The sequence below is a fragment of the Gobius niger genome (genome assembly GCF_951799975.1).
Source record: "Gobius niger genome assembly, chromosome: 13".
Taxonomy (NCBI): domain Eukaryota; kingdom Metazoa; phylum Chordata; class Actinopteri; order Gobiiformes; family Gobiidae; genus Gobius; species Gobius niger.
Genome location: NC_136864.1, coordinates 799 through 144,977, shown reverse-complemented (window position 1 = coordinate 144,977; position 144,179 = coordinate 799). Strand labels below are relative to the sequence as shown.

The window sequence follows — 144,179 nt, the reverse complement described above, 5'->3', positions numbered from 1 at the left end:
AGAACCATTACAGCGAGTTAGTGCTGAGGCGGAGGAACTGATCTGAATCACACTGAATCACAACAAGCTCTCGTGTTTTATCACCGGCAGGTTTAAGCCGTTTGTTTAGACCATGGAAGATATTTTAGTCCGTTTGAGTTTGAGTTTTACTTTAGACTTTGTGTTTACTGTAGTGTTACTCGTCCTCATGGCCTTGTTCTGTAGATGTAGATTAGTTCTGAAGCCCCTCCCCCAGGACACTGCACAAGTCTCACGCAGTCGTCTGGTCTGGTCTGATGAAGCTTTACCTCACACTGACCCTGAAGAGCTTTGGCCTCCGGAGTTTAAAGCCACTTCAGGGTTAGAGAGAGAGAGAGTTCTTATATTTGAAGAGTTTAATGATGCTAGGCTGGTGCTAGTGCATGTCTATGGTAACTAGTAGCCTGCGTTAAAAACAGTCTGACCCACAGTGTGTCTGAGGTAAATCACTGATAACACCAGACCACCCATAGAAAGGTTAGGTTAAGGTTAAGGTTAAGGTTAAGGTTAAGGTTAAGGTTAAGGTTAAGGTTAAGGTTAAGGTTAAGGTTAAGGTTTAGGTAGAAATGACTGAGTAATGTTTGAAATAGAACCATTGTGTGTTTAAAGAGCTTCCTGGCTGTATGAGCTCTGCAGCGGCGGAGGGATCTGCTGGAAAGTAGTCCCTCATGTGATGCAGGTGATGCAGACTAATGTGGAGAGTCTGGTGTCATCAGCCTCAGGTGCATTGTGGGTCAGAACGCAGGTCTAAAGGCCTCTGCATACTCCACAAGATGCGAGAACTTTGTTCTTGTTCTTGAGGCAAAAAGAACGAGAACAAAGTTCGTCTGGGCTCTGACATTTCATTCTCCACAAGACGTGTTTCTGCCGAACGGCCACGCCCCCTTTTCCGCAGCCAAAACAAACAAGGAATGACCGAAATAAAACAAGCCATTTGACTTCAAACTATTATAAAATGTATCAGTCACGATCATTGACAGTGGATTAACATTTTGAAGATTGACTTCATGTTTAGCCACATCTCACGCTGGTTTATTATGTTAGAAAACGTGTCACTCGGTAAAACCATGTTGTTTCATTTCATTTCATTTTATTTATTTCATTCAAAAGTAATGTTGTGCAATCACAATAAAACCGCCAAGCCAACACGGTATGAATGAAACGGAGAAGAGGAGAAGAACAAGTCTTATAATATCTAATAGTTTCACGTCTGTGTAGCTCAGTACAGGTTTTGTCCAAGAACCTTCACTGAACATGTTGGTCACGTTTCCCGGTGTTTGATGAAAGGGTCTCAGATGTACAAGCTTGGTATTCCTCCGTCCACAAGCCTGAACCACTTTTTTTTTTTCTTTATCACTCGCCTCTTTCACGCAGGTAGCGCCAGGCTCTTCTGTTTCCTCTTCGTCCTCGCCCAAAACGTCCGTGTGTTTCTCCCCAGGACTTCTTTACATGTGCGTGTCCTTGTAATCCTTCAACGAAGTATTTTACTGCTGCGAGCGGTGCCGCAAAACTATCCATGTCGTCCCCGTTTTCCGCACCGGTGTTAGGACGTAAACATTGGATTCTCGCTTCCCGCTTCCGCCAAAATAACTCCGCCCACTAAAAATCCAGCCAATCACAGCTAGAGTTCTCGCAGCCCTGCCGAACAAAGTTCTGCTGAGCTGATGCGTCAGCGAGAGCTGCCGAACAGGAGCTGCGAGAACAACATGACGTCATTTTGTTCTCGCAGCTCTGGGTGCGAGAACAAAGTTCTCGCATCTTGTGGAGTATGAATAGGCCTTTACTCTGGTCTATAGGCTGAGCGCTCCGGCCCAGAAGCTTTTAGATTTGGGTAAAGCTGATTCTGCACCTGTGAATATATTTCTGTCAAAGGTTTTATGACTGAGCCGGGACTGTGGAGTCTCTGTCTTTATTACAGGAGCCACAGACTAGGAAGGCTCCATGATTGAAACAATGATAATCATTATTATTTTGTCATCATTGAATCATGATTAATCAAACGATTGTTTGTTGCCTTTAAAAAAAAAGTATCTTTATTTTATTTATTTATGAATCAAACACTATGATGATGTTTTGGTTTTCTGGACAGTCAGAAAAGTACAAATGATTTCAAGTTTGCCTTGATTAAAGAGAGGTCCCTGTTTCACACCTGCCCCCTGCTGCCCTCACACCTGCCCCCTGCTGCCCTCACACCTGCCCCCTGCTGCCCTCACACCTGCCCCCTGCTGGCCTCACACCTGCCCCCTGCTGCCCTCACACCTGCCCCCTGCTGGCCTCACACCTGCCCCCTGCTGGCCTCACACCTGCCCCCTGCTGTCCTCACACCTGCCCCCTGCAGCCCTCACACCTGCCCCCTGCTGTCCTCACACCTGCCCCCTGCTGTCCTCACACCTGCCCCCTGCTGTCCTCACACCTGCCCCCTGCTGTCCTCACACCTGCCCCCTGCTGTCCTCACACCTGCCCCCTGCTGCCCTCACACCTGCTCCCTGCTGCCCTCACACCTGCCCCCTGCTGCCCTCACACCTGCCCCCTGCTGCCCTCACACCTGCCCCCTGCTGCCCTCACACCTGCCCCCTGCTGCCCTCACACCTGCCCCCTGCTGCCCTCACACCTGCCCTCTGCTGCCCTCACACCTGCCCCCTGCTGCCCTCACACCTGCCCCCTGCTGCCCTCACACCTGCCCCCTGCTGCCCTCACACCTGCCCCCTGCTGCCCTCACACCTGCTCCCTGCTGCCCTCACACCTGCCCCCTGCTGCCCTCACACCTGCCCCCTGCTGGCCTCACACCTGCCCCCTGCTGGCCTCACACCTGCCCCCTGCTGACCTCACACCTGCCCCCTGCTGTCCTCACACCTGCCCCCTGCTGCCCTCACACCTGCCCCCTGCTGACCAGCCCTCACACCTGCCCCCTGCAGCCCTCACACCTGCCCCCTGCAGCCCTCACACCTGCCCCCTGCTGCCCTCACACCTGCCCCCTGCTGTCCTCACACCTGCTCCCTGCTGCCCTCACACCTGCCCCCTGCTGCCCTCACACCTGCCCCCTGCAGCCCTCACACCTGCCCCCTGCTGGCCTCACACCTGCCCCCTGCTGGCCTCACACCTGCCCCCTGCAGCCCTCACACCTGCCCCCTGCTGCCCTCACACCTGCCCCCTGCTGGCCTCACACCTGCCCCCTGCTGGCCTCACACCTGCCCCCTGCTGCCCTCACACCTGCCCCCTGCTGCCCTCACACCTGCCCTCACACCTGCCCCCTGCTGCCCTCACACCTGCCCCCTGCTGCCCTCACACCTGCCCCCTGCTGCCCTCACACCTGCCCTCACACCTGCCCCCTGCTGCCCTCACACCTGCCCCCTGCTGGCCTCACACCTGCACAAGTAAACTGAGCAGCGCGGCCTGATGACATCATCACACAGCGCTGAGCCGTGACACGTGAAAAGCGAAGGATCTGCTTTACAAAAAAAAATTAGAATTGATTTGTATCGATTATGCTAATTTTGTAATCGTTTGCTGTTGTAATCGAATTTTGATTAATTGCACAGCCCACCATAGACCTGTGAACATGGTACCTTTCAAACCGTCAAAGGATTATTGCTTTACTGTTTTATAAACTGCTGATTCTTAAACGTAACGTCTCAGAGTTTTCCCTCATTTCTGAGAAAGTGACAAATACTTCTGTAAAGTCCACATTGTTTCAGAGGCTTCGTCTCCGGCGACTCGTGAATCAGACAAACCGTCCATCGTCTGACAGGAAATCAAACCAGCTCAGTTTAAGCTCTGGAGGAAACACGTCGTTTGCTCCAGTTTCAGTGACGACGCTCAGCCTCAGTCACACAGAAGATTCAGTTTGTCCTGAACCTCACGTCCATCAGCGAGACCGAGGGCTGTGACACAATCTGCATCCCCTCATACTGAGACCGAGAGGCCACCTCTGGGAGATTTTTACACCTCTGATTTATGAGCTGGAAACAAGAAACAAGAAATGTACATTTTTCAAGTTGAATCAATAACAGAGGCGTTATTTAGTTGTTGATCAGTGGAAGTGGAGCTGGTTCTAGGGCTGAAACAACTAATCGATTAATCAACAACTAATTGATTAATCAACAACTAATCGATTACTCAACAACTAATCGATTACTCAACAACTAATCGATTACTCAACAACTAATCGATTAATCAACAACTAATCGATTAATCAACAACTAATCGATTACTCAACAACTAATCGATTACTCAACAACTAATCGATTACTCAACAACTAATCGATTACTCAACAACTAATCGATTACTCAACAACTAATCGATTAATCAACAACTAATCGATTAATCAACAACTAATCGATTAATCAACAACTAATCGATTACTCAACAACTAATCGATTACTCAACAACTAATCGATTACTCAACAACTAATCGATTAATCAACAACTAATCGATTAATCAACAACTAATCGATTACTCAACAACTAATCGATTACTCAACAACTAATCGATTACTCAACAACTAATCGATTAATCAACAACTAATCGATTAATCAACAACTAATCGATTACTCAACAACTAATCGATTACTCAACAACTAATCGATTACTCAACAACTAATCGATTAATCAACAACTAATCGATTAATCAACAACTAATCGATTACTCAACAACTAATCGATTACTCAACAACTAATCGATTACTCAACAACTAATCGATTACTCAACAACTAATCGATTACTCAACAACTAATCGATTACTCAACAACTAATCGATTACTCAACAACTAGTCGATTACTCAACAACTAATAGATTAATCAACAATTAATCGATTACTAAAAAAGTTGTCGACTATTTCAGTAATCGATGAATCGTTTTCTAGCAAACACAGACTAAAATAGAGCAAAAAAGACATGACAATGATGTATTTTGGATGTTTTTAAAGTGAGGCTCTGCAGTGTTTTGTACATTATAAATTTCATTAATATCTGTGTTTGTCTCGTCCAATCAGAAGCAGAATTAGCACAAAGAGCCTCCTACAAACGTCTACTTTTAGTTTATTCCATCAACACGTCCTCAAGCGGCGACACTTTAGCTCATGTGATAAAAAAAAACATTAAGAAATACAATTTCCATCACCTTTCACAGCCACGCGATTAATCGATTAATCGTAAAAATAATGGTTAGTTGCAGCCGTACTTGGTTCTGAAGCTGAAGGTCTGGGGTGGAGGTGGTTCTGAAGCTGAAGGTCTGGTGTGGACGCAGTAAATGTGACTCTGTGGTGTTTCTGAAGTCTGTCAGTAAACTCTGGACTGTTGTAAACCTGCTCCAGGACCTGGCCTGGGTCCAGTGCGGACCTGGCCCTGGTCCAAGACTCATTTTGAGTCTGACTCTGAGGATCAGGTGGATTCTGGGAAGAGTTCAATGTTTGTTCAGAAGAAACAGGAGCGTCTCCTCCTCCCACTTTGCCCTGACAGTGAGACAGAGAGACTGAGAGACTGAGAGACGGAGAGACTGAGAGACTGAGAGACCTGCCTCCAGTCTGACAGGCCGGTCCCGGAGCAGGTCTGGGTTTAGTCTGGATTAGTCTGGGTCTAGTCCAGTCCTGGTTCTGACCTGGTTCTGACCTGGTTCTGACCTGGTTCTGACCTGGAGTCCGTCAGGATGGCCGGCAGCCTGAAGTCTGAGGTCAGTGAACGTCTGCTGTGGTTCAGGCTAGAGCTGCAACTAACCATTATTTTGTAATCGATTAATCTATCGACTGTTTACACGATTAATCGATTAATCTATCGACTGTTTACACGATTAATCGATTAGTCGCTTGGCTGTGAAAGGTGAAGGAAAACTTTATTCTATTTTTGTATCACATGAAGCTAAAGTGGATCCGCTTGAGGACGTGTTGATGAGGAAACGTAAAGTAAATGTTTGTCGGAGGCTCTCGGTGCTGATTCTGCTTCTGATCGGACGAGACACAAACAGATGTTCATGAAATTTACAAAGTGCAAAGTGAACTACACTTACTATAAAAACAAAGGAGGTTTTCATCAAGAATACTACGTCTTCATGTAATTGTTGAACCAGAAACGATTAATCGATCACTAAAATAGTTGTCGACTATTTCAATAATCGATTAGTCGTTTAGGAGTTTCAGCCCTAGTTCAGGTCTTTTCTTCTGGTCCAGTTTGGCCAGACTCCGGTCCAGACTCCGGTCCAGAGTCCGGTCCAGGTGTTTTGGAGCTGCACATGTAACATCTTCATATGGTGATTGAGTGTTTAGTGTAACTTGTCTCTGTCTGACTAAACCAGGCCTAAACCCACAGGAGGAGCTTTGGTTTTGCCTTTTATTTAAAGTCAAACACATGAATAGTGAGAAAATGTGCGTCATGTTTTAACCTCTTAACCTCCGCCTGAACTGAGCCTTTTCCCCAGCTCGCTTTCACCCAAAGACAAAAACCAGGATGAAAACATCGACAACGCGAGGAAACAGATCCTTATAGAAGAGTTCTGTAGGCCTTAGCTTTCAAATGAGGCGTTTTAGATTGAGGTAAAGCTGAGCTGGGGGTTCAGAGGTTAGAATGAAGCAGTTTGTGATTAGATTTCTGTCCCCGTCGTCCAGCCCTAATCGCTCCTGTGTCGTTTTACTTTGGTAAAACTGAAGTATCTGCTTCCTACTCGAGTAAAGAAGTATTTCCTGCTGTGAGTGAATATTTCAGCGGCAAAAGCTTCATGTGGTGGATGTTGGCGTCTCTGAATCAATACGATAACGATCTTCCAGTGACTCTGAACCAACACAAACTGAGTAACGTGACTCTGGACCCGCCTCCGCTCTCAAACACAACCATATGGAAACTGGAGCTGGTGGAACTCTGTCAATATTTGTGGAACTTTCTCCATTTCATACGAACATCTGGTTCCAGCTGCAGTTTACTGTGACGCTCAGGATGAAGGGTTCTGATCTGCTGGACTCGATTCACTTTGACCCGGGTTTAGGAGGTTTGAGTCTTGTTAGATTGACCTGTTATTAAAAAGCAGTGTATTTAAATAAGACGTAACAGAAGGAGTTGCTGAATAAAAACCTTTAAAGGGGGGTATTCTGCAAAATTGACTTTTTCAAGCTTTCCATCCTGTTATTCTGTCACTCCCTCATTAAAAACATGGCTGAAGTGTTGCCTTGGCACATTCACGTATTTCTGAGTAATCTGTACAAACTCTGATGGCGGCCATTTTAGGGATAGGTTTTTGTCACATTTTTGTTGAGTTTTTGTTAATTTTTTGTGATTTTTTGTTGAATTTTTGTCACATTTTTGTTGAATTTTAATTGATTTTTTGTCAATTTTTTGTCATTTTTTGTTGAATTTTTGTCACATTTTGGATTAATTTTTGTCACATTTTTGTTGAATTTTAGTTGAATTTTTGTCACATTTTTGTTGAATTTTTGTCACATTTTTGTTGAATTTCTGTCATTTTTTTGTTGATTTTTTTTCATTTTTGTTGAATTTTTGGCTGATGGCGGCCATTTTGAGTAATCTGTATAAACTCTGACGGCGGCCATTTTAGGGATAGGTTTGCCTGAGTCCTCCTAGGAACGCCCCCACCTCCTGGAGACGCCTCCGAGCTTTGGTCACCAGCCGAGTAACCAACCACTGCTCCTCAGCAGAACCCCCTCCCCACTGATGCCACAGACAGCGTGTGGAGGGGGCGTGTCTAAAGGCTCAGAGGTTCTTAAAGAGACAGAGGCCGATTTCAAGACATTCACTACAGCCATTTTGAGAGAGACATTTTATACAAGGCAGTTATTCTAATTTACTGCATTTACAGACCAGCAGAAGGTTTGTCATCATTGTAGTGAGATATAGACTGGTGCTATGGGACTGACAAAAGCAGAACACCCCCTCTTTAAAGCAGAACACCCCCTCTTTAAAGCAGAACACGCCCTCTTTAAAGCAGAACACCCCCTCTTTAAAGCAGAACACCCCCTCTTTAAAGCAGAACACCCCCTCTTTAAAGCAGAACACCCCCGCTTTAAAGCAGAACACCCCCTCTTTAAAGCAGAACACCCCCTCTTTAAGGCACAAAACCTGGGATTTGCTCTGCACCTCGGGTTCTTAAAGCAGCTGCAGACTTCAACTGTCCTGTCCTTTTATACTTTTCTAACTTTAATAGTGTAGCCGGTTCATGTTGGGTGAAGCTGCTTCTGTACGAGTCACAAAGGAACGATCTGACTCTGATCCGCTAATGTGGCGTCTCCACGTCTTAGCCCCGCCCTGTCCCACCACAGAACACGCCTTTTCTTATTTCCATTACAAATGCAGCTGTGGGCGGAGCTCCCTCGGACACTGGAACAAACACTGAAGCACAGGACGGACTCACACTTTGTGGAGCTCCTGGAATCACTCAGAGGCAAAAACCTGAGGACAGACTGAGGCTAAAGACGAGCTATGGCGGTGAGCTACGTGCTAACGCTGTGCTAGCACCAGCTACATTTGATTATTCATTTATTTGAAGTAGGACAGTGCACATGAAGCCACACGTCAGCAGAAAGCCTCCATGTAAAGTAGCATAACTGCTGTGCTAAGACAGGTAGAGAAGCATTAAAGAGCTACGTCACAGTCCCAGGTTTCAGTGATTCACCTGAGAGAGCACCATGGATCTGTTTCAGGATCTTTTTAAAGAGGGCGTGTTCTGCTTTAAAGAGGGGGTGTTCTGCTTTAAAGAGGGGGTGTTCTGCTTTTGTCAGTCCCATAGCACCAGTCTATATCACACTACAATGATGACAAACCTTCTGTTGGTCTGTAAATGCAGTAAATTAGAATAACTGCCTTGTATAAAATGTCTCTCTCAAAATGGCTGTAGTGAATGTCTTGAAATAGGCCTCTGTCTCTTTAAGAACCTCTGAGCCTTTAGACACGCCCCCTCCACACGCTGTCTGTGGCATCAGTGGGGAGGGGGTTCTGCTGAGGAGCAGTGGTTGGTTACTCGGCTGGTGACCAAAGCTCGGAGGCGTCTCCAGGAGGTGGGGGCGTTCCTAGGAGGACTCAGGCAAACCTATCCCTAAAATGGCCGCCGTCAGAGTTTTTACAGATTACTCAGAAATACGTGAATGTGCCAAGGCAACACTTCAGCCATGTTTTTAATGAGGGAGTGACAGAATAACAGGATGGAAAGCTGGAAAAGTCCATTTTGCAGAATACCCCCCTTTAAAGGTGTGAAGGTGAGTCTCAGGTCCTGATGTGAGCAGTGAGTTCATGAGTCTCTGAGTTTAGTCCTGTGTCGTTTCACATTAGTCTCCTCTGGTCCGAGCTCTGGTGTTTACTCCACTGTTGGAAAGACTGTTTAAAGTCTAAGAATGATGCAGGTAGGGCTGCTCCATTATTGAAAAAATAATAATCCCAATTATTTTTGTCATAATTGAAATCACGATTATTTGTTGCCTTTAAAAAAAAGTATCTTTATTTTATTTATTTATGAATCAAAACACTATGATGATATTTTATGTTTTCTGGACAGTCAGAAAAGTACAAATGATTTCAAGTACGCCTTGATTAAAGAGAGGTCCCTGTTTCACACCTGCCCCCTGCTGCCCTCACACCTGCCCCCTGCTGGTCAGCCCTCACACCTGATGACATCATCACACAGCGCCGTTTGTTTTTATGTCAGGCAAAAGCATGAGCCGTGACACGTGAAAAGCGAAGGGAAAATAATCCCAGCGCCGTGAAATAATGCAAGTCTGCTTTACAAAAAAAAAAAAATAATATTTGAAAAAAAAATAAGATAAATAAAAATAAAAAATGTAGAAAAGAAAATTACAATCGTCTGCTTTGCAAAAAAAATGGCCAAAGGGGAAAAATGAAAAAAAATAAAATTAGAATAGATTTTTTGCGATTATGCTAATGTTGTAATCAAAATCGTATTTGAATTTTGATTAATTGCACAGGCCTAGATTCAGGCATTATCCAGAAACTTCTGATCTACCAAAATATAAACAATGACACAATGTTACAGTGATGATGTAGTTCATGCTCAGCGACTGGTCTGATCCAGTCCAGTAACTGTCCTTCTTTAAACAGTTGTGAGTTTCCCGTCTGCTGAAGTTCCCTTTGCATAAATGGTGTGAGGTCTGAGGATAACGAGGCCGTGCCGTCCTGTGGGAGCGGCTGATCTGGAACCGCTGTCCCACATCTCAGTGTCACGTCAGTCTGAAGCAGGCCATAGAGGGGGGGAACTGTTTGTTCACGGGCCACGTTTCCCAGCATGCACCAGCGCTCTGTCCAACACACAGGCGAGAAATACCTGGTCCAGCATCTGCAGCGCTCACTCTTTACCAGCCCTGAGTCTCAGCTGTGTCTGCAGAGGCGGGGCTAACCATGTCCCCACGCCGCCGCTTCTGATCTCGGTTCCTTCTGAGGGTCTTCCTCTCTGACCGAACGGTTCTGATCTGTGTCCTCAGCTTTCCGACAGACGCTGCAGTGACGATGAGAACATGATCTCTGTGCTCAGCTCCAGGAAGGCCAGCGAGCTCCCGGTCAACGAGGTGGCCTGCCTCCTACAGGTGAGACGCGCTACTGCAGCTCCGCGTACATGAGCGTGTAGACCCATGTCGGGGGGGAACCAAACCATACATGACTGTTTAGACCCAAGGAACCAAACCATACATGACTGTTTAGACCCATATCAAGAAGGAACCAAACCATACATGAGTGTTTAGACCCATATCAGGAAGGAACCGAACCATACATGACGGTTTAGACCCATATCAGGAAGGAACCAAACCATACATGACTGTTTAGACCCATATCAGGAAGGAACCAAACCATACATGACTGTTTAGACCCATAACAGGAAGGAACCGAACCATACATGACTGTTTAGACCCATAACAAGAAGGAACCAAACCATACATGACTGTTTAGGCCCAAATCAAGAAGGAACCAAACCATACATGACTGTTTAGACCCATAACAAGAAGGAACCAAACCATACATGACTGTTTAGACCCAAATCAAGAAGGAACCAAACCATACATGACTGTTTAGACCCATATCAGGAAGGAACCAAACCATACATGACTGTTTAGACCCATATCAGGAAGGAACCAAACCATACATGACTGTTTAGACCCAAATCAAGAAGGAACCAAACCATACATGACTGTTTAGACCCATATCAAGAAGGAACCAAACCATACATGACTGTTTAGGCCCATAACAGGAAGGAACCAAACCATACATGACTGTTTAGGCCCATATCAGGAAGGAACCAAACCATACATGACTGTTTAGACCCATATCAAGAAGGAACCAAACCATACATGACTGTTTAGGCCCATAACAGGAAGGAACCAAACCATACATGACTGTTTAGGCCCATATCAGGAAGGAACCAAACCATACATGACTGTTTAGGCCCATATCAGGAAGGAACCAAACCATACATGACTGTTTAGGCCCATATCAAGAAGGAACCAAACCATACATGACTGTTTAGACCCATATCAAGAAGGAACCAAACCATACATGACTGTTTAGGCCCATAACAGGAAGGAACCAAACCATACATGACTGTTTAGGCCCATATCAGGAAGGAACCAAACCATACATGACTGTTTAGACCCATATCAAGAAGGAACCAAACCATACATGACTGTTTAGGCCCATAACAGGAAGGAACCAAACCATACATGACTGTTTAGGCCCATATCAGGAAGGAACCAAACCATACATGACTGTTTAGGCCCATATCAGGAAGGAACCAAACCATACATGACTGTTTAGGCCCATATCAAGAAGGAACCAAACCATACATGACTGTTTAGACCCATATCAGGAAGGAACCAAACCATACATGACTGTTTAGACCCATATCAAGAAGGAACCAAACCATACATGACTGTTTAGACCCATAACAGGAAGGAACCAAACCATACATGACTGTTTAGACCCATATCAAGAAGGAACCAAACCATACATGACTGTTTAGACCCTTATCAAGAAGGAACCAAACCATACATGACTGTTTAGACCCATATCAAGAAGGAACCAAACCATACATGACTGTTTAGACCCATATCAAGAAGGAACCAAACCATACATGACTGTTTAGACCCAAGGAACCAAACCATACATGACTGTTTAGGTCCATAACAGGAAGGAACCAAACCATACATGACTGTTTAGGCCCATAACAGGAAGGAACCAAACCATACATGACTGTTTAGGTCTATAACAGGAAGGAACCAAACCATACATGACTGTTTAGGTCCATAACAGGAAGGAACCAAACCATACATGACTGTTTAGGTCTATAACAGGAAGGAACCAAACCATACATGACTGTTTAGACCCATATCAGGAAGGAACCAAACCATACATGACTGTTTAGGTCTATAACAGGAAGGAACCAAACCATACATGACTGTTTAGGTCCATAACAGGAAGGAACCAAACCATACATGACTGTTTAGGTCCATATCAGGAAGGAACCAAACCATACATGACTGTTTAGGTCCATAACAGGAAGGAACCAAACCATACATGACTGTTTAGGCCCATATCAGGAAGGAACCAAACCATACATGACTGTTTAGACCCATATCAGGAAGGAACCAAACCATACATGACTGTTTAGGTCTATAACAGGAAGGAACCAAACCATACATGACTGTTTAGACCCATATCAAGAAGGAACCAAACCATACATGACTGTTTAGACCCATATCAAGAAGGAACCAAACCATACATGACTGTTTAGACCCATATCAGGAAGGAACCAAACCATACATGACTGTTTAGACCCATATCAGGAAGGAACCAAACCATACATGACTGTTTAGACCCATATCAGGAAGGAACCAAACCATACATGACTGTTTAGGTCCATATCAAGAAGGAACCAAACCATACATGACTGTTTAGACCCATATCAAGAAGGAACCAAACCATACATGACTGTTTAGACCCATAACAGGAGGGAACCAAACCATACATGACTGTTTAGGCCCATATCAGGAAGGAACCAAACCATACATGACTGTTTAGACCCATATCAAGAAGGAACCAAACCATACATGACTGTTTAGGCCCATATCAGGAAGGAACCAAACCATACATGACTGTTTAGGCCCATAACAGGAAGGAACCAAACCATACATGACTGTTTAGACCCAAATCAAGAAGGAACCAAACCATACATGACTGTTTAGACCCATATCAGGAAGGAACCAAACCAAACATATTATATCCAGTTTCATAAAGTAAAACACAAACCGCTCCAGCTGTGGATGTAGTCTTCATCGGTCTTCATCTGGTGATCCAGTCCGAGTCTTAACGCTCGTCCAGCTGCTCAGATGTTTGTTTTGTTCTCAGGCCGATCTGCAGCGTGGCTTGACTCAGGAGGAAGTGGCCCGTAGGAGGCGCTATCACGGCTGGAACGAGTTCGACATCAGTGAAGAAGAGCCGCTATGGAGGAAGTACATCTGTCAGGTAACCAATCCCTTCAGGGACGCTTTAAACATGACGCTAAGTCATTCCTCACGCTGAAAGGACTGAGGCTAAATATCAATACTTTAGCTCAGAGCAGCTCCTCCTTCAGCTCCGCCCCCTCAGGCCAAACCTTTCCTCCAAACGTCTGTTTCTAAGCCCTGCATAAAGTTCAGAGAGTCAAGTAGAGCCTTTTTTACCTTTTTCTGCAAGTGATCAAAATATACAAATAAGCTTCCTTTAACAAAAAGCTTTTCTAGATTTGCAACAGACTCTGTATCTTGTTGTAGATGCAAACAGAGCTGTCCCGTCTGTTTAAGGTGCAGAGTGTGTGGAAAGGGTAGAAAAGAGAGCTAAGACTGGACCTAAATGATATAAAAGTAATTCCTGTGGAGTAAGGCTGGTCTGACTGAGTGTAAATGTGTAAATGTGTGCAGTTCAAAGACCCTCTGATCCTGCTGCTCTTGGCCTCGGCCGTCATCAGCGTCCTCATGCACCAGTTCGACGACGCCATCAGCATCACCGTGGTAACCAAAGATACTCTCATTATGTTTACGCTGGAGTCCGGTCTGAACCTACAGTCACTCTGCTGTCTGTCCTCAGGCCATTATCATCGTGGTGACGGTGGCCTTCGTCCAGGTCAGTACCAGCTCGTGTGTGTGTGTGTGTGTGTGTGTGTGTGTGTGTGTGTGTGTGTGTGTGTGTGTGTGTGCGTGTGTACTCTGTAGCGTGTGTACTCTGTAGCGTGTGTACTCTGTAGCGTGTGTACTCTGTAGCGTGTGTGCTCTGTAGCGTGTGTGCTCTGTAGCGTGTGTGCTCTGTAGCGTGTGTGCTCTGTAGCGTGTGTGCTGTGTAGCGTGTGTGCTCTGTAGAGTGTGTGCTCTGTAGCGTGTGTGCTGTGTAGCGTGTGTGCTCTGTAGCGTGTGTGCTCTGTAGCGTGTGTGCTCTGTAGCGTGTGTGCTGTGTAGCGTGTGTGCTCTGTAGAGTGTGTGCTCTGTAGAGTGTGTACTGTGTAGAGTGTGTACTGTGTAGAATGTGTACTGTGTAGAATGTGTGCTCTGTAGAATGTGTGCTCTGTAGAATGTTCTCCTGTGTGTACTCTGTAGCGTGTACTCTGTAGCGTGTACTCTGTAGCGTGTACTCTGTAGCGTGTACTCCGTGTACTCTGTAGAGTGTACTCTGTTCTCCTGTGTAGTAAAAGTGGTTGTGTGCAGGAGTATCGCTCGGAGAAGTCTCTGGAGGAGTTGGGGAAGCTGGTGCCGCCCGAGTGTCACTGGTGAGGCTCGTTTCAGAATCAGAACTTTGAGCTGCAGATCAGGGATCGTTTGTCCACTGGGTTCTGCAGGTGTAATCAAGGCCTTAATCTCATTAAAAACCATTAAGTCTTTAAATGGATTCAAACTGACATTAGATCTAAATGTAATGGATCATTATGACATTTAAAGTTTTACTGTATAAGTCCATTATATAAGTATTTCTGTAAATACATGTCAGTTGTCATCGTACCATATTTGACCTTTTATTATTTATGTTATTTATTTAATATTCTCATGCATGCCCCCATAGCCTTATACTTTAAAGTTTTATAGCTTATTTTTATCTAGATTATACATTTGTTTTGTGTTGTACGTCAGCACAGAGAACGATCCGAGGTCATGAACCTGAGCTCAAATAAAAACTCTTCTGATCCGGATTCTAAAAACACCAAAATGAAACATGATCAGCTGCAGTTTTAGCAACGTTTCTTTTTCTCTCTCTTTACGATGTTTCTTTTCTGAGATTTATCCAGGAAGTGGCTCCAACATGGCTGAGTCGCTCCCGGTCTTGTTGGGTATCCAGGTGTAGCAGGAAAGGTCATTTCCTCTGTGTGTAATGTGTGTGCAGTGTCAGAGAGGGCGCTCTGGAGCAGCGTCTGGCTCGAGACCTTGTTCCTGGAGACACCGTGTACCTGTCCGTCGGAGAGAGAGTACCCGCCGACCTGCGGCTGTTCGAGGTGAGGTCATCAACCTCACATCTGTCACCGACCTCACATCTGTCACCGACCTCACATGACCTCACATCTGTCCTCATGTCTGACCTCACATCTGTCATGTCTCTAGGCCTCTGACCTCTCGGTGGATGAGTCCAGTCTGACCGGAGAGACCACGCCCTGTCCCAAAAGCACCGCCCCCGGCTCCTCCCCCACAGACATGGCGTCTCGACTGAACATCGCCTTCATGGGGACGTTAGTGCGCTGCGGGAAGGCCAAGGTACTGCACTGTCATACACGCAGTACTGCAGAGTACTGCAGAGTACTACAAGGTACTACAGAGTACTGCAGAGTACTCCCTGTACTTACACTCTGTGTGTCCAGGGCATCGTGATCGGCACCGGAGAGAACTCTGAGTTTGGAGAAGTTTTTAAGATGATGCAGGCGGAGGAGGTGAGACACATGGTCACTAACATTAAAGAAGCTGAGGCCTGAAGCTGAGGCCTGAAGCTGAGGCCTGAAGCTGAAGCTGAGGCCTGGAGCTCTGGTCTAACCCTCTGTGTTGTGTCTCAGGCTCCGAAGACGCCGCTGCAGAAGAGCATGGACCTCCTGGGGAAGCAGCTGTCCCTCTACTCCTTTGGCATCATCGGTCAGTGTCTGAGACCTTCTAACCCAGGGGTCTCCAAACGATGCTCTCTATAGTCCCTCTGTAGAAGAAGCTCAGTGATGGTCAGGAGGGGGTGTGTCTGATGATGATGATGATGTTGTTCTTCCAGGGGTCATCATGCTGGTGGGCTGGCTGCAGGGGAAGAGGATCATGGACATGTTCACCATCGGCGTCAGGTGAGCTTCCTCGTGTTCGCGATCGCTCGTCCGTATCTCGGATCGTAAAACCCGCTGTCGTTCTCCTACAGTCTGGCGGTGGCGGCGATCCCCGAGGGCCTCCCCATCGTGGTCACGGTGACGCTGGCCCTGGGCGTGATGCGGATGGTGAAGAAGAGGGCCATCGTGAAGAAGCTGCCCATCGTGGAGACGCTCAGTACGTTTACGCTCGCTCCCTTTTCCACACTGAGATATGTTCTTACCTGAGCTGAGATATGTTCTTACCTGAGCTGAGACATGTTCTTACCTGAGCTGAGATATGTTCTTACCTGAGCTGTGACGAGTTCTTTAGGACCTGTCTGATCTTCAGTCACGTAAACACAGCGCAGACGGCGTTAGCATTTAGCCTCTCCCTCTCTCCTCTATAGCTCCAAAACAGGTCAAGATAGAAGCTACCAAGCTCTTCCACGTTTCCCCTATTTAAATATGGTTACGTGAAGTGTTCCACTACAAAGTATAATTACACACAATTAAACAATGTGGATTTTCTAAGCGGATAAAAGGGGGAACTATATTGTAAGGCGTAATAATACCAGGAGTAGTTTGGCGTCCGCACAGTAATCTTCACTTTACTGTGCGGACGCCAAATTACAAAAAAACTGACAAAAAATGACAAAAAAATGAAAAAAACACAAAAAAATGACCAAAACAACCGACGAAAAAATGACAAAAAACCCCAAAAAACCCCAAAAAATTTACAAAAAAATGACAAAAAAATGACCAAAAAAATGACAAAAAAATGACAAAAAAATGACCAAAAAAATGACCAAAAAATGACCAAAAAATGACAAAAAAAAATGACAAAAAATGACAAAAAAAATGACAAAAAAATGACAAAAAAATGACAAAAAAAATGACAAAAAATGACAAAAAAATGACAAAAAATGACAAAAAATGACAAAAAATGACAAAAAAATGACAAAAAATTACAAAAAAAATGACAAAAAAATTACAAAAAATGACAAAAAAATGACAAAAAAATGACAAAAAATGACAAAAAAATGACAAAAAATGACAAAAAAATGACAAAAAATGACAAAAAATGACAAAAAATGACAAAAAAATGACAAAAAAATGACAAAAAATGACAAAAAAATGACAAAAAATGACAAAAAAATGACAAAAAAATGACAAAAAATGACAAAACAAATTACAAAACAAATTACAAAAAAATGACAAAAAAATGATAAAAAATGATAAACATAAGTTTGAAATCCGCGCAGTAATCTTCACTTTACTGCGCGGATGCCAAACTACTCCTGGTATTATTACGCCTTACAATATAGTCCCCCTTGGGAACTTGGTAGCTTCTGTCTTGACCTGTTTTGGAGCTATAGAGGAGAGAGGGAGAGGCTAAATGCTAACGCCGTCTGTGCTGTGTTTACGTGACTGAAGATCAGACAGGTCCTAAAGAACTCGTCACAGCTCAGGTAAGAACATATCTCAGTGTGGAAAAACACTGGCCTGTTCCTGTAACACAAACTCTCTGTCTGACTCCGCCTCTGCGTCCAGGCTGCTGTAACGTCATCTGCTCCGATAAAACCGGGACTTTGACTAAGAACGAGATGACGGTGACGCAGGTGTTCACGTCAGACGGGCTCCACGCGGAGGTAGGTCCCGGGTGCTCCGTGTTCCTCCGTGTTCAGGATGCTGGTGTGTGTTCAGGTGCTGATTCTGCGTGTGTTCAGGTGAGCGGCGTGGGATATAACGGCGCCGGAGAGGTGACGGTGGACGGAGAGGTCATCCACGGGTTCTCCTGTCCCTCCGTGAGCCGCATCGTGGAGGTGAGGGCTCTGAAACACGCGTGTAGTCCGCCTCCTGGTCACGTGTGATTAACCGTGTGTTTGTTCGGTGCAGGTGGGCTGTGTGTGCAACGACTCTGTGATCAGGAACCACACGCTGCTGGGACGACCTACAGAGGGCGCTCTCATCGCTCTGGCCATGAAGGTACGGACTGAGCTCTGGAGCTCCTGTAGTAACCCTGTGTGTCCTGCAGATGGGGCTGGAGCTCCTGTAGTAACCCTGTGCCTCCTGCAGATGGGGCTGGAGCTCCTGTAGTAACCCTGTGTGTCCTGCAGATGGGGCTGGAGCTCCTGTAGTAACCCTGTGCCTCCTGCAGATGGGGCTGGAGCTCCTGTAGTAACCCTGTGTGTCCTGCAGATGGGGCTGGAGCTCCTGTAGTAACCCTGTGCCTCCTGCAGATGGGGCTGGAGCTCCTGTAGTAACCCTGTGCCTCCTGCAGATGGGGCTGGAGCTCCTGTAGTAACCCTGTGTGTCCTGCAGATGGGGCTGGAGCTCCTGTAGTAACCCTGTGCCTCCTGCAGATGGGGCTGGAGCTCCTGTAGTAACCCTGTGCCTCCTGCAGATGGGGCTGGAGCTCCTGTAGTAACCCTGTGCCTCCTGCAGATGGGGCTGGAGCTCCTGTAGTAACTCTGTGTGTCCTGTAGATGGGGCTGGAGCTCCTGTAGTAACCCTGTGTGTCCTGCAGATGGGGCTGGAGCTCCTGTAGTAACCCTGTGCCTCCTGTAGATGGGGCTGGAGCTCCTGTAGTAACCCTGTGTGTCCTGCAGATGGGGCTGGAGCTCCTGTAGTAACCCTGTGTCTCCTGTAGATGGGGCTGGAGCTCCTGTAGTAACCCTGTGTCTCCTGTAGATGGGGCTGGAGCTCCTGTAGTAACTCTGTGTGTCCTGTAGATGGGGCTGGGGCTCCTGTAGTAACCCTGTGTGTCCTGCAGATGGGGCTGGAGCTCCTGTAGTAACCCTGTGCCTCCTGCAGATGGGGCTGGAGCTCCTGTAGTAACCCTGTGCCTCCTGTAGATGGGGCTGGAGCTCCTGTAGTAACCCTGTGTGTCCTGTAGATGGGGCTGGAGCTCCTGTAGTAACTCTGTGTGTCCTGTAGATGGGGCTGGGGCTCCTGTAGTAACCCTGTGTGTCCTGCAGATGGGGCTGGAGCTCCTGTAGTAACCCTGTGCCTCCTGTAGATGGGGCTGGAGCTCCTGTAGTAACCCTGTGCCTCCTGTAGATGGGGCTGGAGCTCCTGTAGTAACCCTGTGTGTCCTGTAGATGGGGCTGGAGCTCCTGTAGTAACCCTGTCTGTCCTGTAGATGGGGCTGGAGCTCCTGTAGTAACCCTGTGCCTCCTGCAGATGGGGCTGGAGCTCCTGTAGTAACCCTGTGTGTCCTGTAGATGGGGCTGGAGCTTCTGTAGTAACCCTGTGTGTCCTGCAGATGGGGCTGGAGCTCCTGTAGTAACCCTGTGTGTCCTGTAGATGGGGCTGGAGCTCCTGTAGTAACCCTGTGCCTCCTGCAGATGGGGCTGGAGCTCCTGTAGTAACCCTGTGCCTCCTGCAGATGGGGCTGGAGCTCCTGTAGTAACCCTGTGCCTCCTGCAGATGAGGCTGGAGCTCCTGTAGTAACCCTGTGTGTCCTGCAGATGGGGCTGGAGCTCCTGTAGTAACCCTGTGTGTCCTGCAGATGGGGCTGGAGTTCCTGTAGTAACCCTGTGTGTCCTGCAGATGGGGCTGGAGCTCCTGTAGTAACCCTGTGTGTCCTGTAGATGGGGCTGGAGCTCCTGTAGTAACCCTGTGTGTCCTGCAGATGGGGCTGGAGTTCCTGCAGGGGGAGTACGTGCGCGTGGAGGAGCAGCCGTTCTCGTCGGAGCAGAAGTTCATGGCCGTGCGTGGCGTTCACCGGACGCAGCAGGACAAGGCGGGGCAGTATTTCGTCAAAGGCGCCTTCGAGCAGGTCATTCGCTTCTGCAGCTCGTACCACAGCCGCGGCGCCACGCTGCCCCTCACCCACCAGCAGAGGGAGCTGTACCAGCAGCAGATCAGCTACATGGGCTCGGCCGGACTCCGAGGTCAGTTACAGACTCACACTTTACAGACTCTCCTGTCTCATGTCTCTTTAACCCTCTCTTGTCTCTTTAACCCTCTCCTGTCTCTTTAACCCTCTCCTGTCTCTTTAACCCTCTCCTGTCTCTTTAACCCTCTCTTGTCTCTTTAACCCTCTCTTGTCTCTTTAACCCTCTCCTGTCTCTTTAACCCTCTCCTGTCTCTTTAACCCTCTCCTGTCTCTTTAACCCTCCCCTGTCTCTTTAACCCTCTCCTGTCTCTTTAACCCTCTCCTGTCTCTTTAACCCTCTCTTGTCTCTTTAACCCTCTCCTGTCTCTTTAACCCTCTCCTGTCTCTTTAACCCTCTCCTGCCTCTTTAACCCTCTCCTGTCTCTTTAACCCTCCCCTGTCTCTTTAACCCTCTCCTGTCTCTTTAACCCTCTCCTGCCTCTTTAACCCTCCCCTGTCTCTTTAACCCTCCCCTGTCCCTTTAACCCTCTCCTGTCTCTTTAACCCTCTCCTGCCTCTTTAACCCTCTCCTGTCTCTTTAACCCTCCCCTGTCTCTTTAACCCTCCCCTGTCCCTTTAACCCTCTCCTGTCTCTTTAACCCTCTCCTGCCTCTTTAACCCTCCCCTGTCTCTTTAACCCTCCCCTGTCTCTTTAACCCTCCCCTGTCCCTTTAACCCTCTCCTGTCTCTTTAACCCTCTCCTGTCTCTTTAACCCTCTCCTGTCTCTTTAACCCTCTCCTGTCCCTTTAACCCTCTCTTGTCTCTTTAACCCTCTCCTGTCTCTTTAACCCTCTCCTGTCCCTTTAACCCTCTCTTGTCTCTTTAACCCTCTCCTGTCTCTTTAACCCTCTCTTGTCTCTTTAACCCTCTCCTGTCTCTTTAACCCTCTCCTGTCCCTTTAACCCTCTCTTGTCTCTTTAACCCTCTCCTGTCTCTTTAACCCTCTCCTGTCTCTTTAACCCTCTCCTGTCTCTTTAACCCTCTCCTGTCTCTTTAACCCTCTCCTGTCCCTTTAACCCTCTCTTGTCTCTTTAACCCTCTCCTGTCTCTTTAACCCTCTCTTGTCTCTTTAACCCTCTCCTGTCTCTTTAACCCTCTCCTGTCCCTTTAACCCTCTCTTGTCTCTTTAACCCTCTCCTGTCTCTTTAACCCTCTCCTGTCTCTTTAACCCTCTCCTGTCTCTTTAACCCTCTCCTGTCTCTTTAACCCTCTCCTGTCTCTTTAACCCTCTCCTGTCTCTTTAACCCTCTCCTGTCTCTTTAACCCTCTCCTGTCTCTTTAACCCTCTCCTGTCTCTTTAACCCTCTCCTGTCTCTTTAACCCTCTCCTGTCTCTTTAACCCTCTCCTGTCTCTTTAACCCTCTCCTGTCTCTTTAACCCTCTCCTGTCTCTTTAACCCTCTCCTGTCTCTTTAACCCTCTCCTGTCCCTTTAACCCTCTCCTGTCTCTTTAACCCTCTCCTGTCTCTCTAACCCTCTCCTGTCTCTTTAACCCTCTCCTGTCCCTTTAACCCTCTCCTGTCTCTTTAACCCTCTCCTGTCTCTTTAACCCTCTCCTGTCCCTTTAACCCTCTCCTGTCTCTTTAACCCTCTCCTGTCTCTTTAACCCTCTCCTGTCTCTTTAACCCTCTCCTGTCTCTTTAACCCTCTCCTGTCTCTTTAACCCTCTCCTGTCTCTTTAACCCTCTCCTGTCCCTTTAACCCTCTCCTGTCTCTTTAACCCTCTCCTGTCTCTCTAACCCTCTCCTGTCTCTTTAACCCTCTCCTGTCTCTTTAACCCTCTCCTGTCTCTTTAACCCTCTCCTGTCTCTCTAACCCTCTCCTGTCTCTTTAACCCTCTCTTGTCTCTTTAACCCTCTCCCGTCTCTTTAACCCTCTCCTGTCTCTTTAACCCTCTCCTGTCTCTTTAACCCTCTCCTGTCTCTTTAACCCTCTCCTGTCTCTTTAACCCTCTCCTGTCTCTTTAACCCTCTCCTGTCTCTTTAACCCTCTCCTGTCTCTTGTCTCTTTAACCCTCTCCTGTCTCTTTAACCCTCTCCTGTCTCTTTAACCCTCTCCTGTCTCTTGTCTCTTTAACCCTCTCCTGTCTCTTTAACCCTCTCCTGTCTCTTTAACCCTCTCCTGTCCCTCTAACCCTCCCCTGTCCCCCCCCCTCAGTGCTGGCCTTCGCCCTGGGCCCGGACCTGTCCTCCCTCTCCTTCGTGGGCCTGGTGGGGATGCTGGACCCCCCTCGCTCTGGGGTGAAGGAGGCCGTGTCCACGCTCATCGGCTCCGGAGTCGCCGTGAAGATGATCACCGGGGACTCGCAGGAGACGGCCGTGGCCATCGGTGAGTGGCGCGGGGGGGGGCGGGGACAGTGGGCGGGGCTTCTGACTGCTGAGTCCCGCGGGGGGGGGACAGTCTGACTCTCTGTGATGTCCGTGTTGCAGCCTCCAGGCTCGGGCTTCTCTCTAAAGGAGGCCAGTGTTTGTCTGGAGACGAGGTGGATCATCTGGACCTGCAGCAGCTCAGCCTGATGGTGTCCCGGGTCAGTGTGCTTTACATCCACATCAGCTTTACCTCAATCTACACCTCTACAGCCTGCATTTACACGTCTCATTTGAAAGCTAAGACCTGCTAAACTGAACAGATGTGTGTGTGTGCAGATCGCCGTGTTCTACAGAGCCAGCCCCCGACACAAGCTGAAGATCGTCAAGGTAACGCTCCAAACACTGCCCTCTGCTGGTCACACTGTGTTACTGCGCAGAAGAGGTAGAGAGAGAAAGATAAAGAAGATTTACTTTATGTGAGCTTTGTTTAACCAGGAGAGTCGCAGTAGGTGATGCTCATGTTCTTCATCGCCGCCTAAACTTTCCTCACAGATCGTCCTCTTTAAGGCGAGACACGGCAGGTGAACAGGGAAAACACATACATGTAGAGATGTCAATTTGAAACTTCTGCTGAACATCAGATATAAATATGAGAAAAAAATGTGTTGCATTTTTTCTGTCATTTTATGTCTTCACATAAAAATAAGGCATTTCGAGCATTAAAATGGCCGATATTTTGGGCAACGAAATCAAAATAATGAATTGATCCAGATTAAATGTTATGGTTTTATTTTATTGACATATTAGTAACTAAGATTTTTTCAGAGGGATTTTGGATATTTTGTTTAGTTTTTCAATAAACTAATCATCAGTGAAAAAATCTGTAAAAACTCAAATTTCGCCTGTTTTTTTGGTTTCAAAGCTGAATAAATCAGGCTAGGAATTAGATATTAAAAAATCCCTCTGAAAAAACCTTCAGAATCTTGTTAGGCCTCAGACTGTAAAAAATGACAAAAATTTGTCAAAAAAATGACAAAAAATGACTAAAAATTGACAAAAAATGACAAAAAATTGACAAAAAATTTGACCAAAAAATGACAAAAAATGACAAAAAATGACAAAAAAATGACAAAAATTCGACAAAAACATGACAAAAAAATGACAAAAAAATGACCAAAAAAATGACGAAAAAACGACGAAAAAATGACAAAAAATGACAAAAATTTGACAAAAAAATTGACCAAAAAATGACAAAAAATGACAAAAAAAAGACAAAAAACGACAAAAAAAAATGACGAAAAAATGACAAAAATGTGACAAAAATGTGACAAAAAAATGACAAAAAAATGACAAAAAAACGATAAAAAATGACGAAAAAATGACGAAAAAATGACGAAAAAATGACAAAAAATTGACAAAAAAATGACAAAAAAATGACGAAAAAATGACAAAAATGTGACAAAAAATGACAAAAAATGACAAAAAAATGACAAAAATGACATAAAATGACATAAAATGACAAAAAATGACAAAAATGACAAAAAATGACAAAAAATGACAAAAAAAATGACAAAAATGTGACAAAAATGTGACAAAAAATGACAAAAAATGACAAAAAATGACAAAAAATGACAAAAAAATAATTTAAAAAAAAAAAAAAAAAAAAAAAATGACGAAAAAATGACGAAAAAGTGACGAAAAAATGATGAAAAAATGACAAAAAATTGACCAAAAAATGACAAAAAAATGACAAAAATGTGACCAAAAAATGACAAAAAATGACAAAAAATGACCAAAAAAATGACCAAAAAAATGACAAAAATGTGACAAAAAAATGACAAAAAAATGACAAAAAAATGACAAAAAATGACAAAAAATGACCAAAAAATGACCAAAAAATGACCAAAAAAATGACGAAAATGTGACGAAAAAATGACCAAAAAATGACAAAAATGTGACAAAAAAATGACAAAAAATGACAAAAAATTGACAAAAAAATTGACGAAAAAATGACAAAAAATGACAAAAAATGACAAAAAAATGACAAAAATTCGACAAAAACATGACAAAAAAATGACAAAAAAATGACCAAAAAAATGACGAAAAAACGACGAAAAAATGACAAAAAATGACAAAAATTTGACCAAAAAATTGACGAAAAAATGACAAAAAATGACAAAAAATGACAAAAAAAAGACAAAAAACGACAAAAAAAATGACGAAAAAATGACAAAAATGTGACAAAAATGTGACAAAAAAATGACAAAAAAATGACAAAAAAACGACAAAAAATGACGAAAAAATGACGAAAAAATGACGAAAAAATTGACAAAAAATTGACAAAAAAATGACAAAAAAATGACGAAAAAATGACAAAAATGTGACAAAAAATGACAAAAAATGACAAAAAAATGACAAAAATGACATAAAATGACATAAAATGACAAAAAATGACAAAAATGACAAAAAATGACAAAAAATGACAAAAAAAATGACAAAAATGTGACAAAAAAATGACAAAAAATGACAAAAAATGACAAAAAATGACAAAAAATGACAAAAAATGACAAAAAAATAATTAAAAAAAAAAAAAAAAATGAAAAAAAAATGACGAAAAAATGACGAAAAAGTGACGAAAAAATGATGAAAAAATGACAAAAAATTGACCAAAAAAATGACCAAAAAAATGACCAAAAAAATGACAAAAATGTGACCAAAAAATGACAAAAAATGACAAAAAATGACCAAAAAAATGACCAAAAAAATGACCAAAAAAATGACAAAAATGTGACAAAAAAATGACAAAAAAATGACAAAAAAATGACAAAAAATGACAAAAAATGACCAAAAAATGACCAAAAAAATGACGAAAATGTGACGAAAAAATGACAAAAAACCTTCAGAATCTTGTTGTGTCTCAGCCTGTAAAGTGTGGAGTCTGTGGGAGCTTCTATAAGGGCTCAGGCTCTGCCCGAGTGCGGCTTCTCTCATTCAGAGAAAACCAGCCCTGAAGTTTTGTAGCGAGTGCGCATGCTCGGCCCGTTCTTCCACTTTTCCGCTCCAGCGTCTCGTAGGAGGAAAAACACCATATTTCAATTTTTTGTAATTTTTTTGTCAAAATTTGTCACTTTTTTGTCAATTTTTTGTCATTTTTTTTTGTCATTTTTTTGTCAATTTTTTGTCAATTTTTGTCATTTTTTGTCAATTTTTGTCATTTTTTGGGTCAAATTTTTGTCATTTTTTGTCAATTTTTTGTCGCATTTTTTGTCACTTTTTGTCATTTTTTGTCAATTTTTTTGTCAATTTTTTGTCAAATTTTGTCACTTTTTTGTCAATTTTTTTGTCACTTTTTTGTCGCATTTTTTGTCACTTTTTGTCATTTTTTGTCAATTTTTTTCATTTTTTGTCAATTTTTGGGTCAAATTTTGTCACTTTTTTGTCAATTTTTTTGTCACTTTTTTGTCGCATTTTTTGTCACTTTTTGTCATTTTTTGTCAATTTTTTGTCGCATTTTTTGTCACTTTTTGTCATTTTTTGTCAATTTTTTTGTCAATTTTTTGTCAAATTTTGTCACTTTTTTGTCAATTTTTTTGTCACTTTTTTGTCGCATTTTTTGTCACTTTTTGTCATTTTTTGTCAATTTTTTTCATTTTTTGTCAATTTTTGGGTCAAATTTTGTCACTTTTTTGTCAATTTTTTTGTCACTTTTTTGTCGCATTTTTTGTCACTTTTTGTCATTTTTTGTCAATTTTTTTCATTTTTTGTCAATTTTTCGGTCAAATTTGTCAATTTTTTGTCATTTTTTGTCACTTTTTGTCAATTTTTTTGTCACTTTTTGTCGCATTTTTTGTCATTTTTTTGTCAAATTTTGTCACTTTTTTGTCAATTTTTTTCATTTTTTGTCAATTTTTTGTCATTTTTTTGTCAAATTTTGTCACTTTTTTGTCAATTTTTTTCATTTTTTGTCAATTTTTTGTCATTTTTTTGTCAAATTTTGTCACTTTTTTGTCAATTTTTTTCATTTTTTGTCACTTTTTTGTCGCATTTTTTGTCACTTTTTGTCATTTTTTGTCAATTTTTTTCATTTTTTTTTCATTTTTTTGTCAATTTTTGTCGCATTTTTTGTCGCATTTTTTGTCATATTTTTGTCAAATTTTGTCGCATTTTTTGTCTCATTTTTGGTCACATTTTTGTCAATTTTTTTCATTTTTTGGTCATTTTTTTGTCAATTTTTGTCGCATTTTTTGTCTCATTTTTGGTCACATTTTTGGAAAAACACCATATTTGGGTGAAAGCGTCATCACGGGGCCCCTTAGCAGGACACGTGGATGTCAAATCTGTCAATATTTATGAATGAAAACCCGCGGGAAAGACGGCCTTTCTACTTCCGGGTCGCCCCCACCTCGCAGACAAAACATCATCAAATAAACATCATCATTTTTATATCTGACATGAAAACTAAGATGTGAACGTCTTTAGAAACAAACTGAAGTCTTAGATTGTGTAAATCCAAACCTCTGAAGCCGAGCCCTGCTCCTGTGTCTCAGTCTCTGCAGAACATCGGGGCGGTGGTGGCCATGACGGGCGACGGCGTGAACGACGCGGTGGCTCTGAAGGCGGCCGACATCGGCGTGGCCATGGGGCGCAGCGGCACCGACGTGTGCAAGGAGGCGGCCGACATGATCCTGGTGGACGACGACTTCCAGACCATCCTGTGAGTTTAGACCTCAGGCCATCGATAAAGACCTCAGGCCATCGATAAAGACCTCAGGCCATCGATAAAGACCTCAGGCCATCGATAAAGACCTCAGGCCATTAATAAAGACCTCAGGCCATTAATAAAGACCTCAGGCCATTAATAAAGACCTCAGGCCATCGATAAAGACCTCAGGCCATCGATAAAGACCTCAGGCCATTAATAAAGACCTCAGGCCATCGATAAAGACCTCAGGCCATCGATAAAGACCTCAGGCCATCGATAAAGACCTCAGGCCATTAATAAAGACCTCAGGCCATTAATAAAGACCTCAGGCCATTAATAAAGACCTCAGGCCATCGATAAAGACCTCAGGCCATCGATAAAGACCTCAGGCCATCGATAAAGACCTCAGGCCATCGATAAAGACCTCAGGCCATCGATAAAGACCTCAGGCCATTAATAAAGACCTCAGGCCATTAATAAAGACCTCAGGCCATTAATAAAGACCTCAGGCCATCGATAAAGACCTCAGGCCATCGATAAAGACCTCAGGCCATTAATAAAGACCTCAGGCCATCGATAAAGACCTCAGGCCATCGATAAAGACCTCAGGCCATTAATAAAGACCTCAGGCCATCGATAAAGACCTCAGGCCATCGATAAAGACCTCAGGCCATTAATAAAGACCTCAGGCCATTAATAAAGACCTCAGGCCATTAATAAAGACCTCAGGCCATCGATAAAGACCTCAGGCCATCGATAAAGACCTCAGGCCATTAATAAAGACCTCAGGCCATCGATAAAGACCTCAGGCCATTAATAAAGACCTCAGGCCATTAATAAAGACCTCAGGCCATTAATAAAGACCTCAGGCCATCGATAAAGACCTCAGGCCATCGATAAAGACCTCAGGCCATCGATAAAGACCTCAGGCCATCGATAAAGACCTCAGGCCATTAATAAAGACCTCAGGCCATTAATAAAGACCTCAGGCCATTAATAAAGACCTCAGGCCATTAATAAAGACCTCAGGCCATTAATAAAGACCTCAGGCCATTAATAAAGACCTCAGGCCATCGATAAAGACCTCAGGCCATCGATAAAGACCTCAGGCCATTAATAAAGACCTCAGGCCATCGATAAAGACCTCAGGCCATTAATAAAGACCTCAGGCCATTAATAAAGACCTCAGGCCATTAATAAAGACCTCAGGCCATTAATAAAGACCTCAGGCCATCATGAGTTTATGATGAAGACCTCGTATTGGCAAACCCTAACGGACTGTGTGTTTCAGGTCGGCCATCGAGGAGGGCAAAGGCATCTACAACAACATCAAGAACTTTGTGCGGTTCCAGCTCAGCACGTAAGGACCCTATTGTACATGTTTAGTGTGTTGCTGTTGTACATGTTTAGGGTGTTGCTGTTGTACATGTTTAGGGTGTTGCTGTTGTACATGTTTAGGGTGTTGCTGTTGTACATGTTTAGGGTGTTGCTGTTGTACATGTTTTGTGACTGACACTGAGTGTGTTCAGGTCGATCGCGGCGCTGACCCTCATCTCCCTCGCCACCCTCATGAACTTCCCCAACCCCCTGAACGCCATGCAGATCCTGTGGATCAACATCATCATGGACGGACCTCCTGCTCAGAGGTACCACACAGTACCACACGCTAATGCTAATGCTAATGCTAATGCTAATGCTAATGCTAATACTGAACATCATCATGGACCTCCTGCTCAGAGGTACCACACAGTACCACACGCTAATGCTAATGCTAATGCTAAACGTCATCATGGGCCTCCTGCTCAGAGGTACCACACAGTACCACACGCTAATGCTAATGCTAATACTGAACATCATCATGGACGGACCTCCTGCTCAGAGGTACCACACAGTACCACACGCTAATACTGCTAATGCTAATGCTAATGCTAAACATCATCATGGACCTCCTGCTCAGAGGTACCACACAGTACCACACGCTAATGCTAATGCTAATGCTAATACTGAACATCATCATGGACGGACCTCCTGCTCAGAGGTACCACACAGTACCACACACTAATACTGCTAATGCTAATACTGAACATCATCATGGACCTCCTGCTCAGAGGTACCACACAGTACCACACACTAATACTGCTAATGCTAATGCTAATGCTAATACTGAACATCATCATGGGCCTCCTGCTCAGAGGTACCACACAGTTCCACACACTAATGCTAATGCTAATGCTAATGCTGAACATCATCATGGACCTCCTGCTCAGAGGTACCACACACTAATACTGCTAATGCTAATGCTAATGCTAATACTGAACGTCATCATGGACGGACCTCCTGCTCAGAGGTACCACACAGTACCACACACTAATATTGCTAATGCTAATGCTAATACTGAACGTCATCATGGACCTCCTGCTCAGAGGTACCACACAGTACCACACGCTAATGCTAATGCTAATGCTAAACGTCATCATGGACCTCCTGCTCAGAGGTACCACACAGTACCACACGCTAATGCTAATGCTAATGCTAATGCTAAACATCATCATGGACCTCCTGCTCAGAGGTACCACACAGTACCACACACTAATACTGCTAATGCTAATGCTAATACTGAACGTCATCATGGACCTCCTGCTCAGAGGTACCACACAGTACCACACACTAATGCTAATGCTAATGCTAATACTGAACATCATCATGGACCTCCTGCTCAGAGGTACCACACAGTACCACACACTAATACTGCTAATGGTAGTGCTAATGCTAATGCTAATACTGAACATCATCATGGACCTCCTGCTCAGAGGTACCACACAGTACCACACGCTAATGCTAATGCTAATGCTAATACTGAACATCATCATGGACGGACCTCCTGCTCAGAGGTACCACACAGTACCACACACTAATACTGCTAATGCTAATGCTAATGCTAATACTGAACATCATCATGGGCCTCCTGCTCAGAGGTACCACACAGTTCCACACACTAATGCTAATGCTAATGCTAATGCTGAACATCATCATGGACCTCCTGCTCAGAGGTACCACACACTAATACTGCTAATGCTAATGCTAATGCTAATACTGAACGTCATCATGGACGGACCTCCTGCTCAGAGGTACCACACAGTACCACACACTAATATTGCTAATGCTAATGCTAATACTGAACGTCATCATGGACCTCCTGCTCAGAGGTACCACACAGTACCACACGCTAATGCTAATGCTAATGCTAAACGTCATCATGGACCTCCTGCTCAGAGGTACCACACAGTACCACACGCTAATGCTAATGCTAATGCTAATGCTAAACATCATCATGGACCTCCTGCTCAGAGGTACCACACAGTACCACACACTAATACTGCTAATGCTAATGCTAATACTGAACGTCATCATGGACCTCCTGCTCAAAGGTACCACACACTAATACTGCTAATGCTAATGCTAATGCTAATACTGAACATCATCATGGACCTCCTGCTCAGAGGTACCACACAGTACCACACACTAATACTGCTAATGGTAGTGCTAATGCTAATGCTAATACTGAACATCATCATGGACCTCCTGCTCAGAGGTACCACACAGTACCACACACTAATGCTAATGCTAATGCTAATACTGAACATCATCATGGGCCTCCTGCTCAGAGGTACCACACAGTACCACACACTAATACTGCTAATGGTAGTGCTAATGCTAATGCTAATACTGAACATCATCATGGACCTCCTGCTCAGAGGTACCACACAGTACCACACACTAATGCTAATGCTAATGCTAATACTGAACATCATCATGGACCTCCTGCTCAGAGGTACCACACAGTACCACACACTAATACTGCTAATGGTAGTGCTAATGCTAATGCTAATACTGAACATCATCATGGACCTCCTGCTCAGAGGTACCACACAGTACCACACACTAATACTGCTAATGCTAATGCTAATGCTAATGCTACTGTTGAACATCATCATGGACCTGCTCAAAGGTACCACACACTAATACTGCTAATGCTAATGCTAATGCTAATACTGAACATCATCATGGACCTCCTGCTCAGAGGTACCACACAGTACCACACACTAATGCTAATGCTAATACTGAACATCATCATGGACCTCCTGCTCAGAGGTACCACACAGTACCACACACTAATGCTAATGCTAATGCTAATGCTAATACTGAACATCATCATGGACCTCCTGCTCAGAGGTACCACACAGTACCACACACTAATGCTAATGCTAATACTGAACATCATCATGGACCTCCTGCTCAGAGGTACCACACAGTACCACACACTAATGCTAATGCTAATGCTAATGCTAATACTGAACATCATCATGGACCTCCTGCTCAGAGGTACCACACAGTACCACACACTAATGCTAATGCTAATACTGAACATCATCATGGACCTCCTGCTCAGAGGTACCACACAGTACCACACACTAATACTGCTAATGCTAATGCTAATGCTAATGCTAAACGTCATCATGGACCTCCTGCTCAGAGGTACCACACACTAATGCTAATGCTAATACTGAACGTCCTCATGGACCTCCTGCTCAGAGGTACCACACAGTACCACACACTAATGCTAATGCTAATGCTAATGCTAATACTGAACATCATCATGGACCTCCTGCTCAGAGGTACCACACACTAATGCTAATGCTAATACTGAACATCATCATGGACCTCCTGCTCAGAGGTACCACACAGTACCACACACTAATGCTAATGCTAATACTGAACATCATCATGGACCTCCTGCTCAGAGGTACCACACAGTACCACACACTAATGCTAATGCTAATACTGAACATCATCATGGACCTCCTGCTCAGAGGTACCACACAGTACCACACAGGCGACATCACCCTTGTGTGTGTAAACGTGCCCTGTTGATCCAAGATGGCGGCGTGTCTGTGGTCTCTGTTGGCAGTTTGGGGGTGGAGCCAGTGGACCCTGATGTCATCAGGAAGCCTCCCCGTAACCTTGGCGACAGCATCCTCACCCGCAGCCTCCTGATCAAAGTGCTGGTGTCGGCGCTGATCATCGTCTGTGGAACGCTCTTCGTCTTCTGGAGAGAGGTCTGAGCAAGACTAACTATTACTATTACTACTATTATTACTACTGTTACTACTATTACTACTACTATTACTACTATTACTACTACTACTACTACTATTACTACTACTATTACTACTACTATTACTACTACTGCTACTACTATCATCATCATCGTCTGTGGAACGCTCTTCGTCTTCTGGAGAGAGGTTTGAGCACAACTATTACTACTGTTACTACTTTTACTACTACTATTACTACTATTATTACTACTATTACTACTGCTACTACTGCTACTACTACTGTTACTACTACTATTACTACTGTTACTACTATTACTACTATTATTACTACTATTACTACTGTTACTACTGTTACTACTATTACTACTACTGCTACTATTACTATTATTGCTACTACTACTATCATCATTATCGTCTGTGGAACGCTCTTCGTCTTCTGGAGAGAGGTCTGAGCAAGACTAACTATTACTACTACTATTACTACTACTGCTACTACTGCTACTACTACTGTTACTACTACTATTACTACTGTTACTACTGTTACTATTACTCCTACTATTACTACTACTATTACTACTATTACTACTACTGTTACTATTACTACTATTACTACTATTACTACTATTACTACTACTGTTACTATTACTACTATTACTACTATTACTACTACTGTTACTATTACTACTATTACTACTACTGTTACTATTACTACTATTACTACTATTACTACTACTACTACTATTACTACTACTGTTACTATTACTACTATTACTACTATTACTACTACTGTTACTATTACTACTACTGTCCTGTGTGGTTAAAGTTCTTATTATTACCTGTGTTTCTGCTGCAGCTTCAGGACAACGTGATCACGCCTCGAGACACAACCATGACCTTCACCTGCTTCGTCTTCTTCGACATGTTCAACGCCCTCAGCTCCCGCTCACAGGTCTGTCACACACGCTACAAACACGCTACACACGCTACAAACATGCTACACACACGTGTCACACACACGCTACAAACACGCTACACATGCTACACACGCTACACACACGCTACACACACGCTACACATGCTACACACGCTACACACACGCTACACACACGCTACACACACGCTACACACGTGTCACACACACGCTTCGAGCGTCTCCTGATCAGCCGCGGCGTCAAAGTGGAACAAACTTCAAACTTAAATGAAAGTACAGACGCATTAAAGACCAACAGTTCACCAGCTCAGCAGGCGACCCTTCATCCACACTAAACTCCTCTTCCTCAGCTGCTCCGGTGAAGCTGAGGTTAAAGGTCAGAGGTTAAAGGTCAGAGGTTAAAGGTCAGAGTTTTAGCCTCTCGTGTTTCTTTTATCATAGTAAGCGTTTTTATTTCATGTGTCGTGGTCATTGCTGTCCAATGGGACAGTGTGTGTGTTTACAAAATATAGTTCACTTGCAAAAAGTTCAGTGTGAATGCGAACTGCACCAAACGAAATCAAACTCAGCTTTTGGTCCCGACCGAACAAGCGGAGCAAAGATTTTCTGGTCTGAACCCTCAGACTCTTCTGTGACGACCGGCCCTGGGCAAAGGCTCTTCTATTCTCCTTTAGGCTAAAGGTGAGCACTGAGCTACACATGAGTATTAGGGACACCCCGGTCCGATACTGATATCGGATATCGGCAGATCCTCAAACCCCAGTATCGGTGTCAATAAAGCTGGATCGGGGCGTCTCTAATAAATATTATTATATTAATATTCCCAAGATAAATAAGACTGACATCGGTCAGTGAGATTTGTGTCCAGTTTATTCCTGAACGTCGTCTCGGTCACAACACGAAAGGCTCGAGACGACGCTGGAAATAAAACTTATCCTTCAAATACTGTGTAATACTATGTAAGTAGTAAATGTTGCTTCTTTGATGTGTTTGTCCAGGATGAGCTCAGTCCGAGTCCCAAACTAAAGCAAAGTCACAGTATTTAGTGACGTGTATTGGCTCAGTGGTGCAGAGCTTCGTCATGTGTTTCCATTGTCCTGGTTTGAAGCTGAACTAACCCGTCTGTCTGGTTTAAACTCTTCTCTCTCTGACACTCGGCTCCTCTGTCCCTGCAAACTGTCACACATTAACTGTCACCTCATGTTTCAAAGTGACCTTTGACACATCTGTCGCTGTTGGACTTTGACCTTTGACACATCTGTCGCTGTTGGACTTTGACCTTTGACACATCTGTCGCTGTTGGACTTTGGTCAGAGTTTGTGATCTCAGATAAAGCTGGACTTTTCACACAGACTTTGCCTGAACGTGATTTGTAGATGTGTTTGTGTGAGACATAAACATGTCTGAGCCGTGACTCATCAGTTTCCTGCCCCTCCCTCTGTCAGACTCAGCCTCGCTCTGAGCTTCCTGGTTCCTCCTCCTCTCACACACTCTCTAAAGTTAGACTCTGTTGTCGAGGGAGAAATGGCGCAGAAAGCCGTGGACCAAGAGGACTTTTGGTGTCCCATCTGTTTGGATCTCCTGAAGGATCCAGTGGCTGTTCCCTGTGGACACAGCTACTGCATGAAGTGTGTGAAGAACCACTGGGACCAAGAGGACGAGAAGCATGTTTACAGCTGTCCTGAATGCAGACAGAGCTTCAGCTCCAGGCCAGTGCTGCTCAAAAACATCATGTTAGCAGGTGTAGTGGAGCGGCTGAAGAAGCCTGGCCTCACAGCGCCCCCTGCTGACCGCTGCTCTGCTGGAGCTCAGGATGTGCCCTGTGACGTCTGCACTGGGAGGAAGCTGAAAGCCGTCAAGTCCTGTCTGCAGTGTGTGGCCTCCTACTGTGAGAGCCACCTCCAGCCTCTTTATGAAGCTGCAGCGCTTCAGAAACACCAGCTGGTGGCGCCCTCTGACAAACTGCAGGAAAACATCTGCTCTCAGCACGACGAAGTGAAGAAGATGTTCTGCCGCACCGACCAGCAGCTCATCTGCTACCTCTGCTCTGTGGAGCAACACAAGGGCCACGACATGGTGTCCTCAGCCTTGGAGAGAGCCCAGAGGCAGGAACAGCTGCTCCAGAGCCTCCAGCTCAAAGAGACAGACCTGAAGAGGCTCCAGCAGGAGGCCCAGGACATCAGCCGCTCTGCCCAGACAGCAGTGCAGCGCAGTGGGGACAGCTTCACCGAGATGGCCCTTCTCCTGGAGAAAAGACGCTCTGAAGTGGAGCAGCAGATCCGCTCCGAGGAGCAAACCCAACTGAAACAAGTCCAAGAGCGTCAGGACCGACTGCAGCGGGACGTGACTGAGCTGAAGAGGAACATCTCTGAGCTGGACCAGTTTCTACAGCTCTGTCCTTCACTGTCCACAGACTCACAGAGGACAGAGATTCAGACAGGGCCCCCCCGCTGCTTCCAGAAGGTGACCAGAGCCGTGTCAGAGCTCAGGGACAAACTGAAGCTCAGTCTGGAGGAGGGACTGACCAACGTCACACTGGCTCTGAGAGCAACACCAGCTCAACCCACCAACGTCTCACAGGCTCTGAGAGCAACACCATCTGAACCCACCAACGTCTCACTGGCTCTGAGCCCAACACCAGGACCCACTTGGGAATGCGACACCTGCATGGTGCTGAATAAGGCTGAGGACACAAAGTGTGTCGCCTGCACAACCACTAAACCAGGTAATGTCACAACTAAGCAATTTTGCGCAGTCGTTTTTAGACTTGACTATCTACATTTTTTGTTCCTGACTGAACTGTTATATAATTGGTTTTAATGCTTCAGGAGCATCAGAAACAGCCACAGCAGCGCCCCCAGTGGCAGCCTCGACTTCAGCCCCCGCATTACCCAGCAGTACTCCGCTGTTTGGCTTCGGTTTCACGTTTAAAAAGCCAGAAGCTCACTGGGAATGTGACGTTTGTCTAGTGCAGAACAAAGCTGTGGATGTAAAGTGTTTCTCTTGTCAGTCACTCAAACCTGGAGCTAAAGAAGAGCCCGACGGTAACATGCCTCAGAAAACCGATAATGTTTAGTTTACTGTTGTGCTTCAATGCTCTTAACCTCTACTTTCTCTCATCTAGCTTGTGGTGCAGTCTTTGGTTCTTCAGCCACTGGGACAAACGGCTCCTCTCTATTTAAATTTGATACAACGGACAGCAAGTCGTCTGGATCGGGATTTGAGGGTTTCAAATTCGGCAGTGGCTCATTCACAGATTCCTTTTCAGCATCTGGAGGATTCAAGTCCGGGACCACTTTGGGAAGCTCCTCATCACTGTTTAAATTGGAGGGCATTAAATTTGGGACTGCATTGCCACATTCTCAACACAACAAAGTGAAGAAGAACCCAACACCAGCTCAACCCACCAACGTCACAAAGGATCTGGGAGCAACACCAGCTCAACCCAACGTCACAAAGGATCTGGGAGCAACACCAGCTCAACCCAACGTCACAAAGGATCTGAGAGGAACAAAAGCTCAACCCAACGTCACAAAGGATCTGGGAGCAACACCAGCTCAACCCACCAACGTCACAAAGGATCTGAGAGCACCCACACTGGCTCTTAGAGCAACACCATCTGAACCCACCAACGTCACAAAGGATCTGGGAGCAACACCAGCTCAACCCACCAACGTCACAAAGGATCTGAGAGCAACACCAGCTCAACCCACCAACGTCTCACAGGCTCTGAGAGCAACACCAGCTCAACCCAACGTCACAAAGGATCTGAGAGCAACACCAGCTCAACCCACCAACGTCTCACAGGCTCTGGGAGCAACACCAGCTCAACCCACCAACGTCTCACAGGCTCTGAGCCCAACACCAGGACCCACTTGGGAATGCGACACATGCATGGTGCTGAATAAGGCTGAGGACACAAAGTGTGTCGCCTGCACAACCACTAAACCAGGTAATGTCACAACTAAGCAATTTTGCGCAGTCGTTTTTAGACTTGACTATCTACATTTTTTGTTCCTGACTGAACTGTTATATAATTGGTTTTAATGCTTCAGGAGCATCAGAAACAGCCACAGCAGCGCCCCCAGTGGCAGCCTCGACTTCAGCCCCCGCATTACCCAGCAGTACTCCGCTGTTTGGCTTCGGTTTCACGTTTAAAAAGCCAGAAGCTGACTGGGAATGTGACGTTTGTCTAGTGCAGAACAAAGCTGTGGATGTAAAGTGTTTCTCTTGTCAGTCACTCAAACCTGGAGCTAAAGAAGAGCCCGACGGTAACATGCCTCAGAAAACCGATAATGTTTAGTTTACTGTTGTGCTTCAATGCTCTAAACCTCTACTTTCTCTCATCTAGCTTGTGGTGCAGTCTTTGGTTCTTCAGCCACTGGGACAAACGGCTCCTCTCTATTTAAATTTGATACAACGGACAGCAAGTCGTCTGGATCGGGATTTGAGGGTTTCAAATTCGGCAGTGGCTCATTCACAGATTCCTTTTCAGCATCTGGAGGATTCAAGTCCGGGACCACTTTGGGAAGCTCCTCATCACTGTTTAAATGTGAGGGCATTAAATTTGGGACTGCATTGCCACATTCTCAACACAACAAAGTGAAGAAGAACCCAACACCAGCTCAACCCACCAACGTCACAAAGGATCTGAGAGGAACAAAAGCTCAACCCACCAACGTCACAAAGGATCTGAGAGGAACAAAAGCTCAACCCACCAACGTCACAAAGGATCTGAGAGCAACAACATCTGAACCCACCAACGTCACACAGAAGACGATGATCTGTATTCGTACCTTCGCAGACTTAGAGCCAGTTTTGTCTCATGTAAAGCGCTTTGTGACTGTGAGAGGAACACCATCTGAACCCACCAACGTCTCACAGGCTCTGAGAGGAACACCATCTGAACCCAACGTCTCACAGGCTCTGAGAGGAACACCATCTGAACCCACACAGGCTCTGAGAGGAACACCATCTGAACCCAACGTCTCACAGGCTCTGAGAGGAACACCATCTGAACCCACACAGGCTCTGAGAGGAACACCATCTGAACCCACCGTCTCACTGGCTCTGAGAGGAACACCATCTGAACCCACCACCAGAGAGGACTTCTTACAGTATTGGACAAAGATCACTCTGGACCCAAACTCAGCTCACAGAGATCTGAAACTGACTGATGGAAACAGAACAGTTACATATATGGGTGTAGATCAGGGATATCCTGAACATCAGGACAGGTTCAGTGAGTATAAGCAGGTCCTGAGCAGAGAGAGTCTGACGGGGAGGTGCTACTGGGAGGTGAAGTGGATCGGGAGGTGGGTTAGTTTAGCCGTTTCTTACAGAGACATTCAGAGGAAAGACTCTGACAGTAGATTTGGACATAATGATAAATCCTGGGCCTTAGATTGTGACAAAATGATTAACACTTATTCATTTGGTTTTAACTCAGTCTGGTCCGATGTCTCAGGTTTGATCTCGTCCAGAATCGGGGTTTACCTGGACCACGGTGCAGGGGCTCTGTCGTTTTACAACGTTCAGAACCAAACCATGACCCTCCTCCACAGAGTCCAGACCAGGTTCTCTGAGCCGCTCCACGCTGGACTCAGGTTTCACTGGTGTGGAGCCTCTGCATGTTTCCCCAAACCAAAGAAGCAGCTTTTCTCTGCAGGTTCAGGTCCTCGTGTCTCGCATTGAACTAATACTAATAATGTGTGTTTGTTCTGAACCTGCTGCTCCTCACGCTCAGGGCAGATGTTTTACAAACACTTTGGATCAAACCTTCAACTGAAGCTGGAAACAAAACTGAACCGTTCAGTCTTCAGCCATTGACGTCTTTAAACGTCATTTCCACTTCCTTTAATTCCACTGTTTGTTCTTGTGATTGTAACGATTTATTATCGTTTAAACACAGATTATTATGTTTCTTCCTGCTGTAGAAAGTTCTGGGTCGAGGGATGAGCTTTAAGTTGTAACATTTAACTTTAAAATCAATAAAGTCACAAATGATTTTCTCAAGTCGTGTTTTCTTTCCCGAAACATAAAATAAACTAAACAGACGTCATTTATAATCTGCTTTACCCAAATCTGAAAACAAAAACTACAGAAACTACAGACTGACACGAGTTACTCAGGTTTCTTTAAAGGAGGCCTGACTCTGTTGCTCTGAAGTCCAGAAGCTTTTAGATTTGGGTAAAGCTGAACTGCAGAGTCACAGCTCTCTCTGACTCTGATGTTCCTGATGTTCCACACGTTCCTCACGTTCCTCACGTTCCTCTCTCTCTCCTGCAGACCCGGATGGTGCACGAGCTCGGGCTCTGCTCTAACCGAGCGTTCTGTGGAGCCGTCCTGGCCTCCATCATGGGGCAGCTCCTGGTCATCTACTTCCCTCCTCTACAGAAGGTCTTCCAGACGGAGAGTCTCAGCCTCTACGGTCAGTGCCTCCTCTAGTCCAGCACCAACATCTGAAACTGTAACTTCTGTGCTTCCGGAATGTTGTTTTTATGTTGATATGAGATGTTTCCTGAATGTGCCGCTCATCGCCTTCGTTTGTTTGTTATTGAAGAAATAAGAGAATGTTCACCAAAAAGCCGCACCTTAAGGGGAGACCTTACAGGCAAAACTACATTTGTTCAGTTTTCAGGTTTTGGGCCAAATCTGTCTCTGAACATATAAACTTTCACCTGGAAACAGAAAATATACCAAATCTTCACAGTAACATGTTTAAATATTGCGCTGATTCAATGTTCCCCCATAGACTTATATGGGAGAACACAATTTCAAGGCCTTTTTCTCCAAACACATGTTTCTGTCATTGTGGCGACACTTTGTCCACGTCAGTCGGACCTAAAGACTTCACATTTTCCAGCCTTGGACTGAACAAGATTTGGAAGATTTTTTCAGAGGGATTTTTTATTATTTAATCCCTTAAGCCCCATTTATTGAGTTTTGAATGTCAAAAAATGAGGCGAAAATTAACTTTTTACAGCATTTTTCCACTAAAAAACAGCTTATTTTAAAACTAAACACGAAATCCTAAATCCGCTCTGAGAAAGTCTTGGCAACTCATTTATCAATAAAATGAAACCATACATTTGAATGTAGCTCTGTCCATTATGCAGATTTTGTCATTTTTAGGCATAAAACACCTTGTTCTGATATGAAAAGATAAAATGACAGAAAACTGTATTTCTTTCTCACATTTATACCAGTGATCGACAGCAAACGTTTCACATTGAAATCTGTAAATATACATTTTTTCCTTATTCACCTCCAGTGTCTGGCCTTAAGTCATGCACTGTCTGTCAGATAAAATGAAATATCTGCAATATTAAACAATGATATTAAAAAAAAAAATCAGGATATTTGCACTGTATGTGTAGTTTGACAATATCTCACTTCACAGGAAATGTTTGCTTTATAGGTTTAAAAATAAACAAATGATGTCAGTTTTTTCATAGTGGAAACAAGATGGCCGCCGTAACTGAACTGGCTGATACTCAGTTCAATTGTTGTATCTTCATAATTATGCCAGATTTTCTGAAATAATTTACCCTGTATATAGACTATATCAGCCTAATGCAGTAGCAACATTTCATCTGCATCGGTTACTGCATAAATAAATTACATTTAATTTAATGGGTGAATGTTCATCATGTACTGTTGTCACATAAAATGAAATATCTTCAATATAAAGTAAGTTTTTCTCATGAAACTGGCACAGTGTGTGTGGTTTGATGTGATTATATCAACTCTCAGGAAATTTCAGCCTCACAGGTTTGAAAATCAACACAATATGTGAGTTTCATTAGTTGGAGAAACAAGATGGCCGCCGTAACTGAAACGACTGCTATTCAGTAAAAATGTAATATCTTCAAAAATATACCAGATTTTCAGATAAAAATGAGATAAAAACAGGAAGTGACCTCCCTCTCTCCTGGTGCAGCTGAACCACGTTGTTTTTCTGGATACTTTTGTACGTCTTTACCGTGTTTTTGTGGAGGTTTGGTGGATTTGTTTACTTTGAGAGTCCAAAATGGTCCTGAAGAAAGCAGCTTTTTGAAGGTAAACAAACTGCTAGCTCATCAGCTAAACCCATTTGAGATCTACAAACATCTTCTTCTGAGACACTGAACAGTGAAGAGGCACCAAGAGCCCCCACACCTGCAGCACGGAGGAGGCGTCACAAGAGGAGCTACAGGAAACAACAAAAGGGACCAACGAGGAGATGGTGAGAGACTGTGGAGGGAGCTGTGCAGGAGGAAGAGGAAGGACGAGGTGGAGCTGACCAGTGCAGGACACCACGCTCTGAGACGGGGACCGTTTCAGATGATCAGAGGAGACAGAGGGCAGTTTCTCCATCCTCCAAGGTCATGCGGGTGGAGTGGCTGAAGGACGAGATCATGGACCCGGCCGAGGACAGGAACTTCTACATCACCGTGGACACAACCTGATCATCAAGCAGGCGCGTCTGTCCCACACGGCCAACTACACCTGTGTGGCCAAGAACATCAGGGCCAAGCGCAAGAGCTCCACCGCCGTGGTCCTCGTCTACGGATTTCCCATCAACCAGTGCTCCTCCTGTGACCAAAACAGTGAAGATGGCGGCCGCGACACAACCATCTTTCACCAAAGAAAAATAAAAAGAGTGGTGCCACTGAATGGTGCTGCTGCCAGATGCAATTTCTCCATCTGTGAGATCAATAAAGTATCATCTTATCTTATCTGACAGTGCATGACTTATGGGGCGACTTTTTGGTAAACATTCTCTTCTTATTTCTTCAGTAAAAAACAAACGAAGGCGACACGCGAGTGGCATAATCATGAAATATGTTCCAACATCTTATATTAACATAAAAACAACATTCCGGAACCACAAAAGTGTTAACGGAGCCTTTTTCAGATTTTTTTACTAGACTCCTCCTCTGTAGCTCCTCCTCCTCCTCTGTAGCCCCTCCTCCTCCTCTGTAGCTCCTCCTCCTCCTCTGTAGCTCCTCCTCTGTAGCCCCTCCTCCTCCTCTGTAGCTCCTCCTCCTCCTCTGTAGCTCCTCCTCTGTAGCTCCTCCTCCTCCTCTGCAGCTCCTCCTCCTCCTCTGCAGCCCCTCCTCCTCCTCTGTAACTCCTCCTCCTCTGCTCCTCAGACCTCCTGTTCCTCCTGGGCCTCACCTCCTCCGTCTGTGTCGTCTCTGAGTTCATAAAGAAGATGGAGCGCTGGAGGACGGTGGAGAGAGCGCCCCCTACCAGGAACTACCACGAGGTAAGACACGCCCCCAGGCCCTCTACCACTAAAACATGTACACTAGGCTCCAAATAGAAGATTCCAGTTTGTGTTTCCGATGTCTCTAAACTTTCTAATCACTTGTAGGCCTTAGCTTTCAAATGCGGCGTGAGAACAGTGGGCGGTAACAGCTGGTTTTGGTCCCGATGTCGTGTTTTTATCGGTGAAACTCGTGAAAAAGTTAAACAACTTAAACTGTGAAGCTTAAATATGACACAGACTGACGTGTTTTAACCCCTTAACCCCCACCTGAACCGAGCACAGTTTCTCCAGTTCAGCTTTACCCCAATCCAAAAGCTCCTGGGAAAAAGCTGTGAAAATAGCGACAAAACTGAGACGAAAACAATGATGATGTGGCAACAAAAGTGACAAAAAATTGACAAAAATGTGGGAAAAAAGACGAAAAATTAGACGAAAAAATGATTTAAAAAAATAACAAAAAATGACAAAAAATGTGACAAAAAAATGATAAAAAAATAACAAAAAATAACAAAAAATGTGACAAAAAATGTGACAAAAAAATAACAAAAAATGAGAAAAATGTGACAAAAAATGACAAAAAAATAACAAAAAAATAACAAAAAATGACAAAAAATGTCACAAAAAATGATTAAAAAAAATAGCAAAAAATGTGACAAAAAAAAAAAAAAAAATGTGACAAAAAATGATTAAAAAAAAAAAAAAAAAAAAAAAAATGTGACAAAAAAATAACAAAAAATAACAAAAAATGTGACAAAAAATGATTAAAAAAAAAATAACAAAAAAAATGACCAAAAAAAATGACAAAAATGTGAAAAAATGACAAAAAAATGACAAAAAAAATGACAAAAAAATGACAAACAAATTACCAACTAAATGACGTTAATGAAGTTACAAAATGAGTTGAACCCCCCAAAAAAAGATGGAAAAAAATGTGATGACATGAGGAAAACGATCCATTTAGTTTTGTAGGTCTTTCAAATGAGGTGTTACTCTGGCCTACAGGATTTGGGTAAAGCTGAACTGGAGAAAAAGCTCTCGGTTCAGGCGGGAGTTAAGAGGTTAAAGTGTCTCCTTCCCTCAGATAGTGAATCCAAACACCGGTGTAGGTCCTGACACTTTAAATGGTCTCAGTGCTTCAGTTCTCCATCATGGTTCAGACTGACCTAAACCACCAGTGTCTGGAGAGGAGGTCGGGAACAGGCCATTCAAAAGTGTGAGGGACCTTCAGGAGGACTGAGGCTGGACCACACACAGACCTGGACACACTCAGGCACATGGAGAACATCTGCAGGAGTTCTCTCTTTCAAATCATTTCTGTATTGACTTCATGTGACCTTCTGATCTTCATTTGTCCCTTTGCAGGTCACGAGTCTCAAATGTTTCACAGTTTAAGTTAAACCTCTGAACTCCCGCCTGAACCGAGAGGAGCTTTTTCCTCACGTCATCAGGGTTTTTACATCATTTTTTTGTTGGATTTTCAGCTCATTTTTGTAACTTTTTAGTCATTTTTTGGTCAATTTTTTAAATCAAATTTTTATCACATTTTTGTCATTTTTTAATCATATTTCTGTCATTTTTAATCATATTTCTGTCATTTTTAATCATATTTTTGTCATTTTTAATCATATTTCTGTCATTTTTTAATCATACTTTTGTCATATTTTTGTCATTTTTTAATCATATTTCTGTCATTTTTTAATCATATTTTTGTCATATTTTTGTCATTTTTTAATCATATTTCTGTCATTTTTTAATCATATTTTTGTCATATTTTTGTCATTTTTAATCATATTTCTGTCATTTTTTAATCATATTTTTGTCATATTTTTGTCATTTTTTAATCATATTTCTGTCATTTTTTAATCTTATTTCTGTCATTTTTTAATCATATTTCTGTCATTTTTTAATCATATTTTTGTCATTTTTTAATCATATTTCTGTCATTTTTAATCATATTTTTGTCATATTTTTGTCATTTTTTAATCATATTTCTGTCATTTTTTAATCTTATTTTTGTCATTTTTTAATCATATTTCTGTCATTTTTTAATCATATTTTTGTCATTTTTTTATCATATTTTTGTCATTTTTTTATCACATTTTTGTCATTTTTTTATCACATTTTTGTCATTTTTTTATCACATTTTTGTCATTTTTTTATCACATTTTTGTCATTTTTTTATCACATTTTTGTCATTTTTTTATCACATTTTTGTCATTTTTTTTATCACATTTTTGTCATTTTTTTTATCACATTTTTGTCATTTTTTTATCACATTTTTGTCATTTTTTTATCACATTTTTGTCATTTTTTAATCATTTTTTTGTCATTTTTTAATCACATTTTTGTCATTTTTTTATCACATTTTTGTCATTTTTTTGTCATTTTTTTGTCATTTTTTAATCATATTTTTGTCATTTTTTATCACATTTTTGTCATTTTTTATCACATTTTTGTCATTTTTTTGCCATTTTTTCATCACTTTTTCATCACTTTTTCGTCTCAGTTTTGTTGCTATTTTCTCACCTTTTTTCCAGAAGCTTTTGGATTGGGGTAAAGCCAAACTGGAGAAAATGCTCTCGGTTCAGGCGGGAGTTAAGGGGTTAAATCACAGAAATAAATGAACTGTTTTACAATATTCTAATTTTCCGAGCTTCACCTGAAGGATCTTCTTCCTGACATCGTTTTATCAGCACTTTTAGATAGTTTTTAGATTTGAGTAAAGTCGCTGTTGAAATGGTTGAGTGAAATATCGCCGTAATATCGGCCGTATCGCAGCCTTGCTCCACACTTTCCCGTCTCTGTTCCAGGTATGACGTCCGTCTGAGCTGCTGACGTCGGGACCAATGCACTGACCACGCCCACTGACCACGCCCGCTGGCCACGCCCACGGGAGTCTCCGCCCCCACGGCCGCTCGCTGCCGACGTCGGGGGAAGTGTTTTAGTTTTTAAATTAAGTTAATGTGGTTTTAGCCAAAGCTTTTTAAACCTGTGGGCGGGGCCTGTGTGGGCGGGGCCTCAGGTGTTTGTGGAGGGACCGGTCTGTTTTCCCGGGGCATTTATCTGGGCTTGGGGTCGGACCACTCTGTAACATAATGTTTGATACGATTGTCAGAATATTTTTATTTATCGCGTCTGAAATCTGCTGTAAAGAAGTTTGTCCTGAAGTTTAATAAAGACGACTTTTCTAACGAACAAAAGGCTCTGAGTCTGTCACACAGCGCCCCCTGCTGTCCACACCACATACTGCTGTCCACACCACACTCTGCCTCCTACTGTCCACTCTGCCCCCTACTGTCCACACATTTTTTTGTCATTTTTTGTCACATTTTTTGTCATTTTTTGTCATTTTTTGTCGTTTTTTCGTCATTTTTTGTCATTTTTCGTCATTTTTTTGTCATTTTTTGTCGTTTTTTTCGTCTTTTTTGTCATTTTTTTGGTCATTTTTTGTCATTTTTTGTCATTTTTTTGTCATTTTTTGTCTTTTTGTCATTTTTTTGTCATTTTTTTGTCACTTTTTTTGTCATTTTTTGTCATTTTTTTGTCATTTTTTTGTCATTTTTTTCGTCATTTTTTTTGTCATTTTTTTGTCGTTTTTTTGTCTTTTTTTGTCACTTTTTTGTCATTTTTTTGTCACATTTTTTGTCACTTTTTTGTCTTTTTTTTGTCATTTTTTGTCATTCTGTCCACACTCTGCCCCCTACTGTCCACCCATTTTTTCGTCATTTTTTTTCACATTTTTTTTTCACTTTTTTTGTCACATTTTTTGTCATTTTTTTCGTCATTTTTTTTTGTCATTTTTTGTCATTTTTTTTCACATTTTTTGTAATTTTTTTTGTCATTTTTTTGTCATTTTTTGTCATTTTTTGTCCCATTTTTCGTCATTTTTTGTCACATTTTTCGTCATTTTTTTTCCATATTTTTTTCATTTTTTTGTCATTTTTTTGTCATTTTTTTGTCATTTTTTTGTCATTTTTTTGTCATTTTTTGTCATTTTTTTTGTCATTTTTTTGTCGTTTTTTCGTCATTTTTTTGTCGTTTTTCGTCATTTTTTTTCATTTTTTTCATTTTTTTCTTCATTTTTTGTCATTTTTTGTCATTTTTTGTCATTTTTTGTCGTTTTTTCGTCATTTTTTGGTCATTTTCTCATTCTGTCCACACTCTGCCCCCTACTGTCCACACTCTGCCCCCTACTGTCCACACTCTGCCCCCTACTGTCCACACTCTGCCCCCTACTGTCCACACTCTGCCCCCTACTGTCCACACTCTGCCCCCTACTGTCCACACTCTGCCTCCTACTGTCCACACTCTGCCCCCTACTGTCCACTCTGCCCCCTACTGTCCACACTCTGCCCCCTACTGTCCACACTCTGCCTCCTACTGTCCACTCTGCCCCCTACTGTCCACACTCTGCCCCCTACTGTCCACACTCTGCCCCCTACTGTCCACACTCTGCCCCCTACTGTCCACACTCTGCCCCCTACTGTCCACACTCTGCCCCCTACTGTCCACACTCTGCCCCCTACTGTCCACACTCTGCCTCCTACTGTCCACACTATGCCTCCTACTGTCCACACTCTGCCTCCTACTGTCCACACTCTGCCCCCTACTGTCCACACTCTGCCTCCTACTGTCCACACATTTTTTCGTCATTTTTTTTCACATTTTTTGTCTCATTTTTGTCACATTTTTTGTCACATTTTTTGTCACATTTTTTGTCAAATTTTTTGTCATTTTTTGTCGTTTTTTCGTCGTTTTTTCGTCATTTTTTCGTCATTTTTTTTTTCATTTTTTTCATTTTTTTTTTTCATTTTTTGTCACATTTTTTGTCATTTTTTTGTCATTTTTTGTCATTTTTTGTCGTTTTTTCGTCATTTTTTTCGTCATTTTTTTGTCATTTTTTGTCAATTTTTTTGTCATTTTTTGTCATTTTTTGTCATTTTTTGTCTTTTCGTCCGTTTTTTTTTCATTTTTTTCATTTTTTTTTGTCATTTTTTTGTCATTTTTTGTCACATTTTTGTCATTTTTTTGTCACATTTTTGTCCACACTCTGCCTCCTACTGTCCACACTCTGCCTCCTACTGTCCACACTCTGCCTCCTACTGTCCACACTCTGCCTCCTACTGTCTACACTCTGCCCCCTACTGTCCACACTCTGCCTCCTACTGTCCACACTCTGCCTCCTACTGTCCACACTCTGCCCCCTACTGTCCACTCTGCCCCCTACTGTCCACACTCTGCCCCCTACTGTCCACACTCTGCCCCCTACTGTCCACACTCTGCCCCCTACTGTCCACACTCTGCCTCCTACTGTCCACACTCTGCCTCCTACTGTCCACACTCTGCCCCCTACTGTCCACACTCTGCCCCCTACTGTCCACACTCTGCCCCCTACTGTCCACTCTGCCCCCTACTGTCCACACTCTGCCCCCTACTGTCCACACTCTGCCCCCTACTGTCCACACTCTGCCCCCTACTGTCCACACTCTGCCTCCTACTGTCCACACTCTGCCTCCTACTGTCCACACTCTGCCCCCTACTGTCCACACTCTGCCTCCTACTGTCCACACTCTGCCCCCTACTGTCCACACTCTGCCCCCTACTGTCCACACTCTGCCCCCTACTGTCCACACTCTGCCTCCTACTGTCCACACTCTGCCCCCTACTGTCCACACTCTGCCCCCTACTGTCCACACTCTGCCCCCTACTGTCCACACTCTGCCTCCTACTGTCCACACTCTGCCCCCTACTGTCCACACTCTGCCCCCTACTGTCCACACTCTGCCCCCTACTGTCCACACTCTGCCCCCTACTGTCCACACTCTGCCCCCTACTGTCCACACTCTGCCCCCTACTGTCCACACTCTGCCTCCTACTGTCCACACTCTGCCCCCTACTGTCCACACTCTGCCTCCTACTGTCCACACTCTGCCCCCTACTGTCCACACTCTGCCTCCTACTGTCCACACTCTGCCCCCTACTGTCCACACTCTGCCCCCTACTGTCCACACTCTGCCTCCTACTGTCCACACTGCCCCCTACTGTCCACACTCTGCCTCCTACTGTCCACTCTCTGCCTCCTACTGTCCACACTCTGCCCCCTACTGTCCACACTCTGCCCCCTACTGTCCACTCTGCCCCCTACTGTCCACACTCTGCCCCCTACTGTCCACACTCTGCCTCCTACTGTCCACACACTGCCCCTACTGTCCACACTCTGCCCCCTACTGTCCACACTCTGCCTCCTACTGTCCACACTCTGCCTCCTACTGTCCACACTCTGCCTCCTACTGTCCACACTCTGCCCCCTACTGTCCACACTCTGCCTCCTACTGTCCACACTCTGTCTCCTACTGTCCACACTCTGCCTCCTACTGTCCACACTCTGCCCCCTACTGTCCACACTCTGCCTCCTACTGTCCACTCTGCCTCCTACTGTCCACACTCTGCCTCCTACTGTCCACACTCTGCCTCCTACTGTCCACACTCTGCCTCCTACTGTCCACACTCTGCCTCCTACTGTCCACACTCTGCCCCCTACTGTCCACACTCTGCCTCCTACTGTCCACACTCTGCCCCTACTGTCCACACTCTGCCTCCTACTGTCCACTCTGCCCCCTACTGTCCACACTCTGCCCCCTACTGTCCACACTCTGCCCCCTACTGTCCACACTCTGCCCCCTACTGTCCACACTCTGCCCCCTACTGTCCACACTCTGCCCCCTACTGTCCACACTCTGCCCCCTGCTGTCCACACTCTGCCTCCTACTGTCCACACTCTGCCCCCTACTGTCCACACTCTGCCCCCTACTGTCCACACTCTGCCCCCTACTGTCCACACTCTGCCCCCTACTGTCCACACTCTGCCTCCTACTGTCCACACTCTGCCCCCTACTGTCCACACTCTGCCCCCTACTGTCCACACTCTGCCTCCTACTGTCCACACTCTGCCTCCTACTGTCCACACTCTGCCCCCTACTGTCCACACTCTGCCCCCTGCTGTCCACACTCTGCCTCCTACTGTCCACACTCTGCCCCCTACTGTCCACACTCTGCCTCCTACTGTCCACACTCTGCCCCCTACTGTCCACACTCTGCCCCCTACTGTCCACACTCTGCCCCCTACTGTCCACACTCTGCCTCCTACTGTCCACACTCTGCCCCCTACTGTCCACACTCTGCCTCCTACTGTCCACACTCTGCCCCCTACTGTCCACACTCTGCCTCCTGCTGTCCACACATTTTTTCGTCATTTTTTTTCACATTTTTTGTCATTTTTTTGTCACTTTTTTGTCACTTTTTTGTCATTTTTTTGTCATTTTTTTGTCACATTTTTGTCATTTTTTCGCCATTTTTTGTCATTTTTTTGTCATTTTTTCGCCATTTTTTGTCATTTTTTTGTCACATTTTTGTCATTTTTCGTCATTTTTTTGTCATTTTTTGTCATTTTTCTGTCACTTTTTTGTCATTTTTTGTCACTTTTTTGTCATTTTTTTGTCATTTTTTTGTCATTTTTTTGTCACATTTTTTGTCATTTTTTCGTCCTTTTTTGTCATTTTTTTGTCATTTTTTCGTCACATTTTTTGTCATTTTTTGGTCATTTTTTGTCATTTTTTTGTCACATTTTTCGTCACATTTTTTGTCATTTTTTCGTCATTTTTTGTCATTTTTTTGTCATTTTTTCGTCATTTTTTGTCATTTTTTTGTCACATTTTTTGTCACATTTTTTGTCATTTTTTTGTCATTTTTTTGTCTTTTTTTGTAATTTTTTAGTCTTTTTTTTGTCATTTTTTTGTCATTTTTTTGTCATTTTTTTGTCATTTTTTCGCCATTTTTTGTCATTTTTTGTCATTTTTTTGTCACTTTTTTTGTCTTTTTTTTGTCATTTTTTTGTCATTTTTTTGTCATTTTTTCGCCATTTTTTGTCATTTTTTGTCACATTTTTATCATTTTTTCGTCTTTTTTTTGTCACTTTTTTGTCATATTTTTGTCATTTTTTGTCATTTTTTTGTCATTTTTTCGTCATTTTTTCGCCATTTTTTGTCACTTTTTTGTCATATTTTTGTCATTTTTTGTCATTTTTTTGTCACTTTTTTTGTCTTTTTTTTGTCATTTTTTGTCATTTTTTTGTCACTTTTTTTGTCTTTTTTTTGTCTTTTTTTGTCATTTTTTTGTCATTTTTTTGTCATTTTTTCGCCATTTTTTTGTCACATTTTTATCATTTTTTCGTCATTTTTTTGTCACTTTTTTGTCACTTTTTTGTCATATTTTTGTCATTTTTTGTCATTTTTTGTCATTTTTTCGTCATTTTTTTGTCATTTTTTCGTGACATTTTTTGTCATTTTTTTGTCATTTTTTGTCATTTTTTGTCATTTTTTGGCACTTTTTTGTCATATTTTTGTCATTTTTTTGTCATTTTTTTGTCATTTTTTTGTCATTTTTTTGTCATTTTTTTTTGTTATTTTTTGTCTTTTTTTGTCATTTTTTTGTCTTTTTTTTGTCTTTTTTTGTCATTTTTTCGTCACATTTTTTCGTCATTTTTTTTCACTTTTTTGTCATTTTTAGTCATTTTTTTCTCACATTTTTCGTCATTTTTTTGTCATTTTTTTCTCACATTTTTCTCATTTTTTTGTCATTTTTTTTCATTTTTTTGTCACATTTTTTGTCATTTTTTGGTCATTTTTTGTCACATTTTTGTCATTTTGTCATTCTGTCCACACTCTGCCCCCTACTGTCCACACTCTGCCTCCTACTGTCCACACTCTGCCTCCTACTGTCCACACTCTGCCCCCTACTGTCCACACTCTGCCTCCTACTGTCCACACTCTGCCCCCTACTGTCCACACTCTGCCTCCTACTGTCCACACTCTGCCTCCTACTGTCCACACTCTGCCCCCTACTGTCCACACTCTGCCTCCTACTGTCCACACTCTGCCCCCTACTGTCCACACTCTGCCTCCTACTGTCCACACTCTGCCCCCTACTGTCCACACTCTGCCCCCCTACTGTCCACACTCTGCCCCCTACTGTCCACACTCTGCCTCCTACTGTCCACACTCTGCCTCCTACTGTCGCACACTCTGCCCCCTACTGTCCACACTCTGCCCCTACTGTCCACACTCTGCCCCCTGCTGTCCACACTCTGCCCCCTACTGTCCACACTCTGCCTCCTACTGTCCACACTCTGCCTCCTACTGTCCACACTCTGCCTCCTACTGTCCACACTCTGCCTCCTACTGTCCACACTCTGCCCCCTACTGTCCACACTCTGCTCCCTACTGTCCACACTCTGCCTCCTACTGTCCACACTCTGCCCCCTACTGTCCACACTCTGCCCCCTACTGTCCACACTCTGCCTCCTACTGTCCACACTCTGCCCCCTACTGTCCACACTCTGCCCCCTACTGTCCACACTCTGCCCCCTACTGTCCACACTCTGCCCCTACTGTCCACACTCTGCCCCCTACTGTCCACACTCTGCCCCCTACTGTCCACACTCTGCCCCCTACTGTCCACACTCTGCCCCCTACTGTCCACACTCTGCCCTCCTACTGTCCACACTCTGCCTCCTACTGTCCACACTCTGCCCCCTACTGTCCACACTCTGCCCCCTACTGTCCACACTCTGCCCCCTACTGTCCACACTCTGCCCCCTACTGTCCACACTCTGCCTCCTACTGTCCACACTCTGCCTCCTACTGTCCACAACTCTGCCTCCTACTGTCCACACTCTGCCCCTACTGTCCACACTCTGCCCCCTACTGTCCACACTCTGCCTCCTACTGTCCACACTCTGCCTCCTACTGTCCACACTCTGCCCCCTACTGTCCACACTCTGCCTCCTACTGTCCACACTCTGCCTCCTACTGTCCACACTCTGCCCCCTACTGTCCACACTCTGCCTCCTACTGTCCACACTCTGCCCCCTACTGTCCACACTCTGCCCCCTACTGTCCACACTCTGCCTCCTACTGTCCACACTCTGCCTCCTACTGTCCACACTCTGCCCCCTACTGTCCACACTCTGCCCCTACTGTCCACACTCTGCCCCTACTGTCCACACTCTGCCCCCTACTGTCCACACTCTGCCTCCTACTGTCCACACTCTGCCTCCTACTGTCCACACTCTGCCCTACTGTCCACACTCTGCCCCCTACTGTCCACACTCTGCCCCTACTGTCCACACTCTGCCCTACTGTCCACACTCTGCCTCCTACTGTCCACACTCTGCCTCCTACTGTCCACACTCTGCCCCCCTACTGTCCACACTCTGCCCCTACTGTCCACACTCTGCCTCCTACTGTCCACACTCTGCCCCCTACTGTCCACACTCTGCCTCCTACTGTCCACACTCTGCCCCCTACTGTCACAATCACTCTGCCCCTACTGTCCACACTCTGCCTCCTACTGTCCACACTCTGCCCCCTACTGTCCACACTCTGCCCCCTACTGTCCACACTCTGCCTCCTACTGTCCACACTCTGCCCCCCTACTGTCCACACTCTGCCCCCTACTGTCCACACTCTGCCTCCTACTGTCCACACTCTGACTCCCCTACTGTCCACACTCTGCCCCCTACTGTCCACACTCTGCCTCCTACTGTCCACACACTCTGCCCCCTACTGTCCACACTCTGCCCCTACTGTCCACACTCTGCCCCCTACTGTCCACACTCTGCCTCCTACTGTCCACACTCTGCCCCCTACTGTCCACACTCTGCCCCCTACTGTCCACACTCTGCCTCCTACTGTCCACACTCTGCCCCCTACTGTCCACACTCTGCCTCCTACTGTCCACACTCTGCCCCCTACTGTCCACACTCTGCCCCCTACTGTCCACACTCTGCCTCCTACTGTCCACACTCTGCCCCCTACTGTCCACACTCTGCTCCTACTGTCCACACTCTGCCCCCTACTGTCCACACTCTCTGCCTCCTACTGTCCACACTCTGCCTCCTACTGTCCACACTCTGCCTCCTACTGTCCACACTCTGCCCCTACTGTCACACTCTGCCCCCTACTGTCCACACTCTGCCTCCTACTGTCCACACTCTGCCCTCTACTGTCCACACTCTGCCCCTACTGTCCACACTCTGCCTCCTACTGTCCACACTCTGCCCCTCTACTGTCCACACTCCTGCCTCCTACTGTCCACACTCTGCCTCCTACTGTCCACACTCTGCCCCTAACTGTCCACACTCTGCCTCCTACTGTCCACACTCTGCCCCCTACTGTCCACACTCTGCCTCCTACTGTCCACACTCTGCCCCCTACTGTCCACACTCTGCCTCCTACTGTCCACACTCTGCCTCCTACTGTCCACACTCTGCCCCTACTGTCCACACTCTGCCCCCTACTGTCCACACTCTGCCCCTACTGTCCACACTCTGCCCCCTACTGTCCACACTCTGCCTCCTACTGTCCACACTCTGCTCCTACTGTCCACACTCTGCCTCCTACTGTCCACACTCTGCCCCCTACTGTCCACACTCTGCCTCCTACTGTCCACACTCTGCCTCCTACTGTCCACACTCTGCCCCCTACTGTCCACACTCTGCCTCCTACTGTCCACACTCTGCCCCCCTACTGTCCACACTCTGCCTCCTACTGTCCACACTCTGCCTCCTACTGTCCACACTCTGCCTCCTACTGTCCACACACTCTGCCCCCTACTGTCCACACTCTGCCTCCTACTGTCCACACTCTGCCCCCTACTGTCCACACTCTGCCTCCTACTGTCCACACTCTGCCCCTACTGTCCACACTCTGCCCCCTACTGTCCACACTCTGCCCACCTACTGTCCACACTCTGCCCCCTACTGTCCACACATTTTTTTGTCATTTTTTTCACATTTTTGTCATTTTTTTGTCACATTTTTTGTCATTTTTTCGTCATTTTTTTGTCATTTTTTGACATTTTTTAGTAATTTTTTAGTAATTTTTTTGTCTTTTTTTGTCATTTTTTTGTCACTTTTTTGTCATTTTTTTGTCATTTTTTTGTCATTTTTTGTCACATTTTTGTCATTTTTTAGTCATTTTTTGTATTTTTTTTGTCATTTTTAGTCTTTTTTTTTCACTTTTTTGTCATTTTTTTGTCATTTTTTTTCACTTTTTGTCACATTTTTTTGTCACATTTTTGTCTCTTTTTGTCATTTTTCTGTCATTTTTTTGTCTTTTTTTGTCATTTTTTTGTCTTTTTTTGTCTTGTCTTTTTTTCATTTTTTTTCATTTTTTGTCTTTTTTTGTCATTTTTTTGTCATTTTTGTGTCTTTTTGTCTTTTTTGTCATTTTTTGTCATTTTTTTCATTTTTTTGTCATTTTTTTGTCTTTTTTGTCATTTTTTTTGTCTTTTTTTGTCTTTTTTTTGTCTTTTTTGTCTTTTTTTTGTCATTTTTTTGTCATTTTTTTGTCTTTTTTTTGTCATTTTTTTTGTCATTTTTTTGTCTTTTTTGTCTTTTTTTCGTCATTTTTTTGTCATTTTTTGTCATTTTTTTGTCATTTTTTTCACACTCTGCCTCCTACTGTCCACACTCTGCCTCCTACTGTCCACACTCTGCCCCCTACTGTCCACACTCTGCCTCCTACTGTCCACACTCTGCCTCCTACTGTCCACACTCTGCCCCCTACTGTCCACACACTGCCCCCTACTGTCCACACACTGCACATTCGCACCAGTGTAATGAGTCCTGAATGTGCTGAACGTGGGTTATGATGATGATGTTCCAGATGTTCTTCAGTTTCCTCTAACAGTGACCGAGCTGAAGTCCCTTAAAGAGTATTTTATAAAAGTATTTCAAATATTCAGGAGATCGTCCGTCTGAGACAGAGGCTTCCAATCAGGTTAAAGTACTTCATTTATACTTTATTTATACTTCATTTATACTTCAGTTATACTTCATTTATACTTCATTTATACTTCAGTTATACTTCATTTATACTTCATTTATACTTCATTTATACTTCAGTTATACTTCATTTATACTTCAGTTATACTTCAGTTATACTTGTTATACACAGATATAAAGTGACTCTGAGTAAATGAGCTTCAGTGTCTTTGTCACATTTTAAATAATCCATAAAGTCGACGATTCTCCAAACGGCCACCAGATGGTGCTGTCGTACAGACGGAGCTCAGACGTCTCACTGTAGAACCTTCACCGTAGTACTTTCACCGTAGTACTTTCACCGTAGTACTTTCACCGTAGTACTTTCACCGTAGTACTTTCACCGTAGTACTTTCCCCGGACCCTGGACCCTGGACCCCCATCTTGACCCCCCCGTCCTCACTCTTGGTATAAACTCACACTGTCCTCACGATGTGGTCAGTACAGGAACACACACACACCTGAGCGAGGGGAGAGTGAGTGCAGGAGGGGGGGGTATTATGGGATGTGGGGGACACGAGTCTAATATTTCTTCAGATCTTGTTTCCATGGCGACGGTGGAACCCTCTGTTTGAAGTTTCTTTATTAAAAAACTGAAGAGAGAAAACGCTGCAGCTTCTCAGGCTCGCAGTATTTATGCTTTATACTTTACTATTTATACGGCTCTGAGTATTTATACTTTACTATTTATATTTATGAATATGATATAATTACATTAATAATACACCGTGTTGTCTCGGCCTACGGGCCCAACATCGGTGCAGAGTACCCGGCCTTCTTGGAGTCCCTGGGAGGGGTACTAGATAGTGCTCCGACTGGGGACTCCATTGTTCTGCTGGGGGACTTCAACGCCCACGTGGGGAACGACAGTGAGACCTGGGAGGAACGGCCTCCCCGATCTGAACCGAGTGGGGTTCTGTTATTGGACTTCTGTGCTAGTCACGGTTTGTCCATAACGAACACCATGTTCGAGGGGGGGGACTGTCTTTGCAGCGTCGTGCAGCGGTTGGGGTCAGGGCCCCTGGATTGGCAGACCGGGGGGGGGGTCCCTCTCTTTAAGAGGGGGGTCAGAGGGTCGGGATCAACAATGCAGTTTCCTTCCTGGTCGTGGCTCATTGGACCAGCTCGATTCCCTCCGTCGGGGAGTCACATGTCCCTCAGAAACTTTGATTCATTCATTTGACTTTGACTCGTTGTTGTTGTTGTTGTTTGTTGTTGTTCAGGGTTTGTATAGAAGTGAGTCCAATATAGAACCTGACAGTAACAGATAGTATTTGTAGTGACAGTATTTGTACTCGTATAGTGACAGTAGAGCAGTAGTAATTTATTTGTTTATTTGTTTATTTGTTTAGATCCACATCAGCTACTAAATAAAGCAGTTATTCTTCCTGGTCATAATCCGACACATAAACAGTTAAGTCATCTGCATATAGGGCAATAGTGGCACACTCCAAAATAAAAGACACAATGTTTGTAAAAATAGAAAATAACAGTGGTCCAAGGACACTCCCTTGAGGCACCCCACAACACAGAACCTTGGTCTCAGAATAACTCCCTTTAAACTACATTGAACTCCCTGTTAGTAATTTAGCTGTAGATCCATTGTATTGCTCACTTTTGAAATCCATAACAACGAAGTTTTCCCAATAATAAATCATAATCGATTAAATCAAATGCTGCGCTCAGAGCTAGCATTGCAGCTACGACTAATTTTCTATCATCAATTTCATTCACCCGATCATCCGTCATCTGAACTCAGGCTGTGGTCGTGGAGGGTCCGTTCTTATAAACATGTTGATCGGGTGAATTCAAGACATTTTTAGAGAAATACAGATTAATTTGATCATAAACTCTTTTCTCTGTGATCTTACTGAGAATCGGCAGAACACTTATAGATCTGCTATTTCTCCCAGAAGAGTTTTCCTTTTTGTTTTTAGGAAGAGGCACAATTTTAGCTTTTTTCCAGATAGCAGGAAAAACACATTTGTCTAAACTTAAATTAATAATATAGCATAAAGGCATCGTAATCACATCAGCAACGACATGAAGCTCATCAGAACCAGAAGGTTTATCTTTCATTCACTGTAATATGTTTTTTACTGTGGTCAGACTTACTTTATCACATTTAAATGTACACGATTTATTCAGCATAATTGTGTTTTTAATTGTATTGAAAGATAAATCAGGGTTTGACTGTGAAATCGTGTCTTTTTGTAAATTCAGAACTTTCTTCGCTACATCAGCAGGTTTAGTCAAAAAAGTGTCACCGACGTCATTTATTCTTCTCTAATTTTATTTTCTCAAATTAATATTCATAATGGCTTCTCTTTTTTGTTCTGTTTAATTTTGTAACAAGATTTCTAAGTTGTACCTGAGGAGATGCTTCTGTTTAGTAACAGTATAGCAGTAGTAGTACTTGTATAGTAACAGTAGTAGTACTTGTATAGTGACAGTAGTACTTGTATAGTGACAGTAGTAGTACTTGTATAGTAACAGTAGTAGTACTTGTATAGTAACAGTAGTAGTACTTGTATAGTGACAGTAGTAGTACTTGCATAGTAACAGTATCACAGTCGGAGTAAAAGCAGAAATACTGAGGCTGGTGTGAAGTTAATGGGCTGGTCCTGTCTCTGTTGCCGTGGAAACGGAGGCTGTAGCCGTAACCGCGGCGACCGCACACACACACACACACACACACACACACACACACACACACACACACACACACTCTCTCTCCGCATCAGAGCGAATCAGCTCGAGTTTAATCTCCTGAAAAACGTCTCGCTTCAAACTGAACTTTATTTCTGAACCAAAACGGAGACGATTTTCCTGATACTCAAATACTTATACTCAAATACTTATATTCAAATATTTATACTCAAATACTTGTACTCAAATACTTGTACTCAAATACTTGTACTCAAATACTTGTACTCAAATACTTGTACTCAAATACTTGTACTCAAATACCTGCCAGAGCAGAGATGAGGGACGGCCATGAAGGTGAGGAACAGAACCGGTGACAAAGGGCAGCCCTGTGGAGACCCCAACACACACTGGGAACAGGTCTGACCCACACTCCCGGAGCACCCCCACAGAGCACCACAAGGGCCCCGGACCCCACACTCCCGGAGCACCCCCACAGAGCACCACAAGGGCCCCGGACCCCACACTCCCGGAGCACCCCCACAGAGCACCACAAGGGCCCCGGACCCCACACTCCCGGAGCACCCCCACAGAGCACCACAAGGGCCCCGGACCCCACACTCCCGGAGCACCCCCACAGAGCACCACAAGGGCCCCGGACCCCACACTCCCGGAGCACCCCCACAGAGCACCACAAGGGCCCCGGACCCCACACTCCCGGAGCACCCCCACAGAGCACCACAAGGGCCCCGGACCCCACACTCCCGGAGCACCCCCACAGAGCACCACCAGGGCCCCGGACCCCACACTCCCGGAGCACCCCCACAGAGCACCACCAGGGCTCCCGGAGCACCCCCACAGAGCACCACAAGGGCCCTGGACCCCACACTCCCGGAGACTTTAGACCAGGGTCCAGACTTTAGACCAGGGGTTGGTCTTAGCTGGACTCTGGAGGCTGTAGATTTGGGTAAAGCGTTGAGTCCAGACGTGTGGTTTCTCGTGTTTATTTCCGTCTGATCTTTGTCTCAGACCTGAGCTCCGGATGATGTCGCCTCTTTTTGGACGTTTCCACGGCAACGGCTGACCCCGATCTGAGCGTGCACGTGAGAGCCGTGTGTGTGTGTGTGTTCACGTGCACGTCCGGCGTCGGCGAGTTTAGATAAGTCTTTTCAGCCTCAGACTCTGAGACGGACGGGGTTTCAGGTCAGACGTGTTCCTCTGATGAACACGCCTAAAACACGTCTGAAACACGTCTAAAACACGTTGGAAACACGCCTAAAACACGCCTAAAACACGTCTGAAACACGTTTAAAACACGTCTAAAACACGTCTAAAGCACGTCTAAAACACGTCTAAAACACGTCTGAAACACGTTTAAAACACGTCTAAAACACGTCTAAAACACGTCTGAAACACGTCTAAAACACGCCTAAAACACGTCTAAAACACGTCTAAAACACGTCTAAAACACGCCTAAAACACGTCTGAAACACGTCTGAAACACGGCTAAAACACATCTGAAACACGTCTGAAACACGTCTGAAACACGTTTAAAACACGTTTAAAACACATCTGAAACACATTTAAAACACGTCTGAAACACGTCTAAAACACGCCTAAAACACGTTTAAAACACGCCTAAAACGCTTAAAACACGCCTAAAAAAAGCTTAAAACACGCCTAAAACACGTCTGTAACACGTCTGTAACACGTCTAAAACACCTCTAAAACACCTCTAAAACACCTCTAAAACACGTCTAAAACACGTCTAAAACACGTCTAAAAAACGTCTAAAACACGTCTAAAACACGTCTGAAACACGTTTAAAGCACGTCTAAAACACGCCTAAAACACGTCTAAAACATGTCTAAAACACGTCTGAAACCCGTTTAAAGCACGTCTAAAACACGCCTAAAACACGTCTAAAACACGTCTGAAACACGTCTGAAACACGCCTAAAACACGTCTGAAACACCCTAAAACGCTTAAAACACGTCTAAAACATGCCTAAAACACGTCTGAAACAAATTTAAAACACGTCTGGAACACGCTTAAAACACACCTAAAATACATCTGAAACACGTCTAAAACACGCCTAAAACACGTTTGAAACACGTCTGAAACACGTTTAAAACACGTCTTAAACACGCCTAAAACACGCCTAAAACACGCCTAAAACACGTCTAAAACACGTCTAAAACACGTCTAAAACACGTCTAAAACACGCCTAAAACACGTCTGAAACACCCTAAAACGCTTAAAACACGTCTAAAACATGCCTAAAACACGTCTGAAACAAATTTAAAACACGTCTGGAACACGCTTAAAACACACCTAAAATACGCCTAAAACACGTCTGGAACACGTTTAAAACACGTCGGAAACACGTCTAAAACACGTCTGAAACACGTTTAAAACACGCTTAAAACACGCTTAAAACACGCCTAAAACACGTCTAAAACACGTCTATAACACGTCTAAAACACATCTAAAACACTTCTAAAACACGTCTAAAACACGCCTAAAACACGTCTGAAACACATTTAAAACACGTCTGAAACACGCTTAAAACACACCTAAAATACATCTGAAACACGTCTAAAACACGCCTAAAACACGTTTAAAACACGCCTAAAACACGCTTAAAACACGCCTAAAAAAAGCTTAAAACACGCCTAAAACACGTCTGTAACACGTCTGTAACACGTCTAAAACACCTCTAAAACACCTCTAAAACACCTCTAAAACACGTCTAAAACACGTCTAAAACACGTCTAAAACATGTCTAAAACACGTTTAAAACACGCCTGAAACGCGTTTAAAACACGTCTAAAACACGTCTAAAACACGTCTAAAACACGTCTAAAACACGTCTAAAACACGTCTAAAACACGTCTAAAACACGTCTGAAACACGTTTAAAGCACGTCTAAAACACGCCTAAAACACGTCTAAAACACGTCTGAAACACGTCTAAAACACGTCTAAAACACGTCTGAAACACGTTTAAAACACGCCTAAAACACGCTTAAAACACGCCTAAAACACGTCTAAAACACGTCTATAACACGTCTAAAACACATCTAAAACACTTCTAAAACACGTCTAAAACACGTCTAAAAAACGTCTAAAACACGCTTAAAACACGTCTAAAACACGCCTAAAACACGTCTGAAACACATTTAAAACACGTCTGAAACACGCTTAAAACACACCTAAAATACATCTGAAACACGTCTAAAACACGCCTAAAACACGTTTAAACACGCCTAAAACACGCTTAAAACACGCCTAAAAAAAGCTTGAAACACGCCTAAAACACGTCTGTAACACGTCTGTAACACGTCTAAAACACCTCTAAAACACCTCTAAAACACCTCTAAAACACGTCTAAAACACGTCTAAAACACGTTTAAAACACGCCTGAAACACGTTTAAAACACGTCTAAAACACGTCTAAAACACGTCTAAAACACGTCTAAAACACGTCTGAAACACGTTTAAAGCACGTCTAAAACGCGCCTAAAACACGTCTAAAACACGTCTGAAACACGTCTAAAACACGTCTAAAACACGTCTGAAACACGTTTAAAGCACGTCTAAAACACGCCTAAAACACGTCTAAAACACGTCTAAAACCCGTTTAAAGCACGTCTAAAACACGCCTAAAACACGTCTAAAACACGTCTGAAACACGTCTGAAACACGTCTGAAACACGTCTGAAACACGATTAAAACACGTCTGAAACACGTCTAAAACACGTCTGAAACACGATTAAAACACGTCTGAAACACGTTTAAAACACGTCTAAAACACGTTTAAAACACGCCTAAAACACGCTTAAAACACGCCTAAAACACGTCTATAACACATCTAAAACACGCCTAAAACACATCTGAAACACGTCTAAAACACATCTAAAACACTTCTAAAACACGTCTAAAAAACGTCTAAAACACGCCTAAAACACATCTGAAACACATTTAAAACACGTCTGGAACACGCTTAAAACACACCTAAAATACATCTGAAACACGTCTAAAACACGCCTAAAACACGCTTAAAACACGCCTAAAAAAAGCTTAAAACACGCCTAAAACACGTCTGTAACACGTCTGTAACACGTCTGTAACACGTCTAAAACACCTCTAAAACACCTCTAAAACACCTCTAAAACACGTCTAAAACACGTCTAAAAAACGTCTGAAACACGTTTAAAACACGCCTGAAACACGTTTAAAACACGTCTAAAACACGTCTAAAACACGTCTAAAAAACGTCTGAAACACGTTTAAAACACGCCTGAAACACGTTTAAAACACGTCTAAAACACGTCTAAAACACGTCTAAAAAACGTCTGAAACACGTCTAAAACACGTCTGAAACACGTTTAAAGCACGTCTAAAACACGCCTAAAACACGTCTAAAACACGTCTGAAACACGTCTAAAACACGTCTAAAACACGTCTGAAACACGTTTAAAGCACGTCTAAAACACGTCTGAAACACGTTTAAAGCACGTCTAAAACACGCCTAAAACACGTCTAAAACACGTCTAAAACACGTCTGAAACACGTTTAAAGCACGTCTAAAACACGCCTAAAACACGTCTAAAACATGTCTGAAACACGTCTAAAACACGTCTGAAACACGTCTGAAACACGATTAAAACACGTCTAAAACACGCCTAAAACACGTCTAAAACACGTCTAAAACACGTCTGAAACACGTTTAAAGCACGTCTAAAACACGCCTAAAACACGTCTAAAACACGTCTGAAACACGTCTGAAACACGATTAAAACACGTCTGAAACACGTCTAAAACACGTCTGAAACACGCCTGAAACACGTCTGAAACACGATTAAAACACGTCTAAAACACGTCTAAAACACGTCTAAAACACGTCTGAAACACGTCTGAAACACGATTAAAACACGTCTAAAACACGTCTAAAACACGCCTGAAACACGCCTGAAACACGCCTGAAACACGCCTGAAACACGTCTAAAACACGCCTAAAACACGTCTAAAACACGCCTAAAACACGTCTAAAACACATTTAAAACACGCCTGAAACACGCCTGAAACACGCCTGAAACACGTCTGAAACACGTCTAAAACACGCCTAAAACACGTCTGAAACACGCCTAAAACACGTCTAAAACACATTTAAAACACGCCTGAAACACGCCTGAAACACGCCTGAAACACGTCTGAAACACGTCTAAAACACGCCTAAAACACGTCTGAAACACGCCTAAAACACGTCTAAAACACATTTAAAACACGCCTGAAACACGCCTGAAACACGCCTGAAACACGTCTGAAACACGTCTAAAACACGCCTAAAACACGTCTGAAACACGTTTAAAACACGTATTAAACACGTCTGAAACACGTCTGAAACACGTCTAAAACACGCCTAAAACACGTCTAAAACACATTTAAAACACGCCTGAAACACGTCTGAAACACGTCTGAAACACGTCTGAAACACGTCTAAAACACGCCTAAAACACGCCTAAAACACGCCTGAAACACGTCTAAAACACGTCTAAAACACGCCTAAAACACGTCTGAAACACGTTTAAAACACGCCTGAAACACGTCTGAAACACGTTTAAAACATGCCTAAAACACGTCTGAAACACGTTTAAAACACGCCTGAAACACGTTTAAAACACGTCTGAAACACATCTGAAACACGTTTAAAACACGCCTGAAACACGTCTAAAACACGTCTAAAACACGCCTAAAACACGTCTGAAACACGTTTAAAACACGCCTGAAACACGTCTGAAACACGTCTGAAACACGTCTGATGAAGATGAAGATGATGAGGCAGAGACAGGGGTGTGAGGCTCAGAGGCAGGAGTGTGAGGCTCAGAGGCTGTGAGGCTCAGAGGCTCAGAGACAGGAGTGTGAGGCTCAGAGGCTCAGAGGCTCAGAGGCAGGAGTGTGAGGCTCAGAGGCAGGAGTGTGAGGCTCAGAGGCTCAGAGGCAGGAGTGTGAGGCTCAGAGGTTCAGAGGCTCAGAGACCGACACAGGGGAGGAGCTCTGGTCTTTGGGCCTGAGGCAGGTCTGGGCTGATGCAACGCAAAGAAACAATCAATCTGACAAAACGAAACGGAGAGAAACAGAAACGGACGACAGAACCAGGACAGAGGGGGGAGACGGGGGGAGAGAATGGGAGAGGGGGAGAGGGAGAGGGAGGGGGGGGGAGAGGGAGGGGGGTGAGAGACGGGGGAGAGAAAAGAGAGAAGAGGAGCTGATGTTTCGTAATGACCCAGTCTAACTCGTACTGTCCCAGTTCCCGCTGACCTCGGGGGCGGGGCTTGTTCCCACGGCGACGCCGTCCTTGAACCTGAAGCCGCAGCTCGTCCGTCATTCCAGACGTTCACCTGAAATAACGAGTTTGGCTCAAAGGCACGAAGGAAACCAGGCCAGAGCTTCAGTCACTGAGGAGGCGGTCAGTGCGTCGAGTCAAAGAAAACATTATTATTATTATGATTATTATGATTATTATGATTATTATGATTATTATTATTATTATTATTATGACTATTATTATTGTTACTATTATTATTATGATGATGATGATGATGATGATGATGATTATTAGGTGGAGCTGATTCGTCGTGGTCCTACAGGCTGTGACTTTAGCCCCATCGGTCTGTGGTGCGTGAGAATTCCACCGCTCTGAGAGGAGCCTGAACACATCGTCTGTTCTGACTCTGAGCTCAGTGTGAAGCTCATGAGACGTTTCCATGTGACATGTTCAAGAAAAACACAAAAGACAATAATGCACTCATTCTTATCTGACATTTATTTAGCATTTTTGTGGATATTTAGTTTAATACAAGGAAAATCTAAAGCCCTAAACTGTCATATTCCTTGATTATTACCGATTTTTACCGATTATTGCAGAAAATTGCCAATTTTTGCCAATTTTTGCCAATTTTTGCCGATTTTTGCCGATTTTTACCGATTATTGCCGATTATTGCCGATTATTGCAGATTATTGCAGATTATTACCGATTATTGCCGATTATTACCGATTTTTGCCGATTATTGCAGATTATTGCCAATTTTTGCTGATTTTTACCGATTATTGCCGGTTGTTGCCGATTGCCGATTATTGCCGATTGTTGCCGATTATTACCGATTATTGCCGATTATTGCCGATTATGGCCGATTATGGCCGATTACCGATTATTGACGATTATTACCGATTTTTGCAGATTTTTGGCAATTATAACCGATGATTACCGATTTTAACCGATTATTACCGATTAGAACCAATTTTTACCGAATATTGCCGATTAACGATTATGGCCGATTATTACCAATTATTACCTTTATTGCAGATTGTGGCGAATATTGCCGATTATTGCCGATTATTGCCGATTATTGCCGATTATGGCCGATTATTGCCGATTATTGCCGATTATTACCGATTTTTGCCGATTTTTGGCAATTATAACCGATTATTACCGATTTTAACCGATTATTACCGATTAGAACCAATTTTTACCGAATATTGCCGATTAACGATTATGGCCGATTATTACCAATTATTACCTTTATTGCAGATTGTGGCGAATATTGCCGATTATTGCCGATTATTGCCGATTATTGCCGATTATGGCCGATTATTGCCGATTATTGCCGATTATTACCGATTTTTGCCGATTTTTGGCAATTATAACCGATTATTACCGATTTTAACCGATTATTACCGATTAGAACCAATTTTTACCGAATATTGCCAATTAACGATTATGGCCGATTATTGCCGATTATGGCCGATTATTGCCGATTATTGCCGATTATGGCCGATTATTACCGATTATTGCCAATTATTGCCGATTATTGCCGGTTATTAACGATTATGTGTTGTTGTATTGTGTTATTGTGTTATTGTGTTATTGTATTTTTGTCTGGAGAGGTACAGCTCAGACTGATAAAGGTTTGACAAAGGGAAGTGTTATTGTGTTGTGTTGTTGTGTTATTGTGTTGTGTTGTTGTGTTATTGTGTTGTGGTGTTGTTCTGTTGTTTTGTTGTTGAAATACAAACATTGATCAAACATGTGATTAATAAAAACGATCTCAGGACAAACGGCTCCATCGTGTTTCACTTGTTTCTCGTTGACTGAAGTTCTGCTGGAGCCGTTTTTGTTTCCTGCTCTTGAACTCGTCTCTCGGCTGCAGATATTTTGGGCCGTGTTTTTCCCGCCGAGCGACCTTCAGTCTGTGTTTGTTCAGGGACGCGGCTCTGAAACATTTGTTTATTAAAGTCTTCAGGGACGCGATGGAAAAAAGAGCTGCGAGTTTTAAATCGACAAACTCGTGTTGAAACAAGAGACTGAAAAAGAGGAAAACAAACCTCTGAGCTTACCTTTGACCTTTGACCTTTAACCTTTAACCTTTAACCCTTTAACCTTTAACCTTTAGTATTTAAACACTGCACACTTGGAGAAGGTGGACTTTCTTTTCAGCAGACGCCTCTATCATCTGGAACAGGGCTTCCCAAAGTGGGGTCTGGGGTCGTAAGTGGCAATGCAGTGGCCCCAAAACATGTATAATTAACAGGCCCGTCAGAAACCAGTAATAGGCCTTACACCAAACCGGATGAGCATCAGCCATGATAAGAAGCGTCCGAATTGGTCTGTCAGTTAGGGGGAGGAGCCTCAATGCTAGCTATCATAGCCACTTTAGCATAGGGACCTCTGGTGCTAACTATCATAGCCACTTTAGCATAGGGACCTCTGATGCTAACTATCATAGCCACTTTAGCATAGGGACCACTGATGCTAACTATCATAGCCACTTTAGCATAGGGACCTCTGATGCTAACTATCATAGCCACTTTAGCATAGGGACCTCTGATGCTAACTATCATAGCCACTTTAGCATAGGGACCTCTGATGCTAACTATCATAGCCACTTTAGCATAGGGACCTCTGGTGCTAACTATCATAGCCACTTTAGCATGGGGACCTCTGGTGCTAACTATCATAGCCACTTTAGCATAGGGACCTCTGATGCTAACTATCATAGCCACTTTAGCATAGAGACCTCTGGTGCTAACTATCATAGCCACTTTAGCATAGGGACCTCTGATGCTAACTATCATGGCCACTTTAGCATAGGGACCTCTGGTGCTAACTATCATAGCCACTTTAGCATAGGGACCTCTGATGCTAACTATCATAGCCACTTTAGCATAGGGACCTCTGGTGCTAACTATCATAGCCACTTTAGCATAGGGACCTCTGATGCTAACTATCATAGCCACTTTAGCATAGGGACCTCTGATGCTAACTATCATAGCCACTTTAGCATAGGGACCTCTGGTGCTAACTATCATAGCCACTTTAGCATAGGGACCTCTGATGCTAACTATCATAGCCACTTTAGCATAGGGACCTCTGGTGCTAACTATCATAGCCACTTTAGCATAGGGACCTCTGATGCTAACTATCATGGCCACTTTAGCATAGGGACCTCTGGTGCTAACTATCATAGCCACTTTAGCATAGGGACCTCTGATGCTAACTATCATAGCCACTTTAGCATAGGGACCTCTGATGCTAACTATCATAGCCACTTTAGCATAGGGACCTCTGATGCTAACTATCATAGCCACTTTAGCATAGGGACCTCTGATGCTAACTATCATAGCCACTTTAGCATAGGGACCTCTGATGCTAACTATCATAGCCACTTTAGCATAGTGACCTCTGATGCTAACTATCATAGCCACTTTAGCATAGAGACCTCTGATGCTAACTATCATAGCCACTTTAGCATAGGGACCTCTGGTGCTAACTATCATAGCCACTTTAGCATAGGGACCTCTGGTGCTAACTATCATAGCCACTTTAGCATAGGGGCCTCTGGTGCTAACTATCATAGCCACTTTAGCATAGGGACCTCTGGTGCTAACTATCATAGCCACTTTAGCATAGGGGCCTCTGGTGCTAACTATCATAGCCACTTTAGCATAGGGACCTCTGGTGCTAACTATCATAGCCACTTTAGCATAGGGGCCTCTGATGCTAACTATCATAGCCACTTTAGCATAGGGACCTCTGGTGCTAACTATCATAGCCACTTTAGCATAGAGACCTCTGATGCTAACTATCATAGCCACTTTAGCATAGGGACCTCTGATGCTAACTGTGGGTGGGGTTGTTTCCATGGTGACTGTGTTTTTGTGGGCGGGGTTGTTACCATGGTGACTCTGTGTTTTTGTGGGCGGGGTTTGCAGATGACGTCACACAGGAGGTTTTCAAACAGTTTTATTTGCTGCCTCTGAGACAGACGTTTAAGACACTTGGGCTCCAACAGAAACACGTCTCAAAAACACAAGAAGAAGAAGAGTTCAAACATCATTAAGGATCAGAAAAAATAAAAATAAAAATAATAATCATCATAATAATGTATCAGACATTGAACATGTGCATAAAAACATTTCAACATTAAATATAATGAAATGTTCAAAGATTAAAAGAACGTCTGAAACAGTTACAAACAGCGCCCCCTAGGACAGATGCCTTTCCATAGCGACGCTCACTAACTGTAAATAAAACATGTACAACGGGGCGATGAGACGGAGGCAGCGCAGTTTAAGTCTCTAGAAAATTGTGCTTTTTTTCTACCACGAACTGAGCATGCTCCAAACGACCACCAGAGGGCGACAACGGGCAACAGAGGGCGCTCTATCCCCACGGCCACCAGAGGGCGCTCTATCCCCACAGCCACTAGAGGGCGCTCTATCCCCACGGCCACCAGAGGGCGACAACGGGCAACAGAGGGCGCTCTAACCCCACGGCCACCAGAGGGCGCTCTATCCCCACGGCCACCAGAGGGCGCTCTAACCCCACGGCCACCAGAGGGCGCTCTATCCCCACGGCCACCAGAGGGCGCTCTAACCCCACGGCCACCAGAGGGCGCTCTAACCCCACGGCCACCAGAGGGCGGGGCAGTAGGTGAGGGGGCGGGGCAGTAGGTGAGGGGGCAGTGCAGTAGGTGAGGGGGCGGGGCAGTAGGAGAGGGGGCGGGGCAGTAGGTGAGGGGGCGGGGCAGTAGGTGAGGGGGCGGGGCAGTAGGTGAGGGGACGGGGCAGTAGGCCAGGGGGCGGGGCAGTAGGCGAGGGGGCGGGGCAGTAGGTGAGGGGACGGGGCAGTAGGTGAGGGGGCGGGGCAGTAGGTGAGGGGGCGGGGCAGTAGGTGAGGGGGCGGGGCAGTAGGCCAGGGGGCGGGGCAGTAGGCGAGGGGGCGGGGCAGTAGGTCAGGGGGCGGGGCAGTAGGGAGGGGGCGGGGCTTTAGCGAGTGGATCCGTGGGGTCGGTCGCCCTGAAACATTCATCGTAAACGTGACACGAGGCAGTTTTTAAATCTATAAAATTGTGCTTTAAGTTTCTACCACTGAGCATGCGGCGAGCCACGCCCACTAACGTGCCGTCGCCGCGGTAAACCTGCGTCTCCATGACGACGCAGAGGTGACCGCAGGCTGACGCTGTGCCGCTGAGCAGGACACTCCCTGACCTGATCCCGTCCTGGGCGTCGTCCATGGAGACGAGTTTCTGCAGCGTTTTATTTTCAGCTCCGCCCACATGCAGCACATGCTCCTCCCCCTGCTCCATGTGATCTTTATTATTCACATTATTACTTATATTAAACATGACAGAAACAGAGTCGGACCCAGAGGCGGGACTCTGAGACTCTGAGACTCTGAGACTCTGAGACTCTGAGACTCTGAGACTCTGAGACTCTGAGACTCTGAGACTCTGAGACTCTGAGACTCCGAGACTCCGAGACTCCGAGACTCCGAGACTCCGAGACTCCGAGACTCCGAGACTCCGAGACTCCGAGACTCCGAGACTCCGAGACTCCGAGACTCCGAGACTCCGAGACTCTGGGCCGACTCGGACTCGGACCACGGGACGGTCTCAGGTTTGGACGGAGGGACGAGAACCGTGAGAGGAAACATCTGACCTGACGACTCTCCACGGGGAGAACAAAGGACTGCACCGGTGTCTCGGTTTGTCCCGGTTTGTCCCGGTTTGTCCCGGTTTGTCCCGGTTTGTCCCGGTTTGTCCCGGTTTGTCCCGGTTTGTCCCGGTTTGTCCCGGTTTGTCCCGGCGTGTTGAACACTGACGTCATGCGTGTGAAGTGACACATGCAGCGACAGAACGGGCTAAGGCCTAACACACCAACAAACCACCACAGGGTCCACGGTTCTGTCCACACAAGGCAGGGCACGATGCATAGAACCACTACACACTACTACACTACAGTACTACAGTACTACAGTACTACTGCAGTACTACTGCAGTACTCGCATACACAGTACTTTGGAGTCCAGGTTTTAGCTCCAACATCTGAGCGGCTTCTGTGACTCGGAAAAGCTTCAGTTTCTGTTTCAGGAGAAAGAATTTAATCAAATTTATACATTTAGACAAATATAAGTTATGTTAGTTTATCTTTAATGTCACGTTTTTCTGATCCTGCAGCTTCTTCTCGGACCAAAGGACGAGTCAGGTTTGATTGAAATGTTTCTTTTCAAAAACATCTGGACGTTTCAGCCACAAGTTTAATCACAAACCAGTTAATCAGTTAACTAATTAACTAATTAACTAATTAACTAATTAACTAATTAACTAATTAACTAATTAACTAATTAACTAATTAACTAATTAACTAATTAACCAGCTAACCAGTCAGCAGGAGGCGCCACTTTTCACTTTCACGAGTCACGTCTGCCTCAGATTTACAGAGAAATGTTGCTCTGAAAGAGCTACGACTGGACCGGGGTCAGTGACATCATGGTTTTGGTCTGGTTTTGGTCTGGGTCGGTCTGGGTCGGTCTGGGTCAGTCTGGGTCGGTCTGGTTTGGTCTGGTTTTAGTCTGGGTCGGTCTGGTTTTAGTCTGGGTCGGTCTGGGTCGGTCTGGTTTTGGTCTGGGTCAGTCTGGTTTTGGTCTGGGTCAGTCTGGGTCAGTCTGGGTCGGTCTGGTTTTGGTCTGGGTCAGTCTGGGTCAGTCTGGGTCGGTCTGGTTTTGGTCTGGGTCGGTCTGGGTCGGTCTGGGTCGTAGCTCTAGAAGGGGCGGCTGGACTTGAGGGTCTTGGGTTTGATTCCGCGGCTGTTGTAATAATCCACCACCTGGTTCGGGACTTCGGCCAAAACGGACTTCGCCAAAGCTGCAGGAGACGCCTGAGGAGGAGGAGGAGGAGGAGGAGGAGGAGGAGGAGGAGGAGGAGGAGGAGGAGGAGGAGGAGGAGGAGGAGGAGGAGGAGGAGGAGGAGGAGAAGAGGAGGAGGAGGAGGAGAAGAGGAGGAGGAGGAGGAGGAGAGGAGGAGAGGAGGAGGAGGGAGGAGGAGGAGGAGGAGGAGGAGGAAGAGGAGGAGGAGGAGGAAGAGGAAGAGGAAGAGGAAGAGGAAGAGGAGAGGAGGAGGAAGAGGAAGAGGAAGAGGAAGAGGAGAGGAGGAGGAGGAGGAGGAGGAGGAGGAGGAGGAGAAGAGGAGGAGGAGGAGGAGGAGGAGGAGGAGGAAGAGGAGAGGAGGAGGAGGAGGAGGAGGAGGAGGAGGAGGAGAAGAGGAGGAGGAGGAGGAGGAGGAGGAGGAGGAGGAGGAGGAGGAGGAGGAGGAGGAGAGGAGGAGGAGGAGAAGAGGAGGAGGAGGAGGAGGAGGAGGAGGAGGAGGAGGAGGAGGAGGAGGAGGAGGAGGAGGAGGAGGAGGAGAAGAGGAGGAGGAGGAGGAGAAGAGGAGGAGGAGGAGGAGGAGAGGAGGAGAGGAGGAGGAGGGAGGAGGAGGAGGAGGAGGAGGAGGAAGAGGAGGAGGAGGAGGAAGAGGAAGAGGAAGAGGAAGAGGAAGAGGAGAGGAGGAGGAGGAGGAGAGGGGGAGAGGAGGAGGAGGAGGAGGAGGAGGAGGAGGAGGAGGAGGAGGAGGAGGAGGAGGAGGAAGAGGAGAAGAGGAGAAGAGGAGGAGGAGGAGGAGGAGGAAGAAGAGGAGGAGGAGGAGCAGACAGACAGTTCAGAAGGTCAGAAGTTCCTCCATGTTGAATCGTCTGCTCTGAAACTCACGTGTTTGAAGTTCCTGAACGGGACGAACTGCACGATGTCTCGAGCCGCCGTCCGTCCCCACGGCGACGACAGCGGCTCCTCGTCGGCGTCCAGGAGGTTCATGTCGGTGAAGTCTGCGGAGCCGACGCCCACCATGATGACGGACATGGGCAACCGCGACGCCTCCACGATGGCGTCACGCGTGTCCGCCATGTCCGTGACCACGCCGTCCGTGAGGATGAGGAGGATGAAGTACTGCTGCGGAGAGAAGGGTCATCAGAGGAGAGGACCAGAGCCGGACCGGTGAGGACCAGAGCCGGACCAGACCGGACCAGACCGGACCGGACCAGACCGGACCAGACCCGGACCAGATCGGACCGAGGCGGATCAAAACCAGACCAAGAGAGAAGGGTCATCAGAGGAGAGGACCAGAGACGGACCGAGCAGGACCAGACCTGGACCGAGCCGGACCGACCCGGACCGACCCGGACTGAGACGGACCGAGCCGGACCAAAACCAGACCAGAGCCGGACTGAGACGGACCAGAGCCGGACCAGAGCCGGACCGAGCCGGACCAGACCCGGGCCGAGCCGGACCAGAACCGGACCAGAGCCGGACCAGAGCCGGACCGAGCCGGACCAGACCCGGACCGAGCCGGACCAGAACCGGACCAGAGCCGGACCAGAGCCGGACCGAGCCGGACCAGACCCGGGCCGAGCCGGACTGAGCCGGACCGAGACGGATCAAAACCAGACCAAGAGAGAAGGGTCATCAGAGGAGAGGACCAGACCCGGACTGAGCCGGACCGAGACGGACCGAGCCGGACCAGAGCCGGACTGAGCCGGACCAGACCCGGACTGAGACGGATCAAAACCAGACCGACCCGGAGCAAAACCAGACTGACACAGACCAAAACCAGACCGAGCCGGACCGAGCCGGACCAAAACCAGACTCACCCGGACCGACCCGGACCAAAACCAGACTCACCCGGACCGATTCGGACCAAAACCAGACTCACCCGGACCGACCCGGACCAAAACCAGACTCACCCGGACCGATTCGGACCAAAACCAGACTCACCCGGACCGACCCGGACCAAAACCAGACTCACCCGGACCGATTCGGACCAAAACCAGACTCACCCGGACCAAAACCAGACCCACCCGGACCAAAACCAGACCCACCCGGACCAAAACCAGACCCACCCGGACCAAAACCAGACTCACCCGGACCGACCCGGACCAAAACCAGACCCACCCGGACCGACCCGGACCAAAACCAGACCCACCAGGACCCACCCGGACCAAAACCAGACCCACCCGGACCGATTCGGACCAAAACCAGACTCACCCGGACCGATTCGGACCAAAACCAGACTCACCCGGACCAAAACCAGACCCACCCGGACCGATTCGGACCAAAACCAGACTCACCCGGACCGACCCGGACCATAACCAGACTCACCCGGACCAAAACCAGACTCACCCGGACCGATTCGGACGAAAACCAGACCCACCCGGACCGAAACCAGACCCACCCGGACCGATTCGGACCAAAACCAGACTCACCCGGACCGACCCGGACCATAACCAGACTCACCCGGACCAAAACCAGACTCACCCGGACCGACCCGGACCAAAACCAGACCCACCCGGACCGATTCGGACGAAAACCAGACTCACCCGGACCGACCCGGACCAAAACCAGACTCACCCGGACCGACCCGGACCATAACCAGACTCACCCGGACCGATTCGGACCAAAACCAGACTCACCCGGACCGACCCGGACCAAAACCAGACTCACCCGGACCGATTCGGACCATAACCAGACTCACCCGGACCGACCCGGACCAAAACCAGACTCACCCGGACCGATTCGGACCAAAACCAGACTCACCCGGACCGACCCGGACCAAAACCAGACCCACCCGGACCAAAACCAGACTCACCCGGACCGACCCGGACCAAAACCAGACCCACCCGGACAGACCCGGACCAAAACCAGACTCACCAGGACCCACCCGGACCAAAACCAGACTCACCAGGACCGACCCGGACCAAAACCAGACCCACCCGGACCGATTCGGACCAAACCAGACTCACCCGGACCGACCCGGACCAAAACCAGACTCACCAGGACCCACCCGGACCAAAACCAGACTCACCAGGACCGACCCGGACCAAAACCAGACCCACCCGGACCGACCCGGACCAAAACCAGACCCACCCGGACCGACCCGGACCAAAACCAGACTCACCCGGACCGACCCGGACCAAAACCAGACCCACCCGGACCGACCCGGACCAAAACCAGACCCACCCGGACCAAAACCAGACTCACCCGGACCGACCCGGACCAAAACCAGACTCACCCGGACCGACCCGGACCAAAACCAGACTCACCCGGACCAAAACCAGACTCACCTGGACCAAAACCAGACTCACCCAGACCGACCCGGACCAAAACCAGACTCACCCAGACCGACCCGGACCAAAACCAGACTCACCCGGACCGACCCGGACCAAAACCAGACTCACCCGGACCAAAACCAGACTCACCTGGACCAAAACCAGACTCACCCAGACCGACCCGGACCAAAACCAGACTCACCCGGACCGACCCGGACCAAAACCAGACTCACCTGGACCAAAACCAGACTCACCCGGACCGATTCGGACCAAAACCAGACTCACCCGGACCGATTCGGACCAAAACCAGACCCACCCGGACCGACCCGGACCAAAACCAGACCCACCCGGACCAAAACCAGACTCACCCGGACCGATTCGGACCAAAACCAGACTCACCCGGACCGACCCGGACCATAACCAGACTCACCCGGACCATAACCAGACTCACCCGGACCGACCCGGACCAAAACCAGACTCACCCGGACCGACCCGGACCATAACCAGACTCACCCGGACCATAACCAGACTCACCCGGACCGACCCGGACCATAACCAGACTCACCCGGACCGATTCGGACCAAAACCAGACTCACCCGGACCGACCCGGACCATAACCAGACTCACCCGGACCAAAACCAGACCCACCCGGACCATAACCAGACTCACCCGGACCAAAACCAGACTCACCCGGACCGACCCGGACCAAAACCAGACCCACCCGGACCGACCCGGACCAAAACCAGACCCACCCGGACCAAAACCAGACCCACCCGGACCATAACCAGACTCACCCGGACCGATTCGGACCAAAACCAGACTCACCCGGACCAAAACCAGACTCACCCGGACCGACCCGGACCAAAACCAGACTCACCCGGACCGATTCGGACCAAAACCAGACTCACCCGGACCGACCCGGACCAAAACCAGACCCACCCGGACCAAATCCAGACCCACCCGGACCGATTCGGACCAAAACCAGACTCACCCGGACCGACCCGGACCAAAACCAGACCCACCCGGACCATAACCAGACTCACCCGGACCAAAACCAGACCCACCCGGACCATAACCAGACTCACCCGGACCAAAACCAGACTCACCCGGACCGATTCGGACCAAACCCAGACTCACCCGGACCGACCCGGACCATAACCAGACTCACCCGGACCAAAACCAGACCCACCCGGACCAAAACCAGACCCACCCGGACCGACCCGGACCAAAACCAGACTCACCCGGACCGACCCGGACCAAAACCAGACTCACCCGGACCGACCCGGACCAAAACCAGACCAAAACCAGACCAAAACCAGACTCACCTGGACCAAAACCAGACCCACCCGGACCGACCCGGACCAAAACCAGACTCACCCGGACCAAAACCAGACTCACCCGGACCGACCCGGACCAAAACCAGACTCACCCGGACCGACCCGGACCAAAACCAGACCAAAACCAGACCAAAACCAGACTCACCTGGACCAAAACCAGACTCACCCGCACCGATTCGGACCAAAACCAGACTCACCTGGACCAAAACCAGACTCACCCGGACCGACCCGGACCAAAACCAGACCCACCCGGACCAAAACCAGACCCACCCGGACCAAAACCAGACCCACCCGGACCGATTCGGACCAAAACCAGACTCACCCGGACCGACCCGGACCAAAACCAGACCCACCCGGACCAAATCCAGACCCACCCGGACCGATTCGGACCAAAACCAGACTCACCCGGACCGACCCGGACCAAAACCAGACCGAGCCGGACCAGAACCGGACCGAGCCGGACCGAGCCGGACCAAAACCAGACTCACCCGGACCAAAACCAGACCCACCCGGACCAAAACCAGACCCACCCGGACCAAAACCAGACCCACCCGGACCGATTCGGACCAAAACCAGACTCACCCGGACCGACCCGGACCAAAACCAGACTCACCCGGACCGATTCGGACCAAAACCAGACTCACCCGGACCGATTCGGACCAAAACCAGACTCACCCGGACCGACCCGGACCAAAACCAGACTCACCCGGACCGATTCGGACCAAAACCAGACCCACCCGGACCGACCCGGACCAAAACCAGACCCACCCGGACCAAATCCAGACCCACCCGGACCGATTCGGACCAAAACCAGACCCACCCGGACCAAAACCAGACCGAGCCGGACCAGAACCGGACCGAGCCGGACCGAGCCGGACCAAAACCAGACTCACCCGGACCAAAACCAGACCGAGCCGGACCAGAACCAGACTCACCCGGACCAAAACCAGACCCACCCGGACCAAAACCAGACTCACCTGGACCAAAACCAGACTCACCCGGACCGATTCGGACCAAAACCAGACTCACCCGGACCGACCCGGACCAAATCCAGACCCACCCGGACTAAAACCAGACTCACCCGGACCGACCCGGACCAAATCCAGACCCACCCGGACTAAAACCAGACTCACCCGGACCGATTCGGACCAAAACCAGACTCACCCGGACCGACCCGGACCAAAACCAGACCCACCCGGACCAAAACCAGACCCACCCGGACTGATTCGGACCAAAACCAGACTCACCCGGACCGATTCGGACCAAAACCAGACTCACCCGGACCGACCCGGACCAAAACCAGACCCACCCGGACCAAAACCAGACCGAGCCGGACCAGAACCGGACCAAAACCAGACCCACCCGGACCAAAACCAGACCCACCCGGACCAAAACCAGACTCACCCGGACCGACCCGGACCAAAACCAGACCCACCCGGACCAAAACCAGACCGAGCCGGACCAGAACCGGACCGAGCCGGACCGAGCCGGACCAAAACCAGACTCACCCGGACCAAAACCAGACCGAGCCGGACCAGAACCGGACCAAAACCAGACCCACCCGGACCAAAACCAGACTCACCTGGACCAAAACCAGACTCACCCGGACCGACCCGGACCAAAACCAGACTCACCCGGACCAATTCGGACCAAAACCAGACCGAGCCGGACCCTCTTAACTTCTTCGCCCAGTGCATTTTCTACAGAGCAACATCTCATTTGAAAGCTAAGTGCGACAAAACTAATCTAAGCAGCTTCAAAAGTAATAAATGACAGAGACGGAACAACATCTGTCAGGGAGTCACTGTTTCTAAAGGAGTTCTCTCTCTTTACCCTCAGTCTCCTCCATGAGCTGCTGTGATGTTCTCTCTCTTTACCCTCAGTCTCCTCCATGAGCTGCTGTGATGTTCTCTCTCTTTACCCTCTCAGTCTCCTCCATGAGCTGCTGTGATGTTCTCTCTCTTTACCCTCTCAGTCTCCTCCATGAGCTGCTGTGATGTTCTCTCTCTTTACCCTCAGTCTCCTCCATGAGCTGCTGTGATGTTCTCTCTCTTTACCCTCTCAGTCTCCTCCATGAGCTGCTGTGATGTTCTCTCTCTTTACCCTCTCAGTCTCCTCCATGAGCTGCTGTGATGTTCTCTCTCTTTACTCCACGAGCTGCTGTGATGTTCTCTCCCTTTACCCTCAGTCTCCTCCATGAGCTGCTGTGATGTTCTCTCTCTTTACTCTGTCTCCTCCATGAGCTGCTGTGATGTTCTCTCTCTTTACCCTCAGTCTCCTCCATGAGCTGCTGTGATGTTCTCTCTCTTTACCCTCAGACTCCTCCATGAGCTGCTGTGATGTTCTCTCTCTTTACCCTCAGACTCCTCCATGAGCTGCTGTGATGTTCTCTCTCTTTACCCTCTCAGTCTCCTCCATGAGCTGCTGTGATGTTCTCTCTCTTTACCCTCTCAGTCTCCTCCATGAGCTGCTGTGATGTTCTCTCTCTTTACCCTCTCAGTCTCCTCCATGAGCTGCTGTGATGTTCTCTCTCTTTACCCTCAGACTCCTCCATGAGCTGCTGTGATGTTCTCTCTCTTTACCCTCTCAGTCTCCTCCATGAGCTGCTGTGATGTTCTCTCTCTTTACTCTCAGTCTCCTCCATGAGCTGCTGTGATGTTCTCTCTCTTTACCCTCTCAGTCTCCTCCATGAGCTGCTGTGATGTTCTCTCTCTTTACTCTCAGTCTCCTCCATGAGCTGCTGTGATGTTCTCTCTCTTTACCCTCTCAGTCTCCTCCATGAGCTGCTGTGATGTTCTCTCTCTTTACCCTCTCAGTCTCCTCCATGAGCTGCTGTGATGTTCTCTCTCTTTACTCTCAGACTCCTCCATGAGCTGCTGTGATGTTCTCTCTCTTTACCCTCAGTCTCCTCCATGAGCTGCTGTGATGTTCTCTCTCTTTACTCTCAGTCTCCTCCATGAGCTGCTGTGATGTTCTCTCTCTTTACCCTCAGTCTCCTCCATGAGCTGCTGTGATGTTCTCTCTCTTTACTCTCAGTCTCCTCCATGAGCTGCTGTGATGTTCTCTCTCTTTACCCTCAGTCTCCTCCATGAGCTGCTGTGATGTTCTCTCTCTTTACCCTCAGTCTCCTCCATGAGCTGCTGTGATGTTCTCTCTCTTTACTCTCAGTCTCCTCCATGAGCTGCTGTGATGTTCTCTCTCTTTACTCCATGAGCTGCTGTGATGTTCTCTCTCTTTACCCTCTCAGTCTCCTCCATGAGCTGCTGTGATGTTCTCTCTCTTTACCCTCAGTCTCCTCCATGAGCTGCTGTGATGTTCTCTCTCTTTACCCTCAGACTCACCATGGCCTCCTTCATGTGCTGCTCCTGGGAGGCCGTGAGCGCCACCTTCTGGATGATGGGGGAGATGTTGGTGGGTCCGTACAGCTGCAGTTTGGGCAGACAGGACTGATAGGCCTGGACCAGACCCTGGATCCCTGAGGAGACACCGTGGCCTAAAGGTTAGTCACGCCTGCACGTCTACAGATACTAATACTGCAGATACTACACACTACAGATACTAATACTGCAAATACTACACACTGCAGATACTAATACTGCAGATACTACACACTACAGACACTAATACTGCAAATACTACACACTACAGATACTAATACTGCAAATACTACACACTACAGACACTAATACTGCAAATACTACACACTGCAGATACTAATACTGCAAATACGACACACTACAGATACTAATACTGCAAATACTACACACTGCAGATACTAATACTGCAAGTACGACACACTACAGACACTAATACTGCAGATACTACACACTGCAGATATTAATACTGCAAATACTACACACTACAGACACTAATACTGCAAATACTACACACTGCAGATACTAATACTGCAAATACTACACACTACAGACACTAATACTGCAAATACTACACACTGCAGATACTAATACTGCAAATACGACACACTACAGATACTAATACTGCAAATACGACACACTACAGACACTAATACTGCAAATACGACACACTACAGACACTAATACTGCAAATACTACACACTGCAGATACTAATACTGCAAATACTACACACTACAGATACTAATACTGCAAATACGACACACTACAGATACTAATACTGCAAATACTACACACTACAGATACTAATACTGCAAATACGACACACTGCAGATACTAATACTGCAAATACTACACACTGCAGATACTAATACTGCAGATACTACACACTACAGACACTAATACTGCAAATACTACACACTACAGATACTAATACTGCAAATACTACACACTACAGACACTAATACTGCAAATACTACACACTGCAGATACTAATACTGCAAATACGACACACTACAGATACTAATACTGCAAATACTACACACTGCAGATACTAATACTGCAAGTACGACACACTACAGACACTAATACTGCAGATACTACACACTGCAGATATTAATACTGCAAATACTACACACTACAGACACTAATACTGCAAATACTACACACTACAGATACTAATACTGCAAATACGACACACTGCAGATACTAATACTGCAAATACTACACACTGCAGATACTAATCCTGCAAATACTACACACTGCAGATACTAATACTGCAAATACTACACACTGCAGATACTAATACTGCAAATACTACACACTGCAGATACTAATACTGCAAATACTACACACTGCAGATACTAATACTGCAAATACTACACACTGCAGATACTAATCCTGCAAATACTACACACTACAGATACTAATACTGCAAATACTACACACTACAGATACTAATACTGCAAATACTACACACTACAGATACTAATACTGCAAATACTACACACTGCAGATACTAATACTGCAAATACTACACACTGCAGATACTAATACTGCAAATACTACACACTACAGACACTAATACTGCAAATACGACACACTACAGATACTAATACTGCAAATACTACACACTACAGATACTAATACTGCAAATACTACACACTACAGATACTAATACTGCAAATACTACACACTACAGATACTAATACTGCAAATACTACACACTACAGATACTAATACTGCAAACGCCTGTGACAGTCACTCACCGGCGCACTCCGGGTTCTCCTCGTTAAAGTTCAGCGGGAAGTCGTGAGAAACCTGTGAAGCAGAACAAAGAGACGTCAAAGTCTCCTCTGCTCCTCCTCCACTGCTCCTCCTCCTCCTCCTCCTCCTCCTCCTCCTCCTCCTCTGCTCCTCCTCCTCTGCTCCTCCTCCTCTTCTGCTCCTCCTCTGCTCCTTTTTAAAGTAAAGTTTGAAGAACATGGAGCTGCTCTTCTTCTTCAGGTCGTACCTTATAGTCCGGGGGGATCTTGGCGCCGAAGCCGAAGGCGGGAAACATCTTATCACTGAGGAGCAGAGGTCAGAGGTCAGAGGTCAGGGATTAGTTTAATTAAAAACTCTTTCTAACTTAACTCTTCCAGACGCTCAGGTGGCCCTCAGGTTCGAACCGGATATACTACAATACAAATACTACAATACAAATACTACAATACAAATACTACAATACAAATACAGCTCTGTGTTTGGACCAGACCTGGGACCTGGACCAGGACCTGAGCGTCTGGTGTTTCTTATATTATGGTTCACAAACTCACTCTCTCTATCTGTTAGTGGGCGGAGTTAGCAGGTAAAGTGGGCGGAGTTACCCGTTAGTGGGCGGAGTTAGTAAGTAAAGTGGGCGGAGTTACCTGTTAGTGGGCGGAGTTACCCGTTAGTGGGCGGAGTTACCTGTTAGTGGGCGGAGTTAGCAGGTAAAGTGGGAGGAGGTACCCGTTAGTGGGCGGAGTTAAGAGGTAAAGTGGGCGGGGTTACCTGTTAGTGGGCGGAGTTGCCTGTTAGTGGGCGGAGTTGCCTGTTAGTGGGCGGAGTTAGCAGGTAAAGTGGGCGGAGTTGCCTGGTAGTGGGCGGAGTTGCCTGTTAGTGGGCGGAGTTAGCAGGTTAAGTGGGCGGAGTTAGCAGGTTAAGTGGGCGGAGTTAGCAGGTAAAGTGAGTGGAGTTACCTGTTAGTGGGCGGAGTTACCTGTTAGTGGGCGGAGTTAGCAGATAAAGTGGGCGGAGCTACCTGTTAGTGGGCGGAGTTAGCAGATAAAGTGGGCGGAGCTACCTGTTAGTGGGCGGAGTTAGGTAAAGTGGGCGGAGTTACCTGTTAGTGGGCGGAGTTACCTGTTAGTGGGCGGAGTTACCTGTTAGTGGGCGGAGTTACCTGTTAGTGGGCGGAGCTACCCGTTAGTGGGCGGAGTTAGCAGGTAAAGTGAGTGGAGTTACCCGTTAGTGGGCGGAGTTAGCAGGTAAAGTGGGCGGAGCTACCTGTTAGTGGGCGGAGTTAGCAGGTAAAGTGGGCGGAGTTAGCAGGTAAAGTGGGCGGAGCTACCTGTTAGTGGGTGGAGCTAGCAGGTAAAGTGGGCGGAGTTACCTGTTAGTGGGCGGAGTTAACAGGTAAAGTGGGCGGAGTTACCTGTCATAGTCCTGGCAGATCTCTCCCACCGACACCAGAGCCTTCAGGTACTCGTTCGGCTGAAAGGGGTGGATGTAATGAAGAGAACAGCTGTTCCTCGGGTCTCCATTCGACGCCGTGAAGTCTATCGCCACCTGGAGGACACACAGAGGAACACACTATCACCTACAGGACACACAGGGGAACACACTATCACCTACAGGACACACAGAGGAACACACTATCACCACCTACAGGACACACAGGGGAACACACTATCACCACCTACAGGACACACAGGGGAACACACTATCACCTACAGGACACACAGAGGAACACACTATCACCTACAGGACACACAGAGGAACACACTATCACCTACAGGACACACAGGGGAACACACTATCACCTACAGGACACACAGAGGAACACACTATCACCTACAGGACACACAGGGGAACACACTATCACCACCTACAGGACACACAGAGGAACACACTATCACCTACAGGACACACAGAGGAACACACTATCACCACCTACAGGACACACAGGGGAACACACTATCACCTACAGGACACACAGAGGAACACACTATCACCTACAGGACACACAGGGGAACACACTATCACCACCTACAGGACACACAGGGGAACACACTATCACCTACAGGACACACAGGGGAACACACTATCACCTACAGGACACACAGGGGAACACACTATCACCTACAGGACACACAGGGGAACACACTATCACCTACAGGACACACAGGGGAACACACTATCACCTACAGGACACACAGAGGAACACACTATCACCTACAGGACACACAGAGGAACACACTATCACCTACAGGACACACAGGGGAACACACTATCACCACCTACAGGACACACAGGGGAACACACTATCACCTACAGGACACACAGGGGAACACACTATCACCTACAGGACACACAGGGGAACACACTATCACCTACAGGACACACAGGGGAACACACTATCACCTACAGGACACACAGAGGAACACACTATCACCTACAGGACACACAGGGGAACACACTATCACCTACAGGACACACAGGGGAACACACTATCACCACCTACAGGACACACAGAGGAACACACTATCACCTACAGGACACACAGAGGAACACACTATCACCTACAGGACACACAGAGGAACACACTATCACCTACAGGACACACAGGGGAACACACTATCACCACCTACAGGACACACAGAGGAACACACTATCACCTACAGGACACACAGAGGAACACACTATCACCTACAGGACACACAGAGGAACACACTATCACCTACAGGACACACAGGGGAACACACTATCACCACCTACAGGACACACAGAGGAACACACTATCACCTACAGGACACACAGAGGAACACACTATCACCACCTACAGGACACACAGGGGAACACACTATCACCTACAGGACACACAGGGGAACACACTATCACCTACAGGACACACAGAGGAACACACTATCACCACCTACAGGACACACAGAGGAACACACTATCACCTACAGGACACACAGAGGAACACACTATCACCACCTACAGGACACACAGAGGAACACACTATCACCTACAGGACACACAGGGGAACACACTATCACCTACAGGACACACAGGGGAACACACTATCACCTACAGGACACACAGGGGAACACACTATCACCTACAGGACACACAGGGGAACACACTATCACCTACAGGACACACAGAGGAACACACTATCACCTACAGGACACACAGGGGAACACACTATCACCTACAGGACACACAGAGGAACACACTATCACCTACAGGACACACAGAGGAACACACTATCACCTACAGGACACACAGAGGAACACACTATCACCTACAGGACACACAGGGGAACACACTATCACCACCTACAGGACACACAGAGGAACACACTATCACCTACAGGACACACAGAGGAACACACTATCACCACCTACAGGACACACAGAGGAACACACTATCACCTACAGGACACACAGAGGAACACACTATCACCACCTACAGGACACACAGAGGAACACACTATCACCTACAGGACACACAGAGGAACACACTATCACCTACAGGACACACAGGGGAACACACTATCACCTACAGGACACACAGGGGAACACACTATCACCTACAGGACACACAGGGGAACACACTATCACCACCTACAGGACACACAGAGGAACACACTATCACCTACAGGACACACAGGGGAACACACTATCACCTACAGGACACACAGGGGAACACACTATCACCACCTACAGGACACACAGAGGAACACACTATCACCTACAGGACACACAGGGGAACACACTATCACCTACAGGACACACAGAGGAACACACTATCACCACCTACAGGACACACAGAGGAACACACTATCACCTACAGGACACACAGAGGAACACACTATCACCTACAGGACACACAGAGGAACACACTATCACCACCTACAGGACACACAGAGGAACACACTATCACCTACAGGACACACAGGGGAACACACTATCACCTACAGGACACACAGAGGAACACACTATCACCTACAGGACACACAGGGGAACACACTATCACCTACAGGACACACAGAGGAACACACTATCACCACCTACAGGACACACAGAGGAACACACTATCACCACCTACAGGACACACAGGGGAACACACTATCACCTACAGGACACACAGAGGAACACACTATCACCTACAGGACACACAGAGGAACACACTATCACCACCTACAGGACACACAGAGGAACACACTATCACCTACAGGACACACAGAGGAACACACTATCACCACCTACAGGACACACAGAGGAACACACTATCACCTACAGGACACACAGGGGAACACACTATCACCTACAGGACACACAGGGGAACACACTATCACCTACAGGACACACAGGGGAACACACTATCACCACCTACAGGACACACAGAGGAACACACTATCACCTACAGGACACACAGGGGAACACACTATCACCTACAGGACACACAGGGGAACACACTATCACCTACAGGACACACAGAGGAACACACTATCACCTACAGGACACACAGAGGAACACACTATCACCTACAGGACACACAGAGGAACACACTATCACCTACAGGACACACAGAGGAACACACTATCACCTACAGGACACACAGAGGAACACACTATCACCTACAGGACACACAGAGGAACACACTATCACCACCTACAGGACACACAGAGGAACACACTATCACCTACAGGACACACAGAGGAACACACTATCACCTACAGGACACACAGGGGAACACACTATCACCACCTACAGGACACACAGAGGAACACACTATCACCTACAGGACACACAGAGGAACACACTATCACCACCTACAGGACACACAGAGGAACACACTATCACCTACAGGACACACAGAGGAACACACTATCACCTACAGGACACACAGGGGAACACACTATCACCTACAGGACACACAGAGGAACACACTATCACCTACAGGACACACAGAGGAACACACTATCACCTACAGGACATACAGAGGAACACACTATCACCTACAGGACACACAGAGGAACACACTATCACCTACAGGACACACAGGGGAACACACTATCACCTACAGGACACACAGAGGAACACACTATCACCTACAGGACACACAGAGGAACACACTATCACCACCTACAGGACACACAGGGGAACACACTATCACCTACAGGACACACAGAGGAACACACTATCACCTACAGGACACACAGAGGAACACACTATCACCACCTACAGGACACACAGGGGAACACACTATCACCACCTACAGGACACACAGGGGAACACACTATCACCTACAGGACACACAGAGGAACACACTATCACCTACAGGACACACAGAGGAACACACTATCACCTACAGGACACACAGAGGAACACACTATCACCTACAGGACACACAGAGGAACACACTATCACCTACAGGACACACAGGGGAACACACTATCACCTACAGGACACACAGGGGAACACACTATCACCTACAGGACACACAGAGGAACACACTATCACCACCTACAGGACACACAGGGGAACACACTATCACCTACAGGACACACAGAGGAACACACTATCACCTACAGGACACACAGAGGAACACACTATCACCTACAGGACACACAGAGGAACACACTATCACCTACAGGACACACAGAGGAACACACTATCACCTACAGGACACACAGAGGAACACACTATCACCACCTACAGGACACACAGGGGAACACACTATCACCTACAGGACACACAGAGGAACACACTATCACCTACAGGACACACAGGGGAACACACTATCACCTACAGGACACACAGAGGAACACACTATCACCTACAGGACACACAGAGGAACACACTATCACCACCTACAGGACACACAGGGGAACACACTATCACCTACAGGACACACAGAGGAACACACTATCACCTACAGGACACACAGGGGAACACACTATCACCTACAGGACACACAGAGGAACACACTATCACCTACAGGACACACAGAGGAACACACTATCACCTACAGGACACACAGAGGAACACACTATCACCACCTACAGGACACACAGGGGAACACACTATCACCTACAGGACACACAGAGGAACACACTATCACCTACAGGACACACAGAGGAACACACTATCACCTACAGGACACACAGAGGAACACACTATCACCTACAGGACACACAGAGGAACACACTATCACCTACAGGACACACAGAGGAACACACTATCACCACCTACAGGACACACAGAGGAACACACTATCACCTACAGGACACACAGGGGAACACACTATCACCTACAGGACACACAGAGGAACACACTATCACCTACAGGACACACAGGGAATAAAGCCCGCCTCTTAGCGCCCACCAGCCAATCAGAACCCAGCATTCACCCAGACCGTGGTGTAAACTGTAGATTACAGTTACCTATTTACAAATACATATATTTTCTCTGGAGTTCAGGGATTTCCACAAATACACGGACATGAAGTCAAGTTACAGTAAAAGTACTCGAGTAAAGTCCTCAGACACTCGAGTACTTTTACTCAGTTACTGACGGCTCTGACGGTTTATGTTTAAGCTTCGGTCCAAACTTTTCATGTTTAACTCATCTGTTATTAATGATGAATAAGAGGAGTTATGCAGCAGCAGCAGCAGTGCGGGTGAACGGGGACAGACCGGGGAGGGATGCCTGTTGCCGTGGAAACCGCACCGTGAGCCCGTGGATACGGTTGCCACGGCGACGGCAGGAGGACCACCTCGAGGACCGAGCGAGAGGGAAAACAGGGGAGACGGGGATTACCCCAAAAACACGAGGAACTAAAGCAGAAACTACCGCAGGCAACCAGTGATAATTAATGATAATTAATAATGATTAATGATTAATGATAATTAATGATAATTAATGATAATTAATGATAATTAATGATGATCAGTGATGTCGTCTCTTCAGCCTCGGTCACAGAGACAAAGAGCCGCCGTTTCACACTTTGTTTCTCACTTTACTCCACATGTAAATATATATACTGTAAACACATCAGCCACATGTTCAGCACCACGGACAGAGACACAGGGACTAAACCAGGACTAAACCAGGACTAAACCAGGACTAAACCAGGACTAAACCAGGTCTAAACCAGGACTAAACCAGGTCTAAACCAGGACTCAGGGCAGTTTGTGAAAATGACCCTCAGGCTCTGATGTTGTGATTACAGTCGATCATAATAAAAACAATAATAATCATCATCATCATCAGAGCTTTCACTACAGAGACGTAAAAGCTTCATCTCTTAAAGGAACAGGCCACCGTTTTTACACACTCAGATAAGTATAATTACACACAATTAAACAATGTGGATTTTCTAAGCGGATAAAAGGGGGAACTATATTGTAAGGCGTAATAATACCAGGAGTAGTTTGAAACCCGCGCAGTAATATCTTCACTTTACTGCACGGACGCCAAATTACTCCTGGTATTATTACGCCTTACAATATAGTCCCCCTTTTATCCGCTTAGAAAATCCACATTGTTTAATTGTGTGTAATTATACTTTGTAGTGGAACACTTCACGTAACCATATTTAAACAGGGAAAACGTGGAAGAGCTTGGTAGCTTCTATCTTGACCTGTTTTGGAGCTATAGAGGAGAGAGGGAGAGGCTAAATGCTAACGCCGTCTGCGCTGTGTTTACGTGACTGAAGATCAGACAGGTCCTAAAGAACTCGTCACAGCTCAGGTAAGAACATGTCTCAGCTCAGGTAAGAACATGTCTCAGCTCAGGTAAGAACATGTCTCAGCTCAGGTAAGAACATGTCTCAGCTCAGGTCAGAACATGTCTCAGCTCAGGTAAGAACATATCTCAGCTCAGGTAAGAACATGTCTCAGCTCAGGTAAGAACATGTCTCAGCTCAGGTAAGAACATGTCTCAGCTCAGGTAAGAACATGTCTCAGCTCAGGTAAGAACATGTCTCAGCTCAGGTAAGAACATGTCTCAGCTCAGGTAAGAACATGTCTCAGCTCAGGTAAGAACATATCTCAGCTCAGGTAAGAACATGTCTCAGCTCAGGTAAGAACATATCTCAGCTCAGGTAAGAACATATCTCAGCTCAGGTAAGAACATGTCTCAGCTCAGGTAAGAACATGTCTCAGCTCAGGTAAGAACATGTCTCAGCTCAGGTAAGAACATGTCTCAGCTCAGGTAAGAACATGTCTCAGCTCAGGTAAGAACATGTCTCAGCTCAGGTAAGAACTCGTCTCAGCTCAGGTAAGAACATGTCTCAGCTCAGGTAAGAACATGTCTCAGCTCAGGTAAGAACATGTCTCGGCTCAGGTAAGAACATGTCTCAGCTCAGGTAAGAACATGTCTCAGCTCAGGTAAGAACATATCTCAGCTCAGGGAAGAACATGTCTCAGCTCAGGTAAGAACATGTCTCGGCTCAGGTAAGAACATGTCTCAGCTCAGGTAAGAACATGTCTCAGCTCAGGTAAGAACATATCTCAGCCTGTTCCTGTCACTGTCTGGATGTTTCTCAGGAGTAAAACTAGACTCAGATCTGCCAGACACACGAGTGAGGAGGAACCACCTGAACCCGCCCTGTCCTGAAGCCTGATCTGAAGCAGCGCTGACTGAGGAGAAACCCCCAGAAGGTCCCAGAACTCGGAGCTTCACCCAAAGGTTCAGATCACGTGACTCACGGTGAAGTGGATCTGGCAGCCGCCCATGATGTAATCCAGGAAGGAGTGCATCTTTATCACCTGCAACAGGAAGCACAGACACATGAGGCTCAGACCTTCATCCTGCTGGACCTCAGAGCGTCAGGACTGAGGCGCTCCTCAGGGGTCCGTCTTTGGGCCGCTTTTATTCTCTCGTTTTTATTTTTGTATTTTTTGTATTTTTTTATTTATTCATTCATTCACCTCAGACATAGACACAGTCACAGTAGACATTGAATGAAACAAAAAACATAAATAACAAAACAATACCAAAATCACAATACATTTCACATAAAGATAATTCCGAACTAAGACAAGACAAACACAAAGACAAGACATACAAGTCCTTGACACATTTTTCATGAATTCCATATTATTTTTTACGTTATATTTTACAGTGGCTCTCAAAGAATGGGCACTCCACCAGTCTTCCTTTGTTCTGTTCATCCTTATACACATATTCATCTTGTTTGGAGTGTTTATTGATTGTTTTATATTAATTTATCTTTAGATTGTTGATCTAAATTTGTATTAGTTTGGGATGGTAGTACTGGGGCAGCTGGTTTTTATTCTCTCGTTTTATCAATGACTTCATTCCCGTTAATTTAGAGAAGCTCTTAAGCCCGATGTGATTCAATTACAATCTGTTTGATTTCTTTTAACCTTTTTTCTTATGAATGAGATTAACTTTAGAACCAAAAGCTGTTTCTTCTGTATTTTTGTTTGAAGCTGGTTTGCTGCACATGAACACATTTGAAAGCTGAGGACGTTAACCTCTTAACTCCCACCTGAACGGATCCCATTTTCTCCAGTTTGGCTTTACCCGAATCAAAAAGCTTCTTGGGGAAAAAAAGCACCAAAACAGCCACAAAACATGAGAAGAAAACAAGGATGTGAACGCAACACAAATGTGACAAAAAATTTTAAAAAGAAAGAAAAAAAACATACAAAAGGTGACACAACACAGCAACAATGTGAGGAATAAGATGAGTTTTGTGGGTCTTAGCTTTCAAATGAGGACACAGGCCTATATAATGGCCAAAGAGGACAGAAGGCACTTGGTTTAGGCGGGGGGTAAGAGGTGAAGAGTGAGTCCTACTGAAGAACATGAGGCTGTTTCACCATCAGACCAGCTCAAACAAACAGACACTTCTCCTGCTGGATTTCAGATTTCAGAAGAATGTACAGATATATTGTTTAAGAATCATGAAAAAGGGGTTTGACCTGGAGGAAAGTGCCGCTGACTCTGATTGGTCTGAAACGGTTCTTTATGTAAATGAGAGACTGTGAGACTGAACGAGCGGGACCTGAAAGTGTCAGACTGAGCTCAGCTGGATCCAGGTCAGCAGCATCTGGACCGGGGAGAAGGGGAATGATTCGGCACGAGGCTGACCCACTTCTGAGGCTCAGGGGGGGGCGTCAGGAAGGGGGTGTCGGGGGGGATTGAAGTTGATTTTGAGAAATATTATATCACGAATCAGATCAAAAACCTGAGCTCTAGAAATGGAAATACTGCCAGGGCTCCAGGTTCTTTACTTTGTTTGTTTGTTTGTTTGTTTGTTTGTTTGTGTAGTTTATTTGAGCATTAACATTTTCTCCATAGTTTCACAATCACACAGTTAATGAAGCTCAAAGGGAGTCGACCCCTTGTTCATGATGCTACAGTTATACATTACTTTTACATTTACATTAAATAAACAAAGTACAATCCTTTCTGAGTGTTCTATACTACTGTCAGAACACAAATATAAACCTATATGTATTTGTGAGTTAAGTTTTATCTACTGTTGTTACAAGTGTCAACATAGAATCAACAGACTTTTGCAGCACCGGCAAACAAGGAGGTTTTACCTTTTCATATCATTAACACAGCAGCTAATACAAAATAGTAATCAGTGTTAATTTTGACAACATATTTTATTTTAGTTTTAGTCTTAGTCTTTTGACTAAAATGTAATTTAATTTTAGTCGAGATTTAGTCAAAAAAAACTTCTCAGTTTTAGTCTAGTTTTAGTCGACTTATATTTATAACATTGATTCTAATCATGTTTAATGTTGTTCCTCTGCTTCATGTTTCTGCTCCACATGAACAAAGCTCAGAGCTGATCCTTTAAACATGATCTGAGGCTCTTTCAGACGCTCAATAGAAGTTTGGATGATTTTAGTCTCTCCTTTTCATTTTTATTTAGTCTGATTTTAGTCACTAAAATATCTGGACATTTTAGTCACAGTTTTAGTCTCATGAAAAACTTTTTAATTTAGTTTTAGTCCAATTTTAGTCACAAAAATATCACTTTGACTAAAATTAAGACTAAATATTTTAGTCGACGAAATTAACACTGATAGTAATAAATGTAATTAGTAGTTATTGTTATTTATCATAACAATTGTCATTCTTGTCATTATCAGTGAACGTCCGATTTCATATTATCGTCATTTTGGACTTTATATTCTGCCATCTTGCCACTTCCGTGTTGTCATTACTGTCCACTATTTGTTATCGATATTAGATCAATGACATGTCCAGTTTGTAAACCCTCTGGTGAGGTTAAAAAGCCAGAGTGTGTGGTGGCCTGTGGAGAGTGGGTGTAAGCCCCGCCCAGCTGCCCCGCCCAGCTGCCCCGCCCAGCTGCCCTGACCAGTTCACTTGGTGGATGATGTTTGGGTCAGAGCTCCAGGTTTACTTGGGTCAGGGCTCCAGGTTTATTTGGGTCAGGGCTCCAGGTTTATTTGGGTCAGGGCTCCAGGTTTACTTTGGGTCAGGGCTCCAGGTTTACTTTGGGTCAGGGCTCCAGGTTTACTTTGGGTCAGAGCTCCAGGTTTACTTTGGGTCAGGGCTCCAGGTTTACTTTGGGTCAGAGCTCCAGGTTTATTTGGGTCAGAGCTCCAGGTTTATTTGGGTCAGGGCTCCAGGTTCTTTACTTTGGGTCAGGGCTCCAGGTTTACTTTGGGTCAGGACTCCAGGTTTATTTGGGTCAGGGCTCCAGGTTTACTTTGGGTCAGAGCTCCAGGTTTACTTTGGGTCAGGGCTCCAGGTTTATTTGGGTCAGGGCTCCAGGTTTACTTTGGGTCAGGGCTCCAGGTTTATTTTGGGTCAGGGCTCCAGGTTTACTTTGGGTCAGAGCTCCAGGTTTACTTTGGGTCAGGACTCCAGGTTCTTTACTTTGGGTCAGGGCTCCAGGTTTATTTGGGTCAGGGCTCCAGGTTTATTTGGGTCAGGGCTCCAGGTTTACTTTGGGTCAGAGCTCCAGGTTTACTTTGGGTCAGAGCTCCAGGTTTACTTTGGGTCAGAGCTCCAGGTTCTTTACTTTGGGTCAGGGCTCCAGGTTTATTTGGGTCAGGGCTCCAGGTTTACTTGGGTCAGAGCTCCAGGTTTACTTTGGGTCAGGACTCCAGGTTCTTTACTTTGGGTCAGGGCTCCAGGTTTATTTGGGTCAGGGCTCCAGGTTTATTTGGGTCAGGGCTCCAGGTTTATTTGGGTCAGGGCTCCAGGTTTACTTTGGGTCAGGGCTCCAGGTTTACTTTGGGTCAGAGCTCCAGGTTTACTTTGGGTCAGGGCTCCAGGTTTACTTTGGGTCAGAGCTCCAGGTTTATTTGGGTCAGGGCTCCAGGTTTACTTTGGGTCAGGGCTCCAGGTTTACTTTGGGTCAGAGCTCCAGGTTTATTTGGGTCAGAGCTCCAGGTTTACTTTGGGTCAGAGCTCCAGGTTTACTTTGGGTCAGAGCTCCAGGTTTACTTTGGGTCAGAGCTCCAGGTTTACTTTGGGTCAGAGCTCCAGGTTCTTTACTTTGGGTCAGAGCTCCAGGTTTACTTTGGGTCAGAGCTCCAGGTTTACTTTGGGTCAGGGCTCCAGGTTTACTTTGGGTCAGAGCTCCAGGTTTACTTTGGGTCAGGGCTCCAGGTTTACTTTGGGTCAGAGCTCCAGGTTTACTTTGGGTCAGGGCTCCAGGTTTATTTGGGTCAGAGCTCCAGGTTTACTTTGGGTCAGGGCTCCAGGTTTATTTGGGTCAGAGCTCCAGGTTTACTTTGGGTCAGAGCTCCAGGTTTACTTTGGGTCAGGACTCCAGGTTTTCTTTGGGTCAGAGCTCCAGGTTTACTTTGGGTCAGAGCTCCAGGTTTTCTTTGGGTCAGAGCTCCAGGTTTACTTTGGGTCAGGGCTCCAGGTTTACTTTGGGTCAGAGCTCCAGGTTTACTTTGGGTCAGAGCTCCAGGTTTATTTGGGTCAGGGCTCCAGGTTTACTTTGGGTCAGAGCTCCAGGTTTACTTTGGGTCAGAGCTCCAGGTTTACTTTGGGTCAGAGCTCCAGGTTCTTTACTTTGGGTCAGAGCTCCAGGTTTACTTTGGGTCAGAGCTCCAGGTTTACTTTGGGTCAGAGCTCCAGGTTTACTTTGGGTCAGAGCTCCAGGTTTACTTTGGGTCAGGGCTCCAGGTTTACTTTGGGTCAGAGCTCCAGGTTTACTTTGGGTCAGAGCTCCAGGTTTACTTTGGGTCAGAGCTCCAGGTTTACTTTGGGTCAGAGCTCCAGGTTTACTTTGGGTCAGGGCTCCAGGTTTACTTTGGGTCAGAGCTCCAGGTTTACTTTGGGTCAGAGCTCCAGGTTTACTTTGGGTCAGAGCTCCAGGTTTACTTTGGGTCAGAGCTCCAGGTTTATTTTGGGTCAGGGCTCCAGGTTTACTTTGGGTCAGAGCTCCAGGTTTACTTTGGGTCAGGGCTCCAGGTTTACTTTGGGTCAGGGCTCCAGGTTTACTTTGGGTCAGGGCTCCAGGTTTATTTTGGGTCAGGGCTCCAGGTTTACTTTGGGTCAGAGCTCCAGGTTTACTTTGGGTCAGGACTCCAGGTTCTTTACTTTGGGTCAGGGCTCCAGGTTTATTTGGGTCAGGGCTCCAGGTTTATTTGGGTCAGGGCTCCAGGTTTATTTGGGTCAGAGCTCCAGGTTTACTTTGGGTCAGGGCTCCAGGTTTATTTGGGTCAGGGCTCCAGGTTTACTTTGGGTCAGAGCTCCAGGTTTACTTTGGGTCAGGGCTCCAGGTTTACTTTGGGTCAGAGCTCCAGGTTTACTTTGGGTCAGAGCTCCAGGTTTACTTTGGGTCAGAGCTCCAGGTTCTTTACTTTGGGTCAGGGCTCCAGGTTTATTTGGGTCAGGGCTCCAGGTTTACTTGGGTCAGAGCTCCAGGTTTACTTTGGGTCAGGGCTCCAGGTTTACTTTGGGTCAGGACTCCAGGTTTATTTGGGTCAGGGCTCCAGGTTCTTTACTTTGGGTCAGAGCTCCAGGTTTTCTTTGGGTCAGAGCTCCAGGTTTTCTTTGGGTCAGAGCTCCAGGTTTACTTTGGGTCAGAGCTCCAGGTTTTCTTTGGGTCAGAGCTCCAGGTTTTCTTTGGGTCAGAGCTCCAGGTTTACTTTGGGTCAGAGCTCCAGGTTTTCTTTGGGTCAGAGCTCCAGGTTTACTTTGGGTCAGAGCTCCAGGTTTACTTTGGGTCAGGGCTCCAGGTTTACTTTGGGTCAGAGCTCCAGGTTTATTTGGGTCAGAGCTCCAGGTTTATTTGGGTCAGGGCTCCAGGACTGAGATGATCCACAGCAGAGAAACCGTGGCATCGACTCAGACAGGATCAACACTGTGAGCTGAGTCTCATCTGGCCCCGGGCATAGGCGACCCAGGCGGGTGTGGAGACAAACCTCCCCTCAGCCCCCAGAGCTGGAACAGACGAGCTGCTCCTCGTGTTCCTCGTGTTCTTTTCATTTCCTTTATCGCGCCGACTAAATTGAAAGTGAAGCTCACGGCAACGACACGAACGGAATTACTTTAACCAGGACCAGGGGAGAGAGGGGGGAAGAGAAAAGAAAAAGAGAAATAGAAGGAAAAAAAAAAGAAAAAAAAAGAAAAAGAGAAAGAAAAGAAAAAAGAAAAGAGAAGAAAAAGGAAGAAGAGAGAAAGGAGAAAGTAAGAGAGAGAGAGAGAAGAGAAAGAGAAAGAAAGAGAAGAAAAAAAGAAGAAAGAGAAAAAAAGAAAAAGAAAGAAAAAAAGAAGAAAAAAAAAAAGAAGAAAGAGAGAAAGAAAAGAAAAAAGTAGGAAAAAAAAAAAGAGAAAAAAAAAAAAAGAGAAGAGAAAAGAAGAGGAAAAGAAAAAAAAAGAAAAAAAAGAGAGAAGGAAAAAAAAGAGAAGAAAAGAAAGAGAGAAAAAAACAAAGGAAAAGAGAAGAGAAGAGAGAGAGAAAAAAAAAGAGAGCAAACAAAAAAAAAAGAGGAAAAGAAAAAAACAGATAGAAAAAAAAGAAGAAGAGGAAAGTAAAAGGAAAAAGAAAAAAAAAAAAAAGAGGAGAAGAAAAAAGAAAAAAAAAGGAGAGGGGGGGGAGAGGGAGGGAGGGAAGGAGAGGGGGGGAGAGAGGGGGGGAGAGCTGTAATACGACAATGGTGAATTGGAGGCAGCAGAGGGAGTGGCCTCGTGCCGGGGGAGCGTCTCTGGAGCGTCTGGGTGAATGAGCCGCAGCTCCTGGGGGGGGGTGGTGAGGGAGGGGGCGCGGGGGGGTGTGGTTCTCCCGTGCCTGACCACAAACCCCGGGAGACGAGACAGAAAATCTCATTTCAGTCTCGAGGAGCGAGAGGTGCGTGTGCGTGTGTGTGTGTGTGTGTGTGTGTGTGTGTGTGTGTGTGTGTGTGTGAGTGTGTGTGTGTGTGTGTGTGTGTGTGTGTGTGTGTGTGTGTGTGTGTGTGTTACTGTGTATGTGCGTGTGTGTGTGTGTGTGTGTGTGTGTGTTACTGTGTATGTGCGTGTGTGTGTGTGTGTGTGTGTATGTGTGTGTGTGTGTGTGTGTGTTACTGTGTATGTGTGTGTGTGTGTGTGTGTGTGTGTGTGTGTGTGTGTGTGTGTGTGTGTGTACGTGTGTTTCTAACCTTGCACTGGCTGAGGATGACGATGCCTGAGTTCTTGTAGTTCTTCTTCTTCACTTTGTATTTGCTGTTGATGCAGGGCCACTGCACCTGGACACGGGGGGGGGACACGGGGGGGTCACGGTTATCTCATAACTCAAATATTTTGTCATAATTTTAGTCTAAATAATGTTTTTGTGACTAAAATTGGACTGAAACTAAAATGAAAGTTTCTGAGACGGATCCAAACGTCACTGACGGTTTGGAAAAGGACCAGGAGATTAAACAGAACCTTTAATCCGGACCTGAGCTCCGACACACAGGTCTGATGATGAGCAGCAGGTGGCGCTGACGACAACTGTCTGTGCAGTCGCTCCAAAACCAATAAACCATTAAAGAGCATCATGAGCGGCTCCCAGAGCAGTGCATTCTGGGACTCGCGGTTCATCTGTCATTCTGTAATGAGTCCTCAGGGACGTCATCTGCTCTTAAAGGGACGTCATCTGCTCTTAAAGGGACGTCATCTGCTCTTAAAGGGACGTCATCTGCTCTTAAAGGGACGTCATCTGTTCTTAAAGGGACGTCATCTGTTCTTAAAGGGACGTCATCTGCTCTTAAAGGGACGACATCTGTTCTTAAAGGGACGTCATCTGCTCTTAAAGGGACGTCATCTGTTCTTAAAGGGACGTCATCTGTTCTTAAAGGGACGTCATCTGCTCTTAAAGGGACGACATCTGTTCTTAAAGGGACGACATCTGTTCTTAAAGGGACGTCATCTGTTCTTAAAGGGACGTCATCTGCTGTTAAAGGGACGTCATCTGCTCTTAAAGGGACGTCATCTGTTCTTAAAGGGACGTCATCTGCTCTTAAAGGGACGTCATCTGTTCTTAAAGGGACGTCATCTGCTCTTAAAGGGACGTCCTCTGCTCTTAAAGGGACGTCATCTGCTGTTAAAGGGACGTCATCTGCCTCTCTCTGCTCTTAAAGGGACGTCATCTGCTCTTAAAGGGACGTCATCTACTCTTAAAGGGACGTCATCTGCTCTTAAAGGGACGTCATCTGCTCTTAAAGGGACGTCATCTGCTCTTAAAGGGACGTCATCTACTCTTAAAGGGACGTCATCTGCTCTTAAAGGGACGTCATCTGTTCTTAAAGGGACGTCATCTGCTCTTAAAGGGACGTCATCAGCTCTTAAAGGGACGTCATCTGCTCTTAAAGGGACGTCATCTGCCTCTGCTCTTAAAGGGACGTCATCTGCCCTTAAAGGGACGTCATCAGCTCTTAAAGGGACGTCATCTGCTCTTAAAGGGACGTCATCTGCTCTTAAAGGGACGTCATCTGCTCTTAAAGGGACGTCATCTGCTCTTAAAGCGACGTCATCTGCTCTTAAAGGGACGTCATCAGCTCTTAAAGGGACGTCATCTGTTCTTAAAGGGACGTCATCTGCTCTTAAAGGGACGTCATCTGCTCTTAAAGGGACGTCATCTGCTCTTAAAGGGACGTCATCTGCTCTTAAAGGGACGTCATCTGCCTCTGCTCTTAAAGGGACGTCATCTGCTCTTAAAGGGACGTCATCTGTTCTTAAAGGGACGTCATCTGCTCTTAAAGGGACGTCATCTGCTCTTAAAGGGACGTCATCTGCTCTTAAAGGGACGTCATCTGCTCTTAAAGGGACGTCATCTGCCTCTGCTCTTAAAGGGACGTCATCTGCTCTTAAAGGGACGTCATCTGCTCTTAAAGGGACGTCATCTGTTCTTAAAGGGACGTCATCTGCTCTTAAAGGGACGTCATCTGTTCTTAAAGGGACGTCATCTGCTCTTAAAGGGACGTCATCTGTTCTTAAAGGGACGTCATCTGCTCTTAAAGGGACGTCATCTGCTCTTAAAGGGACGTCATCTGCTCTTAAAGGGACGTCATCTGCTCTTAAAGGGACGTCATCAGCTCTTAAAGGGACGTCATCTGCTCTTAAAGGGACGTCATCTGTTCTTAAAGGGACGTCATCTGCTCTTAAAGGGACGTCATCTGCACGTGTTTCAATATTTTACATAAAATAGGTTAAAAGTCCAACATAATTGTTCCAATATAAATCAACAAACTAAGATACATACCAGGGTGGGCGTGTCTGTATCTGGTGTGGGCGTGTCTGTCCTGTGTGGGCGTGTCTGTGTCCTGTTTGGGCGTGTCTGTATCTGGTGTGGGCGTGTCTGTATCCAGTGTGGGCGTGTCTGTATCTGGTGTGGGCGTGTCTGTATCCAGTGTGGGCGTGTCTGTATCCAGTGTGGGCGTGTCTGTATCTGGTGTGGGCGTGTCTCTCTGCTTGTGGGCGTGTCTGTCCGCGGTGTGGGCGTGTCTGTCTCTGGTGTGGGCGTGTCTGTCTCTGGTGTGGGCGTGTCTGTCTCTGGTGTGGGCGTGTCTGTCTCTGGTGTGGGCGTGTCTGTATCTGGTGTGGGCGTGTCTGTATCTGGTGTGTCTGGCTCTGGTGTGGGCGTGTCTGTATCCGGTGTGGGCGTGTCTGTCTCTGGTGTGGGCGTGTCTGTCTCTGGTGTGGGCGTGTCTGTCTCTGGTGTGGGCGTGTCTGTATCTGGTGTGTCTGGCTCTGGTGTGGGCGTGTCTGTATCCGGTGTGGGCGTGTCTGTCCGCGGTGTGGGCGGGGCTTACCTGGCGCCCCTCGCTGGCCGCTCTCATCTCGCTGAACGACGCCTCGAACTCCCCGATGTAATCGTGTTTCCCGTTGGAGTCCCAGTCCCACACGGTGCACTGGAGCAACACACACGAGTCAGGAGTCGAACCCACGACCTGCCCCAGGAGTCGAACCCACGACCTGCCCCAGGAGTCGAACCCACGACCTGCCCCAGGAGTCGAACCCACGACCTGCCCCAGGAGTCGAACCCACGACCTGCCCCAGGAGTCGAACCCACGACCTGCCCCAGGAGTCGAACCCACGACCTGCCGAAGGCTAAGCACTGAGCCACAGGAGGCTAACCACAGGAGGCTAACCACAGGAGGCTAACCACTGTGCCACAGGAGGCTAACCACAGGAGGCTAACCAGGAGGCTAACTACAGGAGGCTAACCACAGGAGGCTAACCACAGGAGGCTAACCAGGAGGCTAACTACAGGAGGCTAACCACAGGAGGCTAACCACAGGAGGCTAACCACAGGAGGCTAACCACAGGAGGCTAACCACAGGAGGCTAACCACTGTGCCACAGGGGGCTAACCACAGGAGGCTAACCACAGGGGGCTAACCACAGGAGGCTAACCACAGGAGGCTAACCACAGGGGGCTAACCACAGGAGGCTAACCACAGGAGGCTAACCACAGGAGGCTAACCACAGGAGGCTAACCACAGGAGGCTAACCACAGGAGACTAACCACAGGAGGCTAACTACAGGAGGCTAACCACAGGAGGCTAACCACAGGAGGCTAAACACAGGAGGCTAACCACAGGAGGCTAACCACAGGAGGCTAACCACAGGAGTTTAACCACAGGAGGCTAACCACAGGGGGCTAACCACAGGAGGCTAACCACAGGAGTTTAACCACAGGAGGCTAACCACAGGAGGCTAACCACAGGAGGCTAACCACAGGAGGCTAAACACAGGAGGCTAACCACAGGAGGCTAACCACAGGAGGCTAACCACAGGAGGCTAACCACAGGAGTTTAACCACAGGAGGCTAACCACAGGGGGCTAACCACAGGAGGCTAACCACAGGAGGCTAACCACAGGAGGCTAACCACAGGAGGCTAACCACAGGAGGCTAACCACAGGGGGCTAACCACAGGAGGCTAACCACAGGAGGCTAACCACAGGAGGCTAACCACAGGAGGCTAGCCACTCTGCCAATAACCCAGATAAAAGTGACACAAAAAATAAACAAAAAGAAATAAAAATGTACAAAACGTCTAAAAATTGAAATAAATAATAATTAAAAATCCGCTGAACCTCCTCAAAAACACGGCAAAGATGAAGAAGTAAATAAAACATGTGGAGCAGAAACACACGGCGTTGTTCAGCAGAAGAACTCTCTCTGAGGAGCAGCATTTATTTACAGACTCTGTAATCAGAGCAAAGTCGCCCACAGGTTTCGGCGACTCCTCAGATTTGATTCTTTTGTTTTGGATTCGTGTTTTGTCGTTCTTACCCTCCTCTGGCACTTCCTTATGTCCTTATATGGTGAAAGAGGCGGGGCATATGCTAATGAGTCCTTCCTCCAGCCTCAGAGCACACGTGTGGAGGATGTTCCTGCTGAAGAACGTTTCCAGGCTCTGGTTCATGAATGAAGCCTGAAGTGAAAGGCTTTACTGACCTCACACTGGACTTTACTGACCTCTCACTGGACTTTACTGACCTCTCACTGGACCTTACTGACCTCACTGGACTTTACTGACCTCACACTGGCCTTTACTGACCTCACACTGGACTTTACTGACCTCACTGGACTTTACTGACCTCACACTGGACTTTACTGACCTCACACTGGACTTTACTGACCTCACACTGGACTTTACTGACCTCACTGGACCTTACTGACCTCACACTGGACTTTACTGACCTCACACTGGACTTTACTGACCTCACACTGGACTTTACTGACCTCACACTGGACCTTACTGACCTCACACTGGACTTTACTGACCTCACTGGACCTTACTGACCTCACACTGGACTTTACTGACCTCACACTGGACTTTACTGACCTCACACTGGACCTTACTGACCTCACACTGGACTTTACTGACCTCACACTGGACTTTACTGACCTCACACTGGACCTTACTGACCTCACTGGACTTTACTGACCTCACACTGGACTTTACTGACCTCACACTGGACTTTACTGACCTCACTGGACTTTACTGACCTTACACTGGACCTTACTGACCTCACTGGACTTTACTGACCTCACACTGGACCTTACTGACCTCACACTGGACTTTACTGACCTCACACTGGACTTTACTGACCTCACACTGGACTTTACTGACCTCACTGGACTTTACTGACCTTACACTGGACCTTACTGACCTCACTGGACTTTACTGACCTCACACTGGACCTTACTGACCTCACACTGGACTTTACTGACCTCACACTGGACTTTACTGACCTCACACTGGACTGTACTGACCTCACACTGGACTTTACTGACCTCACACTGGACCTTACTGACCTCACACTGGACTTTACTGACCTCACACTGGACTTTACTGACCTCACTCTGGACTTTACTGACCTCACTCTGGACTTTACTGACCTCACTGGACTTTACTGACCTCACTCTGGACTTTACTGACCTCACTGGACTTTACTGACCTCACACTGGACTTTACTGACCTCACACTGGACTTTACTGACCTCACACTGGACTTTACTGACCTCAAACTGGACTTTACTGACCTCACACTGGACTTTACTGACTCACACTGGACTTTACTGACCTCACACTGGACTTTACTGACCTCACTGGACTTTACTGACCTCACACTGGACTTTACTGACCTCACACTGGACTTTACTGACCTCACACTGGACTTTACTGACCTCACACTGGACCTTACTGACCTCACACTGGACTTTACTGACCTCACTGGACTTTACTGACCTCACACTGGACTTTACTGACCTCACACTGGACCTTACTGACCTCACACTGGACTTTACTGACCTCACACTGGACTTTACTGACCTCACACTGGACTTTACTGACCTCACACTGGACCTTACTGACCTCACACTGGACTTTACTGACCTCACACTGGACTTTACTGACCTCACTGGACTTTACTGACCTCACTGGACTTTACTGACCTCACACTGGACTTTACTGACCTCACACTGGACTTTACTGACCTCACACTGGACTTTACTGACCTCACTGGAGTTTACTGACCTCACTGGACTTTACTGACCTCACTGGACTTTACTGACCTCACTGGACTTTACTGACCTCACTGGACTTTACTGACCTCACACTGGACTTTACTGACCTCACACTGGACTTTACTGACCTCACACTGGACTTTACTGACCTCACTGGAGTTTACTGACCTCACTGGAGTTTACTGACCTCACACAGGACTTTACTGACCTCACTGGACTTTACTGACCTCACTGGACTTTACTGACCTCACTGGAGTTTACTGACCTCACACTGGACTTTACTGACCTCACACTGGACTTTACTGACCTCACTGGAGTTTACTGACCTCACTGGAGTTTACTGACCTCACACAGGACTTTACTGACCTCACTGGACTTTACTGACCTCACTGGACTTTACTGACCTCACTGGACTTTACTGACCTCACTGGAGTTTACTGACCTCACACTGGACTTTACTGACCTCACACTGGACTTTACTGACCTCACACTGGACTTTACTGACCTCACTCTGGACTTTACTGACCTCACACTGGACTTTACTGACCTCACACTGGACTTTACTGACCTCACACTGGACTTTACTGACCTCACTGGACTTTACTGACCTCACTGGACTTTACTGACCTCACACTGGACCTTACTGACCTCACACTGGACTTTACTGACCTCACACTGGACTTTACTGACCTCACTGGACTTTACTGACCTCACTGGACTTTACTGACCTCACACTGGACCTTACTGACCTCACACTGGACTTTACTGACCTCACACTGGACTTTACTGACCTCACTGGACTTAACACTGGAGGAAATCAGCTCCAAGAAACACAAGTAGTACTAAAGTAGTAGTACAGTAGTAGTACAGTAATGTGGTAGTACAGTAGTAGTACAGTAGTAGTACAGTAGTGCTATAGTAGTAGTACAGTAGTACAACAGTAGTAGTACAGTAGTAGTACAGTAATATAGTAGTACAGTACTGTGGTACCTGTAGTTTGCGGTGCTGGTCTCCACAGCAGAGACAGTTCAGAGACACTTTAAAGGTTTTCCAAACCGGGTTCAGGTTATTCATCACCGTCTGCAACACACAGACCACAGAGGACTCAACCAGGACTAAACCAGGACTAAACCAGGACTAAACCAGGACTAAACCAGGTCTAAACCGGGTCTAAACCAGGACTAAACCAGGACTAAACCAGGACTAAACCAGGACTAAACCAGGACTAAACCAGGTCTAAACCAGGTCTAAACCAGGTCTAACCCAGGTCTAAACCAGGACTAAACCAGGTCTAAACCAGGACTAAACCAGGACTAAACCAGGACTAACCCAGGACTAAACCAGGACTAAACCAGGACTCAACCAGGACTAAACCAGGACTCAACCAGGACTAAACCAGGACTAAACCAGGACTAAACCAGGACTAAACCAGGACTAAACCAGGTCTAAACCAGGACTAAACCAGGTCTAAACCAGGACTAAACCAGGGCTAAACCAGGACTAAACCAGGACTAAACCAGGACTAAACCAGGTCTAAACCAGGACTAAACCAGGTCTAAACCAGGACTAAACCAGGACTAAACCAGGACTAAACCAGGTCTAAACCAGGACTAAACCAGGTCTAAACCAGGACTAAACCAGGACTAAACCAGGACTAAACCAGGGCTAAACCAGGACTAAACCAGGACTAAACCAGGACTAAACCAGGACTCAACCAGGACTAAACCAGGACTCAACCAGGACTAAACCAGGTCTAAACCAGGACTAAACCAGGACTAAACCAGGACTAAACCAGGACTAAACCAGGACCAAACCAGGTCTAAACCAGGACTAAACCAGGACTAAACCAGGTCTAAACCAGGACTAAACCAGGACTAAACCAGGACTAAACCAGGTCTAAACCAGGACTAAACCAGGACTAAACCAGGTCTAAACCAGGACTAAACCAGGACTAAACCAGGACTAAACCAGGACTAAACCAGGACCAAACCAGGTCTAAACCAGGACTAAACCAGGACTAAACCAGGTCTAAACCAGGACTAAACCAGGACTAAACCAGGTCTAAACCAGGACTAAACCAGGGCTAAACCAGGACTAAACCAGGACTAAACCAGGACTAAACCAGGTCTAAACCAGGACTAAACCAGGTCTAAACCAGGACTAAACCAGGACTAAACCAGGACTAAACCAGGACTAAACCAGGACTAAACCAGGGCTAAACCAGGACTAAACCAGGACTAAACCAGGACTAAACCAGGACTAAACCAGGACTAAACCAGGTCTAAACCAGGACTAAACCAGGACTAAACCAGGACTAAACCAGGACTAAACCAGGACTAAACCAGGACTAAACCAGGACTAAACCAGGACCAAACCAGGTCTAAACCAGGACTAAACCAGGTCTAAACCAGGGCTAAACCAGGACTAAACCAGGGCTAAACCAGGACTAAACCAGGTCTAAACCAGGACTAAACCAGGTCTAAACCAGGACTAAACCAGGACTAAACCAGGACTAAACCAGGACTAAACCAGGTCTAAACCAGGTCTAAACCAGGACTAAACCAGGACTAAACCAGGTCTAAACCAGGACTAAACCAGGACTAAACCAGGACTAAACCAGGTCTAAACCAGGACTAAACCAGGTCTAAACCAGGACTAAACCAGGGCTAAACCAGGACTAAACCAGGACTAAACCAGGACTAAACCAGGTCTAAACCAGGTCTAAACCAGGACTAAACCAGGTCTAAACCAGGACTAAACCAGGACTAAACCAGGACTAAACCAGGACTAAACCAGGACTAAACCAGGGCTAAACCAGGACTAAACCAGGACTAAACCAGGACTAAACCAGGACTAAACCAGGACTAAACCAGGACTAAACCAGGTCTAAACCAGGACTAAACCAGGACTAAACCAGGACTAAACCAGGACTAAACCAGGACTAAACCAGGACTAAACCAGGACCAAACCAGGTCTAAACCAGGACTAAACCAGGTCTAAACCAGGGCTAAACCAGGACTAAACCAGGGCTAAACCAGGACTAAACCAGGTCTAAACCAGGACTAAACCAGGTCTAAACCAGGGCTAAACCAGGGCTAAACCAGGGCTAAACCAGGACTAAACCAGGACTAAACCAGGTCTAAACCAGGACTAAACCAGGACTAAACCAGGACTAAACCAGGACTAAACCAGGTCTAAACCAGGACTAAACCAGGACTAAACCAGGTCTAAACCAGGACTAAACCAGGACTAAACCAGGACTAAACCAGGTCTAAACCAGGACTAAACCAGGTCTAAACCAGGACTAAACCAGGGCTAAACCAGGACTAAACCAGGACTAAACCAGGACTAAACCAGGACTAAACCAGGACTAAACCAGGACTAAACCAGGTCTAAACCAGGACTAAACCAGGACTAAACCAGGACTAAACCAGGACTAAACCAGGACTAAACCAGGACTAAACCAGGACTAAACCAGGACTAACCAGGTCTAAACCAGGTCTAAACCAGGTCTAAACCAGGACTAAACCAGGACTAAACCAGGACTAAACCAGGACTAAACCAGGTCTAAACCAGGACTAAACCAGGACTAAACCAGGACTAAACCAGGACTAAACCAGGTCTAAACCAGGACTAAACCAGGTCTAAACCAGGACTAAACCAGGGCTAAACCAGGACTAAACCAGGACTAAACCAGGACTAAACCAGGACTAAACCAGGTCTAAACCAGGACTAAACCAGGTCTAAACCAGGTCTAAACCAGGACTAAACCAGGACTAAACCAGGTCTAAACCAGGTCTAAACCAGGACTAAACCAGGACTAAACCAGGTCTAAACCAGGACTAAACCAGGACTAAACCAGGACTAAACCAGGTCTAAACCAGGTCTAAACCAGGACTAAACCAGGACTAAACCAGGTCTAAACCAGGACTAAACCAGGACTAAACCAGGACTAAACCAGGTCTAAACCAGGACTAAACCAGGACTAAACCAGGACTAAACCAGGACTAAACCAGGACTAAACCAGGTCTAAACCAGGACTAAACCAGGTCTAAACCAGGACTAAACCAGGGCTAAACCAGGACTAAACCAGGACTAAACCAGGACTAAACCAGGACTAAACCAGGTCTAAACCAGGACTAAACCAGGTCTAAACCAGGTCTAAACCAGGACTAAACCAGGACTAAACCAGGACTAAACCAGGACTAAACCAGGACTAAACCAGGACTAAACCAGGTCTAAACCAGGACTAAACCAGGACTAAACCAGGACTAAACCAGGACTAAACCAGGACTAAACCAGGTCTAAACCAGGACTAAACCAGGGCTAAACCAGGACTAAACCAGGACTAAACCAGGACTAAACCAGGTCTAAACCAGGACTAAACCAGGACTAAACCAGGACTAAACCAGGACTAAACCAGGTCTAAACCAGGACTAAACCAGGGCTAAACCAGGACTAAACCAGGACTAAACCAGGACTAAACCAGGACTAAACCAGGACTAAACCAGGTCTAAACCAGGACTAAACCAGGTCTAAACCAGGACTAAACCAGGACTAAACCAGGACTAAACCAGGACTAAACCAGGACTAAACCAGGGCTAAACCAGGACTAAACCAGGACTAAACCAGGACTAAACCAGGACTAAACCAGGACTAAACCAGGACTAAACCAGGTCTAAACCAGGACTAAACCAGGACTAAACCAGGACTAAACCAGGACTAAACCAGGACTAAACCAGGACTAAACCAGGACTAAACCAGGACCAAACCAGGTCTAAACCAGGACTAAACCAGGACTAAACCAGGGCTAAACCAGGGCTAAACCAGGGCTAAACCAGGACTAAACCAGGACTAAACCAGGACTAAACCAGGACTAAACCAGGTCTAAACCAGGTCTAAACCAGGACTAAACCAGGACTAAACCAGGACTAAACCAGGTCTAAACCAGGACTAAACCAGGACTAAACCAGGGCTAAACCAGGGCTAAACCAGGGCTAAACCAGGACTAAACCAGGACTAAACCAGGACTAAACCAGGACTAAACCAGGTCTAAACCAGGTCTAAACCAGGACTAAACCAGGACTAAACCAGGACTAAACCAGGTCTAAACCAGGACTAAACCAGGTCTAAACCAGGTCTAAACCAGGACTAAACCAGGACTAAACCAGGACTAAACCAGGACTAAACCAGGACTAAACCAGGTCTAAACCAGGACTAAACCAGGTCTAAACCAGGACTAAACCAGGGCTAAACCAGGACTAAACCAGGACTAAACCAGGACTAAACCAGGACTAAACCAGGACTAAACCAGGACTAAACCAGGACTAAACCAGGACTAAACCAGGACTAAACCAGGACTAAACCAGGGCTAAACCAGGACTAGTTGGAGACTATTTGGAGACAAGGCGAGTCTCCTGGTCCAAACCATAGTATACCGAGCAGATCTTGGAAGAGGGAGACCTAACTAGTCTCTAACTAGTCTCCGGGCCGCTGACCCGGGCCTCACCTCGGTGCGGTAAACCAGCTGCAGTGTGGCGTCATCGTTGATGCGGCGAATCTCCAGGAACGGGTCGGATTTGGTGAAAAAGTCCTGGACAGATTCAGATTTCACCGAGACGTTCACCAGAGTCACAGGCCACATGAAGCAACCCAAATATGGCCGTCGTCATGGCGACAAATATGGCCGTCGACAAATAGGGCCGTCGTCATGGCGACAGCTGCTTGTTTGCCCTGACCTTGTCGTCCAGTTTCCTGGCGCTGAAGCTTAACTCGATGTAGTCGTCGTTCCCGGTCAGTTCCTCAGCAGAAATCTGAAACACATGAAGAAGCTGTTACATACGTGAACATGGGAGACGGGGGGGAGACGGGGGGGAGACGGGGGGACAGGGGGGAGGAGCTGCAGAGGATTTACAGCTGAGTCCAGGACAAAAATCCCCTAAAACTGGCCCAGACCCAGGTCAGACCATGATCCAGACTCTGAGGACCGAGACCAGAATCATTTGGTTTGATCAGACTCACAGGAGTCGACTGGACGGAGCAGAAACTTCCTTTTCTACTGATCTTTACGTTCCTCTTCACAAAAAGAACTTCTTTAACCCCCGGCTGGAACGTCTCCTCGCTGTCATGTCATTAGTGGATTTGAGACGGAGGAGCTTCCTCTGCGGCGCTCGCTCTGCTGCAGCCGCGCTTTAGAGAAGATAAGGCTGTCTCCAGACTGAAGACAATCTCTAACTCTACTCCACTCCTCCTCTTTCCACTCCTCCTCTTTGTTCTCCTCCTCTTCCCTCTCCTCCTCTTCCCCCTCCTCCTCTTTCCTCTCCTCCTCTTTCCTCTCCTCCTCTTTATTCTCCTCCTCTTTCCTCTCCTCCTCTTCCCTCTCCTCCTCTTCCCTCTCCTCCTCTTCCCTCTCCTCCTCTTTACTCTCCTCCTCTTTCCTCTCCTCTTTATTCTCCTCCTCTTTCCTCTCCTCCTCTTTCCTCTCCTCCTCTTTCCTCTCCTCCTCTTTCCTCTCCTCCTCTTCCCTCTCCTCCTCTTTCCTCTCCTCCTCTTCCCTCTCCTCCTCTTTCCTCTCCTCCTCTTTCCTCTCCTCCTCTTCCCTCTCCTCCTCTTTGTTCTCCTCCTCTTCCCTCTCCTCCTCTTTCCACTCCTCCTCTTTCCACTCCTCCTCTTTCCTCTCCTCCTCTTTCCTCTCCTCCTCTTTCCTCTCCTCCTCTTTGTTCTCCTCCTCTTTCCTCTCCTCCTCTTTCCTCTCCTCCTCTTCCCTCTCCTCCTCTTTCCTCTCCTCCTCTTTCCTCTCCTCCTCTTTCCTCTCCTCCTCTTTCCTCTCCTCCTCTTCCCTCTCCTCCTCTTCCCTCTCCTCCTCTTTGTTCTCCTCCTCTTCCCTCTCCTCCTCTTTCCACTCCTCCTCTTTCCACTCCTCCTCTTTCCTCTCCTCCTCTTTCCTCTCCTCCTCTTCCCTCTCCTCCTCTTTGTTCTCCTCCTCTTCCCTCTCCTCCTCTTTCCACTCCTCCTCTTTCCACTCCTCCTCTTTCCTCTCCTCCTCTTTCCTCTCCTCCTCTTTCCTCTCCTCCTCTTTGTTCTCCTCCTCTTTCCTCTCCTCCTCTTTCCTCTCCTCCTCTTCCCTCTCCTCCTCTTTCCTCTCCTCCTCTTTCCTCTCCTCCTCTGTCCTCTCCTCCTCTTTACTCTCCTCCTCTTTCCTCTCCTCCTCTTCCCTCTCCTCCTCTTTCCTCTCCTCCTCTTCCCTCTCCTCCTCTTCCCTCTCCTCCTCTTTCCTCTCCTCCTCTTCCCTCTCCTCCTCTTTCCTCTCCTCCTCTTTCCACTCCTCCTCTTTCCTCTCCTCCTCTTTCCTCTCCTCCTCTTCCCTCTCCTCCTCTTTGTTCTCCTCCTCTTCCCTCTCCTCCTCTTTCCTCTCCTCCTCTTTCCTCTCCTCCTCTTTCCTCTCCTCCTCTTTCCTCTCCTCCTCTTTCCTCTCCTCCTCTTCCCTCTCCTCCTCTTTCCTCTCCTCCTCTTTCCTCTCCTCCTCTGTCCTCTCCTCCTCTTTCCTCTCCTCCTCTTTCCTCTCCTCTTTCCTCTCCTCCTCTTTCCTCTCCTCCTCTTTCCTCTCCTCCTCTTCCCTCTCCTCCTCTTTCCTCTCCTCCTCTTTCCTCTCCTCCTCTGTCCTCTCCTCCTCTTCCCTCTCCTCCTCTTCCCTCTCCTCCTCTTCCCTCTCCTCCTCTTTCCTCTCCTCCTCTTTCCTCTCCTCCTCTTTCCTCTCCTCCTCTATGCTCCCTCCTCTTTGGAGGCGCCTCCTAAAGGAGGCGAGCTGCAGCAGTGATCAGTAACACTCAGCAGGAGTCTTGAGAGACGCTCCTGCCTGAACGTTCCTTTAATATTAATAAGGTTTGAGATGGTGAAGAGGGAAAGGGAGAGCACTTCAGGATCTTCAGGACTCACAGCAACGATGGTTTTGTCGTGTTAATAGTAGTAGTAGTAGTAGTAGTAGTAGTAGTAGTAGTAGTAGTAGTAGTAGTATTAGTAGTAGTAATAGCAGTAGTAGCAGTAGTAGTAGTAGTAGTAGTAGTAGTAGTAGTAGTAGTAGTAGTAGTAGTATTAGTAGTAGTAATAGCAGTAGTAGCAGTAGTAGTAGTAGTAGCAGTAGTAGTAGTAGTAGTAGTAGTAGTAGTAGTAGTAGTAGTAGTAGTAGTAGTAGTAGTAGTAGTAGTAGTAGTAGTAGTAGCAGTAGTAGTAGTAGTAGCAGTAGTAGTAGTAGTAGTAGTAGTAGTAGTACTGCAGTAGTAGTAGTAGTAGTAGTAGTAGTAGTAGTAGTAGTACTGCAGTAGTAGTAGTAGTAGTAGTAGTAGTAGTAGTAGTAGTACTGCAGTAGTAGTAGTAGTAGTAGTAGTAGTAGTAGTAGTAGTACTGCAGTACTCACAGTAACGATGGTCTTGCAGACGGATCCTCCCGGCCGCAGCAGAGCCTTGGACAGTTTCCTCTGAGAGATGATCTGAAACAGAAGGAAGGGCATCTGAGTCACAGGGTCAGGTTTATCCAGAGCCCGAGAGACAGACGGACTCCTGAGAGGAACGTTTTTATTTACTTCTATGTTTATTTGATCAGGACAAAACAAAAGCTAATCCACAGACCTGGTCCCTAAAGTCTGGAAGGAAACTTTAAATAAATAATATTGATATTAGTGAATAAGTCATGGGTCTGCCTTTGTACAGCAGCGCGGGGCAAAACCGACTGTCCTGCTGCTGGCTTAGCTTAGCTTAGCTTAGCTTGGTTTAGCTTAGCTTAGCTTGGTTTAGCTTAGTTTAGTTTAGTTTAGCGTAGCAGGTGAATCACCATCATCCCACAAACCCACACTTTGGTTCCTTTGTTCTGGGTTCATGAATAAATCAAACAAAACTCTCTGAGCCTCAGTGTCGTTTAACTTATTACAGAGAAGCCCAGCTCCATAACAGGCTAACGCTAGCCCAGCTCCATAACAGGCTAATGCTAACCCAGCTCCATAACAGGCTAACGCTAGCCCAGGTCCATAACAGGCTAACGCTAGCCCAGCTCCATAACAGGCTAACGCTATCCCAGCTCCATAACAGGCTAACGCTAGCCCAGCTCCATAACAGGCTAACGCTAGCCCAGCTCCATAACAGGCTAACGCTAGCCCAGCTCCATAACAGGCTAACGCTAGCCCAGGTCCATAACAGGCTAACGCTAGCCCAGCTCCATAACAGGCTAACGCTAGCCCAGCTCCATAACAGGCTAACGCTATCCCAGCTCCATAACAGGCTAACGCTAGCCCAGGTCCATAACAGGCTAACGCTAGCCCAGGTCCATAACAGGCTAACGCTAGCCCAGCTCCATAACAGGCTAACGCTAGCCCAGGTCCATAACAGGCTAACGCTAGCCCAGCTCCATAACAGGCTAACGCTAACCCAGCTCCATAACAGGCTAACGCTAGCCCAGCTCCATAACAGGCTAACGCTAGCCCAGCTCCATAACAGGCTAACGCTAGCCAAGCTCCATAACAGCCTAACGCTAGCCCAGCTCCATAACAGGCTAACGCCAGCCCAGCTCCATAACAGGCTAACGCTAGCCCAGCTCCATAACAGGCTAACGCTAGCCCAGCTCCATAACAGGCTATTGCTAGCCCAGCTCCATAACAGGCTAACGCTAACCTAGCTCCAAAACAGGCTAATGCTAACCCAGCTCCATAACAGGCTAACACTAGCCCAGCTCAACTATGATAATACGTGACTGTGATAATACGTGACTGTGATAATACGTGACTATGATAATACGTGACTGTGATAATACGTGACCATGATAATACATGACTATGATAATACGTGACTGTGATAATACATGACCATGATAATACGTGACCGTGATAATACGTGACTATGATAATACGTGACTGTGATAATACGTGACTGTGATAATACGTGACTGTGATAATACGTGACCATGATAATACGTGACCATGATAATACGTGACTGTGATAATACGTGACTGTGATAATACGTGACTATGATAATACGTGACTGTGATAATACGTGACTGTGATAATACGTGACTACGATAATACGTGACTGTGATAATACGTGACCATGATAATACGTGACTATGATAATACGTGACTGTGATAATACGTGACTGTGATAATACGTGACTGTGATAATACGTGACTGTGATAATACGTGACCATGATAATACGTGACTATGATAATACGTGACTGTGATAATACGTGACTTTGATAATACGTGACTGTGATAATACGTGACTATGATAATACGTGACTGTGATAATACGTGACTGTGATAATACGTGACTATGATAATACGTGACTGTGATAATACGTGACTGTGATAATACGTGACTGTGATAATACGTGACTGTGATAATACGTGACTTTGATAATACGTGACCATGATAATACGTGACTGTGATAATACGTGACTGTGATAATACGTGACTATGATAATACGTGACTGTGATAATACGTGACCATGATAATACGTGACTATGATAATACGTGACTGTGATAATACGTGACTGTGATAATACGTGACCATGATAATACGTGACTGTGATAATACGTGACTGTGATAATACATGACCATGATAATACGTGACTGTGATAATACGTGACTGTGATAATACGTGACTGTGATAATACGTGACTGTGATAATACGTAACTATGATAATACGTGACTGTGATAATACGTGACTGTGATAATACGTGACTGTGATAATACGTGACCATGATAATACGTGACTGTGATAATACGTGACCATGATAATACGTGACCATGATAATACGTGACCATGATAATACGTGACTGTGATAATACGTGACCATGATAATACGTGACTGTGATAATACATGACTGTGATAATACGTGACTGTGATAATACGTGACTATGATAATACGTGACCATGATAATACGTAACTGTGATAATACGTGACTGTGATAATACGTGACCATGATAATACGTGACCATGATAATACGTGACTATGATAATACGTGACCATGATAATACGTGACCATGATAATACGTGACTATGATAATACGTGACTGTGATAATACGTGACCATGATAATACGTGACCATGATAATACGTGACTATGATAATACGTGACCATGATAATACGTGACCATGATAATACGTGACTATGATAATACGTGACTATGATAATACGTGACCATGATAATACGTGACCATGATAATACGTGACTATGATAATACGTGACTGTGATAATACGTGACCATGATAATACGTGACCATGATAATACGTGACTATGATAATACGTGACTATGATAATACGTGACCATGATAATACGTGACTATGATAATACGTGACTGTGATAATACGTGACCATGATAATACGTGACTATGATAATACGTGACTGTGATAATACGTGACCATGATAATACGTGACTATGATAATACGTGACTGTGATAATACGTGACTGTGATAATACGTGACCATGATAATACGTGACTGTGATAATACGTGACTATGATAATACGTGACCATGATAATACATGACCATGATAATACGTGACTGTGATAATACGTGACTGTGATAATACGTGACTGTGATAATACGTGACTATGATAATACGTGACTGTGATAATACGTGACCGTGATAATACGTGACTATGATAATACGTGACTATGATAATACGTGACTGTGATAATACGTGACTGTGATAATACGTGACTGTGATAATACGTGACTGTGATAATACGTGACCATGATAATACGTGACCATGATAATACGTGACCATGATAATACGTGACTGTGATAATACGTGACTGTGATAATACGTGACTATGATAATACGTGACTGTGATAATACGTGACCGTGATAATACGTGACTATGATAATACGTGACTGTGATAATACGTGACTGTGATAATACGTGACTGTGATAATACGTGACCATGATAATACGTGACCGTGATAATACGTGACTGTGATAATACGTGACTGTGATAATACGTGACTATGATAATACGTGACTGTGATAATACGTGACTATGATAATACGTGACTATGATAATACGTGACTGTGATAATACGTGACTGTGATAATACGTGACCATGATAATACGTGACCGTGATAATACGTGACTGTGATAATACGTGACTGTGATAATACGTGACTATGATAATACGTGACTGTGATAATACGTGACTATGATAATACGTGACTATGATAATACGTGACTGTGATAATACGTGACTATGATAATACGTGACTGTGATAATACGTGACCATGATAATACGTGACTGTGATAATACGTGACTGTGATAATACGTGACTGTGATAATACGTGACTGTGATAATACGTGACCATGATAATACGTGACTGTGATAATACGTGACTGTGATAATACATGACTATGATAATACATGACTGTGATAATATGTGACTGTGATAATACGTGACTGTGATAATACGTGACTATGATAATACGTGACTGTGATAATACGTGACTATGATAATACGTGACTATGATAATACGTGACCATGATAATACGTGACTATGATAATACGTGACTATGATAATACGTGACCATGATAATACGTGACTATGATAATACGTGACTATGATAATACGTGACCATGATAATACGTGACTATGATAATACGTGACTGTGATAATACGTGACTATGATAATACGTGACTGTGATAATACGTGACTATGATAATACGTGACTGTGATAATACGTGACTATGATAATACGTGACTATGATAATACGTGACTATGATAATACGTGACTGTGATAATACGTGACTATGATAATACGTGACTGTGATAATACGTGACTATGATAATACGTGACTGTGATAATACGTGACTATGATAATACGTGACTGTGATAATACGTGACTATGATAATACGTGACTGTGATAATACGTGACCATGATAATACGTGACCATGATAATGCGTGACCGTGATAATACGTGACTATGATAATACGTGACTGTGATAATACGTGACTATGATAATACGTGACTGTGATAATACGTGACTGTGATAATACGTGACTGTGATAATACGTGACTGTGATAATACGTGACTATGATAATACGTGACTGTGATAATACGTGACTGTGATAATACGTGACCGTGATAATGCGTGACCATGATAATACGTGACTGTGATAATACGTGACTATGATAATACGTGACTGTGATAATACGTGACTGTGATAATACGTGACTGTGATAATACGTGACTGTGATAATACGTGACTGTGATAATACGTGACTATGATAATACGTGACTATGATAATACGTGACTATGATAATACGTGACTGTGATAATACGTGACTGTGATAATACGTGACTGTGATAATACGTGACTGTGATAATACGTGACCGTGATAATACGTGACTGTGATAATACGTGACTGTGATAATACGTGACTGTGATAATACGTGACCATGATAATACGTGACTGTGATAATACGTGACTGTGATAATACGTGACTGTGATAATACGTGACTGTGATAATACGTGACCATGATAATACGTGACTGTGATAATACGTGACTGTGATAATACGTGACCATGATAATACGTGACTGTGATAATACGTGACTGTGATAATACGTGACTATGATAATACGTGACCATGATAATACGTGACTGTGATAATACGTGACTGTGATAATACGTGACCATGATAATACGTGACTATGATAATACGTGACTGTGATAATACGTGACCGTGATAATACGTGACTATGATAATACGTAACTGTGATAATACGTGACCATGATAATACATGACTGTGATAATACGTGACTGTGGTAATACGTGACCATGATAATACATGACTGTGATAATACGTGACTGTGATAATACGTGACCATGATAATACGTGACTGTGATAATACGTGACTGTGATAATACGTGACTGTGATAATACGTGACTGTGATAATACGTGACTGTGATAATACGTGACTGTGATAATACGTGACCATGATAATACATGACTGTGATAATACGTGACTGTGATAATACGTGACTATGATAATACGTGACTGTGATAATACGTGACTATGATAATACGTGACTATGATAATACGTGACTGTGATAATACGTGACTATGATAATACACGACTGTGATAATACGTGACTGTGATAATACATGACTATGATAATACGTGACTGTGATAATACGTGACTATGATAATACATGACTGTGATAATACGTGACTGTGATAATACGTGACTGTGATAATACGTGACTGTGATAATACGTGACTGTGATAATACATGACCATGATAATACGTGACTGTGATAATACGTGACTATGATAATACGTGACTGTGATAATACGTGACTGTGATAATACGTGACTGTGATAATACATGACTGTGATAATACGTGACTGTGATAATACGTGACTGTGATAATACGTGACTGTGATAATACGTGACTGTGATAATACGTGACCATGATAATACGTGACTGTGATAATACGTGACTATGATAATACGTGACTATGATAATACGTGACTGTGATAATACGTGACTGTGATAATACGTGACTGTGATAATACGTGACTATGATAATACGTGACTGTGATAATACGTGACTGTGATAATACGTGACTATGATAATACGTGACCATGATAATACGTGACTATGATAATACGTGACTGTGATAATACGTGACTGTGATAATACGTGACTATGATAATACGTGACTATGATAATACGTGACTATGATAATACGTGACTATGATAATACGTGACTGTGATAATACGTGACTGTGATAATACGTGACTGTGATAATACGTGACCATGATAATACGTGACTGTGATAATACGTGACTATGATAATACGTGACTGTGATAATACGTGACCGTGATAATACGTGACTATGATAATACGTGACTGTGATAATACGTGACTGTGATAATACGTGACCATGATAATACGTGACTATGATAATACCTGACCGTGATAATACGTGACTATGATAATACGTGACCATGATAATACGTGACTATGATAATACGTGACTGTGATAATACGTGACCATGATAATACGTGACTATGATAATACGTGACTGTGATAATACGTGACCATGATAATACATGACTATGATAATACGTGACCATGATAATACGTGACTATGATAATACGTGACTGTGATAATACGTGACTTTGATCATACATGACTATGATAATACATGACTATGATAATACGTGACCATGATAATACGTGACTGTGATAATACGTGACTATGATAATACGTGACCATGATAATACGTGACTATGATAATACGTGACTGTGATAATACGTGACCATGATAATACGTGACTATGATAATACGTGACTGTGATAATACGTGACCATGATAATACATGACTATGATAATACGTGACCATGATAATACGTGACTATGATAATACGTGACTGTGATAATACGTGACTATGATAATACGTGACTGTGATAATACGTGACCATGATAATACGTGACTATGATAATACGTGACTGTGATAATACGTGACTGTGATAATACGTGACCATGATAATACATGACTATGATAATACGTGACCATGATAATACGTGACTATGATAATACGTGACTGTGATAATACGTGACTGTGATAATACGTGACCATGATAATACATGACTATGATAATACGTGACTATGATAATACGTGACCGTGATAATACGTGACTATGATAATACGTGACCATGATAATACGTGACTGTGATAATACGTGACTGTGATAATACGTGACTGTGATAATACGTGACTGTGATAATACGTGACTGTGATAATACGTGACTGTGATAATACGTGACTGTGATAATACGTGACTGTGATAATACGTGACTGTGATAATACGTGACTATGATAATACGTGACTATGATAATTCGTGACTATGATAATACGTGACTATGATAATACGTGACTGTGATAATACGTGACTATGATAATACGTGACCATGATAATACATGACCGTGATAATACGTGACTGTGATAATACGTGACTGTGATAATACGTGACTATGATAATACGTGACTGTGATAATACGTGACTGTGATAATACGTGACTGTGATAATACGTGACTATGATAATACATGACCGTGATAATACGTGACTGTGATAATACGTGACTGTGATAATACGTGACTGTGATAATACGTGACTATGATAATACGTGACCGTGATAATACGTGACTGTGATAATACGTGACCATGATAATACGTGACTGTGATAATACGTGACTGTGATAATACGTGACTGTGATAATACGTGACTGTGATAATACGTGACTGTGATAATACGTGACTGTGATAATACGTGACTGTGATAATACGTGACTGTGATAATACGTGACTGTGATAATACGTGACTGTGATAATACGTGACTGTGATAATACGTGACTATGATAATACATGACCGTGATAATACGTGACTGTGATAATACGTGACTGTGATAATACGTGACTATGATAATACGTGAGTGTGATAATACGTGACTGTGATAATACGTGACTGTGATAATACGTGACTGTGATAATACGTGACCGTGATAATGCGTGACTATGATAATACGTGACTGTGATAATACGTGACCGTGATAATGCGTGACTATGATAATACGTGACTGTGATAATACGTGACTGTGATAATACGTGACTGTGATAATACGTGACTGTGATAATACGTGACCATGATAATACGTGACTGTGATAATACGTGACCATGATAATACATGACTATGATAATACGTGACTGTGATAATACGTGACCATGATAATACGTGACTGTGATAATACATGACTGTGATAATACATGACTGTGATAATACGTGACTGTGATAATACGTGACCATGATAATACATGACTATGATAATACGTGACTGTGATAATACGTGACTGTGATAATACGTGACCATGATAATACGTGACTGTGATAATACGTGACCATGATAATACATGACTATGATAATACGTGACTATGATAATACGTGACTGTGATAATACGTGACTATGATAATACGTGACTGTGATAATACGTGACCGTGATAATACGTGACTGTGATAATACGTGACCATGATAATACGTGACCGTGATAATACATGACTGTGATAATACGTGACCATGATAATACGTGACTATGATAATACGTGACTATGATAATACGTGACTATGATAATACGTGACTGTGATAATACGTGACTGTGATAATACGTGACTGTGATATAACGTGACCATGATAATACGTGACTATGATATAACGTGACCATGATAATACGTGACTATGATAATACGTGACTATGATAATACGTGACTGTGATAATACGTGACTGTGATAATACGTGACTGTGATAATACGTGACTGTGATAATACATGACTATGATATAACGTGACCATGATAATACGTGACCATGATAATACGTGACTATGATAATACGTGACTGTGATAATACGTGACTGTGATATAACGTGACCATGATAATACGTGACTGTGATAATACGTGAACATGATAATACATGACTATGATAATACGTGACTATGATAATACGTGACTATGATAATACGTGACTGTGATAATACATGACCATGATAATACGTGACTGTGATAATACGTGACTGTGATAATACGTGACTGTGATAATACGTGACTATGATAATACGTGACTATGATAATACGTGACCATGATAATACGTGACCGTGATAATACGTGACTGTGATAATACGTGACTGTGATAATACGTGACTATGATAATACGTGACTGTGATAATACGTGACTATGATAATACGTGACTATGATAATACGTGACCATGATAATACGTGACCGTGATAATACGTGACTGTGATAATACGTGACTGTGATAATACGTGACTATGATAATACGTGACCGTGATAATACGTGACCATGATAATACGTGACTGTGATAATACATGACCATGATAATACGTGACTATGATAATACGTGACCGTGATAATACGTGACCATGATAATACGTGACTGTGATAATACGTGACCATGATAATACGTGACTGTGATAATACGTGACCATGATAATACGTGACTGTGATAATACATGACCATGATAATACGTGACTGTGATAATACGTGACTGTGATAATACGTGACCATGATAATACGTGACTGTGATAATACGTGACTGTGATAATACATGACCATGATAATACGTGACTGTGATAATACGTGACCATGATAATACGTGACTGTGATAATACATGACCATGATAATACGTGACCATGATAATACGTGACTGTGATAATACGTGACTGTGATAATACGTGACCATGATAATACGTGACTGTGATAATACGTGACTGTGATAATACGTGACTGTGATAATACGTGACTGTGATAATACGTGACTGTGATAATACGTGACTGTGATAATACGTGACTGTGATAATACGTGACTGTGATAATACGTGACTGTGATAATACGTGACTGTGATAATACGTGACTATGATAATACGTGACCATGATAATACGTGATCATGATAATACGTGATCATGATAATACGTGACTGTGATAATACGTGACTGTGATAATACGTGACTGTGATAATACGTGACTGTGATAATACGTGACTGTGATAATACGTGACCATGATAATACGTGACCATGATAATACGTGACTGTGATAATACGTGACTATGATAATACGTGACCATGATAATACGTGACCATGATAATACGTGACTGTGATAATACGTGACTGTGATAATACGTGACTGTGATAATACGTGACCATGATAATACGTGACTATGATAATACGTGACTGTGATAATACGTGACCATGATAATACGTGACCATGATAATACGTGACTATGATAATACGTGACTGTGATAATACGTGACTGTGATGATACGTGACTATGATAATACGTGACCATGATAATACGTGACTGTGATGATACGTGACTATGATAATACGTGACTGTGATAATACGTGACTGTGATAATACGTGACTGTGATAATACGTGACTGTGATAATACGTGACTGTGATAATACGTGACTATGATAATACGTGACTGTGATAATACGTGACTATGATAATACATGACCATGATAATACGTGACCATGATAATACGTGACTGTGATAATACGTGACTGTGATAATACGTGACTGTGATAATACGTGACCATGATAATACGTGACTGTGATAATACGTGACTGTGATAATACGTGACTGTGATGATACGTGACTATGATAATACGTGACCATGATAATACGTGACTGTGATGATACGTGACTATGATAATACGTGACTGTGATAATACGTGACTGTGATAATACGTGACTGTGATAATACGTGACTGTGATAATACGTGACTGTGATAATACGTGACTATGATAATACGTGACTGTGATAATACGTGACTATGATAATACATGACCATGATAATACGTGACCATGATAATACGTGACCATGATAATACGTGACTATGATAATACGTGACTGTGATAATACGTGACTGTGATAATACATGACCATGATAATACGTGACTGTGATAATACGTGACTGTGATAATACGTGACTGTGATAATACGTGACTGTGATAATACGTGACCGTGATAATACGTGACTGTGATAATACGTGACTGTGATAATACGTGACTGTGATAATACGTGACTGTGATAATACGTGACTGTGATAATACGTGACCGTGATAATACGTGACCATGATAATACGTGACTATGATAATACGTGACCATGATAATACGTGACCATGATAATACATGACTGTGATAATACGTGACTGTGATAATACGTGACTGTGATAATACGTGACTGTGATAATACGTGACTGTGACAATACGTGACTGTGATAATACGTGACTGTGATAATACGTGACTGTGATAATACGTGACCATGATAATACATGACTGTGAAAATACGTGACTGTGATAATACGTGACTATGATAATACGTGACTATGATAATACATGACTATGATAATACGTGACTGTGAAAATACGTGACTGTGATAATACGTGACTATGATAATACGTGACTATGATAATACGTGACTATGATAATACGTGACTGTGATAATACGTGACTGTGATAATACGTGACCGTGATAATACGTGACTATGATAATACGTGACCATGATAATACATGACTGTGAAAATACGTGACTGTGATAATACGTGACTATGATAATACGTGACTATGATAATACGTGACTATGATAATACGTGACTGTGATAATACGTGACTGTGATAATACGTGACTGTGATAATACGTGACTATGATAATACGTGACTGTGATAATACGTGACTATGATAATACGTGACTGTGATAATACGTGACTATGATAATACGTGACTATGATAATACGTGACTGTGATAATACGTGACTATGATAATACGTGACTATGATAATACATGACTATGATAATACGTGACTGTGATAATACGTGACTATGATAATACGTGACTGTGATAATACGTGACTGTGATAATACGTGACTATGATAATACGTGACTATGATAATACGTGACTGTGATAATACGTGACTATGATAATACGTGACTGTGATAATACGTGACTATGATAATACGTGACTATGATAATACATGACTATGATAATACGTGACTGTGATAATACGTGACTATGATAATACGTGACTGTGATAATACGTGACTGTGATAATACGTGACTGTGATAATACGTGACTATGATAATACGTGACTATGATAATACGTGACTATGATAATACGTGACTGTGATAATACGTGACTGTGATAATACGTGACTGTGATAATACGTGACTATGATAATACGTGACTATGATAATACGTGACTGTGATAATACGTGACTGTGATAATACGTGACTATGATAATACGTGACTATGATAATACGTGACTATGATAATACGTGACTGTGATAATACGTGACCGTGATAATACGTGACTATGATAATACGTGACTGTGATAATACGTGACTGTGATAATACGTGACTGTGATAATACGTGACTATGATAATACGTGACTATGATAATACATGATAATACGTGACTGTGATAATACGTGACTGTGATAATACGTGACTATGATAATACGTGACTGTGATAATACGTGACCATGATAATACGTGACCGTGATAATACGTGACTATGATAATACGTGACTATGATAATACGTGACTGTGATAATACGTGACTGTGATAATACGTGACTGTGATAATACGTGACTGTGATAATACGTGACTGTGATAATACGTGACTGTGATAATACGTGACTGTGATAATACGTGACTATGATAATACGTGACTGTGATAATACGTGGCTATGATAATACGTGACAATGATAATACGTGACTGTGATAATACGTGACCATGATAATACGTGACCATGATAATACGTGACCATGATAATACGTGACTGTGATAATACGTGACTGTGATAATACGTGACTATGATAATACGTGACTGTGATAATACGTGACCATGATAATACGTGACTGTGATAATACGTGACTATGATAATACGTGACTGTGATAATACGTGACTATGATAATACGTGACTATGATAATACGTGACTGTGATAATACGTGACTATGATAATACGTGACTATGATAATACGTGACTATGATAATACGTGACCATGATAATACGTGACCATGATAATACGTGACCATGATAATACGTGACTGTGATAATACGTGACTGTGATAATACGTGACTATGATAATACGTGACTGTGATAATACGTGACCATGATAATACGTGACTGTGATAATACGTGACTGTGATAATACGTGACTGTGATAATACGTGACTGTGATAATACGTGACTGTGATAATACATGACTGTGATAATACGTGACTGTGATAATACGTGACTGTGATAATACGTGACTGTGATAATACATGACTGTGATAATACGTGACTGTGATAATACGTGACTGTGATAATACGTGACTATGATATTACGTGACCATGATAATACGTGACTATGATAATACGTGACTATGATAATACGTGACTATGATAATACGTGACCATGATAATACGTGACTGTGATAATACGTGACTATGATAATACGTGACTATGATAATACGTGACTGTGATAATACGTGACTGTGATAATACGTGACTGTGATAATACGTGACTGTGATAATACGTGACTGTGATAATACGTGACTATGATAATACGTGACTGTGATAATACGTGACCATGATAATACGTGACCGTGATAATACGTGACTATGATAATACGTGACTATGATAATACATGACTGTGATAATACGTGACTATGATAATACGTGACTATGATAATACGTGACTATGATAATACGTGACTGTGATAATACGTGACTATGATAATACGTGACTATGATAATACGTGACTATGATAATACGTGACTGTGATAATACGTGACCATGATAATACGTGACTATGATAATACGTGACTGTGATAATACGTGACCATGATAATACGTGACCGTGATAATACATGACTGTGATAATACGTGACTATGATAATACGTGACTGTGATAATACGTGACTGTGATAATACGTGACTGTGATAATACGTGACTGTGATAATACGTGACTGTGATAATACGTGACTATGATAATACGTGACCATGATAATACGTGACTATGATAATACGTGACTATGATAATACGTGACCGTGATAATACGTGACTGTGATAATACGTGACTGTGATAATACGTGACTGTGATAATACATGACTGTGATAATACGTGACTGTGATAATACGTGACCATGATAATACGTGACCGTGATAATACGTGACTGTGATAATACGTGACCATGATAATACGTGACTGTGATAATACGTGACTGTGATAATACGTGACCATGATAATACGTGACTGTGATAATACGTGACCATGATAATACGTGACTGTGATAATACGTGACTGTGATAATACGTGACTGTGATAATACGTGACTGTGATAATACGTGACTGTGATAATACGTGACTGTGATAATACGTGACTGTGATAATACGTGACTGTGATAATACGTGACTGTGATAATACGTGAACATGATAATACGTGACCATGATAATACGTGACTGTGATAATACATGACTGTGATAATACATGACTGTGATAATACGTGACCATGATAATACGTGACCATGATAATACGTGACTGTGATAATACGTGACTGTGATAATACGTGACCATGATAATACGTGACTGTGATAATACATGACTGTGATAATACGTGACCATGATAATACGTGACCATGATAATACGTGACTGTGATAATACGTGACTGTGATAATACGTGACTGTGATAATACGTGACTGTGATAATACGTGACTGTGATAATACGTGAACATGATAATACGTGACCATGATAATACGTGACTGTGATAATACGTGACCATGATAATACGTGACTGTGATAATACGTGACTGTGATAATACGTGACTGTGATAATACGTGACTGTGATAATACGTGACTATGATAATACGTGACTGTGATAATACGTGACTGTGATAATACGTGACCGTGATAATACGTGACTATGATAATACGTGACTGTGATAATACGTGACTATGATAATACATGACCATGATAATACGTGACTGTGATAATACGTGACTATGATAATACGTGACTGTGATAATACGTGACTGTGATAATACGTGACTATGATAATACGTGACTGTGATAATACGTGACTGTGATAATACGTGACTGTGATAATACGTGACTGTGATAATACGTGACTGTGATAATACGTGACTGTGATAATACGTGACTGTGATAATACGTGACTATGATAATACGTGACTGTGATAATACATGACTGTGATAATACGTGACTATGATAATACGTGACTGTGATAATACGTGACTGTGATAATACGTGACTATGATAATACGTGACTATGATAATACGTGACCATGATAATACGTGACTAATACGTGACTATGATAATATGTGACTATGATAATACGTGACTGTAATAATACGTGACTGTGATAATACGTGACTATGATAATATGTGACTATGATAATACGTGACTGTGATAATACGTGACTATGATAATACGTGACTGTGATAATACGTGACTGTGATAATACGTGACTATGATAATACGTGACTGTAATAATACGTGACTGTGATAATACGTGACTATGATAATACGTGACTGTGATAATACGTGACTGTGATAATACGTGACTATGATAATACGTGACTGTGATAATACGTGACTGTGATAATACGTGACTGTGATAATACGTGACTGTGATAATACGTGACTGTGATAATACGTGACTGTGATAATACGTGACTATGATAATACGTGACTGTGATAATACATGACTGTGATAATACGTGACTATGATAATACGTGACTGTGATAATACGTGACTGTGATAATACGTGACTATGATAATACGTGACTATGATAATATGTGACCATGATAATACGTGACTATGATAATACGTGACTGTGATAATACGTGACTATGATAATACGTGACTATGATAATACGTGACTATGATAATACGTGACTATGATAATACGTGACTATGATAATACGTGACTATGATAATACGTGACCATGATAATACGTGACTATGATAATACGTGACTGTGATAATACGTGACTGTGATAATACGTGACTGTGATAATACGTGACTCTGATAATACGTGACCGTGATAATACGTGACTGTGATAATACGTGACCGTGATAATACGTGACTATGATAATACGTGACTGTGATAATACGTGACCGTGATAATACGTGACTATGATAATACGTGACTGTGATAATACATGACTGTGATAATACGTGACCATGATAATACGTGACTGTGATAATACGTGACTATGATAATACGTGACTGTGATAATACATGACTGTGATAATACGTGACTATGATAATACGTGACTGTGATAATACGTGACTGTGATAATACATGACTATGATAATACGTGACTGTGATAATACGTGACTGTGATAATACGTGACTATGATAATACGTGACCATGATAATACGTGACTGTGATAATACGTGACTGTGATAATACGTGACTATGATAATACGTGACTATGATAATACGTGACTGTGATAATACGTGACTGTGATAATACGTGACTGTGATAATACGTGACTATGATAATACGTGACTATGATAATACGTGACCATGATAATACGTGACTGTCATAATACGTGACTGTGATAATACGTGACTATGATAATACGTGACTGTGATAATACTTGACTATGATAATACGTGACTGTGATAATACGTGACTATGATAATACGTGACTATGATAATACGTGACTATGATAATACGTGACCATGATAATACGTGACCATGATAATACGTGACTGTGATAATACGTGACTGTGATAATACGTGACTGTGATAATACGTGACTGTGATAATACGTGACTGTGATAATACGTGACTATGATAATACGTGACTGTGATAATACGTGACTGTGATAATACGTGACTGTGATAATACGTGACTGTGATAATACGTGACTATGATAATACGTGACTGTGATAATACGTGACTGTGATAATACGTGACTATGATAATACGTGACCATGATAATACGTGACTGTGATAATACGTGACTGTGATAATACGTGACTGTGATAATACGTGACTATGATAATACGTGACTATGATAATACGTGACCATGATAATACATGACCATGATAATACGTGACTATGATAATACGTGACTGTGATAATACATGACTGTGATAATACGTGACTGTGATAATACGTGACTGTGATAATACGTGACTGTGATAATACGTGACTGTGATAATACGTGACTATGATAATACGTGACCATGATAATACGTGACAATGATAATACGTGACTATGATAATACGTGACAATGATAATACGTGACTGTGATAATACATGACTATGATAATACATGACTATGATAATACATGACTATGATAATACGTGACTGTGATAATACGTGACTGTGATAATACGTGACTATGATAATACGTGACTGTGATAATACGTGACTGTGATAATACGTGACTATGATAATACATGACTGTGATAATACGTGACTGTGATAATACGTGACTGTGATAATACGTGACTGTGATAATACGTGACTATGATAATACATGACTGTGATAATACGTGACTGTGATAATACGTGACCGTGATAATACGTGACTGTGATAATACGTGACTGTGATAATACGTGACTGTGATAATACATGACTGTGATAATACGTGACTGTGATAATACGTGACTGTGATATAATACGTGACTGTGATAATACGTGACCATGATAATACGTGACTGTGATATAATACGTGACTGTGATAATACGTGACTGTGATAATACGTGACTATGATAATACGTGACTGTGATAATACGTGACTGTGATAATACGTGACCATGATAATGCGTGACTATGATAATACGTGACTGTGATAATACGTGACTGTGATAATACGTGACTGTGATAATACGTGACTGTGATAATACGTGACTATGATAATACGTGACTGTGATAATACGTGACTGTGATAATACGTGACTATGATAATACGTGACTGTGATAATACGTGACTGTGATAATACGTGACCGTGATAATACGTGACCGTGATAATACGTGACTATGATAATACGTGACTGTGATAATACGTGACTGTGATAATACGTGACTGTGATAATACGTGACTGTGATAATACGTGAATATGATAATACGTGACTGTGATAATACGTGACTGTGATAATACGTGACTGTGATAATACATGACTGTGATAATACGTGACTATGATAATACGTGACTGTGATAATACGTGACTGTGATAATACGTGACTGTGATAATACGTGACCGTGATAATACGTGACCGTGATAATACGTGACTGTGATAATACGTGACTGTGATAATACGTGACTGTGATAATACGTGACTATGATAATACGTGACTGTGATAATACATGACCATGATAATACGTGACTATGATAATACGTGACCATGATAATACGTGACTATGATAATACGTGACTGTGATAATACGTGACCATGATAATACGTGACTATGATAATACGTGACTGTGATAATACGTGACTGTGATAATACATGACCATGATAATACGTGACCGTGATAATACGTGAGATGATAATACGTGACTGTGATAATACGTGACTGTGATAATACGTGACTATGATAATATGTGACTGTGATAATACGTGACTGTGATAATACGTGACTGTGATAATACGTGACCATGATAATACGTGACTATGATAATACGTGACTATGATAATACATGACTGTGATAATACGTGACTGTGATAATACGTGACTGTGATAATACGTGACTGTGATAATACGTGACCATGATAATACGTGACTATGATAATACGTGACTTTGATAATACGTGACTGTGATAATACGTGACTGTGATAATACGTGACCATGATAATACGTGACTATGATAATACGTGACTGTGATAATACATGACTATGATAATACGTGACTGTGATAATACGTGACTGTGATAATACGTGACTGTGATAATACGTGACTGTGATAATACGTGACCATGATAATACGTGACCATGATAATACGTGACTATGATAATAGGTGACTTTGATAATACGTGACTGTGATAATACGTGACTGTGATAATACGTGACCATGATAATACGTGACTATGATAATACGTGACTATGATAATACGTGACTGTGATAATACGTGACTATGATAATACGTGACTGTGATAATACGTGACTGTGATAATACGTGACTGTGATAATACGTGACCATGATAATACGTGACTATGATAATACGTGACTTTGAAAATACGTGACTGTGATAATACGTGACTGTGATAATACGTGACCATGATAATACGTGACTATGATAATACGTGACTGTGATAATACGTGACTATGATAATACGTGACTGTGATAATACGTGACTGTGATAATACGTGACTATGATAATACGTGACTATGATAATACGTGACTATGATAATACGTGACTGTGATAATACATGACTGTGATAATACGTGACCATGATAATACGTGACTATGATAATACGTGACCATGATAATACGTGACCATGATAATACGTGACTATGATAATACGTGACTGTGATAATACGTGACTGTGATAATACGTGACTATGATAATACGTGACTGTGATAATACGTGACTGTGATAATACGTGACTGTGATAATACGTGACTGTGATAATACGTGACTGTGATAATACGTGACTGTGATAATACGTGACTATGATAATACATGACTGTGATAATACGTGACTGTGATAATACGTGACTGTGATAATACGTGACAGTGATAATACGTGACTGTGATAATACGTGACTATGATAATACGTGACTATGATAATACGTGACTATGATAATACGTGACTGTGATAATACGTGACTGTGATAATACGTGACTGTGATAATACGTGACTATGATAATACGTGACCATGATAATACGTGACCATGATAATACGTGACTATGATAATACGTGACTATGATAATACGTGACTATGATAATACGTGACCATGATAATACGTGACCATGATAATACGTGACTGTGATAATACGTGACTGTGATAATACTTGACTGTGATAATACGTGACTATGATAATACGTGACTGTGATAATACGTGACTATGATAATACGTGACTGTGATAATACGTGACTGTGATAATACGTGACTGTGATAATACGTGACTATGATAATACGTGACTATGATAATACGTGACCATGATAATACGTGACCATGATAATACGTGACTATGATAATACGTGACCATGATAATACGTGACTGTGATAATACGTGACTATGATAATACGTGACTGTGATAATACGTGACTATGATAATACGTGACTGTGATAATACGTGACTGTGATAATACGTGACTGTGATAATACGTGACTATGATAATACGTGACTATGATAATACGTGACCATGATAATACGTGACCATGATAATACGTGACTGTGATAATACGTGACTGTGATAATACGTGACTGTGATAATACGTGACTGTGATAATACGTGACTATGATAATACGTGACTGTGATAATACGTGACTATGATAATACGTGACTATGATAATACGTGACCATGATAATACGTGACTGTGATAATACATGACTGTGATAATACGTGACCGTGATAATACGTGACTGTGATAATACGTGACTGTGATAATACGTGACTATGATAATACGTGACTGTGATAATACGTGACTGTGATAATACGTGACTATGATAATACGTGACTGTGATAATACGTGACTGTGATAATACGTGACCATGATAATACGTGACTGTGATAATACGTGACTATGATAATACGTGACTGTGATAATACATGACTGTGATAATACGTGACTGTGATAATACGTGACTGTGATAATACGTGACTATGATAATACGTGACCATGATAATACGTGACTGTGATAATACGTGACTGTGATAATACGTGACTGTGATAATACATGACCATGATAATACGTGACTATGATAATACGTGACTGTGATAATACGTGACCATGATAATACGTGACTGTGATAATACGTGACTGTGATAATACGTGACTGTGATAATACGTGACCGTGATAATACGTGACTGTGATAATACGTGACTGTGATAATACGTGACTGTGATAATACGTGACTGTGATAATACGTGACTGTGATAATACGTGACTGTGATAATACGTGACTGTGATAATACGTGACTGTGATAATACATGACTGTGATAATACGTGACCATGATAATACGTGACTGTGATAATACGTGACTATGATAATACGTGACTGTGATAATACGTGACTGTGATAATACGTGACTATGATAATACGTGACCGTGATAATACGTGACCGTGATAATACGTGACCGTGATAATACGTGACTGTGATAATACGTGACTGTGATAATACGTGACTGTGATAATACGTGACTATGATAATACGTGATCATGATAATACGTGACTATGATAATACGTGACTATGATAATACGTGACTATGATAATACGTGACTGTGATAATACGTGACTGTGATAATACGTGACTGTGATAATACGTGACTGTGATAATACATGACTGTGATAATACGTGACTGTGATAATACGTGACTGTGATAATACGTGACTATGATAATACGTGACTGTGATAATGCGTGACTGTGATAAACGTGACTGTGATAATACGTGACTGTGATAATACGTGACTGTGATAATACGTGACTATGATAATACGTGACTATGATAATACGTGACTGTGATAATACGTGACTATGATAATGCGTGACTGTGATAATACGTGACTATGATAATACGTGACTGTGATAATACGTGACTGTGATAATACGTGACTATGATAATACGTGACTGATCCGAGCGCTCGGAGCCTCTGAGCCGTGTTTACATCACATTACATCAGCTCTTGTTTGAGTCTGGCCCTGGTCCCGGACTCGGACTCGGACTCGGACCCGGACCCGGACTTGGACTCGGACTCGGACTCGGACTCGGACCCGGACACGGACTCGGACTCGGACCCGGACCCGGACCCGGACCCGGACCCGGACTCGGACCCGGACTTGGACCCGGACTCGGACTCGGACTCGGACTCGGACTCGGACTCGGACTCGGACCCGGACCCGGACCCGGACCCGGACCCGGACCCGGACCCGGACCCGGACCCGGACCCGGACTCGGACTCGGACCCGGACCCGGACCCGGACCCGGACCCGGACCCGGACCCGGACCCGGACCCGGACCCGGACTCGGACCCGGACCCGGACCCGGACCCGGACCCGGACTCGGACTCGGACCCGGACTTGGACTTGGACCCGGACCCGGACCCGGACCCGGACCCGGACTCGGACTCGGACCCGGACCCGGACCCGGACCCGGACCCGGACCCGGACTCGGACTCGGACTCGGACTCGGACTCGGACTCGGACTCGGACTCGGACCCGGTCCCGGACCCGGACCTGGACCCGGACCCGGACCCGGACCCGGACTCAGACTCAGACAGGACCATTGAGCCGGTCCAGGATTCTTCTATTGTTTCTTTGCTTCAGGCTCAGACATTTCCATAAACACGGTTTCATTTTCAGCTTTGTCTCCGGAGAACAATGAACCGAAGCACAAAGAGAAACAAGGACGAGAAAAACAAGCCCGGCTGCAAATGTTTCAGCGTTTATATCAGACACTTTACCTTTAAACACCACACTTTACCTTTAAACACCACACTTTACCTTTAAACACCACACTTTACCTTTAAACACCACACTTTACCTTTAAATACCACACTTTACATCTAAATACCACACTTTACCTTTACCTTTAAATATGACACTTTAACTTTACCTTTAAATACCACACTTTACATCTAAATACGACACTTTACCTTTAAATACCACACTTTACCTTTAAATATGACCATTTAAATTTACCTTTAATACGACACTTTACCTTTCAATACGCACTTTAACTTTACATTTAAATACGACGCTTTAACTTTAAATACGACACTTTAACTTTACCTTTAATACGACACTTTACCTTTAAATGTGACACTTTAACTTTAAATACGACACTTTAATATTGGCTTTAAATATGAATGACGAGGGGAATGTGAGTTCATGTGAGTTCATGTGAGTTCATGTGAGTTCATGTGAGTTCATGTGAGTTCATGTGAGTTCATGTGAGTTCATGTGAGTTCATGTGAGTTACTGTTAAACCGCAGAGACGCAGCGTCAGGTCCAGAGCTGCTCTATTGTCTGACGCCTCATTGTTCTGGAGGAGGACGAGGAGGAGGAGGAGGAGGAGGAGGAGGAGGAGCTCCCTGAGGCGCAGACTTCATAAATCCATATTCATAAACATTTTAATAAGAGCCAAACACAGACTGTTCAGAGCCCAGTCTCTCTGCACAAGAATCAAACTGAAGCTCATTCTGCCTCTGACCTTTATCTCTCTCTCCTCTCTCTCCTCTCTCTCCTCTCTCTCCTCTCTCTCCTCTCTCCTCTCTCCTCTCTCTCCTCTCTCCTCTCTCTCCTCTCTCTCCTCTCTCCTCTCTCCTCTCTCTCCTCTCTCCTCTCTCCTCTCTCTCCTCTCTCTCCTCTCTCTCCTCTCTCCTCTCTCCTCTCTCCTCTCTCTCCTCTCTCTCCTCTCTCTGCAGGACAAACAGGAGGCGCTAACGAGCGGCTAACGAGCGGCTAACACCCACAGATGGAGCTAGCGCTAAAGCTGATATTAATAACATGTGATCACAGCCTGTGGAGCTTCTGTCTCCGAGGACTCGATTCATGAATGAGATGAAATATGAATGAGCTTCTGTCCAAACACACTTTAGTTATTTATTTATCCCCTCATGGAAACACGAGCCTCTGCAGGGACACAAGCAACATGTACAACATGTACAACAGGAACTCGATCACAGTCACACTGGTTTGAGTATTTGCTCTATTTTTCATTGTTTTTCCAAATATTGCCTTTTTTTTGTTTTTCGTTTTTACATTTGTTCAACTTTTTGGTCATTTTAGAAACAAATGACGGAATATTTCACTTTTTTTTCCTATTATTTTCCCCTGCACTTTTACCACATGTTTGTGTAGTTGTGTAGTTGAGTTGTGTTGTGTTGTGTAGTTGTGTGTAGTTGTTGTGTTGTGTTGTGTTGTGGTCACACCTGGGCCAGCGTACACTCCACAGACCCGATGAACTTTGTGTTGTGTTGTGTAGTTGTTGTGTAGTTGTGTAGTTGTGTAGTTGTGTTGTGTTGTGTGTAGTTGTGTAGTTGTGTTGTGTTGTGTGTAGTTGTGTTGTTGTGTTGTGTTGTGTTGTGTAGTTGTGTTGTGTTGTGTTGTGTTGTGTTGTTGTGTTGTGTTGTTGTGTTGTGTTGTGTAGTTGTGTTGTGTTGTGTTGTTGTGTTGTGTTGTGTTGTGTTGTGTTGTTGTGTTGTGTTGTTGTGTTGTGTTGTGTTGTTGTGTTGTGTTGTGTTGTGTTGTGTTGTTGTGTTGTGTTGTGTAGTTGTGTTGTGTTGTGTTGTGTTGTGTAGTTGTGTTGTGTTGTGTTGTTGTCACACCTGGGCCAGCGTACACTCCACAGACCCGATGAACTCGGCGTCCTGGAGGTCGTTGTGATTAAAGACGTCGAAAATCTCGAAGCGAAGCCTCTGGAGCTGAAACACAAGAAACACAACATAACAAACACAAGAAACAAAACATAAACAACACAAGAAACAAAACATAAACAACACAAGAAACAAAACATAAACAACACAAGAAACAAAACATAAACAACACAAGAAACAAAACATAAACAACACAAGAAACAAAACATAAACAACACAAGAAACAAAACAGAGAAAACACAAGAAACAAAACATAAACAACACAAGAAACAAAACATAAACAACACAAGAAACAAAACATAAAAAAACACAAGAAACAAAACATAAACAACACAAGAAACAAAACATAACAAAACACAAGAAACAAAACATAAACAACACAAGAAACAAAACAGAGAAAACACAAGAAACAAAACATAAACAACACAAGAAACAAAACATAAACACAAGAAACAAAACATAAACAACACAAGAAACAAAACATAAACAACACAAGAAACAAAACAGAGAAAACACAAGAAACAAAACATAAAAAACACAAGAAACAAAACATAAACAACACAAGAAACAAAACATAAACAACACAAGAAACAAAACATAAAAAACACAAGAAACAAAACATAAACAAACACAAGAAACAAAACATAAACAACACAAGAAACAAAACAGAGAAAACACAAGAAACAAAACATAAACAACACAAGAAACAAAACATAAACAACACAAGAAACAAAACATAAACAACACAAGAAACAAAACATAAACAACACAAGAAACAAAACATAAACAACACAAGAAACAAAACATAAACAACACAAGAAACACAATATAAACAACACAAGAAACAAAACATAAACAACACAAGAAACAAAACATAAACACAAGAAACAAAACATAAACAACACAAGAAACAAAACATAAACAACACAAGAAACACAATATAAACAACACAAGAAACAAAACATAAACAACACAAGAAACAAAACATAAACAACACAAGAAACAAAACATAAAAAACACAAGAAACAAAACATAAACAACACAAGAAACAAAACACAAACAACACAAGAAACAAAACATAACAAAACACAAGAAACAAAACATAAACAACACAAGAAACAAAACATAACAAAACACAAGAAACAAAACATAAACAACACAAGAAACAAAACATAAACAACACAAGAAACAAAACATAAACACAAGAAACAAAACATAAACAACACAAGAAACAAAATAAACAACACAAGAAACAAAACATAAACAACACAAGAAACAAAACATAAACAACACAAGAAACAAAACATAAACAACACAAGAAACAAAACATAAACAACACAAGAAACAAAACATAAACAACACAAGAAACAAAACATAAACAACACAAGAAACAAAACATAAACAACACAAGAAACAAAACATAACAAACACAAGAAAAAAAACATAAACAACACAAGAAACAAAACATAAAAAAACACAAGAAACAAAACATAAACAACACAAGAAACAAAACATAAACAACACAAGAAACAAAACATAAACAACACAAGAAACAAAACATAAACAACACAAGAAACAAAACATAAACACAAGAAACAAAACATAAACACAAGAAACAAAACATAAACAACACAAGAAACAAACAAAACATAAACAACACAAGAAACAAAACATAAACAACACAAGAAACAAAACATAACAAAACACAAGAAACAAAACATAAACAACACAAGAAACAAAACATAAACAACACAAGAAACAAAACATAAACAACACAAGAAACAAAACATAAACAACACAAGAAACAAAACATAAACAACACAAGAAACAAAACATAAACAACAAAAGAAACAAAACATAAACAACACAAGAAACAAAACATAAACAACACAAGAAACAAAACATAAAAAACACAAGAAACAAAACATAAACAACACAAGAAACAAAACATAAACAACACAAGAAACAAAACATAAACAACACAAGAAACAAAACATAAACAACACAAGAAACAAAACATAAACAACACAAGAAACAAAACATAAACAACACAAGAAACAAAACATAAACACAAGAAACAAAACATAAACAACACAAGAAACAAAACATAAACAACACAAGAAACAAAACATAAACAACACAAGAAACAAAACATAAACAACACAAGAAACAAAACATAAACAACACAAGAAACAAAACATAAACAACACAAGAAACAAAACATAAACAACACAAGAAACAAAACATAAACAACACAAGAAACAAAACATAAACAACACAAGAAACAAAACATAAACACAAGAAACAAAACATAAACAACACAAGAAACAAAACATAACAAACACAAGAAACAAAACATAAACAACACAAGAAACAAAACATAAACAACACAAGAAACAAAACATAAACAACACAAGAAACACAACATAAACAACACAAGAAACAAAACATAAACAACACAAGAAACAAAACATAAACAACACAAGAAACAAAACATAAACAACACAAGAAACAAAACATAAACAACACAAGAAACAAAACATAAACAACACAAGAAACAAAACATAAACAACACAAGAAACAAAACATAAACAACACAAGAAACAAAACATAAACAACACAAGAAACAAAACATAAACAACACAAGAAACAAAACATAAACACAAGAAACAAAACATAAACAACACAAGAAACAAAACATAACAAACACAAGAAACAAAACATAAACAACACAAGAAACAAAACATAAACAACACAAGAAACAAAACATAAACAAAACAAGAAACAAAACATAAACAACACAAGAAACAAAACATGAACAACACAAGAAACAAAACATAAACAACACAAGAAACAAAACATAAACAACACAAGAAACAAAACATAAACAACACAAGAAACAAAACATAAACAACACAAGAAACAAAACATAAACAACACAAGAAACAAAACATAAACAACACAAGAAACAAAACATAAACAACACAAGAAACACAACATAAACAACACAAGAAACAAAACATAAAAAACACAAGAAACAAAACATAAACAACACAAGAAACAAAACATAAACAACACAAGAAACAAAACATAAACAACACAAGAAACAATACATAAACAACACAAGAAACAAAACAAACAACACAAGAAACAAAACATAACAAAACACAAGAAACAAAACATAAACAACACAAGAAACAAAACATAAACAACACAAGAAACAAAACACAAACAACACAAGAAACAAAACATAAACAACACAAGAAACAAAACATAAACAACACAAGAAACAAAACATAACAAACACAAGAAACAAAACATAACAAAACACAAGAAACAAAACATAACAAACACAAGAAACAAAACATAACAAAACACAAGAAACAAAACATAAACAACACAAGAAACAAAACATAAACACAAGAAACAAAACATAAACAACACAAGAAACAAAACATTAAAAACACAAGAAACAAAACATAAACAACACAAGAAACAAAACATAAACAACACAAGAAACAAACATAAACAACACAAGAAACAAAACATAAACAACACAAGAAACAAAACATAAACAACACAAGAAACAAAACATAACAAACACAAGAAACAAAACATAACAAAACACAAGAAACAAAACATAACAAACACAAGAAACAAAACATAACAAAACACAAGAAACAAAACATAAACAACACAAGAAACAAAACATAAACACAAGAAACAAAACATAAACAACACAAGAAACAAAACATAAAAAACACAAGAAACAAAACATAAACAACACAAGAAACAAAACATAAACAACACAAGAAACAAAACATAAACAACACAAGAAACAAAACATAAACAACACAAGAAACAAAACATAAACAACACAAGAAACAAAACATAAACACAAGAAACAAAACATAAACAACACAAGAAACAAAACATAAACAACACAAGAAACAAAACATAACAAAACACAAGAAACAAAACATAAAAAACACAAGAAACAAAACATAAACAACACAAGAAACAAAACATAAACAACACAAGAAACAAAACATAAACACAAGAAACAAAACATTAACAACACAAGAAACAAAACATAAACAACACAAGAAACAAAACATAAACAACACAAGAAACAAAACATAAACAACACAAGAAACAAAACATAACAACACAAGAAACAAAACATAAACAACACAAGAAACAAAACATAAACAACACAAGAAACAAAACATAAACAACACAAGAAACAAAACATAACAAAACACAAGAAACAAAACATAAACAACACAAGAAACAAAACATAAACAACACAAGAAACAAAACATAAACAACACAAGAAACAAAACATAAACACAAGAAACAAAACATAAACAACACAAGAAACAAAACATAAACAACACAAGAAACAAAACATAAACAAACACAAGAAACAAAACATAAACAACACAAGAAACAAAACATAAACAACACAAGAAACAAAACATAAACAACACAAGAAACAAAACATAAACAACACAAGAAACAAAACATAAACAACACAAGAAACAAAACATAAACAACACAAGAAACAAAACATAAACAACACAAGAAACAAAACATAAACAACACAAGAAACAAAACATAAACAACACAAGAAACAAAACATAAACAACACAAGAAACAAAACATAAACAACACAAGAAACAAAACATAACAACACAAGAAACAAAACATAACAAAACACAAGAAACAAAACATAAACAACACAAGAAACAAAACATAAACAACACAAGAAACAAAACACAAACAACACAAGAAACAAAACATAAACAACACAAGAAACAAAACATAAACAACACAAGAAACAAAACATAACAAACACAAGAAACAAAACATAAACAACACAAGAAACAAAACATAACAAACACAAGAAACAAAACATAACAAACACAAGAAACAAAACATAAACAACACAAGAAACAAAACATAAACACAAGAAACAAAACATAAACAACACAAGAAACAAAACATAAACAACACAAGAAACAAAACATAAACAACACAAGAAACAAAACATAAACAACACAAGAAACAAAACATAAACAACACAAGAAACAAAACATAAACAACACAAGAAACAAAACATAAACAACACAAGAAACAAAACATAAACAAACACAAGAAACAAAACATAACAAACACAAGAAACAAAACATAACAAACACAAGAAACAAAACATAACAAAACACAAGAAACAAAACATAAACAACACAAGAAACAAAACATAACAACACAAGAAACAAAACATAAACAACACAAGAAACAAAACATAAAAAACACAAGAAACAAAACATAAACAACACAAGAAACAAAACATAAACAACACAAGAAACAAAACATAAACAACACAAGAAACAAAACATAAACAACACAAGAAACAAAACATAAACAACACAAGAAACAAAACATAAACACAAGAAACAAAACATAAACAACACAAGAAACAAAACATAAACAACACAAGAAACAAAACATAAACAACACAAGAAACAAAACATAAACAACACAAGAAACAAAACATAAACAACACAAGAAACAAAACATAAACAACACAAGAAACAAAACATAAACAACACAAGAAACAAAACATAAACAACACAAGAAACAAAACATAACAACACAAGAAACAAAACATAAACAACACAAGAAACAAAACATAAACAACACAAGAAACAAAACATAAACAACACAAGAAACAAAACATAAACAACACAAGAAACAAAACATAACAACACAAGAAACAAAACATAACAACACAAGAAACAAAACATAAACAAACACAAGAAACAAAACATAAACAACACAAGAAACAAAACATAAACAACACAAGAAACAAAACATAAACAACACAAGAAACAAAACATAAACAACACAAGAAACAAAACATAAACAACACAAGAAACAAAACATAAACAACACAAGAAACAAAACATAACAACACAAGAAACAAAACATAAACAACACAAGAAACAAAACATAAACAACACAAGAAACAAAACATAAACAACACAAGAAACAAAACATAAACAACACAAGAAACAAAACATAAACAACACAAGAAACAAAACATAAACAACACAAGAAACAAAACATAAACAACACAAGAAACAAAACATAAACAACACAAGAAACAAAACACACAAAAACAAAACACAAGAAACAAAACATAACACACAGAAACAAAACATAACAACACAAGAAACAAAACATAAACAACACAAGAACAAAACATAAACAACACAAGAAACAAAACATAAACAACACAAGAAACAAAACATAAACAACACAAGAAACAAAACATAAACAACACAAGAAACAAAACATAACAAAACACAAGAAACAAAACATAAACAACACAAGAAACAAAACATAAACAACACAAGAAACAAAACATAAACAACACAAGAAACAAAACATAAACAACACAAGAAACAAAACATAAACAACACAAGAAACAAAACATAAACAACACAAGAAACAAAACATAAACAACAGAAGAAACAAAACATAAACGACACAAGAAACAAAACATAAACAACACAAGAAACAAAACATAAACAACACAAGAAACAAAACATAAACAACACAAGAAACAAAACATAAACAACACAAGAAACAAAACATAGAAACAAAACATAAACAACACAAGAAACAAAACATAAACAACACAAGAAACAAAACATAAACAACACAAGAAACAAAACATAAACACAAGAAACAAAACATAAACAACACAAGAAACAAAACATAAACAACACAAGAAACAAAACATAAACAAACACAAGAAACAAAACATAAACAACACAAGAAACAAAACATAAACAACACAAGAAACAAAACATAAACAACACAAGAAACAAAACATAAACAACACAAGAAACAAAACATAAACACAAGAAACAAAACATAACAAACACAAGAAACAAAACATAAACAACACAAGAAACAAAACATAAACTCATCATAAAATACAAAATAAACAACAGTAAAGTCACAAAACACAGTGTGAAAAATATAATATAAAGAAATAAAATAAGCCCCTTCAGGACGACCCGTCTTGTTTCGTCCTGTCGGTGCTTATTTTCCCGATAATGACCAGCGTTCTAAACATTATCCGCTTATTATTCGGCCATTTGCAACTGAACACACACAACATAAACTTCTACACTTTTATGAAGGTCAAAGGTTTATTTAATGACTTCAGCGACAAATAGTTCCCAAAAGTTTGCGTATGTTTTGCTAGGCTAGAAGCAGCTAGGCTAGCTGCTTCTAGCCTAGCTGCTTCTAGCCTAGCTACTTAGCTGAAGGTGCAGTTGGAGGAGGTGGTGAATCTCTGGGTAAGTTGAAAGTCAGACTCACGATTCCCCGACTTCTCTCTCAGTGACGGGACAGATAGTGTCGCTGCTACGAACGTGAGGAGTGATATGAAAACACCAACTCAGAGGAACTTTATCAGGAAATAATGACCGGGAGAGGGAGAACGATGGGAAATCCCATTCAAATCAACGGAGCTTCTACTTACGTTGTGAAGAGCCGGATAATAAACGGGATAATGTGTAGAACGCTGGTCATTATCGGGAAAATAAGCACCGACAGAGCGAACCGGACCCCGACACGAAGAAATAAAGAAATAAAGAAATAAAGAAATAAAATAAAAAGAGATAAAGAGATAAAGAAATAAAGAGATAAAGAGATAAAGTACCTCTTCAAAGTAAAAGTCCAGAGTGAAGACTTTGCTGAAGGACGGGTTCATGGAGCTGTGCAGAATCTCAGAGCGGTCCACCTGCAGAGAGAGAGAGGACTGAGCCGGGTCTGGACCAGGTCTGGACCGGGTCTGGGCCGGGTCTGAGCTCAGAGCTCTCCGTCCGGGCTGTGACTGGATCAGCTTTAACAAACTTCATGGTGTTGATTTTTAAACCTTATTATGAGTCGGTGAAAGGTGAAAAAGATAAATAAAACGGCACAAACCGAATCTAAAACAGCCAAAAAGTTATTTTATTCTGAAATTCAACTTTAAATGTGAATCTAATGAATATGAAATAAACTTATAACGGAGATGATTGTGGATCACAGTCCTTTTTCTAATGTTCTCGTTTTATCAGATCCTCAGATCCTCCTCAGATCCTCCTCAGATCCTCCTCAGATCCTCGTGAGGCTCCTTTCATTCAGATCTTTACAGTTTTCTAATGTGACCTGTTAGCACAAATATAAAACCAGATAAACTAACCAAACTAACCCGCTGAACTAACCCGTGCGGTGAGAGGACTAGTCTTGGTCGCTCTGAGGACAGTCTGAATGTGTCTCCGGCTCCGTGAGGTCATTGGGCTATTTTTGTTTCTCAGACCTGGCAACCCGGGGCCCTGTGATGAAGAGCCTGTCATGTCCTGCAGGTCCACAGGGGGCGCTCAGACCTGGC

The 144,179-nt window shown here is 43.8% G+C and overlaps 4 protein-coding genes and 2 long non-coding RNA genes across 8 annotated transcripts in view; 5 read left to right on the top strand and 1 right to left on the bottom strand.

The window, feature by feature from the left end:
* atp2c1 (ATPase secretory pathway Ca2+ transporting 1) overlaps positions 1–42,537 on the top strand; it is a gene marked incomplete at its 3' end in the record, with an annotated part of 44,808 nt that extends 2,271 nt beyond the window's left edge. The window contains exons 2-26 of the mRNA XM_079569532.1: positions 10,449–10,550; positions 13,363–13,479; positions 13,914–14,003; positions 14,080–14,115; positions 14,691–14,752; positions 15,361–15,469; positions 15,576–15,725; positions 15,830–15,898; positions 16,019–16,094; positions 16,222–16,288; positions 16,360–16,484; positions 17,840–17,937; positions 18,016–18,111; positions 18,185–18,274; positions 19,923–20,184; positions 22,326–22,496; positions 22,598–22,695; positions 22,814–22,864; positions 27,025–27,191; positions 28,471–28,539; positions 28,709–28,825; positions 32,149–32,296; positions 33,150–33,245; positions 39,516–39,657; positions 42,365–42,537. Coding sequence (XP_079425658.1) covers positions 10,449–10,550; positions 13,363–13,479; positions 13,914–14,003; positions 14,080–14,115; positions 14,691–14,752; positions 15,361–15,469; positions 15,576–15,725; positions 15,830–15,898; positions 16,019–16,094; positions 16,222–16,288; positions 16,360–16,484; positions 17,840–17,937; positions 18,016–18,111; positions 18,185–18,274; positions 19,923–20,184; positions 22,326–22,496; positions 22,598–22,695; positions 22,814–22,864; positions 27,025–27,191; positions 28,471–28,539; positions 28,709–28,825; positions 32,149–32,296; positions 33,150–33,245; positions 39,516–39,657; positions 42,365–42,537 — 2,781 coding nt within the window. The remainder of the gene's footprint in view (positions 1–10,448; positions 10,551–13,362; positions 13,480–13,913; positions 14,004–14,079; positions 14,116–14,690; positions 14,753–15,360; positions 15,470–15,575; positions 15,726–15,829; positions 15,899–16,018; positions 16,095–16,221; positions 16,289–16,359; positions 16,485–17,839; positions 17,938–18,015; positions 18,112–18,184; positions 18,275–19,922; positions 20,185–22,325; positions 22,497–22,597; positions 22,696–22,813; positions 22,865–27,024; positions 27,192–28,470; positions 28,540–28,708; positions 28,826–32,148; positions 32,297–33,149; positions 33,246–39,515; positions 39,658–42,364) is intronic.
* On the top strand, positions 34,675–35,830 carry LOC306972736 (E3 ubiquitin/ISG15 ligase TRIM25-like; the record flags this gene model as incomplete). The annotated part of the gene is made up of 2 exons (XM_079569442.1): positions 34,675–35,622; positions 35,691–35,830. Exons 1-2 carry the CDS (start codon positions 34,752–34,754, stop codon positions 35,828–35,830), a joined length of 1,011 nt encoding a protein of 336 aa, XP_079425568.1. The 5' UTR covers positions 34,675–34,751.
* On the top strand, positions 35,861–36,407 carry LOC306972275. The gene is made up of 3 exons (XR_013793490.1): positions 35,861–35,952; positions 36,056–36,271; positions 36,352–36,407. It is a non-coding gene; the product is annotated as an uncharacterized lncRNA (long non-coding RNA).
* On the top strand, positions 37,079–37,634 carry LOC306972274. Its single transcript, XR_013793489.1, has 3 exons — positions 37,079–37,179; positions 37,283–37,498; positions 37,579–37,634. It is a non-coding gene; the product is annotated as an uncharacterized lncRNA (long non-coding RNA).
* Positions 38,007–38,921, top strand: LOC306972381 (tripartite motif-containing protein 16-like protein; the record flags this gene model as incomplete). The annotated part of the gene is made up of 2 exons (XM_079568969.1): positions 38,007–38,054; positions 38,256–38,921. The coding sequence occupies 2 exons, from the start codon at positions 38,007–38,009 to the stop codon at positions 38,919–38,921; spliced, it is 714 nt and encodes a 237-aa protein (XP_079425095.1).
* Positions 42,538–70,682: 28,145 nt separating the features above from the next.
* On the bottom strand, positions 70,683–143,546 carry LOC306972270 (copine-4-like). 3 transcript variants are annotated; one of them, XM_079568818.1, is made up of 16 exons: positions 143,466–143,546; positions 135,677–135,772; positions 110,847–110,918; positions 108,172–108,246; positions 107,943–108,026; positions 103,424–103,513; positions 99,209–99,307; positions 96,575–96,661; positions 89,669–89,728; positions 82,379–82,512; positions 81,215–81,269; positions 80,970–81,021; positions 79,170–79,303; positions 72,102–72,338; positions 71,112–71,233; positions 70,683–70,905 (listed from the first exon to the last, which is right to left on the bottom strand). In XM_079568818.1, the coding sequence occupies exons 1-15, from the start codon at positions 143,514–143,516 to the stop codon at positions 71,117–71,119; spliced, it is 1,443 nt and encodes a 480-aa protein (XP_079424944.1). In that variant the 5' UTR covers positions 143,517–143,546; the 3' UTR covers positions 70,683–70,905; positions 71,112–71,116. The 3 variants fall into 3 exon arrangements, with proteins under 3 accessions (XP_079424944.1, XP_079424945.1, XP_079424943.1); XM_079568819.1 differs by lacking the exon at positions 70,683–70,905 and adding an exon at positions 70,931–71,029; XM_079568817.1 differs by lacking the exon at positions 70,683–70,905 and having other exon boundaries at positions 71,077–71,233.
* Positions 143,547–144,179: the final 633 nt, after the last annotated feature.

Coding starts and splice junctions, on each gene's coding strand:
- LOC306972270 (XM_079568818.1), bottom strand. CDS start 143,516: ATGAACCCGTCCTTCAGCAAAGTCTTCACTCTGGACTTTTACTTTGAA. Junction 110,919..135,676: donor TGGAGTGTACGCTGGCCCAG/GTGTGACAACAA, acceptor CTTCTGTTTCAG/ATCATCTCTCAGAGGAAACT. Junction 81,022..81,214: donor AGATCCCCCCGGACTATAAG/GTACGACCTGAA, acceptor TCTGCTTCACAG/GTTTCTCACGACTTCCCGCT.